At 44.4% G+C, this 144,179-nt stretch overlaps 3 protein-coding genes across 6 annotated transcripts in view; 1 reads left to right on the top strand and 2 right to left on the bottom strand.

The window, feature by feature from the left end:
* Window positions 1-8,474: 8,474 nt before the first annotated feature.
* ZBP1 (Z-DNA binding protein 1) lies at window positions 8,475-67,248 on the top strand. Of its 4 annotated transcripts, none has more exons than XM_040436672.1 (11): window positions 8,476-8,601; window positions 13,269-13,331; window positions 13,905-14,087; window positions 19,350-19,424; window positions 23,896-23,964; window positions 25,177-25,347; window positions 25,432-25,653; window positions 25,758-25,841; window positions 45,090-45,224; window positions 53,564-53,713; window positions 66,917-67,248. In XM_040436672.1, exons 1-11 carry the CDS (start codon window positions 8,565-8,567, stop codon window positions 67,081-67,083), a joined length of 1,356 nt encoding a protein of 451 aa, XP_040292606.1. In that variant the 5' UTR covers window positions 8,476-8,564; the 3' UTR covers window positions 67,084-67,248. The 4 variants fall into 4 exon arrangements, with proteins under 4 accessions (XP_040292608.1, XP_040292606.1, XP_040292607.1 ...); XM_040436673.1 differs by having other exon boundaries at window positions 45,090-45,218; window positions 53,600-53,713; XM_040436674.1 differs by lacking the exon at window positions 19,350-19,424 and having other exon boundaries at window positions 8,475-8,601.
* Window positions 67,249-74,755: 7,507 nt separating this feature from the next.
* On the bottom strand, window positions 74,756-112,570 carry LOC121005577 (protein spire homolog 1-like). The gene is made up of 16 exons (XM_040438352.1): window positions 112,345-112,570; window positions 111,276-111,307; window positions 110,200-110,394; window positions 106,160-106,285; window positions 105,975-106,040; window positions 97,958-98,122; window positions 97,445-97,522; window positions 97,147-97,273; window positions 96,779-96,903; window positions 96,573-96,654; window positions 90,147-90,289; window positions 89,537-89,659; window positions 85,999-86,066; window positions 85,557-85,584; window positions 80,704-80,846; window positions 74,756-74,966 (listed from the first exon to the last, which is right to left on the bottom strand). Exons 1-16 carry the CDS (start codon window positions 112,568-112,570, stop codon window positions 74,756-74,758), a joined length of 1,938 nt encoding a protein of 645 aa, XP_040294286.1.
* Window positions 112,571-143,055: 30,485 nt separating this feature from the next.
* The window catches only part of PCK1 (phosphoenolpyruvate carboxykinase 1), a 7,392-nt gene continuing 6,268 nt past the window's right edge, over window positions 143,056-144,179 (bottom strand). The window contains exons 9-10 of the mRNA XM_040437066.1: window positions 144,078-144,173; window positions 143,056-143,969 (exon numbers count right to left, since the gene is read on the bottom strand). Coding sequence (XP_040293000.1) covers window positions 143,515-143,969; window positions 144,078-144,173 — 551 coding nt within the window. The 3' untranslated portion in view covers window positions 143,056-143,514. The remainder of the gene's footprint in view (window positions 143,970-144,077; window positions 144,174-144,179) is intronic.

Raw genomic sequence — 144,179 nt, forward strand, 5'->3', positions numbered from 1 at the left:
TTCGCCCTATAAGATGCACCTAGGTTTTAGAGTAGAACAATAATAAAAAAATATTTTTCATTACACCTCAGGTCAGACCAGCAATCAGACCCCCAATGTTAATCAGACCTCAGATCAGACCCCCAATGCCTCAGATCAACCCCCCAACCTTTAGCCCATGTCAGCCATATGTCAGCCCCCAGCCCTTATGTCAGCCCCGAGCCCTTGTGTCAGGCATCAGCCCCTTATGTCAGCCATCAGCCATATGTTAGCCCCCAGCCATTATGTCAGCCATAAGCCCCCCCATGTCAGCCATAAGCCTTCATATCAGCCATTGGCCCCTTATGTCAGCCATCAGCCATATGTCAGCCATAAGCCCCCCGTCAGCCATAAGCCCCCATGTCAGCCCCCAGCCCCTTATATCAGCCATAGGCCCCCCATGTCAGCCATAGGCCCCCCCCATGTCAGCCCCCCCAGCCCCTTATGTCAGCCCCCCAGCCCCTTATGTCAGCCCCCCCAGCCCCTTATGTCAGCCATAAGCCCCCCAAGTCAGCCCCCCATGTCAGCCCCCAGCCCTTATGCTCCCCCATGTCAGCCCCTAGCCCTTATGTCAGCCATCAGCCCCCCATGTCAGCCATCAGCCATATGTCAGCCCCCCATGTCAGGCCCCAGGTCAGCCATCAGCCCTTATGTCAGCGCAAACCCCCCCCCCCCCCCCCCCCAAAAAAAAACACTTACCTCTCCTGCTCCTGGTCACCATCGCTATCCTCTTCTTCCTGCTGTCTGCTGTGTATCGCGGTGCACAGTGTGAGGTCACAGTGACCTCACGCTGTGCGCAGCCCTGCACAGCCGATAGCCGAGGCGAGGACCAGGAAGCGGTGAGTACAGATCCTTTACGGCTTCCTGGTCCTCCTGTACTAATGAAGAGCTTCCATAATGGAAGCGCTTCATTAGTACCGCGATAAAGACGGCCCTGATCGCCGCGGCCCGGCTAACAATCTTTCACGGCCTGGTCCTGGGCCGCGGCCCGGCGGTTGGGGACCGCTGCGTTAAAGGAGTTGTCGGGTTCAGAGCTGAATCTGGACATAACCCCATTTCATGCCCCGATGCTTTCCCTCGCCCTGCGCTAAATCACACTGAGCAAGGGCTTTTTCAGCAGATCCAGTGACGTACCAAGTCTCACCATGGGAATGCTAGACAGAAGCTTCCGCCTAGCAGTGAGCCCAGTCACGTCACCAGCACAAATGGGCAGGCTTTAGTGCGGCTCTAGCCTGTAAAACGGCCATTCAGAGCAGGTGACGTCACCGGGCTAACTGGTAGGCGGAAGAGGGACTGCCTGGGTGAAGAAGGGCTTATGTCCGGGTTCAGCATTAAAAACCAGACAATCCCTTTAATTAATAAAAATAAGCTATTAGCACTTCTAGTTTTGAAAGCATTCGACTTTGCAGCATTTTTACCACACCTGCCTAAAACGTCTGCACAGTAGTGTATAGTGGCGTCGCTAGGGGGGGGCGAGGGGGGGCAATCGCCCCCCCTATGTTGTCCTTTGCCCCCCCGCTGATTCCCCCAGGTGAATACTAATGAGCGCTTCCATTATGGAAGCGCTCATTAGAACCGAGAGACCAGGAAGTGGTGAACGCTCTGTACTCACCACTTCCTGGTCCTCGGCTGTCGGCTGTGCAGGGCTGCGCACAGCGTGAGGGCACTCTGTGACCTCACGCTGTGCGCGCCAGTTCAGAGCACAGAGTCGACTGAGGAGAGGCAGGCGGCGTCCGTCCAGGAGCAGGAGAGGTAAGTGTTTTTTTATTTTATAAAAAAATGTGGCTGCTGGGGTCATATGGGGGCTAATGGAGAGGCATATGGGGGCTAATGGAGAGGCATATGGGGGCTAATGGAGAGGCATATGGGGGCTAATGGAGAGGCATATGGGGGCTAATGGAGAGGCATATGGGGGCTAATGGAGAGGCATATGGGGGCTAATGATGAGGCATATGGGGGCTAATGGAGAGGCATATGGGGGCTAATGGAGAGGCATATGGGGGCTAATGGAGAGGCATATGGGGGCTAATGGAGAGGCATATGGGGGCTAATGATGAGGCATATGGGGGCTAATGATGAGAGGCATATGGGGGCTAATGATGAGAGGCATATGGGGGCTAATGATGAGAGGCATATGGGGGCTAATGATGAGAGGCATATGGGGGCTAATGATGAGAGGCATATGGGGGCTAATGATGAGAGGCATATGGGGGCTAATGATGAGAGGCATATGGGGGCTAATGATGAGAGGCATATGGGGGCTAATGATGAGAGGCATATGGGGGCTAATGATGAGAGGCATATGGGGGCTAATGATGAGAGGCATATGGGGGCTAATGATGAGAGGCATATGGGGGCTAATGATTAGAGGCATATGGGGGCTAATGATTAGAGGCAGCATATGGGGGCTAATGAGAGGCATAATAACAGTGTCATCCACAGATGCCCCCATAACAGTGTGTCTTCCACAGATCCACCATAACAGTGCGCCTGCGCACTGACGAGAGACAGAAAGAAGGGGAAAGAATCCGCGGAAGCAAGCAGAGGACGGCACAGCAGACGACTGAACAGCTTCTTTTGTAAGTAAATTGTTTTATTATAAATGTATCCCTGCATACCGCAATTCTCTCATATTTTGTAATCTTATTTATATATACTTATTTTGTTTTTGCCCCCCCATTTTTGACTGTGGTATCTTTGTGCCCCCCCTATATATTATTCCTAGAGTCGCCACTGGTAGTGTATGTCTGGTTTTCTCAGAAACCTAGCTCTAAGCCCTCTTTTTTTCCATTGTTCTGCTGCATTAGAGGAAAAAACGGAAGTACCTGATAGGGCACATAACTTATCCAAATGAAGCTAAATAGATTGCATTGACAACAATGAAGTCTGTTCAGTTTCCATTGTGGGGATTCGGAAGCAGTACAGAGGCAAACTACCAGTTCTTAAATCAAACTTCCGTGTTTATTCACAAATAAGGCAACAAAAAAAAAGTCCACATAGCAAAAATCACCTTGTTGGCAGTTCTACCTCCAGCAGTCCATAGCAGGCTTTTAGGGGGCCTGTTTCCCCCTAAACACGGGTCTCACCCAGGGCCGGTACAAGGCAGGGGCCGAAGGAGCGGGTGCCCTGGGCGCTACTATTTGCGGACAGGAGGGGGGCGCAGGTGAAGTGCCAGCAGCAGTGGCGTCGCCAGGGGGGGGGCCAGAGGGGGCCACGGCCCCCCCTACATCATGCTGTGCCCCCCCAACTAAAATGACCCCCCCCCAAGTGAGCAGCCGCCGCCGGGCACAGGGAGATGAGCGCTTCCATTGCGCTCATCTCCATTGTAAACTGTCTGTGCCAGCGGAGGTGCAGGGGAGGGAGAGGCGTGTCCCTTCCCTTTCCTCTGATAGGCTGCAGGCAGGCACCGAAGTGGAGGAGAGGCCCCGCCCCCTAATTACTCCTGTTTACCTTTCTAAAGCTAAAGGACCTTTGATGATGTCATCACAGGTCCTGTAAGGGAACTGCACAGTGTAAAGTGTAGTTCCCAGGTTAGAACAGTGCATCTGCCAGGACCTGTGATGACATCATCTTCAACATCACAGGTCCTGCAGAATCTAGCAAAGGAACTGCACCAAAAATGGTGTAGTTCCTAGGTTTCAAAGGTACATCTGCCAGGACCTGTGATGACATCATCACAGGTCCTTCAACCCCTAACAGCAAGTATTAAAAGTTCACAAGCAGCTCTGTATTGATCCATACAGACTGGAATGGAGAGGTAAGAGGAGGTCCTCCACTTTTCATCATTTACCCCCCCCCCCCCCCTCCATGCCCTGTTTTTACTCATTGCTCACTCATGTATACTACTTCAGACAGTTACCACTACCTCATGTACCTCACAGTGACTATAATGCATAACTGACCACATATTTCTATAAACACTGCATCTACAGTATTATACCTTCTATGTGTCACATCAATACACTGCTCTGTATATATATATATATATATATATATATATATATATACACACACATACATGCACACACACTGCATATATTACACAGTATTATACACGCAATATGTACAGATATATAGTATATACCGCAGTGCACTGATATGTGAGGTATGAGGTATAATAGATGCTGTGTGTACAGATATCAGTACACTTCTGTATATACTATATATGTGAGGTACGAGGTATAATAGATGCAGTGTGTACAGATATATAGTATATACAGCAGTGTACTGATATGTGAGGTACGAGGTGTCAATACACTGCTGTATTTACTATATACCTGTACACACTGCATCTATTATACCTCGTACCTCACATATTACACTACTGTATATACTGTATACACTGCATATATTATACCCCGTACCTCACATATCAGTACACTGCTGTATATACTATATACCTGTACACACTGCATCTATTATACCCTGTACCTCACATATCAGAACACTAGGGAATATACTATATACCTGTACACACTGCATCTATTATACCGCGTACCTCACATAACTGTACACTGCTGTATATAATATACATCTGCATCTATTATACCTCTTTTGTGTGCCAGGGCTGTTTTGTAATCCCATTCCGGCCCTGATGGCATAAATTATAAAACGCAGCAGCAAGAATAGTTCATGGAACAAAGGGAGGGGCTATAAAAGGGGAATGGGGGCCCAATTTAGATTCCTGCTATGGGGCCCAGTGATTTTTATGTACGCCCCTGGCTGCAGGCACTAGGCCGGCAGCCTATCAGAGGCCGGCGCAATGACGTCATCGTGCCGCCTGAGCCTTACATTACAGCGTGGGACACAGGAAGAGGCTGCATCGCATCGCTGACACTTAGGTAAGTATAAGTGTTTTTTTTTTGTGTTTTTTTACAATAGTGTTACTGGCACATTGGGGGGGCTTATTACAAAACTGGCACATGATGATGGGGGGGACTTTATACTGGCACATGATGATGGGGGGGAACTTTATAGTGTCTGTGACTTTCAAAGTCCCACAGTCCTTTGTTCTATTGCTTTAAGTATATTCTTGTTTTGAAACAACATTGATTCTTTCTTAAAAACGGGGGGGGGGGGGGGCCCGTTTTCCATCTTCGCCCTGGGCACCAAATGGCCTTGTCCCAGCCCTGGTCTCACCCCTCCAGCACGGCACAAGCCTCAGATCCCAGCACACACACCTTGCTGCTGAGCCCAGCTGTCTTTTAAGGACAGCTAGGTGCTCCCAAAACCCAGACCGGCACTTAAAATCCAGTGCGGTGTTTGACCCCACCTGGCTGCAAATCAGCCCCGGATAGGGAGGAGAATCCTATCCGGTCCTTATTAGCCCCTTATTGTCTGTCTGTCTGTCTGTACCTTAGTCCCCATGAAAGGGGCTCAATGAGAGATTTTTAGTATATTTATATTAAAAGTTATGTTTTAGGTAGTTGGCTTCAGTGATAGTATTTCTTATACAACTACCAGTTACGTATTTTCACGGTTGATAAAATTGCAAATCAGCCCAGCAGCACCTGCTGGGAGGAAAAAACCTGTTTTCCCAGATCATGCCCTTCACTGTGTCACACCGTTCAAAATCCTATTTTCTTATGTACCGGGCTGAGTTTGTATCTAAGTCTATCATGTGTGATACTGTCTTCTAAGCATTTGTGGCTACAGTATGTCTGCCATGCATGATGCCTATCATGAGTAATACTGTTTGCTGAGCAGTTGTACCTACAATTATCATGTGTGATACTGTCTGAAGAGTGGGTGTATAAAAGTCTGCAACCTGTGATACGGTCTGCTGAGCTGGGGTATCTAAGTCTATCATGTGTGATACTGTGTGTGCTGAGCTGCTGTATCTAAACCTATCATGAGTAATATTGTCTGCTGAGGAGTTGTACCTGCAATTATCATGTGTGATACTGTCTGAATAGTCGGTGTATCCAAGTCTGTAACGTGTGACACTGTCTGCTGAGCTGGGGTATCTAAGTCTATCATGTGTGATACTGTCTGCTGAGCTGGTGTACCTTAATTATCGTGTGTGATACTGTCTGAATAGTCTGTGTATCCAAGTCTGTAATGTGTGATACTGTCGACTGAGTTGGTGTATCTAAGTCTATCATGTGCGATACTGTGTGCTGTGGAGTTGTACCTACAATTATCATGTGTGATACTGTCTGAAGAGTCGGTGTATAAAAGTCTGCTACCTGTGATATGGTCTGCTGAGCTGGTGTATCTAAGTCTATCATGTGTGATACTGTGTGCTGAGCTGCTGTATCTAAACCTATCATGAGTAATATTGTTTGCTGAGGAGTTGTACCTGCAATTATCATGTGTGATACTGTCTGAATAGTTGGTGTATCCAAGTCTGTAGCGCGTGACACTGACTGCTGAGCTGATGTATCTAAGTCTATCATGTGTGATACTGTCTGCTGAGCTGGTGTATCCAAGTCAGGCAACCTCAAACTGCGGCCCTCCAGCTGTTGTAAAACTACAACTCCCACAATGCCCTGCTGTAGGCTGATACCTGTAGGCTGTTCGGGCATGCTGGGAGTTGTAGTTTTGCAACAGCTGGAGGGCCGCAGCCTGAGGATGCCTGATCCAAGTCTATCATGTGTGATACTGTCTGAAAAGTCGGTGTATCTAGTTCTTCAATGTGTTATACTGTCTGCTGAGCTGCTGTATCTAAGTCTATCATGTATGCAGAGATGACACCTTACACAGTGTCTCCTAGAACCTGAATATTAACCTGTTTACCACCCAAGACAACTAAAGTTGTATTAGCGGCTCTGAGACCACCAGATACAATACAAGAGGAGGGGGGTGACTTGCTCAGTCCCCCCTCCGTTAACAGTATGGCAGATATAGTTACTGTACTGGGGGCACCTATTTGTGTTTTGTCTTGATACCGAACCCTCTTCTTGCCCCAGTTTCCTCCTGGCTGGGTGGTCACCGAACCCTCTTCTTGCCCCAGTTTCCTCCTGGCTGGGTGGTCACTGCACTCTCTTCTTGCCCCACTTTCCTCCTGGCTGGGTGGTCACTGCACCCTCTTCTTGCCCCACATTCCTCCTGGCTGGGTGGTCACTGCACCCTCTTCTTGCCCCAGTTTCCTCCTGGCTGGGTGGTCACTGCACCCTCTTCTTGCCCCACTTTCCTCCTGGCTGGGTGGTCACTGCACCCTCTTCTTGCCCCACTTTCCTCCTGGCTGGGTGGTCACTGCACCCTCTTCTTGCCCCACATTCCTCCTGGCTGGGTGGTCACTGCACCCTCTTCTTGCCCCACTTTCCTCCTGGCTGGGTGGTCACTGCACCCTCTTCTTGCCCCACATTCCTCCGGGCTGGGTGGTCACTGCACCCTTTTCCTGCCCCACATTCCTCCTGGCTGGGTGGTCACTGCACCCTCTTCTTGCCCCACTTTCCTCCTGGCTGGGTGGTCACTGCACCCTCTTTTTGCCCCACATTCCTCCTGGCTGGGTGGTCACTGCACCCTCTTCTTGCCCCACTTTCCTCCTGGCTGGGTGGTCACTGCACCCTCTTCTTGCCCCACATTCCTCCGGGCTGGGTGGTCACTGCACCCTCTTCTTGCCCCACATTCCTCCTGGCTGGGTGGTCACTGCACCCTCTTCTTGCCCCACTTTCCTCCTGGCTGGGTGGTCACTGCACCCTCTTTTTGCCCCACATTCCTCCTGGCTGGGTGGTCACTGCACCCTCTTCTTGCCCCACATTCCTCCGGGCTGGGTGGTCACTGCACCCTCTTCTTGCCCCACATTCCTCCTGGCTGGGTGGTCACTGCACCCTCTTCTTGCCCCACTTTCCTCCTGGCTGGGTGGTCACTGCACCCTCTTCTTGCCCTACATTCCTCCTGGCTGGGTTGTCACTGCACCCTCTTCTTGCCCCACATTCCTCCGGGCTGGGTGGTCACTGCACCCTCTTCTTGCCCCACATTCCTCCTGGCTGGGTGGTCACTGCACCCTCTTCTTGCCCCACATTCCTCCTGGCTGGGTTGTCACTGCACCCTCTTCTTGCCCCACATTCCTCCTGGCTGGGTGGTCACTGCACCCTCTTCTTGCCCCACTTTCCTCCTGGCTGGGTGGTCACTGCACCCTCTTCTTGCCCCACATTCCTCCTGGCTGGGTGGTCACTGCACCCTCTTTTTGCCCCACATTCCTCCTGGCTGGGTGGTCACTGCACCCTCTTCTTGCCCCACTTTCCTCCTGGCTGGGTGGTCACTGCACCCTCTTCTTGCCCCACTTTCCTCCTGGCTGGGTGGTCACTGCACCCTCTTCTTGCCCCACATTCCTCCTGGCTGGGTGGTCACTGCACCCTCTTCTTGCCCCACTTTCCTCCTGGCTGGGTGGTCACTGCACCCTCTTCTTGCCCCACATTCCTCCTGGCTGGGTGGTCACTGCACCCTCTTCTTGCCCCACTTTCCTCCTGGCTGGGTGTATCTCGTGTTTACGTCTCCAGCTTCCTGGTCACATTATGTGGTGAGCCCAGCTGGAGAGGGAAGAATTCACTTTCAGTTTTGTTTCGGAATGAATGAGAAACGAAACTTAGACAAGAAAAATGCCTCAGACTCAGAGCGAGGACCTCGCGGCACCAGGTAAGGCTGTAATGCATCCCACCACTACAGGACTAGAGAATACGCTGGGAGTTTTAGTTCTACAGCAGCTGTAAGACTTTTCACACTCACTCCATTCATTCTATTGTCTCAGCCGTTCCTTAGTTAATGGAAAGCTGTGTGACAGGCAACATGGCGGTCATGGCAGGGATCACAGGAACGGTCACCCAGCTTTCTTATAGTCTGTATCTAATATTCGAGAGAGGGATGTACAGTTGTGTTCAAAATAATAGCAGTCAGACTGATCAATCACTGTTTTTGGTAGAAATAATATTTCTACATGGCAACTAATTTACTAGCAGGTGTAGTAGAGTAATAGAAATCCAACAGTCATGACATGCATGCTGCTGATTCTGTGTAATTGAATTACTAATTGAATGGGGCATGTTCAAAATAATAGCAGTGTGGAGTTCAATGAGTGGGGTCATTCATTCTTTGAAAAACAGGTGGCAATTATTGCTATTATTTAAGGAAGGAAGGCAGCAAATGTTGTACATGCTGGTTACAGTGCATTTCTCTCTGAAATTCGGAGGAAAGAGGGGCGTTCCAGACATTGTTCAGAAGAACAGCGTACCTTGATTAAAAAGTTGATTGGAGAGGGGAAAACATATAAAGAAGTGCAGAAAATGATAAGCTGCTCAGCAAAAATGATCGCAAATGCTTTAAAATGGCAACCAAAACCTGAAAGACGTGGAAGAAAGCGAAAAACTACCATTCGAATGGATAGAAGAAGAGCCAAAATGCCAAGGACTCAGCCAACAATCATCTCCAGGAGGATCAAAGAAGGTCTAAAGTGACCGGTGAGTACTGTTACAATTAGGGCTCATGCACACGACCGTATGGCTTTTTCAGTGTTTTGCGGTCCGTTTTTTATGGAACCGTTGTTCCGTTTTTTTGTTTCCTTTCCGTTTTTCCATTCCGTTTTTCCGTATGCCATATACAGTATACAGTAATTATATAGAAAAAATTGTGCTGGGCATAACATTTTCAAAAGATGGTTCCGCTAAAACGGAACGGATACGGAAGACATACGGAAGCATTTCCGTATGTGTTCCGTTTTTTTGCGGACCCATTGACTTGAATGGAGCCAAGCACCGTGATTTGCGGACAAGAATAGGACATGTTCTATCTTTTCACGGTACGGAAATACTGAAACGGAATGCACACTGAGACACTTCAGTTTTTTTTTGCTAAACCATTGAAATGAATGGAACAGTATATGTACCGCATACTGAACAAAAAAAACAGCCAGTATACTGAACGCAAAATACTGTCGTGTGCATGAGCCCTTAGAAGACGCCTATGTGAAGCCAAGCTATCTGCAAGAAGCCCCCACAAAGTCCCACTGTTGAAAAAAAAGACATGTGCTGAAGAGGTTCCAATTTGCCAAAGAGCACATTGACCGGCCTAAAGAGACATTTTGAGGACTGATGAAAGTAAGATTGTTCTTTTTGGGTCTAGTGGCCGGAGACAGTTTGTCAGACGACCCCAAACACTGAATTCAAGCCACAGTACACTGTGAAGACAGTGAAGCATCATGATATGGGGATGTTTCTCATACTAAGGTGTTGGGCCTATTTATCGCACACCAGGGATCATGGATCAGTTTGAATACATCAGAATACTTGAAGAGGTCATGCTGCCTTATGCTGAAGAGGAAATGCCCTTGAAATGGGTGTTCCAACAAGACGACGACCCCAAACACACCAGTAAAAGTGCAACATCTTGGTTCCAGACCAATAAGATCTACGTTATGGAGTGGTCAGCCCAATCCCCGGATCTTAATCCAATAGAAAACTTGTTGGGTGACATCAAAAATGCAGTTTCTGAGGCAAAACCAAGAAATAGAGAAGAACTGTGGAATGTAGTCCAATCATCTTGGTCTGGAATACCTGTTCACAGGAGCCAGAAGGTGGCTGACTCCATGCAACACAGATGTCCAGCAGTTCTCAGAAACAGCGGTTACACAACTAAATATTAGCTAAGTGATTCAAAGGAAAGCAAAATCTTCAAACATTTTTCAGTTTATATAATGAATGTTTGAGTTTGTAAAGAAGAATACAAACACTGCTATTTTTTTGAACAGTCTAATATTCACTTTTCTTAATTTTTTTAGAGGAACAACGCAAATTTGATATATTTTTCTTCATGTTTTGATTTGGAATAGAATGTGTGCAGCGTCCCACTACATGTGTGTGGTGGGCACTGCTTAAAATTTTGTACTAACTTATCTGCAAAATCCCTGTTACTGGGCAGATTAGGTGTAATTTATACATCCCACCACTAGATGGGAATAACACTTAGGTTCTATAAATAATTCGGTCAGGCCTAGATAGTGGGTGAAGCTTAGACAGATAGTGAGTTAGTGGTTCCAACAGAGTTGAGAATGCAGAGTGAAGACTTCACACCACAGATTAGTGAGTGGAGCCAACTTCGCTATGTGGTAGAACCAAGGTGTGAGGCGCAGAAGAGCGTTTTCCTTCTGTGGCCGGACTATATACTTGCATCCCTGACCAGTAGGAGAGAGTTTGCCTCCCTGGAACAGACCCAAGCACCAGAAAGATTCATCGGTGATAATAGCCGTTATTTAGGGCCACAGACACCTTTGCGCATGGTGGAGGACTTTAGGGCTTCTGGCCGCCACACCATAACTCTGGGGAACAGATTAGCTACCTGTCCCAATATTCAGCTTGGAGAGAAAGGACAAGGTATAGGACTGAGCATACCAACTGGAATAAGGTACTCCATATCCACAGCTTAAATCCAACCCAAGAAAGCCTATAAACAGTGGATTCACAGGATAACTCTACTGCTAACAAAAGACTGCATTTTGTTTTATGTACCTACTGCAACTGGAACCAACATCAGTAAAAGTTGTGAGTTGCATCTTACCACTGTCTACCTCATTATTACTACTATTGGTTGTACCACCATTAACGGTACTGGCGTCACGACAAAAACCATCAAGGGACTCAGCCGCAACAAGTACCCTAAGAATCCCTAAGATCAAGGGCACCTCAACCACCATCTTGGCTGATGCTTCCTACCACAGAGCGTGCCCCGGAGGATTTTGTGCTGTCCACCTCAACACTGTGCTGCCAGCCCAGGGAGGCTTTCTGCTAACTGTGAGTAAACTGATGAACTGTGTGTTATAATTTGGCCCCTCATCGGTCCACCGTGCACCTCACGTGTTGCCCCTGCGACTGGCTGGCTGCATGTGTAGTGTTCCCAATGCATTTGTGTGTATGGAAATAAAAGCTATTAGAAGGATTTTGAGCTTTATTCACTTTTTTTAAACACACTGCTATTATTTTGAACACAACTGTATCTGATATTCAGGAGTCTAGAAAAGATGGCTGACAGAAAATAAAGCTTCTTACAGGAGATGTCATGCAGCTTTTCATGAGTCCTGAGAGGCTACGCAACATCCCATACATCGGGATCAGCATCCTGCGGCACTCCAAGTGTAGTGAAACTACAACTATCAGCATGCACACTTGCTCGGCAGTTCCCAGAACTTAGAAGTGAATGGAGCATGCTGGGAGTTGTAGTCTAACAACAACTGGAATGCCAGAGGTTGCTGATGCCTGCCTTACATGGCAAGATAATGAAAATTTGCCTTTCAGGAGTGTAGGAAAGCTGTGTGCCAATTCTTGCTGGAAGCTATAATGTCCGCCATATTGGATATCACTCAGCTTTCCCAGGGATACATTCTTTCCTTCAATATTGTTGAACAATATTTTCCTTTCAGGACTATTAGAAAGCTAGGTGACAACTTAGGGCTCATGCACACGACCGTATGTATTTTGCATTCTGCAAAAACAGATCCGCAAAAAATATGGATGACGTTCGTGTGCATTCGGTATTTTACGGAACAGCTGGCCCCTAATAGAACAGTACTATCCTTCTCCGTAATGCAGACAATAATAGGACATGTTCTATTTTTTTGTGGAACGGAAATACGGACATAGAGAAACTGAATGCACATGGAGTGACTTCTGTTTTTTTGCGGACCCATTAATATCAGAGATGAGTGAATTTCATGTTATGAAATTTGTTCACGCTTCGTTTGGTGGCACGCTTGCGTTATGGATTCCGTTACCATGGACCATAACGCAATTCTATGACGGAATGCCTTTAAGAGGCATTCCGTTATTCATTCCGTTAAAATAGAAGTCCATGGCCTGCATAACGGATCCGTACCATTTCCGTTATGCAGGAGAGGACTCCCCTGCATAACGGAAACGGGACGGATCCGTTTTGCAGCCCATAGACTTCTATTATGACGGAATGAATAACGGAATGCCTCTAAGGGCATTCCGTTATGCATTCCGTCATAGAATTGAGTTATGGTGCTTTCACCACCCAATGAAGCGTGAACGAATTTTCAAAATATGAAATTCGCTCATCTCTAATTGAAATTAACAGTTCCGCATACGGTCCGGAAAAAAACCGGAACGGACTTGAAAAGAAAATACGTTTGTGTGCATGAGCCATTAGGTTGAGATGTAATGACAGCTATATGGGTTGCCGCTCAAATGGAATTTGCCTACATACGCAGGGATTATAGGAATGCTGAGTGACAAAATGAATGTATTTATAATCTAATTTCACTGTTTTACTGAGACGTTCTTTGATTTTCAAAACAGACACAATGGCGGAAATAGCGGATACTGAATTACCCAAAATATCTTGCATCCTGACCCCTCTACGTGAGTAGACCTCCCGCTCATGTTGTGCAGATTGCTGACTGTTTCCACAAAGCAAAAAGGAAATTGTTGATCTAGACTGCATCTATATGTGATTTGATGCAATTAGCTGGTCAGATTTGGGCTACATTCACACAACCGTAGTGTTTTGGGGATCCGCAAAACACGAATACTGGCCTGTGTGCATTCTGCAATTTGCGGACCGCACCCAGCTGCCGCTATCATAGAAAATGCCTATTCTATGATAGGACACGCTCTATATTTTTTGTGGGGCCGCGGAACGGAACTACGGATGGGGACAGCACATGGTTTTGCGGCCCCATTGAAATGAACGGGTCCGCACCCATTCCGCAAAATTGTGGAACGGGTGCGGACTTATTCCTACAGTCGTGTGAATGAGCCCTTAGCCACATGATATCTAATTGATTTACAATTCGCAAGATCTTTTACAGCGCTGTATGTAGTAGAGCTGGATTCGTTAGGACGCTGTCAGTGGTTCTCACTGATTGGCCATTTTGTGACCATTGATGGACGTAATATCTGCTACATTGACAACAAATCGTATTTTTGTTACAGAGAAAGAAATCTATCAGCATCTGCTGAATAAAGGGCGGCAGACGGCTATGAACATCGCAAAGGCTGTAAAGAAAGAAAGAGCCAAAGAGGTGAATCCAGACCTGTACAGTATGAAGAAGATGAACTTGTTGGAGTATAATTCCTCGGATAAGCTCTGGAATATTAGAGCAGCAGCTGCCAGAGGTTGGTTGTAGACTGTAACGTATGGCGGTGTAATTCTTGTCTAACAATTGCAGCTCTGCTCCGTTAAAGTCAATGTGGCTGGGCTGCAATACCAGACACATCCTGTGGACAGGTTTAGTGCTGTTTTGTAGGCAAATATCCAAGTTTTTCTAATTCTGGAACCCCCTTTGACCCCTTAGTGACCAGCCTGTTTTGAGCCTTCCTGACCAAGCGTTTTTCTTCCTTTTTTCAACGTCGCCTTCCAAGAGCTATGACTCTTTTATTTCTCCATATATGTAGCTGTATGAGGGCTTGTTTTCTGCGGGACAAGTTGTAATTTTTAATGGTGCCATTTTGGGGTACATATATGTGGTAATTTATCATACTGGTTTAAAGTAGAACTAGCTTAGTTGCCCATAGAAACCAATCAGAGTCCACCTTTCATTTTTGACTGCTCCATTGGAAAATGAAAGGTGGAATCTGATTAGTTGCTATGGGCAACTAAGCCAGTTCTGCTTTACACCAGTATGATAAATGACCCTAATAACTACTTGGTGGGAGATGCGGAAAAAAAACTGTGATACTGCCACTGAGTTTTTCCGTTACAAATTTTGCACCATAGGCGTGTGCAGCCTATTGCATTAGGGTGTGCACTCTAAAGCACAAACACACATGCTGTGCGCGCGTGTATGTATGTATATTTTATATACACATACATATATATATATATATATACAGTGGGGGAAATAATTATTTGACCCCTCACTGATTTTGTAAGTTTGTCCAATGACAAAGAAATGAAAAGTCTCAGAACAGTATCATTTCAATGGTAGGTTTATTGTAACAGTGGCAGATAGCACATCAAAAGGAAAATTGAAAAAATAACTTTAAATAAAAGATTGCAACTGATTTGCATTTCATTGAGTGAAATAAGTATTTGAACCCCTACCAACCATTAAGAGTTCTGGCTCCCACAGAGTGGTTAGACACTTCTACTCAATTAGTCACCCTCATTAAGGACACCTGTCTTAACTAGTCACCTGTATAAAAGACACCTGTCCACAGAATCAATCAATCAAGCAGACTCCAAACTCTCCAACATGGGAAAGACCAAAGAGCTGTCCAAGGATGTCAGAGACAAAATTGTAGACCTGCACAAGGCTGGAATGGGCTACAAAACCATTAGCAAGAAGCTGGGAGAGAAGGTGACAACTGTTGGTGCGATTGTTCGAAAATGGAAGGAGCACAAAATGACCATCAATCGACCTCGCTCTGGGGCTCCACGCAAGATCTCACCTCGTGGGGTGTCAATGGTTCTGAGAAAGGTGAAAAAGCATCCTAGAACTACACGGGAGGAGTTAGTTAATGACCTCAAATTAGCAGGGACCACAGTCACCAAGAAAACCATTGGAAACACATTACACCGCAATGGATTAAAATCCTGCAGGGCTCGCAAGGTCCCCCTGCTCAGGAAGGCACATGTGCAGGCCCGTCTGAAGTTTGCCAATGAACACCTGAATGATTCAGAGAGTGACTGGGAGAAGGTGCTGTGGTCTGATGAGACCAAAATAGAGCTCTTTGGCATTAACTCAACTCGCTGTGTTTGGAGGAAGAAAAATGCTGCCTATGACCCCCAAAACACCGTCCCCACCGTCAAGCATGGGGGTGGAAACATTTTGCTTTGGGGGTGTTTTTCTGCTAAGGGCACAGGACAACTTATTCGCATAAACGGGAAAATGGACGGAGCCATGTATCGTGAAATCCTGAGCGACAACCTCCTTCCCTCTGCCAGGAAACTGAAAATGGGTCGTGGATGGGTGTTCCAGCACGACAATGACCCAAAAAATACAGCAAAGGCAACAAAGGAGTGGCTCAAGAAGAAGCACATTAAGGTCATGGAGTGGCCTAGTCAGTCTCCGGACCTTAATCCAATCGAAAACCTATGGAGGGAGCTCAAGCTCAGAGTTGCACAGAGACAGCCTCGAAACCTTAGGGATTTAGAGATGATCTGCAAAGAGGAGTGGACCAACATTCCTCCTAAAATGTGCGCAAACTTGGTCATCAATTACAAGAAACGTTTGACCTCTGTGCTTGCAAACAAGGGTTTTTCCACCAAGTATTAAGTCTTTTTTTGTTAGAGGGTTCAAATACTTATTTCACTCAATGAAATGCAAATCAGTTGCTATCTTTTATTTAAAGTTATTTTTTCGATTTTCCTTTTGATGTGCTATCTGCCACTGTTACAATAAACCTACCATTGAAATGATACTGTTCTGAGACTTTTCATTTCTTTGTCATTGGACAAACTTACAAAATCAGTGAGGGGTCAAATAATTATTTCCCCCACTGTATATATATATATATACACATACACACACAAATACACTCTGTATACATACAGACCGGCACTATCAATATAATGAAGGGAGAAGAAATCATTTTTAAACGTACTCGTATTTTTTGCCCTATAAGATGCTCTGGCCCATAGGACGCAACTAGGTTTTAGAGGGGGACAATAAGAAAAATATATTTTTCATTACACCTCGGGTCAGACCACCAATCAGACCCCCAATGTTAATCAGATCTCAGCTGACAGCCCCAATAAGACCCCCAATGTTAAAAAGACCCCAATAAGACCTCAGATCAGACCCCAATGTGATTGACCCCCAATCAGACCTCAGATAAGAGCCCCCAGTGCCTCATATTAGCCCCCAGTGCCTCATATCAGCCCCCCAGCAGACTCTCTTCAGACCCCCAGTGCCTCATATCATCCCCCAATGCCCCTCTTCAGCACCCCAGCAGCCTCTCTTCAGCCCCCAGTCCCTCATATCAGCCCCCAGTGCCCCTCATATGAGCCCCCAGTGCCCCTCTTCAGCTCCCCAATGCCTCATATCCCCCAGCAGCCCCTCTTCAGCCCCCCAGTGCCTCATATCAGCCCCCCAGTGCCTCATATCAGCCCCCCAGTGCCTCATATCAGCCCCCCAGTGCCCCTCTTCAACCCCCCAGTGCCTCATATCAGCTCCAGTGCCCCTCTTCAACCCCCCAGCACCCTCTCTTCAGCCCCCAGTGCCTCATATCAGCCCCAGCAGCCCTTCTTCAGCCCCCAGTGCCTCCATCAGCACCCAAATAAAATAATAAAAACACTTACCGTTCCTGCTCCTCACCGTCCCCACTCGGTAATTCTCTAGTACAGTCTGCTGTGTGGGCGCGCACAGTGTGAGGTCACAGCGCGGCCTCACACTGTGCGCAGCCTTCACAGTGGAGCGCCAAGGACCAGGAAGGAAGAGGTGAGTATAGCGCTTTCAGTGCTTCCCGGCCCTGACAGAACCTTGAGTCGGCTTGATTTAGGGTGTGCCCAGGCACACCCGGCACACCCCGTGCGCACGCCTATGCAAGTTTGCATAGTTCATTTTTCGGCATAAATTCCATGATATCTTTATTCTGCAGTTTTCATTGTTATCATTTTGGGGTAAATAACACTTTTTGATCACTTGTTATTGCGTTTATTTGGCGATTAAGAATAAATTGGCAATTCTGGCATTATTTTTTTATGGCATTCACCGTAGGGGATTATTGACATGATAATTGTGTAGTGCGGGTCGTTATGGACGCGGCAATATCAAACATTTGGGAGAGATTTTGTTTTAGCAATTTTTTTCATTGCAAAGCATATTTTCAATGGAAAAAAAAACATTTTTTGTTGGATTTTGTTTTTTACTTTTTTAACCACAAAGTGACTATAACAGGCAATCTTTTGATTGCTTCTAAAATACAATGCACTATCCCTATAGTGCAATGCATTTTAATGTCAGTTCTATACTGACTTTGACCAGCAGGCTGAGCCAGAGAGGTGCAGCCTGCTGGGCAACACTCAAGGCAGGCTTGGGCCTACACCAGGTCCCAGTCTGCCTATACACACATCGGCACCCCACAATCGCATTTGCACGGTGCCTGTGAGAGACAAAGAGAGTCCGCTCCCTCTGTCACCGCTTACATGCAGCAGGCATCGTTGCCCACGGCATGTAAGGGGGTTAAACAGCCTGGATCGGCACTGCTGCTGGTCTGGGGGTTAGAGCAGGAGAGTGGCTCTCATGTGAGAGCCGAGCCCCCAATCTCCGCTGCATGGGTCCCAGCCTAAGGCCTCTTAGTGACTGCCGTAAAAAGACGTATTGGTGGTTAGTAAGGGGTTAAGATTACAGTACTAAACATGTTCTCAGTGGTTGTAGGTATCGGACCGCGCTGCTAAAGTATCGCCAGGATAAGTTCCTTTCTAGTTTGGAGCCATACACAGCTTCTGATATAGGAACACGTCGATATCCTCACAAAATGCCCTTTAATCCTTGAGCTTCTCTGCGGATTAACAAAGGGGTCGCACAAATAGTGATGTACCGTCAGCCACAGATACATTTAAAAGGTTTATTATACTCACAAATGTAAATGAGTTTAAAACATATCCTAAAAGGTGTATATGCTCTTGTTCAGGCCTGACCCGGGTTTCGCTTGACGCTTCGTCAGGGGCGAACATGCTCTCACGTTTTGGGCAGGAAGGTTGTAACCTATTATTATGAAGGAAAACACGTGACTGTGACATAATAGTGAAACAGTACATGATAGGTTTAGTTTATATGAATGGAGAGGAGTGGAAGAAAATAGCGAGATCTAATTATAAATTGCTGCGAGTTGTACCGAGTTAAAACCAGTATAATCAGTAAGGATTTTTTATATATGTTATGTTACATAATTATGATGTATTAAGTATTTTATTAACAATGTGTATTTGAAGCAAAGGATGGGCGGGACTTAAACTGCTTTAAAAGACTGCCCAAAGCATGGGAGCATGTTTGCCACTGACGAAGCGTCAAGCGAAACCTGGGTCGGGCATGAACAAGAGGATATACACCTTTTTATGATATGTTTTTAACTGATTTACATTTGTGAGTATAATAAACCTTTAAAATTTATCTGTAGCTGACGGTACATCACTATTTGTGCGACCCCTTTGTTAATCCGCAGAGAAGCTCAAGGATTAAAGGGCATTTTGTGAGTATATCGACGTGTTCCTATATCAGAAGCTGTGTATGGCTCCGAACTAGGAAGGAACTCTTCCTGGCGATACTTTAGCAGCGCGGTCCGATACCTAGAAAGACTTGTTGTGTGAACCTACCCACTTTACTCCTGGACCTGCAGCGCATAACGAACAGGCAACGTATTGGAGACTTTTTAATGTTCTCAGTGGTGTTTCGGCAAAGAAGAAATAGCATTCTCAATAACCTTTTTATATTGATTCAGATAACAATGGAAGAACTGGAGACAAAGTAACAGACAATTCCAGCGACTCAGTCGACGGCACAGACAATAGTAAGTGTCTTTTGATGCCACTACCAGATCTTAAAGTTTTAGAGCTTCTCACAAATTAACTTCTGGTTACCCTGGGAACAGTGTGAGGATCCGTTCCAGCCTCCCCAAGTGCTCTGGTCTGCTTATATTGACTTCTCGCTGCCCCAGTGTGCTGCTCCTGCATCCAGTTCTCCTCAAGCCTGGGGGTGTGTCCTAATACAGGCAGCCTCCCAGTACTATACTGGTCTAGACCATACCACCCAACTTTCTGGATGGTCAAAGAGGGACACTTACAACTCATTGTGCGAAAGATTCAATCACTGGCTGTGGTGAGTGCATTGGCTAAGCAGCATTCACAGCCATTTCTTGCTATGTCAAAACAGTAGCTAGCATGAAGTTGGGTGCAGCGGGGACACAACACCATTAGAGCATTAGAGGGGGATTGCGGCAGCAGGGAATTGGTTAGTATAAGTTCTTTTTTTTCTTTTTTTTTTTTTTCTTTCTTGAAAGTGGTTCTCCGGGAAAGATAAAAATAAAGATACTGAATTTTTTTTAATTAGAAATAAACTCTTAAATGGGTTTAATTATTTAGAATGGCTCCTTTAGTCTAGGGGACAATCGGTGAAGGAGCTAAAATGGCTGCTCTTAGATTTATGATCATAAAATCCGTCCTTCTCGTGACACTGCAGGACGGCCAGTGTGAGAAAGCAGAGCACAGAGCCCTATGTAAAGTCTGCCGGTATCAGCACTGTGAAGCTGTATATTATGTGCAGATGACAGCGGAGATAACTGCTCCGTTGTGTCCCTGTGCTTCAAAAAGGATTTTACCTCATCTCATATTCGGAGGCTGAAGGGTAGGAATAAGGAGCAGACGCGCTGCTGTGGGGGAGGAGCGTTATTAGAAAAAACCTCAGCCTGCGAATACGAGGTGAGGTATGCGTAAAATAGTTGCAAATCCTATTTTTTAACCGGCCGTCCAATAATATTTTGTCGCATTGCCGAAGCTGGGCGGGGGCATGTCGGAGGCATGGTGAGGGTGTACCGTGGCCAGGACTCCAGCACCGGAAAATTTATTAACATTTACACCTGGAAACAGGTGTAAAATGTTAGCGAAAAACTGTTTTTTTTCCATCTGAAAAAACGGATCTCAGATTGAAAAGGCTCAAACAGATGCCAAATGTGCATAATGATGCACAGGGTCCATTTTTTTTTTTACACAATCTTGTTTCTTATTTTTCCGTTCTTCGGATCCATCATAACGGTGATGTGAACTCTCCCTAAGGCTACTTTCACATGTGCACTACAGGCTTCCAGCAGGCTGTTCCGCCATAGGATGCCGGGAATCGGCCAGACAAAAACCGCTACGCGCAGCAGTTTTTGTCCAGCCGATTCTCTGCATATTTGCCCAGTTGCGGACAGATCTCTGTTGGACCCCGTTATAGTTAATTGGGCCGGCAGGCATTCCAGTAACATCCGGCAATGCAGACTCTGCCGGAACAGTCTGCCTGAATGATATGCCTCAGATGTGAAATTAGCCTAAGAAATGCACTTACTTTGTACTGGAGGGAAGATGACCCTCAAAAGCCAGACAATCTAGCCACACCCCGAGTCTGTTAAGCCATGTCCCCCGTTGCTGGAGAAGGAAAAGTATTGGAAGACCTTCAGATGAGCTGCGCAGGGCCTAGAGTGCTTCACCCCCCTCCCCCTCCCCAATCTGTCACAGATTGACTGGTACACGGGCTCTAGTGACTACATGAGGATGAGAGAAGCCTCAGTCAGTCAGTTTATGCCTGCAGCTCATGCTCAGATAGCACCATCCTGCTGTCTGAGCATGAGCTACTGAAAAGGAGAACATCCCTGTGTCCGCCCAGACCCTGCGCTAGATGGAGGACAGGGAGCCAGAAAACTGGACTGTCCAGCCTAAAACCGGACATCTCGTCACCCTGGGGAAGATGTTGCTGTCATATTCAGAAAACAATAGTTTCGGATGCTGCCGTGTTGAAGCTCTGAGCCCTGGATGGGGAAGAGGCCTCTGCACCGAGCTCCAGAGCCAGCCACTGAAAAAACACATCCACTTCCTTAAGTCCTTATGCTGCTAAGAACGGGATTCACCTAGTAATGGTGAGTGGACAGCAGAATGTCTAGAAGGGGACCTCTAGTGGCAGAGATTTCAGAAGGGTTTCTAGGGTGGATAAGATGACAAAAAAAATTACAGATTTGTTCAGTTCACCTGTCCTAAAGTGATCTTTGAGAAGTTGTTTGAAAAGTTAGTGCCCATTTAAGGGGTTAGAAATGATTTAAAGGGGTATTCTGGTTTCAATAGGTTATCCCCTATCTACTGGACAGGGAATAACTGTTAGTACAGTGGGGAACCAACTGCTGCAGTCCTGTAACCCCATATGAATGGAACAGCAGGTCGAGCATGCGAACCTCCGCTCCATTAATCTTTTTGGGCTGGATGATAGCTGGCGATAGCCAAGAATAGTGTTTGTCTATCTCTGGCAGTCTCATAGACTTTAAATGGAGAGGTGGTAGGCATGCCTGAGCTTTGCTTCATTCAAACAAGGAACACAGACCCCCATGCTCATGATTGGTGGGGGCCCAGCAGCCAGACCTCCTACTTATCTAACAGTCCAATAGGGATAACTTGTTAAAGGGTGTGTAGACTTTTGCAGCCTGGTTTATGCTCTAATGCATCTAAAAAAATCACTTATACCCCTGCATTTTTCTATACAGCTCCTATGCAGACCTATGAGTGGTTACAGGCCACAAACAAAATTGCAAAAGCATATAAATCCCTTAAAGGGGTTATCCCATGACAAATGTAAAAAATTTTAATCATATAGTACATGACTATCTCTTTCTAACAAAGCTAGAACCAGCCCTGTACCTCACATGGATCCAGAGATCTCCTCATTCATTGCTCTGCTAGATTTATATCAAGCTGGCAGCTCAAGGGGAGTGTCTGTTCTGCTGCATCTAAGGGGGCGTGTCCATGCTCTCCCTATCACAGCTCAGGAGGCAGTTGAAGGATGAAACTGAGCATGTGCGGCCATCTCGGTGAGAAGGACAGAGAATCCCCCCCAAAAAAAAACAGCAGGTGGCGCTTTACAGATACATTTTATTGAATAACTCAGTGGCTATGCTAAAAAATTTTATTACATGCAATTACAAAAGTATTCAGATCCAGGTGCTGGTTTGAAAACTGTAGAATATTTTTCTCTATTCGTTGCAACGCATCCAGGTGCGTCGTCCGTGCTCAGTTGGTGGAGGGGAAGGTGAGAGCTGCTCTGTGCTTTAATGTAGTACGATGACATAGGATCAAGGAAGCTGGGATATGGGTTGCTGTTTGCTGGGTTCTCAATCTGTTGAACTACTTTACCTGTCCCTGTTACAGGCAACACAGGCACCACTAAAGCAGCCCTAACAATGTGAGGACTTTGCAAACAGCTCCCCATATCTCATCTTACTTGAGTTCATCATTAAAGGGGTTAGCCCACTTTGCCTATTTATACTTAACTGCTGCCAGCGCGCCGTTCACTTCCTGGATTCTGGCTGGGGGTGGGCTTCATCTTGATTGAAGTCTTCTCCCGGCCGGGCCGCGCGCTGAACTGAACACGCACGCCGCCGCGCATGCGCCATGGTGACTTATTCCTGTCCAGTATAGTACAGAGCCGGCGTGCGCGTTCGCGGCTGTGTACTATTCTGTCCAGGAAGAAGTCACCATCTCACCATGCGCGGCAGCGTGCGCGTTCAGGACAGCGAGCGGCCCGGCCGGGAGAAAAGGAGGAGAAGAGCGGTGGCTGTAACCAGGGGATACCGAATGACAACAACGAGGTAAGTGGGGACGAATTTGATCCTAAATGGTGGGAATTTGGTAATCAAATATATTTACAAAAATGATCACTGTCAAATTATTAACAGATTTAACAGTGATCATTTTGATGGCATAACCCCTTTAAAGGAGCTGGGAATGTGGATCGACATCAATTCTCATCTGTGCTAAACGTAAAACCCGGTAGAAACTTTCTCCACAATAACCAAGATCAATGCACAAACTGGGAAACAAAGTTTGCCACCAGTAGATTGAAGGCTGCATTGCCACCTGCTGGTCACAGAGGGTACATCCACTATTTTGTTTCATAATATTCTAGGCAATAGTTTTACAGGGGAAACTTTCCTTTGTCTTGCGTTTGATAATCCAGAACATTTGACAATCCGGAATGTGTAATAATCTGCCATTTGTTTCAGTTTTCACAGCAGGGGATTGTGTTGTAACATCTTAGTTTTAGCTCCTGGTCTTTTTGCTGATTCTCAAGGAAGTTTTTACATACAGTATGTTGCTATGACTATGTGATAATCCAGAAAATGTCATAATCCATTGGTTTATGCAGATGTTGTCTTTGATTGGATTTGAACCTAGGATCCCAGTGCTGCAAACTAAGCCACTCACTCTCCAATCTATCTACTGTATATATTTTTTACATTTCAGATACTGGAGCAATTACAGCAGGGAATCAATTGGCTTTGAAGAAGAGTATGAGCCAGTTAACAGAGCTGCGTAAGTATATGTCTTATTATTCATCACATGGATTTTAATAATATACTATTTTGCAATAGGGGATAAGAATTGCCCCACTGAGAAATAAGTCTCTTCCATGATGCGGACACCACTAGGGGGAGCTTATGGAGGATATCTTCATCACTGAGATCAATAGGAGCTGTATAACTCTGTATTCAATGAGATCCCTAGTGGTGACTGTGGGAAACCATATTTGTACCATGTAACTGATCTGTAATTACGGTAGAATAAACCAGCTCATCTCACCGCGATGAAGTCCTTCAGATGCACAGACACGCCAGAGGAAGGCAATAAATCCAAAATAGTAAAAGTAACCCAGTGCTCTCGGATCTTCAATCTAAATAACAGCTATATTTAATACAGTTAAAGGGGTTACCCCCTGATTAATGTACATGACATCCTCTTTCTAACAAGCTTAGAACCAGCCCTGTACCTCACATGGGTCCAGAGATCTCCCAATTCATTGCTTCAATTGCACTGTTAGATTTAGATCAAGCTGGTAGCTCAGGGGGCGTGTCCTTTCTGCTGTAGCTGTTGGCAATTGAAGGCTGGAACTGAGCATGTGCGTCCAACTCAGTGAGCTGGACAAAGAATTTCGAAAAAGAGCAAGCGGCAGGTGGTGCTATACAGGCGCCATGAACTCAGATTTCAGTTTATAACTCAGCAGCTATACTGCATAATTACATGGAAATACAAAAATATTCAGATCCAGGATCTGGTTTGAAAAATGTAAAATATTTTTTGTGGGACAACCCCTTTAAAATGAGTCTGAACACTGGCCCACTGTAATATTCGCTTACTTCTGTTTTGGATAGAAGTATCCTTAGTCGTAGCGTATTATTATAAATTTTTATCTGATTGTGATAGGGTTATCTCTGCCAGATGAAAGTGTTCATTTGTTCATTTGATTGAGAGGGGGTGTGTCTATAACCCCATTTTGTATATTAAGGGAACGCATGCATTCGTCAATATGCTATGACTAAGGATACTTCTATCCGAAATGCGTAAGCGAACATTACAGTGAGACAGTGTACAGCTGAACATTATATTGAAGATCCGAGAGCGCTGATGATCTGTAATTAATGGGTAAGAACCATGAACAAGCCGCCCAGTCCCAACTACAGCGCACCTGCCGCTTGTAGGACTATGACTGTGTGGAAAATCCACTCCTCACTCTTGATTCTATCACAGAGAAAAGTATCTTCACCTTCTTGAAGTCAAATAAGCCATCGAAAGCTGTAACCATAGCCAAAGGGGTGGGGAAAACGACGGCAAAGGATGTGAACCCTGCTCTGTACAGGATGAAGGCCTTAAATCTCCTTAGCCATGATGAGATGGAGAAACTGTGGACCATTGACACAGGTATACGGAGATGTTTGTACAATTATTACATATAGACTAGTTGGTAGAGCAATTGTATTCATATTTTGCAACTGATATTTTTAGGCATCACTCGTACAGTAAGTGGATCTCCGAACCCCAGTTCAGAAGACTCCAGCGCCAACAGGGACCTAACTACCGCTGTAGCAGCCATGGCGGCTGCTATAGGACCTATGGTCTCAAGTGGGCCCGAGCTGAATGGCAATTTACTGTCCCCTAACCAGTCCCACATTGAAATCGACGACTGCAAACTCCCCCACAAAGACGTGAGAAGGGATAGTGGCATCAGTAAGAGGGCTCCATCCCTTTTCAATAATCGGTGCACTGGTGATGGTTCCGGAAGTATTGCTGGGATTTATAATTCAATGATCGGGATTTCTTTGTGCATACAGAAGTGACGAGTCCATATACCGATAATACAACGAGTGATGAGCCGAATCTGACAGAAGACCACACAAGTCATTACCTGCAACACGGTGCGTTGTGTTCTTGTATATGGTCACATTTATAGCAATGAAAGTTTAAAGGAATTTTCCATCCTCAATATCACGATGGCACCAATAACCCCAAATATACAAATTTCCTGTTTCACCATGTCCATTTATCCTTGGTCCACTAGGAAAGCCATTGTTTTTTCTGTCTGGTGAGGAACAAAAGTATTTGAACACCCTGCGATTTTGCAAGTTCTCCCACATAGAAATTATGGAGGAGTCTGAAATTAACACTGTAGGTGCATTTCCATTCTTAAAGACAGAATAAAAAAATTAAAATCTGGAAATCACATTGTATGATTATTAACCACCTCCGGACCGCTGTACGCACAGACGCGTCCTGGAGGTGGTTGATTCATTCCTCCTGGACGCGCCGGCGCGTCCTCTCGCGAGACGCGAGATTTCCTGTGAACGCGCGCACACAGGCGCGCGCGCTCACAGGAACGGAAGGTAAGAGAGTTGATCTCCAGCCTGCCAGCGGCGATCGTTCGCTGGCAGGCTGGAGATGTGTTTTTTTTAACCCCTAACAGGTATATTAGACGCTGTTTTGATAACAGCGTCTAATATACCTGCTACCTGGTGCTCTGGTGGTCCCATTTGTTTGGATCGACCACCAGAGGACACAGGTAGCTCAGTAAAGTCCCACCAAGCACCACTACACTACACTACACCCCCCCCCCCCGTCACTTATTAACCCCTTATTAGCCCCTGATCACCCCTAATCACCCCTGATCACCCCATATAGACTCCCTGATCACCCCCCTGTCATTGATTACCCCCCTGTCATTGATCAACCCCCTGTAAAGCTCCATTCAGATGTCCGCATGATTTTTACGGATCCACTGATAGATGGATCGGATCCGCAAAACGCATCCGGACGTCTGAATGAAGCCTTACAGGGGCGTGATCAATGACTGTGGTTATCACCCCATATAGACTCCCTGATCACCCCCCTGTCATTGATCACCCCCCTGTCATTGATTACCCCCCTGTAAAGCTCCATTCAGACGTCCGCATGATTTTTACGGATCCACTGATAGATGGATCGGATCCGCAAAACGCATCCGGACGTCTGAATGAAGCCTTACAGGGGCATGATCAATGACTGTGGTGATCACCCCATATAGACTCCCTGATCACCCCCCTGTCATTGATTACCCCCATGTAAAGCTCCATTCAGACGTCCGCATGATTTTTACGGATCCACTGATAGATGGATCGGATCCGCAAAACGCATCCGGACGTCTGAATGAAGCCTTACAGGGGCATGATCAATGACTGTGGTTATCACCCCATATAGACTCCCTGATCACCCCCCTGTCATTGATTACCCCCCTGTAAAGCTCCATTCAGACGTCCGCATGATTTTTACGGATCCACTGATAGATGGATCGGATCCGCAAAACGCATCCGGACGTCTGAATGAAGCCTTACAGGGGCATGATCAATGACTGTGGTGATCACCCCATATAGACTCCCTGATCACCCCCCTGTCATTGATTACCCCCCTGTCATTGATCACCCCCCTGTAAAGCTCCATTCAGACGTCCGCATGATTTTTACGGATCCACTGATGGATGGATCGGATCCGCAAAACGCATCCGGACGTCTGAATGAAGCCTTACAGGGGCGTGATCAATGACTGTGGTTATTACCCCATATAGACTCCCTGATCACCCCCCTGTCATTGATCACCCCCCCTGTCATTGATCACCACCCCTGTCATTGATCACCCCCCTGTCATTGATCACCCCCCCTGTCATTGATCACCCCCCCTGTCATTGATCACCACCCCTGTCATTGATCACCCCCCTGTCATTGATCACCCCCCCTGTCATTGATCACCCCCCCTGTCATTGATCACCCCCCCTGTCATTGATCACCCCCCTGTCATTGATCACCCCCCTGTCATTGATCACCCCCCTGTCATTGATCACCCCCCTGTCATTGATCACCCCCCTGTCATTGATCAACCCCCTGTCATTGATCAACCCCCCTGTCATTGATCACCCCCCTGTCATTGATCACCCCCCTGTAAGGCTCCATTCAGACATTTTTTTGGCCCAAGTTAGCGGAATTATTTTTTTTTTTTCTTACAAAGTCTCATATTCCACTAACTTGTGACAAAAAATAAAATCTCACATGAACTCACCATACCCCTCACGGAATCCAAATGCGTAAAATTTTTTAGACATTTATATTCCAGACTTCTTCTCACGCTTTAGGGCCCCTAGAATGCCAGGGCAGTATAAATACCCCACATGTGACCCCATTTCGGAAAGAAGACACCCCCAGGTATTCCGTGAGGGGCATATTGAGTCCATGAAAGATTGAAATTTTTGTCCCAAGTTAGCGGAACGGGAGACTTTGTGAGAAAAAAATAAAAAATATCAATTTCCGCTAACTTGTGCCAAAAAAAAAAAATTTCTATGAACTCGCCATGCCCCTCATTGAATACCTTGGGGTGTCTTCTTTCCAAAATGGGGTCACATGTGGGGTATTTATACTGCCCTGGCATTCTAGGGGCCCCAAAGCGTGAGAAGAAGTCTGGTATCCAAATGTCTAAAAATGCCCTCCTAAAAGGAATTTGGGCCCCTTTGCGCATCTAGGCTGCAAAAAAGTGTCACACATCTGGTATCGCCGTACTCAGGAGAAGTTGGGGAATGTGTTTTGGGGTGTCTTTTTACATATACCCATGCTGGGTGAGATAAATATCTTGGTCAAATGCCAACTTTGTATAAAAAAATGGGAAAAGTTGTCTTTTGCCAAGATATTTCTCTCACCCAGCATGGGTATATGTAAAAAGACACCCCAAAACACATTCCCCAACTTCTCCCGAGTACGGAGATACCAGATGTGTGACACTTTTTTGCAGCCTAGGTGGGCAAAGGGGCCCATATTCCAAAGAGCACCTTTCGGATTTCACTGGTCATTTACCTACTTACCACACATTAGGGCCCCTGGAAAATGCCAGGGCAGTATAACTACCCCACAAGTGACCCCATTTTGGAAAGAAGACACCCCAAGGTATTCCGTGAGGGGCATGGCGAGTTCCTAGAATTTTTTATTTTTTGTCACAAGTTAGTGGAAAATGATGATTTTTTTTTTTTTTTTTCATACAAAGTCTCATATTCCACTAACTTGTGACAAAAAATAAAAACTTCCATGAACTTACTATGCCCATCAGCGAATACCTTGGGGTCTATTCTTTCCAAAATGGGGTCACTTGTGGGGTAGGTATAATGCCCTGGTATTTTAGGGGCCCAAATGTGTGGTAAGGAGTTTGAAATCAAATTCTGTAAAAAATGACCAGTGAAATCCGAAAGGTGCTCTTTGGAATATGGGCCCCTTTGCCCACCTAGGCTGCAAAAAAGTGTCACACATCTGGTATCTCCGTACTCAGGAGAAGGTGGGGAATGTGTTTTGGGGTGTCATTTTACATATACCCATGCTGGGTGAGATAAATATCTTGGTCAAATGCCAACTTTGTATAAAAAAATGGGAAAAGTTGTCTTTTGCCAAGATATTTCTCTCACCCAGCATGGGTATATGTAAAAAGACACCCCAAAACACATTCCCCAACTTCTCCTGAGTACGGAGATACCACATGTGTGGCACTTTTTTGCAGCCTAGGTGGGCAAAGGGGCCCATATTCCAAAGAGCACCTTTTGGATTTCACTGGTCATTTACCTACTTACCACACATTAGGGCCCCTGGAAAATGCCAGGGCAGTATAACTACCCCACAAGTGACCCCATTTTGGAAAGAAGACACCCCAAGGTATTCCGTGAGGGGCATGGCGAGTTCCTAGAATTTTTTATTTTTTGTCACAAGTTAGTGGAAAATGATGATTTTTTTTATATATTTTTTTTTTCATACAAAGTCTCATATTCCACTAACTTGTGACAAAAAATAAAAACTTCCATGAACTCACTATGCCCATCAGCGAATACCTTGGGGTCTCTTCTTTCCAAAATGGGGTCACTTGTGGGGTAGTTATACTGCCCTGGCATTCTAGGGGCCCAAATGTGTGGTAAGGAGTTTGAAATCAAATTCTGTAAAAAATGACGAGTGAAATCCGAAAGGTGCTCTTTGGAATATGGGCCCCTTTGCCCACCTAGGCTGCAAAAAAGTGTCACACATCTGGTATCTCCGTATTCAGGAGAAGTTGGGGAATGTGTTTTGGGGTGTCTTTTTACATATACCCATGCTGGGTGAGAGAAATATCTTGGCAAAAGACAACTTTTCCCATTTTTTTATACAAAGTTGGCATTTGACCAAGATATTTATCTCACCCAGCATGGGTATATGTAAAATGACACCCCAAAACACATTCCCCAACTTCTACTGAATACGGAGATACCAGATGTGTGACACTTTTTTGCAGCCTAGGTGGGCAAAGGGGCCCACATTCCAAAGAGCACCTTTCGGATTTCACTGGTCAGTTTTTACAGAATTTGATTTCAAACTCCTTACCACACATTTGGGCCCCTAGAATGCCAGGGCAGTATAACTACCCCACAAGTGACCCCATTTTGGAAAGAAGAGACCCCAAGGTATTTCGTGATGGGCATAGTGAGTTCATGGAAGTTTTTATTTTTTGTCACAAGTTAGTGGAATATGAGACTTTGTAAGAAAAAAAAAAAAAAAAAAAAAATCATCATTTTCCGCTAACTTGTGACAAAAAATAAAAAGTTCTATGAACTCACTATCCCCATCAGCGAATACCTTAGGGTGTGTACTTTCCGAAATGGGGTCATTTGTGGGGTGTTTGTACTGTCTGGGCATTGTAGAACCTCAGGAAACATGACAGGTGCTCAGAAAGTCAGAGCTGCTTCAAAAAGCGGAAATTCACATTTTTGTACCATAGTTTGTAAACGCTATAACTTTTACCCAAACCATTTTTTTTTTACCCAAACATTTTTTTTTTATCAAAGACATGTAGAACAATAAATTTAGAGCAAAATTTATATATGGATGTCATTTTTTTTGCAAAATTTTACAACTGAAAGTGAAAAATGTCATTTTTTTGCAAAAAAAATCGTTAAATTTCGATTAATAACAAAAAAAGTAAAAATGTCAGCAGCAATGAAATACCACCAAATGAAAGCTCTATTAGTGAGAAGAAAAGGAGGTAAAATTCATTTGGGTGGTAAGTTGCATGACCGAGCAATAAATGGTGAAAGTAGTGTAGGTCAGAAGTGTAAAAAGTGGCCTGGTCTTTCAGGGTGTTTAAGCACTGGGGGCTGAGGTGGTTAAAGAATGTATTTGTCTTGCACTGCTGAACATAAGTATTTGAACACCTGAGAAAATCAGTGTTAATATTTGGTACAGAAGCCTTTGTTTGCAATTACAGAGGTCAAACATTTCCAGTAGTTCTTGATCAGGTTTGCACACACTGCAACAGGGATGTTGGCCCACTCCTCCACACAGATCTCCTCTAAATCTGTCAGGTTTCAGGGCTGTCGCTGAGCAACACGGAGTTTCAGCTCCCTCCAAAGATGTCCTATTGGATTTAGGTCTGGAGACTGGCTAGGCCAATCCAGAACCTTGCTATGCTTCTTACGGAGCCATTCCTTGGTTATCCTGGCTGTGTGCTTCGGGTCGTTGTCATGTTGGAAGACCCAGCCATGACCCATCTTCAATGCTCTGACTGAGGGAAGGAGGTTGTTGCTCAAAATCTCACAACAAATGGCCCCATTCATCCTCTCCTTAATACAGTGCAGTCGTCCTGTCCCCTTTGCAGAAAAGCACCCCCAAAGCATGATGTTACCACCCCCATGCTTCACAGTAGGGATGGTGTTCTTGGGATGCAACTCATCCTTCTTTTTCCTACAAACACGACGAGTGAAGTTTAGACCAAAAAGTTCTACTTTGGTCTCATCTGTCCACATGACTCCTCTGGACCATCCAAATGGTCATTGGCAAACTTCAGACGGGCCTGGACATGTGATGACTTGAGCAGGGGAACCTTCTGTGCAATGCATGATTTGAAACCATGACGGCGTAGTGTTCTACCGACAGTGACCTTTAAAACTGTGGTCCCAGCTCTCTAAGTTTGGCCGGACTGGAGGGCGTAGCCTTAGGGTAGGCCAGCATGACGAGGTGGGGCGGCGGTAAGTTAGGATAGGTGGGATAGGAGTTTTTAGAAGTAGGGGCAGAGAGAAAAGAGGGGAGGTCTGAAATAGGTAGGAGAAAAGGGAGAGGGAGCTATTTTAGAATCGCAAGCAGTAGGTAGAGATAGTGTAGTATTTTATCCCCCAGCCTACCGTCATGTCTGAGGTCGAGGAGTTGATCAGGCAGCTCAGGTCGAGGGCGGAAGCGCAGGGCCCACAATGGTTGCAGGCACAGCTTCAAGGCCTGCTAGGAAATGGAGCAGGTTCGGCAGTTCCCATGGTGCCCCTGTGGGAAGCTGCCCAGCATGTCAGAGGCAATGAGGAGACGGCTGTTTCCCCCTGCAGTTGTGGGGGAGGCAGGCTAGAGAGCCTTAGTGGGCAGCAGGACACTGGCCCCATCCTCTTCTGTTCCGGTGCTGGCGGGGTATCGGATTCTGGAAACAGGCAGCAGGACGCTGGCCTTGCGGCATCCGGAAGCAGCAGCAACGCATCTACCCCTCCCCCGCTAAGATTGGCATCGATGGTCAGCACCGGCTCTCAACTGATGGATACCGGATCTGTGGTTGGACGAGCTGCGGGATCTGAGACTGGAAGGGATTTTGGCGTTCCGGCTGGTGGAATCACAGCGCCCAGGCAGCCTGGTGAGTTCAACTGGGGACCCTTATTATCTATATTTAGTGCCATGGGGGGTGGTGGGGCCGGGGGACCCACGGGGGAGTTAGGGCGGGGCTTCTTACGTTGTTGGGGGGCTTGGCGTCAATGGCAGCGTGTATGGGGGGGGGGGCGCGCAGGGGGGTTCACCGCTCCCCGCCTGGGGGGCGATGGGACCAGGGACTAACCAGTTACAAAATGGGGAGTTGGTGGCGGTTCAAACCCAGGTAACAGCTGCGGTTGGGAATGCGGAGTCGTCCGCGGGAACGAGCTCGGTGTCAGTGCAGACGGGCGGGGAGGGGACGGTTAGTGTGTATGTCTGTTTTGAAGGCCCATTAGGGGCTCACTTGAAGCAGGACATGAGGGAGCGGATTTGGAAGGGGGAGTATGTGGAAATTTTTTGGGGAAGACGATGGATTGTTTTGATTTTGAATTGTTCTCGGATGCGGCAGGTGGGACGGGGTCTATTGTGGGGGGCAATAGTGCGTGGACAAATGGCCGGCGGAGTGGTTCTCCAGGGGTTGGGTTCGCAATCTGGCTTTGCTTGAGCTCTTTCCAATCCTAGTGTCGGTTTTCTTGTGGGGGGAGAGATTTCGCAATAGAAAAGTGCGTTTCCATTGTGACAATCTGAGTGTAGTGCAGTCAATCAATTCATTGTCGGCATCGTCGCCACAGGTAGTTCAAGTGGTTGCCACGGTTGGTACTTGAGTGTCTGGCGTTGAACGCTTGGGTGGTGGCAGTTCATGTTCCAGGGGTTCAGAACTGTATAGCTGATGCATTTTGTCATTTCCAGTGGGAGCGTTTTCGGATGCTGGCGCTGGAAGCGCAGGAGTACCCCTTGTCCTGTCCAACCTTTCTATGGGAGCTTCTGGAGTAACGGAGCAGGGTTGATCAGATCGTCGTTGGCCCCAAGGACGTGGGATTTCTATGCTAGGGCTTGGGAGGATTGGAAGGGTTGGTGTCAAACGATAGGAGTGGATGTTGAAGTTGTGGGGGTTGAGCTTGAAGCCCCTATGTTATTGTATATTGGGCACGGTAGGGATGAGGGTTGGTCGCTAGCCAAGATAAATAAAATAATAGCTGGTTTAGTCTTTGGTTTTCGTTTACGGGGATTAAGGGAGGTTACAAAATGTTTTCTGATGAGTCAGGCGTTGAAGGGTTGGAGGCGGAAAAGGGAAGCGGAAGATTGCAGGCGTCCGGTGTCCTTTGCATTACTGTTGGACATGGGTAGACAGGTAGGGGCAGTATGTCGGTCAGTGTTTGAGGGTTATTTGTTTAAGCTTGCGTTTTCATTAGCCTTCTTTGGGGCATTGTGGTTAGGTGAATTAGTTAGTGACAATGTACTTAGAGTGGGTGGGTTGCTGCAGGAGGACGTTGATTTGTACCCTGATAGGGTAGAGTTTAGATTACGCCGTTCAAAGACGGATGTTAACGGGAGGGGGGTACATGATAGTTCTGTATGAGGTTCCAAATTGTGAGATGTGTCCAGTGCGTTGTTTAAGGGATTTTAGGTTAGTGAGGAAGGGGAAGGCTTTGCCGCTTTTGATTCACGAGGATGGTTCTTTGCTGTCCCGCTACCAGTTTCTGGCGGTGTTTCGCCAGTGTCTCGCCAGCTTGGGCCTGGATCGGGTGGGTTATACAGGGCATTCTTTTCGCATAGGTGCTGCCACTGAGGCTGCCAGGCACGGGGTGGGTGATGAAGTGGTCAAGAGGATTGGTCGGTGGGAGTCTCTTCGTTTCAGGTCTTATGTATGCATGGCTCTTCTGTAAGGATTATGTAGTTTGGGTTTGCCTGTTGTAGTTTAATGTTCGTCCCTTAAGGAACTGGCCGGCTAACGGGAATGGTTCTCTGTTTTTCTTTTTTCTCGTTACAGATCAGTGCCCGGCGTTAGTGTGGATACTGGGCCATACCTTTTGTTTTTTGGGGAGCGTTAAGAGCGGCAGTGAGGCAGGAGGGGCGACAGCTTGGCTTCGCAAGAGAGGTAGCAGTGATATGTTGGTTAGGAAAGAGAGGCATGGTGTGGAATAGCGTGTTACCGGAAATACACAGGTTTGTGCGGTTAGATAGGGCCCCTGATGTGTTGGTCCTTCATGTGGGGGGGAAATGATTTGGGGGCACAACCTTTTCGTGAGCTAATTAGAGACTTAAAATTTGATTTGTTGAGGATCTGGGCCTTATTCCCAGGAATTGTCACGGTTTGGTCTGATATGGTTCACAGTCATGTGTGGAGGGGTGCTCGGTCACCGGCCCAGGTGAACAAAGCCAGGATAAAGGTGAACCGGGCGATAGGGAGGTTTATGGCTAGGAATGGGGCCGTGGCTGTGAGACTTGCTAAGTTGGAACAGGGGATTGGTGCTTTCTGGAGGAGGGATGGTATTCACCTGAACGCGATTGGAATTGATCTCTGGTGCCTAGGCCTGCAAGGGGGCATAGAGACGGCTTTGGGGGGTGTGGAGAGACGCACAGGCATGAGGTGTTAAGCCTGTGCGTTCGTGGCGGCGGGAGGTCCTTGGAGTTGGTGGGTGGAATATCAGGTTCTGGAGGATGGGAGGGCTCCATAGTTGGGGCTGGACTCCCATGGTAGTATTTTCGTGGCAGGTTTTGCTCCATCAGTGGTGCCTCCAAGCTGGCGCTCATCGGCTGGGGGCAAGATGGAGTACCATGTGGAGGAGTTAAACAAAAACTGTTGGGGCTTCGAGGACCTCCCTCGTCGTTATTTTATGCAATAAGCAGGACCGTGGTATGGTTAGGCAGACGCCAAAATATGCAGTGGGTCCGGATATGGGTATATAAGTCTATAGTTTTTTGTTTGTGACGCCAATTGCAGCGTGCGCAGGGTACAGTCTCAGGGCCCTTTAACCCCTTAGGGACACAGCCTTATTTCACCTTAAGGACCAGGCCATTTTTTGCAAATCTGACCAGTGTCACTTTAAGTGCTAATAACTTTAAAACGCTTTGACTTATCCAGGCCATTCTGAGATAGTTTTCTTCGTCACATATTGTACTTCATGACACTGGTAAAATGAAGTCAAAAAAATTATTATTTTTTGCATAAAAAAATACCTAATTTACCAAAAATTTGGAAAAATTAGCAAATTTCAAAGTTTCAGTTTCTCTACTTCTGTAATACATAGTAATACCCCCAAGAATTGTGATGACTTTACATTCCCCATATGTCTACTTCATGTTTGAATTATTTTGGGAATGATATTTTATTTTTAGAAGTTTAGAAGTAAATCTTGAAATTCTTCAGAAATTTACAAAAACACAATTTATAGGGACCACTACAGGTCTGAAGTCACTTTGCGAGGCTTACATAATAGAAACTACCCAAAAATGACCCCATTCTAGAAACTACACCCCTCAAGGTATTCAAAACTGATTTTACAAACTTCGTTAACCTTTTAGGTGTTGCACAAGAGTTATTGGCAAATGGGGATGAAATTTGAGAATTTCATTTTTTTGCCTAATTTTCCATTTTAACCCATTTTTTCCACTAACAAAGCAAGGCTTAACAGCCAAACAAGACTGTGGGCCAGATTTATCATTACTCTGACAGCTCACTCCGCTTTAACATATGGCTAAAGTCAGTTTTAGCCAAGTCAGATTTATGATCGGCCCTTTAAGACTGTAATAAATGTGGTTTGACGGTAGCAGTTTATCCGTCAGTAAGCAGCTTTACAAAAGTCGCACATCTTTACGAAAAAGTCGCACGTTTTTATGAAAAAGTTGCATGTTCTATTAAAAAGTCTCATAAGATAAGCATGGTCCTCACTGGAGTGAAATTGCGACTTTTTTGCGACTTTTTAAATAATCCCAATAGTAAATCTGTCTAGAGATTCATTTACATAAGAAAACACGCCCACTTTCAGAAAACTGGCGAGCATAGTGCAGAGCAGAAAAAAGTCGCAAATTTGTGCGCAGTTTTAGCGTTTGGGACTTTTTCACTCCATTATTCTGACCTGAGCTAATGATAAATCTGGCCCAAAATCTTTATTGCCCTGACTCTGCAGTTTACAGAAACACCCCATATGTGGTCGTACACTACTGTACGGCCACACAGCGGAGCGTAGAGGGAAAGGTGCGCCGTTTGGTTTTTGGAGGGCTGATTTTTATGGACCGGTTTATTTACACCGTGTCCTGTTTCAACCCCCCTGATGCACCCCTGGAGTAGAAACTCCCTAAAAGTGACCCCATTTTGGAAACTACGGGATAAGGTGGCATTTTTTTTGGGACTATTTTTAGGGTACATATGATTTTTGGTTGCTCTATATTACATTTTTGTGAGGCAAGATTACCAAAAATTGAAATTCTGAAATTTCATCTCCATTTGCCATTAACTGTTGATGAACACCTAAAGGGTTAATAAAGTTTGTATAATCAGTTTTGAATACCTTGAGGGGTGTAGTTTCTTAGGTGGGGTCACTTTTAGGGAGTTTTTACTCTAGGGGGGCATCAGGGGAGCTTCAAAAGGGACATGGTGTCAATAAAAAAGGCCATCAAAATCGGCCTTCAAGAAACCATGTCGGTCCTTTCCTTTTGCGGCCTCCCTTTTACTGATACAGCAGTTTATGACCACAAATGTGGCATTTCTGTAAACTGCAGCATCAGGGTAATAAATATTAACTTTTGTTTGGTTGTTAACTCTTGTTTTGCTACCGGAAAAAACGGATTGAAATGGAAAAGTGCCAAAAATAGCGGTTTTGGCACAGTTTTTTTTTTTTTTTTTTTTTTTTTTACCGTGTTAATCTGGGGGGTTAGGTAATGGGATATTTTTATAGAGGAGATTCTTACGAACGTGGCGATACCTAATAAGTCTACTTTTTTTTACAATTATTTTGGTTTTTGACCATATTATCCTCTTTGATACAAAAAAATTTGTTTTGTATCTATCTCTAAAGTCTAAGTGTCATTTTTTTTTATTTTTTTATCCGATTATCTTATGTGGGGCTCATTTTTTGCGGGATGAGCAGACTGTTTTATTGGCACTATTTTGGGGGCTATATGACTTTTTGATCGCTTGCTATTAAACTTTTTATTATGTAAGGTGACAAAAAAAAAAACATTTTTTGTACCTTTTTTTTTTTTTTCTGCACCGTGTTAATCTGACGGGCTAGGTCATGGTATTTTTATAGAGGAGATTATTACCGGCGCAGCGATACCTAATATGTCTACATTTAATAAATTATTTTAGTTTTTTTGGGTGTCTCAAGTCTGAGAACCAGTTTTTTTTATCCGATGTCAGTGCTAAATTGGGATATAAATTTAGTACTCCATGGAAGTGTGATACTCCCTGAAGCAACCGTCAATGCAGAGGCCCGGATGATCGGGGCACGTGTCACATTGAGTAGTGGTGTCCTTCCGTATCCCCCTCTTGTGACATACTCTGCACCTTTTTTGGGTTCGTCCCTTCTTTCCAGTATGGGGGACCACACCTGGAAAGTGTTGACCAGGGACGATCCGGGCGCCTACAGTTCCCGAGGTACTCCGGCCTGCTCTTTCCCGGTCCGAAAAGATCAGGTCCTTGAGGACTGCCTCATAGAACTGAAGGAATGTCCCTGGGTTGCCAGCGCTCCGGGACAGCACAAAAGAGTTGTACATGGCAACCTGTACCAAGTAGACCGCAACTTTTTTGTACCATGCCTGGGAGATCAACTCCTCCCATATACCGATTGTAGTCGACGATACAATCGGGCTTGAGGACCGTTGCCGCGGTACCTCACACAGGGACAGGGGTGATGCCGTTACCATGAATTGTGGACAGCATAAGGACATCCCTCTTGTCCTTATACCTGACCAGCAACAGGTTTCCAGTGGTAATGGCACGGGTCTCACCCCTGGGTATAGGTACCTGGAGGGGGAGGGCAGGGAGGCCGCGTTGATTTTTCTGCACGGTCCCACAAGCGGACGTGGATCTGGCGGCAAGGGACTGGAACAAGGGGATACTGGTATAAAAGTTATTCACGTAAAGGTGGTAACCCTTATCTAGCAGTGGGTACATAAGGTCCCACACAAGTTTCCCGGTAACACCCAGAGTGGGGGGACATTCTGGGGGTTGAATCCGGGAATCTCGCCCCTCGTATACACAAAATTTGTAAGTGTACCCTGAGGTACTCTCTCAAATTTTGTATAGCTTCATGCCATACCTCGCCTGCTTGGAGGGCACATACTGGCGGAAAATGAGTCTCCCCTTGAACGCAATGAGAGACTCATCAACCGCGACCTCCCTTCCAGGTACATAGGCCTCCATGAATTTGGCCCCAAAGTGATCGATGACCGGCCGTATCTTATACAGACGGTCATGGGCAGGATCACCTCGGGGGGGACATGCTGCATTATCTGAATAATGCAGACATTTCCGGATGGCCTCAAACCGGGAGCGTGTCATGGCCGTACTGTAAAGTGGGGTCTGGTATAGTGCATCCCCACTCCAGTACAGCCTGGCACTGGGTTTCTTGACCAGGCCCATATGCAGCACGAGGCCCCAAAATGTCCTCATTTCGCCTGCACTGACCGGCGTCCAGCCACCGGGCCTGGCCAAAAAAGAGCCTGGGTGGTGAGCAACGAACTTTTGGGCGTACAGGTTCGTCTGCTCCACCATCAGATTTACCAGTGGGTCACTGAAAAAATGACAAAAAAAGTAATATTCAGTGTAGCCCACTGTGTAAATCTGGATTCCTGATTGGCCTACAAAATCAGGAATCACGGGCTCGTATCGCTCTGGGCTACACCAGACTAGTTCACCGGCAGGGTGCTCCGGTGGATTTAACTGGTGGACCGGAAAACCAGTACGAGCCCCAGAGCTGCTCGTACTAGGCTGGGCCACAGGGTCTCTAACATGGCAGTCCCCTTGCTCCGCCTGGCGGCGTCTCCGCCGCCTTGGGGGCTCATCATCGCTAGATGATGAGGAGGACGCGGATGACAACAGGAATGTGGGGTCATCCTCATCCTCACTGGGACTCTCGGAGTCGGAGGCAAGCTAGGCGTATGCCTCCTCGGCCGAAAACGTCCGGCGGGCCATAGGGGAGTGTGTGTCTGCGTGTGTATGTGCGTGTGTGTAAATCTTTATTTCGTGTGCGTGTGTGTGGGGGCACGGGTGTTCGCGAACTCACCCTAAAACTAACAAAAAAAAAAGAAGAAAAAACTAACTAAAAGGGCAAAAAAATTTGAAAAAAATAATTCGAAACCGCTGATCAACCGTCCGAAGTTGATCAGCGGTGGGGTGTGCGATTCGCTAACAGTGGCCAGACGCTAAGAGTGCCGGCCAAAGTCAGCGTACAACAAAAAAAACTGCACCCCAAAAAAGTTGGGGGGGGGGGGCAAGCGGCAGCACCCCTGGGGGGTCTAGGGTCACACAGCTGTGCTGTGGACCCCAGACACCCTAACTTAGGGTGATGCAATCAAAGTTTTCAAACTAACTTTCCCTTTATTTTCCCTGCCTAACCCAAACTTTCCCTATGCTTTCCCTATGTACCTGCGGTATAGATGGGGGGTGCTGGGGCACAGATCGGATCCTGGGGGGCACAGATGGGGTGATGCTGGCACCGATGAACACGACAAGCAGGCAGCTCCTCTCTCCTCCGGCTCCGGAACACAAAAGGAGGAGGAGAGGAGCGCTTGCATCTTTTGAATCGCCCACCAACCAATCAGAGGCGATCCTGAGAGGTGATGTCACCATCACCTCTCAGGATCGCAGGATCGTGATTGGTGGGGTAAAATCACACCACCATCACCATCCTGTTCCGGGTTATCGGGTCTTCAGAGACCCAAATAACCCGGAAACGCAGAAAACCGCAGGTCTAAATTGACCTGCGGTTTTCTGCGATCGCCGACATGGGGGGGGTCACAGGACCCCACGGCGCATTTAGCCTAGGTGCCTGCTCAATGATTTGAGCAAACACCGGGTTCCGATCACCGCCCGCCGGGCGGCGGTGATCGGAACCATACATGACGTACCTGTACGTCATGTGTCCTTAAGTACCAGGACATCATGACGTACAGGTACGTCATGTGTCCTTAAGAGGTTAAGGTGTTGCAACTCACGTACCAGGTTAGGAATGCCAGAGTGGTATAATGTCTCTGTGTGGTAGTAGTAATAGTGTCAACGGTGTCTCCTACCTGGGTACGGCTGGACTCCTGGGTCCTGGCTCACTTGCAATAAATGAGTGTTGCTAGTAGGAGTAATTGAGGAACTTTGTAGTAAAGAATAGATCCAACTTGTCTTTACTGGAGGCAGCATTAATCCATATGAGATACAGCAATAGTCTTGGGTCCCAGCAGGTATTGGCAATATGTGGCAGGGATTACTATCTCTTCTGCTCCTATCATGTGCCTGGAGAATATGGCAGGAATCTATATCTTCTGCTCTGTCTATCTTCTGCTTGGTATGGGACTGACTAGCTGAGGAGGAATTTGGCTTCTCCTGGTCTCTGGATAGTACTCAGTTAGCTCACAGGGAATGGCTCTTCCTGGAGATCTGGAGGTGGCTGCTTGCTTGTCAACCAGCTGAGGCTGAAGGTTCGGACTGGGGATGAAGATCTTTGGTCTATAAGGGAAAATAATAGCATTCTTAATACAGAATGCATAGTACAATAGGGCTGGAGGGGTTAAAAAAATAAAAATAAAATTTAACTCACCCTAATCCACTTGATCACGCAGCCCGGCTTTTCTTCTGTCTTCTTTCTTCAGGACCTGGGTAAAGGACCTGTGGTGACGTCACTGAGCTCATCACATGGTCCATCACATGATCTTTTATCGTGGTGATGGATCATGTGACGGACCATGTGATGAGCGCAGTGACGTCATCACAGGTCCTTTACCCAGGTCCTGAAGAAAGAAGCCTGAGGAGGTGGTGATGGTGAGTACAATAAAGGAATTCAAGAGGGGCCTGGATGTATTTCTGGAGCGTAATAATATTACAGGCTATAGCTACTAGAGAGGGGTCGTTGATCCATGGAGTTATTCTGATTGCCTGAATGGAGTCGGGAAGGAATTTTTTATTCCCATAAAGTGGGGAAAATTGTCTTCTACCTCACAGTTTATTTTTTTGCCTTCCTCTGGATCAACTTGCAGGATGACAGGCCGAACTGGATGGACAAATGTCTTTTTTCGGCCATATGTACTATGTTACTATGTTAGAAGAGAAGCCGGGCTGGGCGATCAAGTGGATTAAGGTGAGTTAAATAATTTTTTTTATTTTTTTTTAACCCCTCCAGCTCTATTGTACTATGCATTCTGTATTAAGAATGCTATTATTTTCCCTGATAACCATGTTATAAGGGAAAATAATAATGATCGGGTCTCCATCCCGATCGTCTCCTAGCAACCGTGCGTGAAAATCGCACCGCATCAGCACTTGTTTGCGGATGCTTGCAATTTTTACGCAGTCCCATTCACTTGTATGGGGCCTGCGTTGCGTGAAAAACGCACAAAATAGAGCTTGCTGCGATTTTCACGCAACGCACAAGTGATGCGTGAAAATCACTGCTCATGTGCACAGCCCCATAGAAATGAATGGGTCCGGATTCAGTGCAGGTGCAATGCGTTCGTGTGAAAGGGGCCTTACTGTTTCTCAGGTGTTTAAATACTTATGTTCAGCAGTGCAAGACAAATTCATTCTTTAAAAATCATACAATGTGATTTACTGAATTTTTTTTTTTTTTTATTCTGTCTCTCAGAGTGGGAGTGCACCTACAATGTGAATTTCAGACCCCTCCATGATTTCTAAGTGGGAGAACTTGCAAAATCGCAGGGTGTTCAAATACTTCTGTTCCTCACTGTATTATCTTCACAAGACTTTGGGCCAGATTTATCATTAGCTCAGGTCAGAATAATGGAGTGAAAAAGTCCCCAAAAAAGTCCCAAACGCTAAAACTGCGCACAAATTTGCAACTTTTTTCTGCTCTGCACTATGCTCGCCAGTTTTCTGAAAGTGGGCGTGTTTTCTTATGTAAATGAATCTCTAGACAGATTTACTATTGGGATTATTAAAAAAGTCGCAAAAAAGTCGCAATTTCACTCCAGTGAGGACCATGCTTATCTTATGAGACTTTTTAATAGAACATGCAACTTTTTCATAAAAACGTGCGACTTTTTCGTAAAGATGTGCGACTTTTGTAAAGCTGCTTACTGACGGATAAACTGCTACCGTCAAACCACATTTATTATAGTCTTAAAGGGCCGATAAATCTGACTTGGCTAAAACTGACTTTAGCCATAAGTTAAAGTGGAGTGAGCTGTCAGAGTAATGATAAATCTGGCCCTTTGTCTATTTAGAGCACCAACAGGATTTTTAGGTTGTCATCACCCCACCTAAGGCTACATGCACACGACCGTATGTGTCTTGCGGTCCGCAAATTGCGGATCTGCAAAAAAAACGGATGGCATCCGTATTTTTTTTTTTTTGCGGATCCATTGTAACAATGCCTAAAACGGACAAGAATAGGACATGTGCTATTTTTTTTGCGGGGCTACGGAACGGACATACTGATGCGGACAGCACACGGTGTGTTGCCCGCATTTTTTGTGGACCCATTGAAATGAATGGGTTCGCATCCTATCCCAAAAAAACAGAACAGACACGGAAACAAACAATGTTCGTGTGCCTGTAGCCTAATCTTGCTTTTAGTAATAAGCAGATAACTGCTGAAAAGTTGTCTGTACAGATCAAGAAGTGTCATGTATTATTAGGCTAGTAGCCAGTGTGAAAATTAAAAATAGATAAATCACTGAAGAAAATGCACCAAAAGGATATGCCACTGACTATACTAGCTGGTCATACAAGCAGATATTAAAAGCTGAGACTTTTGCCAATATATTCCTGTCAGGAAAATATCGGAGCCCATCATGCACCACGTCACTGTCACTCAGCATGGCACGGGGTCCTACCACTACGCTAACTGTGGTGTGAACACGGTCTGAAGGTGATGTAATCCAGCTCACAGCCAGGCTTCCACACAACCGCCTAGCAAGACAACTAGTGCAATGTGAACAAAGCCAGACTGTAAGCCACACCCATATCAGACCATGTGATGGAGGTTTCCAGGTGCAAAGGAATGTTCAATTGCCAGATGAAGGCACATTCAATACATATAAAACAAAATCACAGAATTGCAGTGGCAAATATCGTGTTTTTTCATTGGGCGATATTTCTGTGGTCCACATGCGGTGGGGCTGCTCGCCCAATGAGATGCACGCTACAGTGTTTGGGGTTTGAGCAGTTCCCCCCATATTTGCCACTGCAATTCTGTGATTTAGTTGAAAATTAAAAATAGCATCTAACAAATAATTTTGGGAAAGAAAGGGAATCTGTCACCAGCGACCTCCCTATCAAACTGCAAATATAGACACATAGCTGTGCTTCACCTGATTAAAATGCTGTTTTTCTTTTGTTGATCAGAGGCTGTGTTCCTGAGTTATACTTTTTCTTAATATGCAAATTAGGTTTTTGGTGCAATGACTATTGCTCTTGTTGTACCCAAGTTCCTCTTTTCGGCGGCTAGCTCCTACCTCGCTGCTTTGCCACTGGCTGGCCTTGTCAATCAAATGTTTCCTGAAGCCATATAGGGTATTTTAACAACAAACTTTATTCAGACACAAACAATATAACAAAGGTTATAAACTGTCATATCTATATATAGCCTACAGGTGGCAGTAAACATGTTAACATGTATAACTCCTAACAGCAGTGAAGGAGGGTCTGACCACAGAAATGAGTGGAGCTTGGGTGCAACAAGAGCAATAGTGACACCCTCATTCCACTAAAGGTGTCATTTGCATATTTATAAAAAGTATCATAACTCAGGAACATGGCCTCCAATCAACTAAAGTAAAACAGCGCTTTAATCAGGTGAGCCATAGCTATTTTGTGACAGCTCTGCAACATCACGTTTTGGTTATTGGTTTTAATAGGTTAACCACTGGGGGGGGGGGAGATTAAGTGAGCAACAAGATGGTTCAGATTATAGCGGTATACTGTGTTTGAAATAGTTGTCACTTCCTCAAAGCACCATGGTCTCAAATTTCACATGCATTAACAATAAATACAATATGCTTAATTTGGTTATGATTAGATTGGTGGATTACATAGACAACAAAGTCATGAGGGAGTTATGCATTGAAAGGGGAGTTGCCCTTTAAGGCTGTGTTCACATCACTTTTTTGTTCCATGGTTAATGCACATGACAGGTGTTAAATGGATGCCCTGACGGTTGCCATACTGAGTCTACCATCATCATAGGCTTCCACTGTAAAAAAAAAAAAAAAAAAAAAAACCTTTTTTTTTTTTTTTTTTTTTTTTTTTTTGCTGGGCTCTGCAGGATGGAAACGTGTAGTGTACTACTATGCTTTTAAGTCCTTTTTTCCCACGTCTATGTTAAACGTACAGCAAAAACGTGATGTGAACAGCCCCTAAGTCTTACCTATGAAAAAAACAGTCTTTTATAAGACAACTTTTTTTTATTGCAGGATCCCAAATATTGTCTGCACCACTGACTGTAATTAAAAACTACCAGTTTAACATTCAAGGATGCAGCTGTTTCACAGTGGGCGATACTACGTGGCTTAATAAATGGGATGCAGAGCCAATCAGAGAAGGTAATGGCACATGTCCTGCATTTTAAGACAACATCATACATGATACGGTTAGGACTCGTTGACACAGCGGATTTTGTGCATATATTTCCGTGCTGAAATCTATGTGGAATCCTATAATTATTATTTTCAATTCATATGGCCACAGATTATTTTCACGTGGCTTTCCAAACTGTGTCAGGAAGGGACACGTCTCCTTTTTTTCAGCGGTTTCCTCACTGAAATTTTGGCAGGTGGGATTGTGGCAGAGGTGTGTACACACGCATTAGTTCCACTGAATTCAAAATTAGGCTCCATTCAGACGTCCGTAGAATGGGTCCGCATCCGTTCCACAATTATCCGGAACAGGTCCGGACCCATTCATTCTCTATGGGGCTGGAAGAGATGCTGAGAGCACACTTATGTGCTCTCCGCATTTCTGGAGCGCGCCCCCGATCTTCCGGTCCGCAGCTCCGCAAGAAAATAGAGCATGTCTTATTCTTGTCCGCAATTGCGGACAAGAATAGGCATTTTTATGGGGGTGACGGCCGGGTGCATTGAAGAGCCGCAATTTGCGGATCCGCAATGCACTACGGACGTGTGAATGAACCCCTAATCCAAGAGTCAGCCTTGGATATCTGCTGTGGATTTTTTCCAGGAGAGAAACATTTGGGGCTGATGTGTATGGGGGAAAAACATTGGGGGGGGGAGAAGGATCAGGCTGATTATAACATGCCCAATTCTTTTGTTCTCAGTGGAGATAAGCCACTGTCACCAGAGATGTTCAGCAGCTTTAGATACACCAGTTCATCAGCCAGCTCACATGTGATAAGTTTAGATACACTGCTGCACACACTATTATTTCAGTTTCACCTCTGATTTAGGGCTCATGCAGACACGGATCCGCAAAAAACAAAAAAACAGGTAGCGTCCGTGTTGCATCCGTTTTTTGGGCGGATCCATTGTAACAATGCCTGTCCTTGTCCTCAAAACGAACAAGAATAGGACAATCTCCTATTTTTTTTTGCGTAATGAACATGCGGACACGGAATGCACACAGAGTAATTTCTTTTTTTTTTTTCAAGCCCCATTAAAATTTTTGGTTCCGTATATGGACCTGTAAAAAAATGGAATGGAAATGGAAGAAAAATACGTTTGTGTGCATAAGCCCATGAAAACATTCTAGAAATTTCCCATATGGACCCCGTGACACCTCAGATTCTCTGCCCAGTCAGATGCCCATGCATGATTCCACTCCTCCATGCCAGCCTCAAATGGGATTATCAATTATGACAGTGGAAAAGGTAACAAAAAGCATTAATCTACATATGGAGCATTAATCCCAACTCCATGCATCTTTTCCATGGCAGACAGAATCTGACTGGTTGATATGTGGGCATTCAGGCTTACTAAGCTGATATATGTAAACCATTGCAGACAAATTGGAGGAGCAATGCCTATCGCAACCAATTTACCAAAATGGCACTTGTGTCAAAATATATTTGGCACAATGGGGGAGATAAACTGGAGGAGGAAAACTGGCTTAGTTGGGCTTAGCAACCAATCAGATTTCACCTTTCATTTTCCAAAAGATCTCTGAAAAATGAAAGGTGGAATCTGATTGGCTACCACGGGTAGCTAGGCCAGTTTTCCTTGACGGGGGTATTGGCTACTGAACGGCCGACCCCTATATCATACTCACCTGCCGCCCCACAACAAACAGCCCTTCCCCTGCACCTTTTACCAATCCATCCCCTCCCAGCATCTCATATCCCTTACCTTTAATAAAGACTCAGACACCAGGCTGGAATAAATTGGCCACAGCAGCCGTTTTTATTAACAAAACATAAAATATACATAACAATATAAATAACCATAACTCTAATAATTAATTCTTTGTGAGGGGAGGTCCTTGAAGCCCCAAATAACTGAAATACCCCACCGGGGTGCCATCTTGCCTCCAGCCGTTGCCCGCCAGCTCAGAAGCACCACTGAATGGCCCCCTCTTCAATTCCGCCACCACTGGGAGTCCAGCCCCAACTGCGGAGCCCTCCCATCATCCTCACCAGTGAATAAACCAACTTCAAGGACCTCCCCCGCCACCAATGCACAGACTTGACCCCTTAAGTCTGCGCGGCCCTCCAAACTCCCAAAGCCGTCTCAATACCATCTTGTAAGGCCAAGCTTCACATGTTTAACCCGACCGCATTTAAATGTACTCCGCCAGACCTCCAAAAAAACAACAACTCCCTTCTCCAACTCTGTATGCCTCACTGCCACTGCCCCATTCCTTGCCAGAAAACGACTCATCGCCCTGTTTAATTTTACTCTAGCCCTATTCACCCCTTCCACCGATCTAGCCCCTCTCCAAACCATCCTCGGAACTATGTCCAACAAAACTGTCACTAATTTTGGAAGCAAAGCCCACAACCGTAACAAATCAAATTTCATGTCCCACAGCAGCTCCCGCAATGGCCGCGCCACCAAATCATTGCTGCCAATATGCAGCACAAGAACATCATCCGGTGCCCTATCCAGCCTAGCAAAGCGATGAATCTCAGGCAGGACCCCACTCCAAACCATGCCTCTATGCCCCAACCATCTTACCACCACCTCGGACCATGAGAATCCCAACTGCTGACCGTTCGGCTGAACCGCTGCCCGGACAGCCCCCCAAAAGACATAAGAATGTCCCAGGATCCACACCAGAGCTGGTACCGCACCTGCAACGAGAAAAAACAGAACACCAAACTACGACTGCCATTAACAACTATCCCCATTATAATACCCCTGCCCCCCAGGCCCCTTAAATTACAGGCGATTCAATCGGATATAGGACCTGAACCGAACAGACTCCCAACGCCCAATCCGTTTAATATTCTCATCGTCCAAACCCCATCGAGGCCGCCTCTGTCGCCGCTCCGATCCTAAGCGAATGGCTAGAGTACCCCGTTTGCCCTTACCCTAACCGCTCCAAACATCTTGAAAAAACAGACGCAAACTGAAAACGGGACAAAAAGGACCCATCATCATGCACTAACAGCGGTCTAATCCCCTTCCTCATGTCCGCCCCGAATTCGCGCAAACATTGCACCAAACACATTTCACAACTTGGAATACCGAACAACACCACTCTCCGCCCCCTTCCTTCCACATCTGTCATAGACCGACGGATAACAAACTCCACCCTATCGTGAAATAAATCATCATCCCTAAGCAACCCCCCACCTGACTAATCGTCGGACAAACCAACTCTCCCAAACGCAACGCCTAAAAAACGCAAAAGAAAAAGCTAGTCTTAACAACCGCTCTTCTGCAAACACTCCTTACCTGTTCGCCTAACCCCAAAAGCAATTCAAACGACACCGGCCTCCTGCTATCCACCCTGGCCCCCAACCGACGCCAACCTTTTTAGGCCCTTGTGACCAAAAAGGATTTAGTAAAGTCCGTAATCTTTCTTAATTTAAAATGCCAACCCAGCTATGCAGCCATTCATTTTCGCCATTACTACCCTTCCTCCCTACAATGCCGTACGAACAGCAACAGCGGAACTTCCAAATCCCCATTCCCAACACCCAGCCTTCTTCACCATTCCTCCCAGCACCCCTACGCCTTGACATACAGTGGATATAAAAAGTCTACACACCCCTGTTAAAATGTCAGGTTTCTGTGATGTAAAAAAAATTAAACAAAGATAAATCATTTCAGAAGTTTTTCCACTTTTAATGTGACCTATAAACTGTACCACTCAATTGAAAAACAAACTGAAGAGGTTTAGGTAGAGGGAAGAAAAAAAATAAAAATAATATGGTTGCATAAGTGTGCACACCCTTAAACTAATACTTTGTTGAAGCACCTTTTGATTTTATTACAGTCTTTTTAGGTATGAGTCTATCAGCATGGCACATTTTGACTTGGCAAGATTTGCCCACTCTTCTTTGCAAAAACACTCCAAATCTGTCAGATTGCGAGGGCATCTCCTGTGCACAGTCCTCTTCAGATCACCCCACAGATTTTCAATCGGATTCAGGTCTGGGCTCTGGCTGGGCCATTCCAAAACTTTAATCTTCTTCTGGTGAAGCCATTCCTTTGTTGATTTAGATGTATGCTTTGGGTCGTTGTCATGCTGAAAGATGAAGTTCCTCTTCATGTTCAGCTTTCTAGCAGAAGCCTGAAGGTTTTGTGCCAATATTGACTGGTATTTGGAACTGTTCATAATTCCCTCTAGCTTAACTAAGGCCCCAGTTCCAGCTGAAGAAAAACAGCCCCAAAGCTCACAAACGAGTTCAACACCTCACCCATGAATAACGAGCGACCGTTATACTGTTCTAAAAAGGAACTCCAAACTTGCAAGTCCGCTCTCAATTCTCTACCCAAGCAAATGTAGTGATGTGGTGAAACAACACCCACCGTTGCCCCCGCTAACCTCCTACAAAAAACCCTCTCCATGGACATAATACGGCACGCAAAATTAAGTTTCTCCAGGAGTGACTGAAGCTCGTGCAATTTCAACTTTTTTAAACAAGCCGCCCTCCCCACCTCTCCTTTCAGATCCTCCAACTTGTCCTTCGGCAATATACACTCCATTCCAATGGTATCAATGACAATCCCCAGAAAACTTAATTCCGTAACCGGCCCTTCTATTTTTTCCATTGCCAATGGGATCCTAAACGCCGCAAACACCGTAGTCAGCGTATGCAGCAATAATGCACACACTCTTGAATCCAGAAGACCGATTCAAAGGAAATCGTCTAAATAGTGAATGATACATTCCAAACAGACGAATCCACCACCGCACACTCTAAAAACAAACTAAATGCTTCAAAGTATGCACATGACAAGGAACATCCCATTGGCAAACACCTATCTACAAAAAATCCCCCGTCCCAAAAACACCCCAATAAATGCAAACAATCCGGATGTACTGGCAGTAACCTAAAAGCCGCCTCGATGTCAGTCTTTGCTAGCAATGCAGCCTTGCCACACTTCTTAACCCACCTAACTGCCGCGTCAAAGGAGGTGTAGACCACAGAACACAAGGCCGGATCAATACCATCATTGACCGACATTCCCTTTGGAAAAGAAAGGCGGTGAATAAGTCGAAACTTATTTGCCTCCTTCTTCAGAACCACCCCCAGCGGAGACACTCGCAAATTCAAAAATGGCGGATCCGAAAAACGGGCCTGCCATTCTGCCTAACGCAAACTCCTTACTAAGTTTCTCCGCCACTACTTCCGGATGTTCTCCGGCCTACCTCAAATTCCTTTTTAACACCGCCTTCCCGGGAACAAACGGTATTCAAAAACTCAACGAAACACCCCCCCCCCCCCTTCCCCGCAACAACGCTGCCCCCTCCTTATCCGGATATCTATCTAGCAACGGCTCCATCCTTTCCAGATGGACCGGCGTCTCCCCTTTGCTATTGCTATCCCTCCCTTTTTGTCTATTAACCCTAAAGCATCGCACCGCTCCATGAGATCCCCCACATGTAGAGCATTTATGCTTAAATTTGCACTTGGCTCCAAATTTACAGTTCTCATCATTGAATGAGAAGCACAGGCCTTTTGCGGACAAAACGGCGACACTGGATTGGCCCCCACTTCCCGACTCCCCCTGAAAGGACTGCCCTGACCTAATGGGCGCAGTCACCTTCAGCCACAAAGCTATATCTTTGTAGTCCAACCTCATCTCTGGACGTACCGCTTTTCTCTGCCTGAACTGCTCATCGTATCGCAGCCATGCTATCCCCCCATATACCCGATACGCCTCCAGATAACTAAACAACGCCAAACAGCACTCCAGCGCCTTCTCCTATATCACACTCGCTAATATCGCAAACGCCTGCAGCCACTTCTGAAAAGTATGCGGTATCAGACGATATCTATGCTTCTCCTCCTCCTCTTTTTTACCCTCTTCCTTCTGTAACCTATCCAGGTTAAACTTATCCAATGGGAGCAAAGAAAATATTTCTACATATTCACCCTTCCAAATACGGTCCCTTACCTCCTGCTTTAAATGAGCCCTACTTCCCCATTCTGCCGGCTGGCGCCGCCCGGGTAACGTGCAGGCTGTCACTGCACTACTGAGCGCTGGTGACGTCACATGCCGGTGCTCAGACTCAGCGGGGTATATATATCAGTGGACAGTGGGGGAGGGAGCTGCATGCGGAGTCGACGGGTGCGCGGTCGAACAGAGAATAATGTACATACTACATTGGCGTACTGTAGAGCTGAGCTAGAGCTTCTAGCCTGAATGGTTACCCTGCCTGTACCAGCCCACCAGCGACCAGGTGAGCTTGGGCAAATTACTACCTAAGGGCTCTTTCACACTTGCGTTGTTTTGTTCCGGCATAGAGTTCCGTTGTCGGGGCTCTATGCTGGAAGAATCCTGATCAGGATTATCCCCATGAATTCTGAATGGAGAGAAATCCGTTCAGGATGCATCAGGATGCCTTCAGTTCAGGAGCGGAACGTTTCTTGGCCGGAGAAAATACCGCAGCATGCTGCGCTTTTTGCTCCGGCCAAAAATCCTGAAAACTTGTCGCAAGGCCGGATCCGGAATTGATGCCCATTGAAAGGCATTAATCCGGATCCGGCCTTAAGCTAAACGTTGTTTCCGCGCATTACCGGATCCGACGTTTAGCTTTTTCTGAATGGTTACCATGGCTGCAAGGACGCTAAAGTCCTGTTTGCCATGGTAAAGTGTAGTGGGGAGCGGGGGAGCAGTATACTTACCGTCCGTGCGGCTCCCGGGGCGCTTCAGAGTGACGTCAGGGCGCCCCACGCGCATGGATGACGTGATCGCATGGATCACGTCATCCATGCGCATGGGGCGCTCTGACGTCATTCTGGAGCCGCACGGACTGTAAGTATACTGCTCCCCACTACTACTACGGCAACCAGGACTTTAATAGCGTCCTGGCTGCCATAGTAACACTGAACGCATTTTGAAGACGGATCCGTCTTCAAATGCTTTCAGTTCACTTGCGTTGTTACGGATCCGGCTGGCACCTCCGGCAAATGGAGTACACGACGGATCCGGACAACGCAAGTGTGAAAGAGGCCTAATACTAAATACTTTACTGCCTGTCCCCAGCCCAGGTGTTAGAGCCACTGACTCGCCATAGTCTATAGCTTCAATTTGACATGGTCACGCCAGCCATAATATTCTGTTCTATAATCAGTATACAAACTCCTGATGAAAATGTCTCCAAAACTGTTAAATAATAAAGTTATATGTGGTAAATGTCACCCATTTGTTTGTAATTAATAAAAATCCGTAATTTGGAAAGACAAATGTGACTGTTTTTAAAAAAGGTTAGAGCTGTACGATAGGTTAAATAAAATAATGTGGTGCTTATAGAACAGACTATTTTCTGTCCGCCGCCACAAAATCTGGAAGTGCCCCTCCCGAGACCAGGCCCTGGATCCGCCACTGGTGGTAGTGGCCCTGATGAAATGTTGCTGAGTCATGGTGTCCTACCTTAGGCCGTCTCTCTCTGGGGTTCGATGCAGGGTGGATTGTTGAACAAAGAGCTTCTTTCTTTACTGAGTGCAAAAACAGATCGCAGCACACTTGACAGCAGTTCATACAAAATGCAATGTCTCTCCACCCAGATGGTGGGGTATGGTGGCTGGAAATGCAGCCAAGATGACACTCAGAAACTTTCTAGCTGACGCTGTCTCTCTCTGGATTCCTTTCCCTATGGCGTTACTGGCACCTTTGGCTGTAGGTGTCCACCGTATGATGCAGGCTTCTAGCTACACCTGTCCTGAACTTTCATGATGGTGTCTGAACATGTTACCCACCACTTTGCAATGGAATCGTGATAGCTTGGTCACTTGATTACTCTGCTGACTCTTATACACCATAGCTTGCAATTCCTGTGTGGCCTAAGACCCTGCAGTCTCCCTGGGGCAATTACATCTTCTGAGGTGAGCCCCCACTGGCCTGGAGGAGATGGACATGGATCGCATGCTCCCTCACTCTACATTCTTAGACTGACTCTCCCTAGTTCAGCCCCACCCTTGGCAGGAAGTCAGACCAGTCCATTCTTAACAAGAGGGGAGGAATGCAATGGTAAGTTGCATTCCTGTTACCAAACATTACCAACAGTACTCCATCTTCTGATGAACAAGGTGCATTACATGAAAGGTGATATAGCATGAAAATTACAAAGCATTACACTACATGACAAACTAATTGACTACAATTAGTTTGTTATGTAATGTAACCTGCAGCCAATGTAACCCCCAGGTCTGACAAAGACACAAATAATTTGTAGGAAATGTTTTCTTTCTTTGTGCTAATATTGTAACTATATAATATTTACCACAGCCGCTAGTAAATTATTAAGGTCTATTGGGCAGGAGATATTAATTTCCAATATGAATATCGTTATCCAGACATCACAGCGCAGGAGGCGGAGCAAGAACAGGACTCAGCGCTTGGCCAAAGTCAACAATCCAGAGACGATTTAATCAGTGAATTGAGTCTCTTAAGCACTGATGAAGACGAGGGTAAGTGACAGTTGTGTTGCTTTGTGTCAAAAACCTGAATTCATAGTATAAAATAATTTATTAGTATTCCTATTCCTGGGAAAGCTGGGTAACAACCAATAAAGATCTCACTGAGGCAGTGACCAACTTTCAAATAAATCATAAAAGCTAAATCTGTACTTTCTTTAGAACAATGGGGCAGATTTACTAATCCTATAGATGGCGTATGCTGGCTATGTGGTGCAGGGACAGACAGTTCTGTCTAACTTTTTACCAACTATTCGTTGACTGACTTTAAGACAGAATTTTATGTCAGAACTGAGGCACAATTTTGGCACAAAATTTCCACTCTTAGGCCATGTCTTTTCATGTGAAGCTCCACCGTTTCCTGCTAAGTCTCACCCCTTTTACAGCAAGTTGGAAAAAGTTGTAGAATCCTTAGTTGGGCCAATTTGCACAATTTTTTAGACAGATTCTAGGCGCAGACACATTAATACATCTGGGCCAATAAGTGTACAAAATTTGTTTACATTCCCTCCTTTATTTTTGGGACAGTAGAGCCTCAAATGGTTGCCCTTACTTATTTGCTAATGTTAGTGACAGACATATCAACATAAGAGTACCTACCTAATTAGCAGCAAAACATGTCAATTTAACAATACCTCCTTATGTTCTGTATAATAGTAGCAGCCATTTTAGCATTCATATAACAGTACCTCCCTATGTCCTATAGAATAGCAGACATATTAGCATCTATGTTAGAGAACTACAACCTTGTTTTTTTTACAGTACCAGCCACAATAGTGCCCATTTAATAGTACATCTTTATCATGTATTTAACAGTATTAACTGTGATAGCATTCATATAATTGTACCTCCATATCTTATTCTTTATAACCGTGTCAGCCATAGTAGCATCCATATAATAGTATTATATAGAACATAAGAAGGTATTATCAGTCATATGGGGTACCTCAGGGATCTGTTCTGGGACCCATATTGTTTAATATCTTTATCAGCGAAATTGCAGAAGGCCTCGATGGTAAGGTGTGTCTTTTTGCTGATGACACAAAGATTTGTAACAGGGTTGATGTTCCTGGAGGGATACACCAAATGGAAAAGCATTTAGGAAAACTAGAGGAATGGTCAAAAATCTGGCAACTAAAATTTAATGTTGATAAGTGCAAGATAATGCACCTGGGGCGTAAAAACCCAAGAGCAGAATATAAAATCAGTGATACAGTCCTAACCTCAGTATCTGAGGAAAGGGATTTAGGGGTCATTATTTCAGAAGACTTAAAGGTAGGCAGACAATGTCATAGAGCAGCAGGAAATGCTAGCAGAATGCTTGGGTGTATAGGGAGAGGCATTACCATGAGAAAGAGGGAGGTGCTCATGCCGCTCTACAGAGCACTAGTGAGACCTCATTTGGAGTATTGTGCTCAGTACTGGAGACCATATCTCCAGAAGGATATTGATACTTTGGAGAGAGTTCAGAGAAGAGCTACTAAACTGGTACATGGATTGCAGGATAAAACTTACCAGGAAAGGTTAAAGGACCTTAACATGTATAGCTTGGAAGAAAGACGAGACAGAGGGGATATGATAGAAACTTTTAAATACATAAAGGGAATCAACAAGGTAAAAGAGGAGAGAATATTTAAAAGAAGAAAAACTGCTACAAGAGGGCATAGTTTTAAATTAGAGGGGCAAAGGTTCAAACGTAATATCAGGAAGTATGACTTTACTGAGAGAGTAGTGGATGCATGGAATAGCCTTCCTGCAGGAGTGGTAGCTGCAAATACAGTGAAGGAGTTTAAGCATGCATGGGATAGGCATAAGGCCATCCTTCATATAAGATAGGGCCAGGGGCTATCCATAGTATTCAGTATATTGGGCAGACTAGATGGGCCAAATGGTTCTTATCTGCCGACACATTCTATGTTTCTATATTTGTGTCCATATAACCATACCAACTTATCAGACAACATATGTAATGTCCATTTTAGCATCCATATAATAATACATTACTATGTCCTATACAATAGTATTGTCCAAATTAGTATCCATATAATAGTAGTACCTCCTTATGTTTTTATAACAGTATCCATTTATTTTTTTAATCAAATCGTTTTTATTAAGCCAATAAAGACAAATTTTACAGAAAACAATACATTGTCTTTTCTTACTTTATCCACTATGTGGAATCAGTGTACAGCAGTATCATATCAATACCAACACATTTATAAATCATGTAACAGCATGTGACATATACACACCCAGAAACAAATATAGAGACCAAAAGTAATAAATGTCTAAACCCTCCCAGAACCCCTCCCGCCCCCCCCCCCCCACCCATCCCTACACCCACCCCGCCCTGTAAACTAGTCTTGAACCAATTAGAGCCTAAATAACCACATGAGTATGAGATAACCATTCACTCCACAATTTGTCGAACTTCTGAGGACACCCTCTCTTCACATACACCCCTTTCTCCAATACCAGCATATCATGCACCTTCCTCTCAAACTCTCCCAATGTAGGCGGACTCCCCTGGATCCATCTCATAGCCACCAGCTTTCTGGCAACATACAACAACCTTCCCACTGCCACCTTAACAGATTCAGTCCCTCCAATCTCAGACACATAACCCAATACGCACACCTTAGGGTCATTTTGAATTTTCAACATCATTTTACTATTAATCATATTCCTTACGTCATTCCAATAGTTCCCAATTACTGGACAAGACCACAGCATATGTAGCAAATCCGCACCTTCTTCCATACATTTCGGACACTTGTCATCAGATCTTACTCCAACCTTTTTAAGGAACACCGGTGTTTTGTATACTCTATGTATGATAAATAGTTGGGACAGTTTACCCTGTTCACTCAAGGACACCCTGGGGACACTTTCCAGTATATCCTCCCATTTATCCTTAGCCATTTCCCCCAAGTCAGCCTCCCATTTCTTCATTCTTGAGAGCGGAAACCCCTCTAAGAATTTATCAAGTAGAAGAGCGTATACCTGTGAAATCAGCCCTCCCCCCCCCCCTGTCAAAAGAACAAGCTTATGAACCACCTCCATTTGGGCTATCACACATCCTTTCCGTAACGTGACCTCAAGAGCATGCCTCACCTGAAGATATTTGTAAAACCATTCCTTAGGGATATTAAATTCCTGCTGCAGGTTCTGAAATGATTTACAAATCTTGCCCTCAATTAGTTGTCCAATTCTCATCACTCCATGAGTTTCCCAACTTCCAAGTCCAGACATGGTAAAAAATTCAGGCAACAGGTGATTATTTCTAATAGGGGAAAGTTCGCTAATTCCACCTACACCTCTCAATTGCTTCACCCTTGCCCAAATCTTTTTCATGAGTTCGATAAGAGGTAGTTTTCCCCTTCCAGCATGCATACCTGACCCTTCTAGAATACCCATGAGGTCCCGACTGCCCAACCAATGCTGTAAAATCTGCCCAGTCATGTCCGGCACTTGGAAGCTAATCCATCCCTTGAAATGCTGACACTGGGAAGCCAAAAAGTAAATCCATGCATTAGGAACAGCCAGGCCACCTTCAGACTTGGCGTATTGCAATGTTTCCAATTTAATCCTAGCCTGACCATATTTCCAAATGAGATCCCTGAATATAGAATGAATTTTCTTAAATCTATCTAGGGGGATCCATACGGGAGCATTGTTCAATACGTAGAGCAGCTGAGGCATCATAACCATTTTTAAAAGGTTCACTCTACCTACCACAGAGAGAAAGAGCCTACACCATGACCTCACCTTTAGCCTGAAATTAGCCAGCAACGGGGACAAATTAAGGTCCTCAAAATCTGACAGTCTAGGTGTTATATACAGTCCCAAGTATTTAAATTTATCCACCCAGGGAACCAGACTATCTGCTTGTCTACCTGACAGGGCCTGCCCATCAATTGGCATCAAAGAGGATTTTTGCCAATTTATCCGAAGCCCAGAAAAGCCACCAAATCTGTCAATCAATGCCATGGCCGCATCCAGGGACGCACCAGTATCACCCATAAAAAGCAGAGTGTCATCTGCGTACATAGCCACCTTATTGTGCAGCCCACCGTATTTAAACCCCTTTATATTTGTTTATAAACGAATGTGTGCCGCGAGCGGCTCAATTGCAAGAGCAAACAATAAGGGCGACAATGGGCATCCCTGTCTGGTGCCCCTGGCCAGGGCGAAACGGTCTGACAACCCACCATTAGCTCTGATTCTCGCCTTGGGACTAGAATATAGGACCTTTAACCACTGAATGAACCGCGCTCCAAAGCCCATGGTTCTCAAGACCCCCCACAAGTAACTCCACTCCACACTATCAAACGCCTTGGCGGCGTCAAGAGCAAGCAAGGCCCTATCTCCACAATTATCTGCCGGAATACTCAGACTAGTATATAACCTACGAAGATTAATAGCTGTCGATTTCCCAGGCATAAACCCCGTCTGGTCCGGGTGCACAATAGTCAGGATCACCTTGGACAGCCTGTTCGCCAACACCTTCGCCAGGAGCTTAACATCAGCCGTGAGAAGCGAAATTGGTCTATAGGAATCCGGAATTTTAGGATCCTTCCCAGGTTTAGGTATAACCACAATTATAGCTTCCTGCATCGAATGTGGTAGCGAACCTGCCTCCAATGAGTGCTCAAGCATCTTAACCACCTCCGGACCGCCTAACGCAGATTCGCGTTCCGGAGGTGGCAGCCCTGCGCTCAGCGACGCATATACGCGTCATCTCGCGTGAGCCGGGATTTCCTGTGAACGCGCGCACACAGGCGCGCGCGCTCACAGGAACGGAAGGTAAGAGAGTGGATCTCCAGCCTGCCAGCGGCGATCGTTCGCTGGCAGGCTGGAGATGTGTTTTTTTTTAACCCCTAACAGGTATATTAGACGCTGTTTTGATAACAGCGTCTAATATACCTGCTACCTGGTCCTCTGGTGGTCCCCTTTGTTTGGATCGACCACCAGAGGACACAGGCAGCTCAGTAATATGTTGCACCAAGCACCACTACACTACACCCCCCCCCTGTCACTTATTAACCCCTTATTCACCCTTGATCACCCTTGATCACCCCTGATCACCCCATATAGACTCCCTGATCACCCCCCTGTCATTGATTACCCCCCTGTCATTGATCACACCCCTGTAAAGCTCCATTCAGATGTCCGCATGATTTTTACGGATCCACTGATAGATGGATCGGATCCGCAAAACGCATACGGACATCTGAATGGAGCCTTACAGGGGCGTGATCAATGACTGTGGTGATCACCCCATATAGACTCCCTGATCACCCACCTGTCATTGATTACCCCCCTGTAAGATCCATTCAGATGTCCGCATGATTTTTACGGATCCACTGATAGATGGATCGGATCCGCAAAACGCATACGGACGTCTGAATGGAGCCTTACAGGGGTGTGATCAATGACTGTGGTGATCACCCCATATAGACTCCCTGATCACCCCCCTGTCATTGATTACCCCCCTGTCATTGATCACACCCCTGTAAAGCTCCATTCAGATGTCCGCATGATTTTTACGGATCCACTGATAGATGGATCGGATCCGCAAAACGCATACGGACATCTGAATGGAGCCTTACAGGGGCGTGATCAATGACTGTGGTGATCACCCCATATAGACTCCCTGATCACCCCCCTGTCATTGATTACCCCCCTGTAAGATCCATTCAGATGTCCGCATGATTTTTACGGATCCACTGATAGATGGATCGGATCCGCAAAACGCATACGGACATCTGAATGGAGCCTTACAGGGGCGTGATCAATGACTGTGGTGATCACCCCATATAGACTCCCTGATCACCCCCCTGTCATTGATTACCCCCCTGTCATTGATCACCCCCCTGTAAAGCTCCATTCAGATGTCTGCATGATTTTTACGGATCCACTGATAGATGGATCGGATCCGCAAAACGCATACGGACGTCTGAATGGAGCCTTACAGGGGGTGATCAATGACTGTGGTGATCACCCCATATAGACTCCCTGATCACCCCCCTGTCATTGATTACCCCCCCTGTCATTGATCACCCCCCCTGTCATTGATCACCCCCCCTGTCAGGCTGCATTCAGATGTCCGTATGATTTTTACGGATCCACGGATACATGGATCGGATCCGCAAAACACATACGGACATCTGAATGGAGCCTTATAGGGGGGTGATCAATGACAGGGGGGTGATCACCCCATATAGACTCCCTGATCACCCCCCTGTCATTGATCACCCCTCTGTAAGGCTCCATTCAGACATTTTTTTGGCCCAAGTTAGCAGAAATTATTATTTTTTTCTTACAAAGTCTCATATTCCACTAACTTGTGTCAAAAAATTAAATCTCACATGAACTCACCATACCCCTCACGGAATCCAAATGCGTAAAAATTTTTAGACATTTATATTCCAGACTTCTTCTCACGCTTTAGGGCCCCTAGAATGCCAGGGCAGTATAAATACCCCACATGTGACCCCATTTCGGAAAGAAGACACCAGGTATTCCGTGAGGGGCATATTGAGTCCATGAAAGATTGAAATTTTTGTCCCAAGTTAGCGGAAAGGGAGACTTTGTGAGAAAAAAAATAAATAAAATCAATTTCCGCTAACTTGTGCCAAAAAAAAAAATTTCTATAAACTCGCCATGCCCCTCATTGAATACCTTGGGGTGTCTTCTTTCCAAAATGGGGTCACATGTGGGGTATTTATACTGCCCTGGCATTCTAGGGGCCCTAAAGCGTGAGAAGAAGTCTGGGATCCAAATGTCTAAAAATGCCCTCATAAAAGGAATGTGGGCCCCTTTGCCCACTTGGCTGCAAAAAAGTGTCACACATGTGGTATCTCCGTATTCAGGAGAAGTTGGGGAATGTGTTTTGGGGTGTCATTTTACATATACCCATGCTGGGTGAGAGAAATATCTTGGCAAAAGACAACTTTTCCCATTTTTTTTATACAAAGTTGGCATTTGACCAAGATATTTATCTCACCCAGCATGGGTATATGTAAAATGACACCCCAAAACACATTCCCCAACTTCTCCTGAATACGGAGATACCACATGTGTGACACTTTTTTGCAGCCTAGGTGGGCAAAGGGGCCCACATTCCAAAGAGCACCTTTCGGATTTCACTGGTCATTTTTTACAGAATTTGATTTCAAACTCCTTACCACACATTTGGGCCCCTAGAATGCCAGGGCAGTATAACTACCCCACAAGTGACCCCATTTTGGAAAGAAGACACCCCAAGGTATTCGCTGATGGGCATAGTGAGTTCATGGAAGTTTTTATTTTTTGTCACAAGTTAGTGGAATATGAGACTTTGTAAGAAAAAAAAAAAAAAAAATCATCATTTTCTGCTAACTTGTGACAAAAAATAAAAAGTTATATGAACTCACTATGCCCATCAGCGAATACCTTAGGGTGTCTACTTTCAGAAATGGGGTCATTTGTGGGGTGTTTGTACTGTCTGGGCATTGTAGAACCTCAGGAAACATGACAGGTGCTCAGAAAGTCAGAGCTGCTTCAAAAAGCGGAAATTCACATTTTTGTACCATAGTTTGTAAACGCTATAACTTTTACCCAAACCATTTTTTTTTACCCAAACATTTTTTTTTTATCAAAGACATGTAGAACAATAAATTTAGAGCAAAATTGATATATGGATCTCGTTTTTTTTGCAAAATTTTACAACTGAAAGTGAAAAATGTCATTTTTTTTGCAAAAAAATCGTTAAATTTCGATTAATAACAAAAAAAGTAAAAATGTCAGCAGCAATGAAATACCACCAAATGAAAGCTCTATTAGTGAGAAGAAAAGGAGGTAAAATTCATTTGGGTGGTAAGTTGCATGACCGAGCAATAAACGGTGAAAGTAGTGTAGGTCAGAAGTGTAAAAAGTGGCCTGGTCTTTCAGGGTGTTTAAGCACTGGGGGCTGAGGTGGTTAAGTAGTTCAGGAAGTAGTATCCCCTGCAACTTTTTATATACCTCTACTGGGAGTTCGTCGGCTCCAGGCGCCTTACCGTTCGCCATATCCCCAAGTGCGGCTTCCAGTTCCTCAAGTGTAATCGGCTCCTCTAGCCTTTCTCTATCCTCCTCTGACAGCACCGTTAACTGTGCCTCCCCCAGAAAATCATTCAGCGCCTCTTCAGAGCTAGAACCAGTGGAAGCATATAGAGATACATAAAAACTTTTTAGAATATCTAATATTCCTTTTGTGTCCTGACTACTGTCCCCCAAGTTATTTTTCAGTTCCTGAATACATGAGGAGCCTCTCTGGGCCTGAGAAACCACCGACAACAGATGACCCACCTTCTCACCCTCTTCAAAGGATCTCTGACGATAAAAACTCCTCTTTCTCTCTGCGGCCTGCAGTAAATGACACCTCAGCTGCTCCTGAGCTACCGCCAGTGCCTCACTATTAATCAGGGTGGGGAATCTACCAAACACTCTCTCAGCCTCCGCCACTAGGACATGCGCCTTAACATCCGCCTCCCTAGATCTAGATTTGTGCTTGCTAATTTCTTTCATCAAGACTCCCCTCAGGAATGCTTTCATGGCGTCCCAGACCCCCGGTATCGATGCCGTCCCTGTATTGATAGCAAAAAATTCCTTAATCTCCAGAGAGATCCCAGACAAATCGCCCAACACATTCAGCCAGTGTGAATTACATTTCCACAGCCTAGGTCCCTGTCTGAGCACCCCCAGGCACAAGTCAATCTGCACCAGAGAGTGGTCAGACAACGACCGAGGATGATAGACAACATCTTTAACCAGTGGTAGCATAGCATCATTGACAAGGGCCATATCAATACGTGATAACGAGTGATGTGTGGCTGATCTACACGAGTATTCCCGCTTATCTGGGTTACGCAATCTCCATACATCATGTACACCTATTTCACACATAATATTCCTGAGAGCCCTGCTCCCCGGTAAACCACCTGCTCCATCCACCCGACATCTATCTAGGGAGTCATTCAGTGCGCAATTGAAGTCCCCCACCAGTAGCCACGGCAACCCAGGGAAATCCGCCACAAAGTCCATAAGCTCTCTTATCAATGGGGAAGCAAATGGTGGGGGCACGTACACGGACACAAGCACCACCTGTATTCCATCCACCTTACACACCACACACACATATCTACCCTCAGCATCCACACATTCATGCATATGTTCATACCTAATGCTACTATGCACAATCATGCTTACACCTCTAGAGTGAGAGGAATGAGTTGAATGTAGCGCATGAATCACCCAGTTTTTACTCATCCAGTGTAAATTATCTCCAGTCAGATGCGTTTCCTGAAGGCAACATATAGCCGGCTGAAACCGCCCTAAGTATTGAAAAACACACTGTCTCTTCCGTGCATCTGCCATCCCTCTCACATTCCAGCTTATAACTCTAATCACCTGTGACATGATAAAACTTCAGACCATACTTGAATCTCACAACCCACTCAGACTTCCTCTGCTCATATTTCAAGACCTTAGCCCTACCCCCCACCTGCCCACCCATCCCCCCCCTCCCTCTCAATCAAATTGCTGTAACTAGGGATCGCTATCCCTTTGGTATTATCCCCACACATTAAAACGGGACCATCCGAGAGCACATTGCCCCCAACGTATAACAATCATAACAGGTTATAACATTTCTTCAGGTAGAGAATCCTCCCCACATCTGAGAAAAACATTTTCCTCCCTGATCTACCAACTCCCTCCACAGGCTCTATCTTGTGGTAGCATTACATAATACACTTCTTAACTGGTGCAACATTTAAAGCAACCCTAGAGTGCAAATGCATATATAAAGTGAACATAAGAAACATATATCTGCCTCCTTCAAGTGTCCAGGGCCCCACTTCTCAATTGTCGCTCGTGGACGTCCAGCCACTGCGCGGCCTCCTTCGGATCTTCAAAAAATCTGGTGGATCCCAATGCCACCACACGCAGTTTAGCAGGAAACAGCATAGCATACTGGACTTGTAGACCTCTCAGCCTTTTCTTTACTTCCATAAATCTGCTTCTCCTCCGCTGCACCTCATTGGAATAATCCGGAAATATGGATACTTTAGCCCCATTCATGACCATCTCCTCATTGTCCCTTGATTGCCGCAGGATAGTGTCCCGGTCTTTGAAATGCAGGATCTTCGCCAGTATAGGACGGGGAGGTCTGCCTGGCGGAAGCGGCCGCATGGGGACTCTGTGCGCCCGCTCCACCGCATACAGGGAAGATAGACCTTTCTCATGAAATAACTGGTGTAGCCATTTTTCCACAAACTCTGTGGCATTATCCCCCTCCGTCTTTTCTGGCATTCCCACAATCCGCAGGTTATTCCTTCTGGACCTGTTCTCCAAATCATCTGTTTTGGCATATAAAGCAGCAATATCCTTAGCAGTTGTTTTTGCCGCCATTTGCAAAGGCTGAATAACGTCTTCTATGGTGGACACCCTCTTCTCCAATTCAGAGGTACGTTCAGATATTTTGTGTAGGTCATGCCTAATTATAGACACATCCGACCTCAGGCTGCCAACTTGCACTGTAAGCACTTTCAGCGTGCTATTACAGCTGGCCACAGCGGCCATGATATCTTTTAAAGTAGGCTCTTCACTGGTCCCAGCTTTAGGGCCTACCGCGCTTTTAGCCGGCCGTGCAGGAGTTAATGGCGGCCAATTCACCGCATCCAGGGCCTCCCCATCCATAGATCCATCCTCCTGTTCAGAGGAGATATGTATGTCCGTCTCCTTGTCCTCAGCCCAGTCTCCCACATCGCTGTCTGTGCGAGCAAACTTGCTCAGCTTTGCGGCCGCACTCTGGCTCAGCTTTGGCTGTAAGGCCAGCCCCTCATCTTCCTCGGCGCCATGTCGGCTCACCTCTGGCCTATCGGATCGCGGCCCTTTACCAGACTTCCTCGGCATATCGGAGCTCATAAAGATATCGCCGCACTCTCCTGTCACCTCTCACCCACCAGGCAAGGAAAAAACTGCAAATCAGGAGTTGCTACCACACAAACAGTCAGGATATCGGCAGGAGCTGTGAGCGGTGCGACCTACTCCATGCGCTCTCAGGCCACGCCCCCATAACAGTATCCATTTTAGTAATGGATATATATAGTATATCAGTCATATACAGTCAGGTCCATAAATATTGGGACATCAACACAATTCTAACATTTTTGTCTCTATACACCACCACAATGGATTTGAAATGAAACTAACAAGATATGCTTTAACTGCAGACTGTCGGCTTTAATTTGAGGGTATTTACATCCAAATCAGGTGAACGGTGTAGGAATTACAACAGTTTGCATATGTGCCTCCCACTTGTTAAGGGACCAAAAGTAATGGGACAGAATAATAATCATAAATCAAATTTTCACTGTTTAATACTTGGTTGCAAATCCTTTGCAGTCAATTACAGCCTGAAGTCTGGAACGCATAGACATCACCAGACGCTGGCTTTTATCCCTGGTGATATCTCTGCCAGGCCTCTACTGCAACTGTCTTCAGTTCCTGCTTGTTCTTGGGGCATTTTCCCTTCAGTTTTGTCTTCAGCAAGTAAAATGCATGCTCAATCGGATTCAGGTGAGGTGATTGACTTGGGCATTGCATAACATTCCACTTCTTTCCCTTAAACTCTTTGGTTGCTTTTGCTATATGCTTTGGGTCATTGTCCATCTGCACTGTGAAGCGCCGTCCAATAAGTTCTGAAGCATTTGGTTGAATACGAGCAGATAATATTGCCCGAAACACTTCATAATTCATCCTGCTGCTTTTGTCAGCAGTCACATCATCAATAAATTCAAGAGAACCAGTTTCATTGGAAGCCATACATGCCCACGCCATGACACTACCACCACCATGCTTCACTGATGAGGTGGTATGCTTAGGATCATGAGCAGTTCCTTTCCTTCTCCATACTCTTCTCTTCCCATCACTCTGGTACAAGTTGATCTTGGTCTCATCTGTCCATAGGATGTTGTTCCAGAACTGTGAAGGCTTTTTTAGATGTCGTTTGGCAAACTCTAATCTGGCCTTCCTGTTTTTCAGGCTTACCAATGGTTTACATCTTGTGGTGAACCTTCTGTATTCACTCTGGTGAAGTCTTTTCTTTATTGTTGACTTTGACACACATACACCTACGTCCTGAGAGTGTTCTTGATCTGGCCAACTGTTGTAAAGGGTGTTTTCTTCACCAGGGAAAGAATTCTTCTGTCATCCACCACAGTTATTTTCCGTGGTCTTCCGGGTCTTTTGGTGTTGCTGAGCTCACCGGTGCGTTCCTTCTTTTTAAGAATGTTCCAAATGTTGTTTTGGCCACGCCTAATTGCCATCTCTCTGATGGGTTTGTTTTGTTTTTTCAGCCTAATGATGGCTTGCTTCACTGATAGTGACAGCTCTTTGGATCTCACCTTGAGAGTTGACAGCAACAGATTCCAAATGCAAATACCACACTTGAAATTAACTCTGGACCTTTTTATCTGCTCATTGTAATTGGGATAATGAGGGAATAACACACACCTGGCCATGGAACAGCCGAGAAGCCAAATGTCCCATTACTTTTGGTTCCTTAACAAGTGGGAGGCACATATGCAAACTGTTGTAATTCCTACACCGTTCACCTGATTTGGATGTAAATACCCTGAAATTAAAGCTGACAGTCTGCAGTTAAAGCACATCTTGTTCGTTTAATTTCAAATCCATTGTGGTGGTGTATAGAGCCAAAAATGTTAGAATTGTGTTAATGTCCCAATATTTATGTACCTGACTGTATGTCTCCGTATAACCATACCTCCTTATCAGCCAAATTGGTGTCCATATGTAATGGACATTTTAGCATCTATATAATAGTACATCCCTTTTTTCTATAAGTATCATCTAAATTAGCATCCGTATAATAGTAGTACCTCCTTATGTTATTTTATAACAGTATCAGTCTTAGTAGTGTAAATATACTGTAACAGTGCCTCCTTATCAACCATATTGGTGCCTTGATAACAGTAATAGCTGTACTGTCATCCATATAATACTGTGCATAGCAGTGTACTGTTCTGTATGATTGTCAAAAGTGCTGAGTGCTCTCATGACTACATTATTGGGCATTGTGATGTGGCCCTTTTTCAAGCTGCTCCTGTTCTTATACACCATAGCTGTATAAACACAAATATTTTTTTCCAGGACCGCTCAGTGCACCTTGTACCTCCTCCCCTATGCCCTCCAGACACTACAATCAAGCCTTACCTTTCTCAGGGATTTGTGATGCACTTGAAAATGTGACCCTAGACGACCAGGACAATGGCGAACAGTGTGCAGATATCACCTCGGCAGAACAGCTCCTCACATGAACCCTCCACCTGTTTCTGCTGCACACTAAGAGTTCTGTCAAGGACTATATGACCAGCTGCTATGTCAGTGCCTACTGATGCCTTATTACATCCTAATGGCAATTCATTTTTACATATTTTCATTAGAAACATTTGTTAATTGTTTACAGTAAATTGGTGGTTTACCGTACAAAATCTTTATTGTTCTCTCTTGGGAAAACTGAGTAAAAAATAATATGGTTGATTACAATTCCTGCATCGATAGTCACTTTTCCACATTCCTGTCTGACAAGGTATTCTGGCATACCGTCTTCATAAATATCGTCATTGTGTTTCAACAACCTTAATGTAGTGCAGAAAAAGTCTTCTCACCCCTGGCCGGACATTTGATTAACTGTACTTTTGGGGAGCAAAGTCTTAATTGGGGAGATGTAACTTGAAGCTACAGGTCCCTGGTGCAGAATCTGTAAAAAGGTACCCGACCTACAAAGTGCCATTTATAATGCAGATGTCTTTAATGGAAGATAGGCTCTCCCAGGCACAACTGCCACCTCTGTATCCCCTATAGCTACACCCTTGGACCTCAGCCTCTATAAGCCCAACATGCCTCAATAGAACATTTGAGTATACTACCGCAAAGAAGTAGAAGATATACAGTGGACAAAAGAAGCTATGTATACCTATGTATAGATGAATTGCTCAGATGATCACGCCTGGCTTCTCAATCAATGCATGCAGTAGGCACCTCAAGCTTCTGCCTAAGGTGGCAAAAGAAACAAGCAATGACAATTATGGGTATATGGGTACACAGCAATTTTGGAAGCAACATATGTTGTGTGCCCAAGTATCGCAGTGTAGCAGGGCAGCAATAGAAATGCATGAGGTCCCAGCACAACACATTTGCATCAACCCCAGAAATGTAAAAAAAAAAATCCAGCGGGATTTTTTGTGACTCTGGGGTCGTGCGAGTCACGCTGCCACCCCATTCATTTCCAATATTCCATGGACACAAAGCTGAGGTAATTAGGACTCTTTCCTGTCCAGGTTAACTCTGTAGCTGCTGGGCTGCAAACAATGGACATCAGAGAGTTAAGTCACATTATGGTCTTGTGTGATGGTGCTGGACAATCTGTCTTGTAGGCCATTAGGCCCAAACATGCAAGCCGTGCTGCGACCCATTAATTTCTATAGGATCACCTCTACACTGCAACGCCCCTGTGATCCATGACTGTAACCAGTGTCGCCATGTAGCTGTCTCCCATAGGTATGCAACAAGGCTTGTGGCTTTGAGCACTTGCTGACTGATTGGGCAGATAGTTTCACTGATTTTGGTGGAAGCACCATCAATGATATGGAAACTTAGAGTAAAGCAAAGTGGTCTCTATTCAATGACATGCTTTGCAGCTGCTAGTGGTCTCATTCTCCAGGCCTGTATCCGATTTGACATATTTTGGCAAAACCAGGAGCATATTATGGAACTGAAAGGTTTACTGTGGTCTTGTGCCTAACATGTGGTCTAAAGGGCCTCCAGCTTATTGGTGGTGCTTGCATATTTAAGCCCTGTACATAGTATTTTTGGGCACAACTTGGTGATATTATTTCCCTTACATACTAACCAGCAGTGCAAGAATGGGATATTCTGCCATTGTGTACTGGTAGGATAGCTTTAATAAACTAATTGTTTCATTAACTCCCTACTCTGTTAAATGTTGAATCACAAAGATCCCAAAATGAAAGTGGCTTCCTAGTAGCACCAGGTAAATTAAAATCATGGGTATTTCCTTCAACTTAGACCCCTCTGTAGTATCCATATATACAGAGTAAGAGCAGACACTGAGAATTACACCCAGTATACAGAATAGAAGTGGTACTATTCAGTGTAAATACAGAATAAGAGCTCATACTGAGAATTACACCCAGTATACAGGACAAGAGAAGTGGTACTGTGCAGTGTCCATATAAACAGAATAAGAGCAGATACTGAGGATTACACCCGGTTAAGAATTATTTCAGGAGCTGTATGTCTGCGGTGGGAGGAATGAGGTGGGTATAACTGCAATATAATGTATAGAAGAGATGGATCCAACCTGTGGTGGGGGAAATAAGAATATATGTTGGTACCTGAAGCGCTGTAGCAGGAGGATAAGCTGGAGCGCTGCCGCCTGGTCCCTGTATGTGTGTGCGTACGATCGGTGGTGTGGTTGTAAAGCAGGCTGAAGAGGGAAGTGATACGAGTGTCCAGTGTCCACCTGAACGGCGGCTTGACCCCCGCCTAAGGTGTTGTCTCGGACACAGTCGGCGGCACCAACCAGTTACTTGCCGTTTTCCCAGTGTGCCTTCATTGTGGTTGCACCCTATCCGGTGCAACCCAAACAGGTAAGCAGAATTTACTCACCTTAATTTAGAGGACACTGTTTTGCCTCTACATACTCACCCTATGAGCGCCTTCTCTTCCTCTGTCCATTTCTTACAGGACTAAGGGAAAACATTAGAAATAAACAATACCCTTCTGTCCTAATAAGCAGAAAATTTTTGATTTAGTAAGACGTAATCTCGTAGTGAGGGCCTCCTTGACTTACAGAATTTAGAATAGACTACCCAAGAGCTGTATCTTTTGAAAACCTGGGACACAAATAATGTGACTATTTCCTCCCACTATAGATATTAAAAACGATTACTAGCTAAAGAAACTGAAATGGCAAAGCTTGTTCTTGCCCAACTTGCATGGGCAGTGACTTTTTTTTAAAGGGATTATTCAGAATTATTAAAACATGGCTGTTTTTTCCAGAAACCGCACCACACTTATTTACAGCCTGTGAGAGGCATTACAGCTCTGCTGTATGGTCTTCAATAGAGTTAATACCAGAGCAGTGGCCAGGTTTTGGGTGGCCCCAATGCTACTCTGGGTCCCCTGGACACCACTAAGGTAATAAAGGGGGTTGTCCGGGATTGGGGACATTGGTGTAATAGTACTAGAGTGACATACATATTACATACATGTCCTACCTTTGCCACATATTTCTGAACCCCCGTTTTCATATAGGATATTCTTAGCCAGAAGCGACTGTTTTCTTATACTCTGATGTACCGGGTCTCTTGCAGGCGAGCTGAAGCCTCTTCTTCCGGCCGCTCAGGGAGCCCGGTGACATCACCGGCACTGATGGGCGGTCTTTAGCGCTGCTCTAGCCAGTAAAACAGCTAGGGCAGCGCTAAAGCCAGCCCATCAGAGCCAGTGACGTCACCGAACACACTGCTGGGCGGAAGCCTTCACCCGGCAGTGTGTTATTGTAAACAAAAGAGCCCTGTGCGATTTAGCATCGGCATGAACTGCTCCGATGCTCAAGTCAGGGGGGCTGCCTGGGTGAAAAAGGAGGTTTGTCCAGGTTCAGCTCTGAACCCGGACAACCCCTTTAAGTGTTCCGATAGTAAGGCCTGGTGCACCCCAATGGGAAGTCAGTCCAAAGAGTTAGGGTTTTCAGTAAACCAGTTTGCTTCTTTACAGGAGGAACTCAAGTGCAAAAAAATACAGGCAATGGGGTCTCCAGTCTCTTCTGGTAGAAGGTTCATGCTGAGGAAAGGACTGAGCTAGCTGTCCACCTGGCCAACAGGTCTGGAGGCCCAGAGTATGTAGCTCAGTGGTTCAGCTGGCTCCCTGGTCAAAGGGCTAGTGACCCAGAGTCTGTGGCAGAGTACCCTCCAACTCAGTGGGCCAGATTTATCATTAGCTCAGGTCAGAATAATGGAGTGAAAAAGTCCCAAAAAAGTCCCAAACGCTAAAACTGCGCACAAATTTGCGACTTTTTTCTGCTCTGCACTATGCTCGCCAGTTTTCTGAAAGTGGGCGTGTTTTCTTATGTAAATGAATCTCTAGACAGATTTACTATTGGGACTATTTAAAAAAGTCGCAAAAAAGTCGCAAAAAAGTCCCAATTTCACTCCAGTGAGGACCATGCTTATCTTATGAGACTTTTTAATAGAACATGCGACTTTTTCATAAAAACGTGCGACTTTTTCATAAAAACGTGCGACTTTTGTAAAGCTGCTTACTGACGGATAAACTGCTACCGTCAAACCACATTTATTACAGTCTTAAAGGGCCGATCATAAATCTGACTTGGCTAAAACTGACTTTAGCCATATGTGAAAGTGGAGTGAGCTGTCAGAGTCATGATAAATCTGGCCCAGTGTCTTTGGGTCACTTGTGCAGTGTGGCAGAATACTGGTCCCTATCTGCAGACAACTAGGGGCTCTGACTGCTCTCCTTTTATACATTTTATAACCGAACAAGAATCGTGCGCTCCTGCAATGCCAGTCCGGTATTTCATGGACAGTGTTCCACGGACGTCTGCATGAGGCTTAACAGAAACAATGTTGCAATTTCTGCCTGCCATAGACTTGTATTGAGCCTCAGTACAAGTCAGTGGTAATAACTAAGCAGTTTTCAGATGTAAACAGGTAGACAGAGCTAACCAGACAGTCAAAAAGTCATTGGGCCAGATTTATCATTAGCTCAGGTCAGAATAATGGAGTGAAAAAGTCCCAAAAAAGTCCCAAACGCTAAAACTGCGCACAAATTTGCGACTTTTTTCTGCTCTGCACTATGCTCGCCAGTTTTCTGAAAGTGGGCGTGTCTTCTTATGTAAATGAATCTCTAGACAGATTTACTATTGGGACTATTTAAAAAAGTCGCAAAAAAGTCGCAAAAAAGTCCCAATTTCACTCCAGTGAGGACCATGCTTATCTTATGAGACTTTTTAATAGAACATGCGACTTTTTCATAAAAACGTGCGACTTTTTCGTAAAGATGTGCGACTTTTGTAAAGCTGCTTACTGACGGATAAACTGCTACCGTCAAACCACATTTATTACAGTCTTAAAGGGCCGATCATAAATCTGACTTGGCTAAAACTGACTTTAGCCATATGTTAAAGTGGAGTGAGCTGTCAGAGGAATGATAAATCTGGCCCATTGTTTTTTCCCTTCAAACTTAGCTCTGCATATTCTTTTATTTTAACTGTGGAAAATTACCAACTTATCATAGGTTAAAAAGTCTCAAAGCCTCAGTATTAGCTGTCTGTGTATTAACACTTTCCACAGCACAGTGCAAATCGTAAAAAGGAACAGAATATATTGCAACCATAAAATATAATTCAACAATATTGAAGTGTATCAGTGCAAAAAAATGGCATAAAAATCACTGTGCAAGTTAATCCAAAGTGCAACAAGTAGGGAGTTAACAGCCTTTCATAGCTCCATGGCCCTACACCAGACAAACCTATGGACACTTGTGATGCTTTTTCTGGAAAGACTTAACCGCTATTTTATGGATGCTATCTTGTCTTCACCTATAGTATTAAATGGACTACTCAAATTCCAATGTGTGTTATTGTTTCTATTCTAAAATATACTTTTTGTACCACATTCTCTTCAATCTCTACTTGTAATTGAATGGGAATCTTCATTGCTTTCTTCCAGGGGATAAAAATTTGTCCCAGAGGTGCTCAATTCAGTACTCAACAGCTCTGCTTTACACACTGTAACCTGCCCTGTACCCCTTTAAACACTAGTAAGTGGGTATACAATAACCACCACTGGACTAGGATAACTGATTGTCAATATAACAGTGGCCTGTCCACTCAGGTAAAGGAGGCCCGTGGAGGTGTTGGATGGATAGTACAATGAACAAAGTAAAACTAGCAGCACAGTTTCGGAAAACTAAACTGACATTGGGTAATACTGGCAAAAGAATTCCGAGATTATACCATAGAATTTTGCCTATTCTACCATGTAAATTTATCTGACCTCCTTAAACCGTACCCATTTCAAATGACTTCAAGAATAAGCTGCTGTGTTTACATGAGGAATGACTTTCTGGCCATTGTGAGACTCGTGTTTTTTTACAGGTTCTCTATAATTCCAGTTTTCCCTGAGCTAATAGGTGAGGACTAGCTGCTATGATATCCCCTATACACTGCACAGAGGAGAAAGTGAGGGCCAAAGGTGCGAAGCTAGTGCAAGCCTGACATAACAGGGTTTGCAGGGGAGAGCAGGAAAGGTAATAGTTTGAAAGAAGTGGTGTTAGGGCTGTGGTGGGTAGGGATTGGAAAAGGGTCACATGGGCCGGGGAGGAGTTAGGAGAGGGGTATGTGACACCTGGCTAAAAAGGGTCCGTTAGAGTCATCTGGAGCAGGACCTCAGAACGGCCTGCCCTCCCTCTTGTTACGTGGCTTGTGGGTCCTTTGTTTATATTTGTGGAGCACCTGTCACGGCAGCTTACGAGGAGATCATGCATTGAACAGATGGAGGTGGTAGTTGGAGAACCATTGGAGAGATGCGTGCCCCCCCCCCCCCCCCTCCTCCAACAATGTGGTGTAAGGGATCAGTTTCCAGAGGTTATCATCCCTGAGTCAGTGTGTTGCGACTGGGGATGTCAGGGCAACCATGACCTCCTCTCCTGACAACCTGTCCAAGTTTTAATATGTTTATAGCATGTTCTTTAATAAAGAGGCTGCTGTGGCCAACCTTTTACTTTGTCACAGTGTCAAGACTAGTTATTTTACAGTTAGATAGATGCTACTGCTCTGCAATATGTAAAAAGCTGTATTTTTCTGATAGGATATTACAAAAGTTTCTTATATTTGATTGTACTATTGATTTATACAAAATTTGTACATGAATAGTGCCTACTAATTGGCCAGGATCTAAAAGAAATGCTGAATTATTCTAGAAACAATACCATAACTGTCCTATTGGTTATGTCTGGTTTCAAAGCTGAGCTTTATTGAAGTGAAAGGGTAAGATATGGAATACCACACTCAAGCTGTGGACAGGTGTGGTACTGCTTTGTGGAAGATAGCTTTTTTTTTTTACTCTTTTACAAGTCTGTTCCACTTCCACCAGTTTTATTTTAACATGCGTTACTATCTCCCATTTGCTTTTCCAGCACAGTCACCACAAAACTCAGTTGACCATCATATTTTTGCTCTTTATTTTCCAAATTGCATAAACAGAATATACATTCTTTTTCAAGTATTTACCATAAGGCCAAAATAAAAGCAGTAGAAATATTTCTAGAATATAGCCAGACATACCACAAACCGTGAAAGAGGAAAAACAAGTTAAATCAAAAAAAGGCCAAGACTCCTTTTCCCATACTGGGTGTGCCAAGTGATTCACACAACATTAAAGCCTGAATTCAAAATGTGCAGCAGATAAGGTGCAAAATTCTTGTAGAAATCAATGCAAGAAAAAAGGATTTTAATATTAAATTTTAAATATTTAATAAATATGGTGAAATTATATTCTATAACCACAGCCACCAAGTCCCTCCCTCTGTGTTATCAGCCTATTAGTCAATAATCAGGAATCATTAGGCTATAAAATAGATAATTTAGATTTTTGACCCTTCATCCTTCCAGGATGCAGGGAATGTCGATTGAGCAAAAAACTTAAAAAGGTAATTTTATTCAGATGAACCTAGTCATCAGAAGTAGACACCACAAAAGATAAAGTTACAACATTCAGATAGACATTTAAAATTAAAAAAAAGGACCCTTGAGGCTATGTCACCTCTGAGTCCCAGTGCGCACATATTCATTATTTTATGAATGTCAGTGGGGTTTTCATAAAGAAGGTTCTTCGAGAACAGATAATCAGTTCTGGAGTAAAAGCCCAGATTTCAGACTGGTTTTTCTTAATGTCTTGGCAGTATGGCAGAAGATTCTGAAATGCTACGAGACTTCAAGGAGCTGTCTCTGAACGCACTTTGTTGGCTTGAATCTAGAACATCCAAGATATATTCCTCACATTTTATACAAATGTCCACGGAAGTCCAGTTGTACATAATCCTCTTGTAAAAGGAAAGTTCTTCCACTAATTGTTTGGGTTCAAAGACCAGGGGAACACTAATGAGGAAACAAGATGTGATTAGGTCAATTTTGGACTTATCAAGCAATCATACTTCAAATTTTGGTATGCAAATGCAACATGGGAGAATGAATATATAAAACTTTTCTGCTGACTAATACTTCTGGTCAATACCTAAATCAGAGCTTTTAGGGCAGCAGAGACATTTACCACAGTTAATTTCCAATATGCTTAAATTCTTGTTTGCACCTAACACATTTATAAAAAGGACACGGGGAGAAGTGTTATGGTCGCGAGCGCTTTTTAGGGTACGGACACATTACAGTCATCAAAAATTCCCTTGGGTGATCACATCCTTAAAACGTGGAGAGAAAACAAAGCTCTAATAACATTATGGCTGTATTCACTTATTACATTCTGGTCATGTAGTTTGTAACAAGGCAGAGATAAAATTTACATAAAGACCACATCTGGTAGAGGCCTCAGTGCAAGTGCCCATTGGTTCATGATGCGCCGCAGCCCTAAAAGGCAGCTATTACAGGTAGAGATGAGCGAACCAGTCAAGTTTAGTTTCAGGTCCAGTTCACTGAATTTTTTTTTTAAAGTTCAGTTTGGACCCGAATCGATTCAGGCCAAACCGAAGTTGCGCCAATTGTCCTGAAAGTCGGTATACAATCCTCTACCCTCCTAGGACTCTTTAGGAAAAAGTATTTTTGTTTATTTTTTATGAAATTTCCCCCCCTCCAATATCCACCCTCCCCAAGATATGAAATGCAATCACAGGAATAGTAAATGTCTAAGTGACACTGATATACATAGCTAAGGTTAAACGCACATTTTACAGTGTTATCATATAGCGTGTTTTAAAAGAATGCACCACATGCTTTTCATATTCCAGTTACCAAAAATTGTCCCGTATCGGAGCAGATGATGTTTAACCCCTTCAGGACTAGGCTGTTTTTTGGAAATTTGACCTGCGTCACTTTGTGGTAATAGCTTTGGAACGTTTTTACTTATCCAAGCCATTCTGAGACTGTTTTCTCGTGACACATTGTGCTTTATGATAGTGGTAAATTTAAGTCAATATTTTTCATTTTTATTTTTAAAAGATACCAAATTTACAAAAAGATTGGAAAAATTCCCAACTTTCTAAATTTCAATTTCTCAGTTTTTAAAACAGATAGCGATACCTCATATAATAGTCATTACTTTACATTTCCTATAGGTCTACTTCATGTTTGGATCATTTTGTGAATGCCATTTTATTTTTTGGGGACGTTAGAAGGTTAGAAGCAAATCTTGAAATTTTTCAGAAAATTTCCAAAACCCTCTGTAAGGCCCAGTTCAGATCTGAAGCCACTTTGCGAAGCTTACGTAATAGAAACCACCCATAAATGGCCCCATTTTAGAAACTACACCCTTCAAGGTATTCAAAACTGATTTTATAAACTTTGTTAACCCTTTCGGTGTTCCACAAGAATTAAAGCGGTTGTCTCATCATAGACAATAGGGGCATATCGCTAGGATATGCCCCCATTGTCTGATAGGTGCGGGTCCCACACCTATATCAAGAACGGAGCCCCCCAAGGTGGTGGCTGGAGGACTCTGGTCCAGCCGCCACCAAGCCTGCTCCCCATAGAAGTGAATGGGAGCGTACCGCGCATTCGCAACCCTCGCTCCCATTCATTTCTATGTGGTCGATGGAAATAGCCGAGCCAGCTCTTTGTTATTTACGCCGTCCCCATAGAAAATGAATAGAGGGCGGCTGCGCATGTGCAGTGCACCCTCTTTACTTGCATGGCTCCGTTCTCAATATAGGTGCGGGTCCCAGCGGTGGGACCCGCACCTATAAGACAATGGGGGCATATCCTAGTGATATGCCCCCATTGTCCATGAAGAGACAACCCCTTTAAAGGAAAATGTAGATGAAATTTCAGTATTTAATTTTTTGGCAGATTTTCGATTTTAATCTATTTTCAGTAATAAAGCAAGGGTTAAAAGCCAAACAAAACTCAATATTTATTACCCTGATTCTGTAGTTTACAGAAACACCCCGTAAACAGCAGGGCGAAGGAAAGGAACGCCATTTGGCACAGTTTTTATTTACAATGTTCATCTGACAGGTTAGATCATGTGCTATTTTTATAGAGCAGGTTGTTACGGATGCGACAATACCAAATATGACAACTTTTTTGGTTGTTTGTGTCAGTTTTACATAAAGCAGTTTTGAAAAAAAATATGATTTTTTTTGTGTCTCCATATTCTGAAAGTTTTTTTTTTTGGGGGGGTGGGGTGGCGACTGTCTTATGTAGGGGCTCATTTTTGTCGGGATTAGATGACTGTTTAATTGGTACTATTTTAGGGTGCATATGACTGATCGCTTGGTATTACACTTTTTGTGATGTAAGGTGACAACAAAAATAAATAAAATGGCTTTGACAATTCTTATTTATTAGATCATGTGATATTTTTATACAGCAGGTAGTTACAGACGTGGTGAAACCTAATATGTCTACTTTTTAATTTATTTAAGTTTTACACAGTAAAAGCATTTTTGAAACAAAAAAAAATATATATAACATGTTTTAGTGTCTCCATATTCTGAGAGCCATAGTTTATTTATTTATTTTTTTGGGTGATAGTCTTAGGTAGAGTCTCATAGGGTAGGGTGATGGTGACGGTTTGATTGGTACTATTTTGGGGGGCATACGCTTTTTGATCACTTGGTGTTGCACTTATTGTGATGTAAGGTGACAAAAAAAATAAAAAATTATTATCGTTTTAGCACAGTTTTTATTTTATTTTTTCTACGGCGGTCAGGTGAGGGGGTGGATCATGTGATATTTTTATAGAGCCGGTCGTTATGGATGTGACAATACCCAATATGTCTGGTTCTTTTTTTTTCAATTTTTTTTTTTTTTTTTTACAATTATGTGTTTTATTTTGGGAAATCGTTTTAACATTTTTTTTACTTGAAACTTTTTTTTATTATGAAAAACTTTACTTTTTATTTTTGTCCCATTCTGGGACTTCAACTTCTGAGGTCTGATCCCCTCTGCAATGCATTACAATGGATTCTGTATTGTAATGCATTGCCTGTCTGCTTTTATGCCGACAGCCTGCCTGTGAGAGCCAGCCTAAGGGGTTGGATCTCACAGGCTTTCGTAGAAGGCAAGCCCCAATGCATATGGAAGGCATCGGGCTGCCTTCTCTGCCATCAGGTCCCAGTCACTGCAGCGCGGAGCCCCGATGTATATGCGGAGGGCACCCGTACCCTCCGCAGGCCGTGGTCAGCTTTGACCGCGGCATAAAAGGAGTTAATACGCCAGCATCAGTGTTTTTACTGATGCCGGCGTACGCAACATGGGCCTGGCCGTCAGTGACTGCCGGGTCCGTGCCGCTGATTGGGCAGGTGCAGCTCCTGCACCCGCCTGATCAGCCCGCCGTACATGTATGGCGCTGGTCCTTCAGTCACATTCACCAGCGCCGTACCTGTACGGCAAGGGTCCTCTAGGTTAAACACACTGGTCTCAGTCGGCGGGTGTTATTCAGGTGGTTATGGGGTGTTCTATCCTGCTGTCGCTCAAGGTTCTCTGGAGCACTCGCCTCATGCAGCCATCTTACACGGCTGGCAAACCACCCCCCCCGAACCATTAGTTTTTTTACAAGAAATAGGGTTGAGTAAAAGCCTCTCGTCACCTCCTGTCTTGGAACTTCCACCAACACTGTTTTCGTACAGGGAAAAAAAACTCTGAAATGATGGCTGCCTGTCTTGGGGGGTCTGACCGATAACCTGTTATCACAAATTTTTCTACCGGCAACTTTAATCTTAAGCCTTACCCTCTCTTAGAACAGAAATGATTCAGTGGCTGTTGGAGATTTTTTTGCCACTGACCTGAAAAACTAGACAGACGACCCCCCCCCCCCCCACACTAGTGGCCTGGCGTCATTGGGGCTGTTTGAGGCATCTGACCCAAAAAAAAAAAAACACCTTAGACTTCTTTAGCTGCTCCCGCAAACTGTCTAGTTCTATCCCTCCCACTGAAACCCTGTCTATTAAACCTGGGACGGAGGGATCTCCTAGAGGGCTGCTGACTGGTGGAACGAAAGCCCTTTTTTATCAGAGGCCTTTTCAAGTAAATCAAGGATCGGCCCAAATAAGCATTCATCCTGACACTGAATGGCGCAAAGCATCTCCATTACAGCTCTTTAACCAGATAGCTCTACAAGCAGAGTTGGATAAGGCGGAAGCTCTGGCAGATAACCTTAATGAGTCTGTGGAAGCATCAGCCATGAAATCCAGAGCATTATATATAGTAGGGAAAGAGGATAATAACTGCTCCCTAGGGTTACCCCCTTTTATGTGAGCCTCCAGCTCCCCCACCCATGCTTTTAGGGATCTCACAACAGAAGTGGCAGCGATTGAGAGTTTAAAGGCCCCCGCCAAGGCTTCCCAATTCTTTAAATAAATGTCTGCCTTCTGTCCATCCGATCTTTAATAGAACCCAAATCCTCAAAGGGAAGCGCAGCTTTTTTTAGACATCTTAGCTACTAGGGCATCAAGTTTTGTGGCCCTGTCCCAAGAGGCAGACACTTCTTAATAAAAAGGATATTTACATTTAACAGAGGAAGGAATAAAAAAAAACTTTCTATCAGGTTTTTTCCATTCATAAGCAATGACTGCCTGAATATTTCTATGCATGTCAAAGACCTTCCTTCTCTTGGGGCCCAGACCCTCAATCCTGAACAGACTGCAGTGGCTTTTGGTCATCTAAGCCCATGGTAGCTCCGACTGCTTTGACTAGGGAGTGAATGTTCTTGGCATGAAAGAGTGGCTTCATCAGAGGATTTATTAGATGAAAGCTATTCTCCCTCTTCCTCCAGTCCTGAAAATACATCACTGTCACTGGAGGGGGGGGTTAGATGCAACTGCAGAGGTACTAGGGCGATTCCTTAGCAGACCACTAACCAACTCTTTTACCTCCTCACGGATCATCTGCTTGATGCTGCCCATCAGGGACGGAGCTTCCTCCTCCATTAACTTGCTTACACACGCTTGACAAAGGGATTTTGCCCAAGCAGAGGATAGCTTTCTTTTACATACAGCACAACCCTTGTCCTTTACTCTGGAGACTTTTCTAGAAGACTCCTTAAATACCTAAACACAGATGACACCCATGAGTAACCTGCATCAGAAATATCAGTGGTACCGGCGTATCATTGGTGGAGTCTGCTGTTCCCACAGCAATATCAGCCAGAATGGAGGAACTGCCAGCTTCTTCCACCCAGAATGGCAGTGAGCTGGCTGGGCTTCTCTCATCCGGCACGCGTACCGGCTCCCCCCTCTTCCGGTCATACAGTGCTGGCTTCCTCTTACTGCTGCAACCCAGAAGTACTTCCCCCCACATGTGCCGACAGCCAGACATGCGATCACGGCCGCAGACGTCCTGGAAAGCCAAAACCCTCCCGGACCGAGAAGGAGAGAGAGAAAGAGGCCCAGTCTCTGCAGCAGCTCCTAAAGGAGGCTTATGCCGCCGAGGAAAGACCTTTTAATACTATAAACAGTTAGGACGCCAGCAGCTCCTTTTAAATTTTTCTTAGCGGTTCCAAATTCCACCTGTCCCTTAGGACAGGAAACACAACTGGAGGTAGAGTGGGTGGACCCTCTTTTAAAGCGGTTCTGGTTCCTGTTTCCTGTCCCAAGGAGGCGGAGGCTGTCTCTCCAGAGGTGGTGTCATAGGTGAAGGGGAAAAAAAAAGTTGCATCAGGACTCACCTGGAATAATCCCAGTACATGACCTCCCTGAGGAACATCCGATTTTTCTGTTCTTGGCAGTAAGGATCATTGTCCAGAGTCAAGACCAAAGCTTTGAAGAAGCTTACCGGAAGATGCAGGCATTGCTTGAAAGGCATCAACATCTGTACAGAAGAATACACATTTAATAATATACAAATGTAGCAGCGCTAAACTTTACTGCGATATCACGTCTCACCACGACACACAAGTCATTAAAAAGTCAATTAAAAGACTTAACGAGTTAAAAAGGGGATTCCGGTAAAGTAACTTAATTTTTGAAAAACTGCATAAGGCTACATGCAGACGTTTTGCTGTCTGCAAATTGTGGATCCGCAAACAAAATGGATGACATCTGTATGCCATCTGTTTTTTTTGCGGATCCAGTTAACCTGTTTGAGACACATGACGTACCAGTATGGCATGCTGTCCCGGTACTTAAGGACACATGACGTACAGGTACATCATGTGTATTTCCGATCACCGCCGCCCGGGGGGCAGTGATCGGAACAAGATGGCTGCTCAAATCATTGAGCAGGCACCTTGGCTAAATGCGCGGGGGGGGGGGTCCCGTGACCCCCCTGTGTCGGTGATCGCCGCAAACTGCAGGTCAATTCAGACCTGCGGTTTGCGGCTTTTTATGGTGCGGCGGTGCCATCGGGTCCCAATGGGGCTGTAGGGGGACCCGATGGCATGGAAGGCAGCGCGATGCCTTCCGGTGGCGAGCCTGTGAGATCCTGTGACAGCCAATGCATTCCAATACTTCTGTATTGGAATGCATTGTAAAGGATTAGACCCCCAAAAGTTGAAGTCCCAAAATGGGACGAAAAATAAAGTAAAAAAAAAAAAAAAAAATTTAGTTTCAAGTAAAAATAAACAAAAACTTCATTTTCCCCAAATAAAGTAAAAAATAAAAAATTGGTAAAAAATATCGACAGGCTCTATAAACATATCACATGACCTAACCCCTCAAATGAACACCGTAAAAAATAAAAACTGTGCTAAACAAACAATTTTGTGTCACCTTACAATCACAAAAAGTGTAATAGCAAGCGATCAAAAAGCCATATGCACCCCAAAATAGTACCAATCAAACAGTCATCTCATCCCGCAAAAAATGAGACCCTACCTAAGATAATCGCCCAAAGACAGAAAAAACTATGGCTCACAGACTATGGAGACCCTAAAACATTGTTTTTTATTTCAAAAATGAAATCATTGTGTAAAACTTACATAAATAAAATAAAAAAGTATACATATTAGATATTGACGAGTCCGTGACAACCTGGTCTATAAAAATACCACATGATCTAACCTGTCAGATGATTGTAAATAACAAAAAATATAAAAAAACGGTGCCAAAACAGCTATTTCTTGTTACCTTACAAAAAGTGTAATATAGAGCAACCAAAAATCATATATACTCTAAAATAGTACCAACAAAACTGCCACCCTATCCTGTAGTTTCTAAAATGGGTTCACTTTTTTGGAGTTTCTACTCTAGGGGTGCATCAGTAGGGCTTCAAATGGGACATGGTGTCAAAAACCAGTCCAGCAAAATCTGCCTTCCAAAAACCGTGTGGCATTCCTTTGCTTCTGCGCCCTGCCATGTGCCCGTACAGCAGTTTACGACCACATATGGGGTGTTTATGTAAACTACAGAATCAGAGCCATAAATATTGAGTTTTGTTTGGCTGTTAACCCTTGCTTTGTAACTGGAAAAAAATTAACCCCTTAAGGACTCAGCCCTATTTCACCTTAAAGGGACACTGACAGGCCAAATCAGCATATATAGTTAGATATATGACATTACAGGTCTTATACAGTCTTTTAAAAGCATATAAGTATCCCCCCTGTCCACCTTATAAAGAGCGAAATATAAAGTTTTATAACCTGCTTGTCCGGTCACCAATCTGCCCAAGGGGCGGCGTTTCATGTGAAAATGCACCCAGCCAGCCTTCCCAACTGCCGTTCACTTCGCTGGGCGGCGGCTAGAACTCTCCCCAGTCCCGATCCTGCGCATGGGCAATTCAATTGTCTATAATTAACCCCTTTGACGATGTGAGTGAGCAGCGCTCTGAAGCGCTGCTCTGAACAGTGCATGGCTGAAGCTGCAGCTTCCTCGAAGACGCAGGCAGGCTGTGTGTGTACGCAGGCACGAACTAACCACGGCGGGGCGCAGGCGCAGAAGATTGGGCATGAACGATGCCCGGACAATTGAATTGCCCATGCGCAGGATCGGGACTGGGGAGAGTTCTAGCCGCCGCCCAGCGAAGTGAATATTGATGAGCTGGGCGGGGCTTCAGAACGGCAGTTGGGAAGGCTGGCTGGGCGCATTTTCACATGAAACTGAAAAAAAATTGCTGGATGCATGCACAAACCTACACTAACAGTACCTTACAAATATATATTTGAAAAAAAACACAAGCTGCACAGTAAACTGAGCAGACAGATCAGAAAAATTGATGTTTCTGATCAGCGCTCAGCAGGTGCAGGACGCACGCACAGATATGTCCGTGCAAAAATCGACACTAACACTACCTAACTAAAATTGATTTCTAACACTAAAAGTACTTTTTACACCAAAAAATTAATTATGTTATTTATAATATTACAATTCTAAGTTATTACTCCAGGAAGGTAGGGAGTAGAATGAAGACAAATCAGAAAGGTAAGGAAGGGGTTAAAAAGCAGCCATGTTTACCCAATCTTGTAGTTCTAGACCTGCACAAAATAGGAATAGGTTGCTGAAGAGTTCCCTAAGGCCGAATGCACACGGCCGTGTTCCGCGGCCGAGAGCGGTCCGTGATATGCCAGGCTTGATTCCTGTTCAGAGCAGGAGCGCACGGCATCATTGGTTGCTATGACGCCGTGCGCTTCATGTCGCCTGCACTACAGTAATACACTCGTATAGCGTATTACTGTAGTGCAGCTGCGACATGAAGCGCACGGCGTCCTAGCAACCAATAACGCCGTGCGCTCCTGCTCTGAACAGGAATCCAGCGCAGCATACCACGGACCGCTCTCGGCCGCGGAACACGGCATAAGGGTTTGGATTTCTCCCATCATGAGACTGAGGCATTTGGTATTTTTTATATATTTGGAATTCAAGAATTTGGTGGATTAACCCTTAGAGTACCAGGCGATTCTGTTTTTTGGGGTTTTCGTTTTTCACTCCGTGCCTTCCCAGAGTCATGACTTTATTTTTCCATACACATAGCCTTGTAAGGGCTTATTGTTTTAAGGCACAAGTTGTAATTTCTAATGGCACCATTTACAGTTGCATACAATGTAGTGGGAAGCAGAAAAAACAAAAAAAAAACTTCAAATGGGGTGGAAAAGGAAATTACAACTTTAGTTTTTTTTTGTTAGTTTTTTACAGCATTCACCATGCGGTAAAATTGGCATGCTAACTTTATTCTCCAGGTCAGTACGATTACAATGATACCACACTTGTATAGCTTTTATTGTGTTTTAATTAAAAACCTTAAAAAAAAAAAAAAAAAAAGTGTTTTTAATCACCATATTCTGACCCCTGTAACTTTTTTGTAGTTATGCATATGGAGCTGTGCGAGGGCTCATTTTTTGCAGGGCGATCTGTACCATTTTGAAGACTTGACTTTAATCACTTTTTTTATAAAAAAAAATTTGGGGAGTTGAATACAAAAAAAAAAAAAAGGCAAATTGGCTGTTTTATTTTTCTGTTGCAACATTCACTGTATGGGAGTAATATATAATATTAAGGGGTTGTCCGGGTTCAGAGCTGAACCCGGACATACCCCAACATTTTCACCCAGGCAGCCCCCCAACTTTAGCTCTCCTCTGCCCTGCGCTAAATCGCTCAGGGCAAAGGCATTTTTTGGAGATCCGGTTTTCGCACGCGGTGATGCCCATGTGTATTATTTTTATTGGTTAAGTATTTTGATTGAGGAAAGGGGGGTGATTTTAACTTTTATTTCCTTTTTTTTTTTTATATACTTTAATTTTTTTAAGTCACCCTGGGTGTCTATAGCTGCAAATGATTAGATTGCCCATGGTGTTCATTGATGGCTATATAGCCTTCATTGAACACTTCATTTTCAACATAATACAGTGCTGCCACCCTGTGGCCTGTGTTGGTAAATTCGACTAGTAGCTGCTGTCATGTTACACATGCATGGTTTGCCTTTTTATTCCGTGTGTCCCTTCTCTCTTCCCCTCCTGCTGTGCTCTCTGTAAAGTCTCCTCTCCTCTCTCCCTTGCATTCTGGCTTCACCCCTCAGCTCAGCCACATGTATCCTGTTAGCTGCTCACACCATGATTTTTTGACCTATCCATTTGTTCATCAGTGTATGATCTGCACAGTTTGGAATAAACTTCTTCACGATCTACAAGGTGGTGTTTGGATCGAGTCACTGTCAGCCAATTGAACTAAGATTGATGGTTACCGCTATCTCAGCACAACTGTAAGTTAGAGATTAGACTTTCAATGCTTAGATTGGAGAGGCAGAACAGCTGCCGAAGCCTGCTTGAGACTTCGGGCTATTTGCCCAGTGTTACAGGTTCCCCGATCTCAGCCAGGGAATGCTGTTACGGGGCACACGGCTCCCGCTTATGGCCTGCTCAGATGCTGTGGTCACATTTGAAATGTATGTGATGCGCCTTATGGCTGATCACATACATGTACCACAGGTCTCTGCTGTTTGAAACTGCAGAAACCTGGCAGCTATGGCGCCTGCTGCAAGAGCGAGCGCCATGCTTAGAGTCCTGGCCAGTGTCGTACATGTGCGGCGCTGGTAGGGAAGGGTTTAATCCTTTGCCTGCTTATAGAATTATATTCAAACTTGTTATCTTACCTCTATATGACATTCAGGGCAGATTGTTCTGCAAAAAAAAAAAAAGTAAAAGAAATCTGTCAGCTCCAGAAGAGTCCTCTCAATGCATTTTACTGCTGGTTTGTCGTGGCACAGAATCAGAATTCAAGTATTAAAATAAATAGATAATGACCTAACCGGACTCAGCAAAAACGTACAACTCTCTAGGTGCTAAATAATCAAGCTTTCCCCATAAATAGTATGAAGCAACCATGTTCTTGACCACCCTCTAGTCAACTAATTCCCAACACAGACCATCTAGTGGGGAGGATATGGGTGCCCTCTTTGAGGGTCCTAGAGGTCAGACCACCACCGATCTAACATTTCCACCCTATCCTGTGCAAGACTGATCCAAGTTAAAAAAAAAAAACACCTCTCAAGTATCCATTTTAATCTAGTTTCTAGTACATTAAAATTCTTGTACCTGTCACAGAATTTGCAGGAGAAGAGCCAGGAGAAGAAAAGCCTCTTTCGGTGACAGCTGGAGCAAGCCTGGAAGACATGTTAGGAAAAAACAAAACATTAATCCCATGATTAGAGTAACTAAACTTTTGTATAACATTTTGCTAACCTGTCCCTAATAAAACTTTTTGTAATATAGTTTATTAATGTTTTTTAGTATTTTTATTACACTTTTCCCTACCTAAAGAGCACGTTTCACTGCGCATTTAAAATCTACTTCTCTGTACAACACCGACTGCCCAGCAGTGTACGGAAAAAACATTCTTATGAAAAGTGCCCCAGCGCAGGGAATGTGTGCTCCTGCCCATGCCCCCCAGACGTTTACTAAATCCTGGCATAGCACATGGTTACCCTGTAATCATGTACTATACCAGGATTAGCAGAGCGGGCTCCTGCCTGTGCCTGCTTCGCTAAACTAAGAGCGAACATGCAGGACTTAGCTCCGCTAATCCCGGCATAGGACATGGTTATAGTGTACCTATGTGCTATGCCAGGATTTAGTAAACCTCTGGGGGGGGGGGCACGGGCGGAGCAGCAGTATGCGCTTCTACCTGTACTCCCTGCGCTGCAGCTCCATTCATAAAAATGTCAACTCCATACACTGGAGTGGTGTACAGAAAAGTACATTTTAGGTGCACAGCGAAACGTGCTCTTATGGTAGGGAAGAGTTATAAATATACAGAAAAATTAAACTATATTACAAGAAGTTTTATTATGGCATTAGGGACAGGTTAACAAATTTATACAAAAGTTTTGTTACTCTAATGAAAAAATGAAAAATCAGATATAGTTAGAGATGAGCGAATTTCATATTTTGAAATTCGTTCACACTTTGTTGGTAATAGGTGAATTGCAATAACTCAATTCTATGACGGAATTCATAACGGAATGCCTTTAGAGGCATTCTGTTATTTATTCCGTCATAATAGAAGTCTATGGGCTGCAAAACGAATCCGTGATTTTACCACCAAACAAAGTGTGAACGAATTTTATAAGTGGAAATTCGCTCTTCTCTAATCATAGTACATGATATCTCATGCCCCCCAGCCCATTTATGGCTCTGCTAGATTTATTTCAAGGTGGCAGGTCAGGGGGCCTTGTCCTTTCTGCTGCAAATCACTCCCTGTAACAGTCACAGCTTCTAACAGATAGAACTGGTGGCAGTTAAAGGATGGAACTTCGCATCAGTGAGGTGGACAGAGAAATAGGGAAAAGACCAAACAGCGGGTGGCGCTATACAGATATGTTTCATTGAATTAGGCCTCATGCACACGACCGTTGTGTGCACCCGTGGCCGTTGTGCCGTTTTCCGTTTTTTTTCGCGGACCCATTGACTTTCAATGGGTCCGTGGAAAAATCGGAAAATGCACCGTTTTGCAGCCGCATCCGTGATCCGTGTTTCCTGGCCGTGAAAAAAATATGACCTGTCCTATTTTTTTCACGGCCAACGGTTCACGGGCCCATTCAAGTCAATGGGTCCGTGAAAGAACACGGATGCACACAAGATTGGCATCCGTGTCCGTGATCCGTGGCCGTAGTTTAGTTTTTATACAGACGGATCCGAAGATCCGTCTGCATTAAAGCTTTTTCAAAGCTGAGTTTTCACTTCGTGAAAACTCAGAACCGACAGTATATTCTAACACAGAAGCGTTCCCATGGTGATGGGGACGCTTCTAGTTAGAATACACTACAAACTGTGTACAAGACTGCCCCCTGCTGCCTGGCAGCACCCGATCTCTTACAGGGGGCCTTCATCAGCACAATTAACCCCTTCAGGTGCGGCACCTGAAAGGGTTAATTGTACTATCATATCCCCCTGTAAGAGATCAGGGCTGCCAGGCAGCAGGGGGCAGACCCTCCCCCCCCCTCCCCAGTTTGAATATCATTGGTGGCCAGTGCGGCCCCCCCCCCCTCCCTCTATTGTAATAATTCGTTGGTGGCACAGTGTGCGCCCCCCCCCCTTCCTCCCTCTATTGTAATAAATCGTTGGTGGCACAGTGTGCGCCCCCCATTGCCCCCCCCCTCTATAGCATTAACAACGTTGGTGGCCAGTGTGCAGCCTCCCATCTCCCCCCCCCCTCCCCCCCATCATCATTGGTGGCAGCGGAGTTCCGATCGGAGTCCCAGTTTATTTGCTGGGGCTCCGATCGGTAACCATGGCAACCAGGACGCTACTACAGTCCTCGTTGCCATGGTTACTTAGCAATAGTACAATAGTAGAAGATTAATACTTACCTGCTGCTGCGATGTTCGTGTCCGGCCGGGAGCTCCACCTACTGGTAAGTGACAGTGACAGGTCTGTGCGGCGCATTGCTAAATGAACCGTCACTTACCAGTAGGAGGAGCTCCCGGCCGGACACGAACATCACAGCTCCCAGGTAAGTATGAATCTTGTACTATTGCTAGTAACCCGCTGCCACCAATGATCGGGGGGGGGGGGGGGGGGAATGGCGCAAGATGGGTGGCCGCACACTGGCCACCAATGTTGAAAATGCTATAGAGGGAGGGGGGCCAATGATTGCCACCAACGATTTATTACAATAGAGGGAGGAAGGGGGGGGGAGGCGGGGGGGGGGGGCACACTGTGCCACCAACGAATTATTACAATAGAGGGAGGAAGGGGGGGGCGCACACTGTGCCACCAACGATTTATTACAATGGAGGAAGGGGGGGGGGGCCGCACTGGCCACCAATGATATTCAAACTGGGGAGGGGGGGGGGTCTGCCCCCTGCTGCCTGGCAGCCCTGATCTCTTACAGGGGGATATGATAGTACAATTAACCCCTTCAGGTGCGGCACCTGAGGGGTTAATTGTGCTGATCACGGCCCCCTGTAAGAGATCGGATGCTGCTAGGCAGCAGGGGGCAGTCATGTACACAGTTTGTAGTATATTCTAACTAGAAGCGTCCCCATCACCATGGGAACGCCTCTGTGTTAGAATATACTGTCGGAAATGAGGTTTCACGATCTAACTCATATCCGACAGTATATTCTAACATAGAGGCGTTCCCATGGTGATGGGGACGCTTCAAGTTAAAATATACCATCGGATTGGAGAAAACTCCGATCTGATGGTATAAAAGGGACTCCGGACTTTACATTGAAAGTCAATGGGGACGGATCCGTTTGAAATGGCACCATATTGTGTCAACGTCAAACGGATCCGTCCCCATTGACTTGCATTGTAATTCAGGACGGATCCGTTTGGCTCCGCACGGCCAGGCGGACACCAAAATGACTTTTTTTTCATGTCCGTGGATCCGCCAAAAATCAAGGAAGACCCACGGACGAAAAAACGGTCACGGATCACGGACCTACGGACCCTGTTTTTGCGGACCGTGAAAAAAAACGTTCGTGTGCATGAGGCCTAACTCAGTGGATTTTTATCTAGTATGATTTGCAAATTTTTAATTACATACATTACAAAAGTATTCAGGTTCAGGTGCCGGTATGAGAAATTTAAAATATTTTTGGTGGGACAACCCTTTTAAATAAGTTACCTTGTACCCAGGGAAGTCTTTACTTGATGCAAACACCAGCATTTCGTTTTTAACAATTAGTCTTCGTACTGGGATCAACTCTGAGATGGTCGGGGGTAGATGAATCCTTGGATTTCGCCAACTCTGGAATACACATAAACCTGAGCCTATCTATAGGGTTGACAGTTATTCAACTTTTAGAAGATTCGGCTGAGGAGATGATAAAAATCACTCAAATACCAGTATATGAAAACATTTTTCATCAAAAATGACAAGCTAATTGGACTGGGGGGAGAGGGGGGCGATGGCAGTTAAAGCTTCCTGGTAAAGCCAGCGTGGGGTTTACAAATTTAACTAAAAAGAAATTTTGAATTCTGCCAGCCATTTCCTGTTACTCGGAAGCTACATCTCTCTGGAGGAGCTGGCATACTGTACACATGCATGAAACAGGTAGCATATTTATTTTAATGGAAACCTTGTGAGGTCTCAATTCATCTGTAGGGCGTTGCAGGAGAATTAAACTAGTGTTGCCAGGATCTGCCAGATTACAGTTGATCCCTAGAGTTGCCAGCTGTAGGACACCTTGTGACCATCTTATAATCAGGGGATCCTTCTAATGAAGAACACCCACCTTCATAAAGCTGCTGGCTTGGAAGGATCCCTCATAGGAGTTAGACCTCTTGTGGGCATATGATGTCCGCTTCTCGGAGTTTGAAATACTGGTCATTCTTAGGTCCACTTGGGAGGAAGTCAGCACAGGAAAAAAGGAAAGATCTACAGAATAGGACATCAGGGGATTGAGAATCACCAGGTCAGTTGGCTCAAAATAAAGCTTAAAGGGGTTATCCGACTTAAATAAATCTATTCTAATTGCTTTTATTGTAGACCAGTGAAAGTTTATTAAAATCACTTTCATCACCTATCTATCACTGTTTGGCCAGTTCAGTTCAGGGTCATGTGACCCCCGACGTCAGCAAGCCTGCTCTGCTGATGACGTTTCGTTTACGAGCTTCTCCCTGCTTGAGGGAGTGTCCAGGCTCTGTAAACGAAACATCAGAGCCTCTGGTGCCCTCCGCCCTCCCCCTCTCCTCACACTGCCCGGCTCTGCTCTGCTGATGATGTTTCGTTTACAGCCGTCTCCCTGCTTGAGGGAGTGGCCAGGCTCTGTAAACAAAACGTCAGAGCCTGTGGTCCCCTCCCCCCTCCAGCTCTTCTAACACTGCCTCGGCTCTGGTATGCGATCGCTCATGCGCAGTACATACCAGAGCCGAGGCGATCTCTTCTCCAGCAGCAGGGTATGTTTGTCCCTCCTGCATTCACTGGGGCTAGAGGTGGCAGTTTGTAAACGTTCCCCTCTGCATCTGGGGATCGTTATCACAGCCCTGCCCCCCCTCCCCCACACTAGTACACATTGAACACCCCCTGGGAAATATAAATAAATAATTGGCCATCATTATTATCATAATCATTATTCGGCTATATAAAATCCTTATCTGCCACCAATATATGTATTTATCTAAGCAATATCCATATTGAATATAAATTTGAATAATATAGATATTGCTTAGATACAGATAATGCTAATGATATTTTCACACTAGCGGCAGGACATATCCGACAGGCTGTTCACCCTGTCGGATCTGCCCTGCCGCTATTTGGCCGTGCTGCTGGACGGATCCATTATTGCAATGCATTTCTAGACGGATCCGCACCTGGATCCGTGTACAAATGCTGTCAGTTGTCACACTGATCGGCGGATCCAGCAGGCACGCAGCTCCGACGACGGAGCTGCCTTGCGGATCCGGCGTTGCAAAACAACTGAAGGACGGATCCGTCCTTCCGGTCTACGCATGCACAAAGCGGGAATACTGTGAAAAAGACTGCCAGAGGGATCCGTCCATCCGCATGACAAGCGGATAGACCGATCCGTTATTGCAATACATTTCTAGACGGATCCGCACCTGGATTCGTCTACAAATGCTGTCAGTTGTCACACTGATCGGCGGATCCAGCAGGCAGCTCCGACGATGGAACTGCCTGCCGGATCACACTAATGCTAGTGTGAAAGTACCCTAAAAAGTCGGAAATCCAGTACTTTTAGTCAAGCGGCAGCTCGCTGTGCACTGCCGTGCTGCGCCATAGCTCCACCACCGTCCCCTTTATAGTCAATGGGGACAGAGCGGCAGTCCAGCGGCACGGCCAAATAGCGGCAGGGCGGATCTGACAGGGTGAACAGCCTGTTGGATCGATCCTGCCTCTAGTGTGAAAGTACCCTTAGGCTCCATTCACACATCCGCAAATGGGTCCGCATTCGTTCCGCAATTTTGCGGAACGGGTGCGGACCCATTCATTTTCTATGGTGACGGAATGGATGCGGACAGCACACAGTGTGCTGTCTGCAGCCGCATTTGCGGAGCGCGGCCCCGATCTTCAGGTGCGCAGCTCCGCAAAAGATAGAACATGTCCTATTCTTGTCCGCAGCTTGCGGACAAGAATAGGCATTTCTATAGGGGTGGCGGGCGGGTGTGTTGCGGATCCGCAACACACAACGTACGTGTGAATGGAGCCTTAGTGTGATCCGGCAGGCAGTTCCGTAGTCGGAGCTGCCTGCCAGATCTGCCGATCGGTTTGTCAACTGACAACATTTGTAGACTAATCCGTGTGCGGATCCGTCTAGAAATGCATTGCAAGAACGGATCCGTCTACGAATGCACCGAAAGGATAGATCAGTCGATCCACTTGCCATGTGGATGGACGGATCCCTCTGGCAGTCTTTTTCTCAGTTTTCCCGGTCTGCGCATCCGCAGACCGGAAGGACGAATCCGTCCTTTAGGTATTTTACACTGCCGGTGTTCTGGCAAGGTATAGAAATTTTCCAGAGCTCTATACCGCAAGTGATTCGGCCACACAGAAATCAGCTGGATGAGGGTTTGTGCGGCATTTTGCAAGCGCTGGGGTCATTAGTATAGCATGTAGCAGAGCTGTGTGTGTACAGGGTGTGTAGTATAGCATGTAGCAGAGCTGTGTGTGTACAGGGTGTGTAGTATAGCATGTAGCAGAGCTGTGTGTGTACAGGGTGTGTAGTATAGCATGTAGCAGAGCTGTGTGTGTACAGGGTGTGTAGTATAGCATGTAGCAGAGCTGTGTGTGTACAGGGTGTGTAGTATAGCATGTAGCAGAGCTGTGTGTGTACAGGGTGTGTAGTATAGCATGTAGCAGAGCTGTGTGTGTACAGGGTGTGTAGTATAGCATGTAGCAGAGCTGTGTGTGTACAGGGTGTGTAGTATAGCATGTAGCAGAGCTGTGTGTGTACAGGGTGTGTAGTATAGCATGTAGCAGAGCTGTGTGTGTACAGGGTATGTAGTATAGCATGTAGCAGAGCTGTGTGTGTACAGGGTGTGTAGTATAGCATGTAGCAGAGCTGTGTGTGTACAGGGTGTGTAGTATAGCATGTAGCAGAGCTGTGTGTGTACAGGGTGTGTAGTATAGCATGTAGCAGAGCTGTGTGTGTACAGGGTGTGTAGTATAGCATGTAGCAGAGCTGTGTGTACAGGGTGTGTAGTATAGCCTGTAGCAGAGCTATGTGTACAGGGTGTGTAGTATAGCATGTAGCAGAGCTGTGTGTGTACAGGGTGCATGCAGCAGTGTAGCATAGCAGGAAGTCTGGTAGGGACTCGGTGACACGATTCTTTTGACTAATAAACTCAGACAATTCTCTGAGTCCCTGCAATAACTATAGCCACTACATCACAGTCTACTCCACTGCATTCACTGCAGCAGAGCTGTGTTTGCCAGGAGCAAGTCCCTCCTGACCTTCGGTTCACTTGAGAGCCGACTCAGCAAGTGAACCAAAGATTCAATGAGCTGAGCATGCGCATTGATCTTCAGTTCACTTGCTTCTGCCGGCTCAGGAAGTGAACCGAAGATCCGATTCATGAAAAAGATCCGAACTTCCCATCTCTACTGTACAGCTGCAATGTGACAGGAAGATCTTCTGCCCTGTGTGTGTATTTATTTATTTTTATGCAAAGTGCAGAGCAGGGTGAGGGAAAGGTCAGGTTGTTCACGCCCAGAAATATTCATGAGGCAGAGCTCAGGCTTTGTTGTTATACGCCCCCTCAGCATGTACTTCAGCATGTAAACAAAGCAATGACAGAACCATGAAAAGGTGTAAATATGGGTTTTAACTTGATGAAATCTAGCTTAACCAAATTATATGTATATCCTGATGGATTTTAAGTGTTTTTTTTATTTTTTATTAACTCTGATAACCCCTTTAAAGGCTATTCTGGCTGTTAGAAGTTATCCCCTACCAGATTGGTGGGGGTCCTACTGCTGGGACCCCCACGATCACGAGAACAGGGGCCTCATACCCTCAGCAGCCCCCCTGAAATGAAAAGGCCAGCACTCCATTCATTTCTATGGGAGTTCCGGAGATAGCCAAGCACTATTCTCGGCTATCTCCAGAATTCCCATAGAGATGAATGGAGCTGCCGCATGCATGTCTGACTTCTCCATTTATGCCAGGGATGGTGCAGGGAGTAAGGGGCCAGAAAACGTAGGAAGAGGTTTTTTTTTTTTGCAAAAAAGCCAAAGATAAGGAGTGTTCCAATAACAATCTGATAAGGGCTCATGCACACGACCGTATGTATTTTGCGGTCCGCAAAAAACATGGACGATGTCTGTGTGCATTCTGTATTTTGCAGAACAGAACAGCACTATCCTTGTCTGTAATGCGAATAATAGGACTTTTTTGTGGAATGGAAGTACAGAAACGGAAAGCATACAGAGTAACTTCTGTTTTTTTTTTTGGGGTGGGGGGGTTGTGGACCCATTGAAATTATTGGTTCAAAATACGGTCCGGAAAACAAAAAAAACGTACACTGGAAAAAAATACTGTATGTTCGTGTGCATGAGCCCTAACAGATCAGTGGGGGTCCCAGATTGTCATTGGAACACTACTTAACCTTGGCTTTATTTTCCTGCAGCCCTACACATCGTGTCTTTGGGGATTATTGTACATCATGGTTTTAGCTACGATTTGCAATATACAGACACTGCACAGTACCACTTCTCCTGTCCTGTATACTGGGTGTAATTCTCAGTATATACTCTTATTCTGTATACATGGACACTGCACAGTACCACTTCTCCTGTCCTGTATACTGGGTGTAATTCTCAGTATCTGTTCTTATTCTGTATATATGGACACTGCACAGTACCACTTCTCCTGTCGTGTATACTGGGTGTAATTCTCAGTATCTGCTCTTATTCTGTATATATGGACACTGCACAGTACCACTTCTCCTGTCCTGTATACTGGGTGTAATTCTCAGTATCTGTTCTTATTCTGTATATATGGACACTGCACAGTACCACTTCTCCTGTCCTGTATACTGGGTGTAATTCTCAGTATCTGTTCTTATTCTGTATATATGGACACTGCACAGTACCACTTCTCCAGTCCTGTATACTGGATGTAATTCTCAGCATCTGCTCTTATTCTGTATATATGGACACTGCACAGTACCACTTCTCTTGTCCTGTATACTGGGTGTAATTCTCATTATCTGCTCTTATTCTGTATATATGGACACTGCACAGTACCACTTCTCTTGTCCTATATACTGGGTGTAATTCTCAGTATCTGCTCTTACTCTGTATATATGGACACTGCACATTACCACTTCTCCTGTCCTGTATACTGGGTGGAATCTCTCAGTATCTGCCCTTATTCTGTATATATGGACACTGCACAGTACCACTTCTCCTGTCCTGTATACTGGGTGTAATTCTCAGTATCTGCTCTTACTCTGTATATATGGACACTGCACAGTACCACTTCTCCTGTCCTGTATACTGGGTGTAATTCTCAGTATCTGCTCTTATTCTGTATATATGGACACTGCACAGTACCACTTCTCCTGTCCTGTATACTGGGTGTAATTCTCAGTATCTGCTCTTACTCTGTATATATGGACACTGCACAGTACCACTTCTCTTGTCCTGTATACTGGGTGTAATTCTCAGTATCTGCTCTTACTCTGTATATACAGACACTGCACATTACCACTTCTCCTGTCCTGTATACTGGGTGGAATCTCTCAGTATCTCAGTCTATTTATGGACACTGCACAGCATGTTTGCTAACACTTTGTAAATTTATTGACAGTCCACAAAAGGCAGTTTTTTTTTCTATCTTCCTTAGTGTCTGAGGGGGAGGGAAACAACAACTTCCCTTGAATTGTCTGCCATTTATTTATTTAATTTAATATTGGACAACCTTTTAAATTTTGGGATCTTTGCGATTCAATGGCATGATGTTGAGGGTGTGATGTGGGGCCCTGGTCAGTTTATTTTTGTAAACATTTTGGGTCATCCACGATTTTTGGCTGTGTTGTCCAGAAAACAAACAAAAACGCTTTATTTTATTTTGGAGATATGCTAATTTAGAAGTCTGTGGTTTGTATTTATTCTGGGGTTTGTGTTTGAACACTTTGGGGTCTTCTATTCATATGGAGGTGCTATGAAGCAGTTATATGCCCTTCTTGTGCAGAATGATAATGTAGTGGTCATATAAATGGTTGGCATATATTAAAAGTTGCTGCACAGCACCAAGCACAGTCTGTGCGTTAGAATTTCACCGATCTAACTAGTGAAAAATAATAAATGGTGGTGTTTGTGTGAATAAAATATATATATATTTGCAGCAAAATCCATGGGTTTTGCCATGAGGTTTTCCCCTACTTTGGCCACCGATTTTACACTTTGCAATGCAAAGGCCAGATCAGCAACACTGGAATGGCTTGATGCACCCCTTCCTAAACAAATGGGCAGAAATGTTTCGATGGGTGCGGGTACCAGGCTATGGAGAATCTCTGCAAGCTTAGGAATCACCTTATGCTATTACTAGAGGGAAGTGCATGGTTGCATCATGAAGGAATCTACACATTCCAAAATCTTATTAGCTTTTGCAGCAGCCTGACACTGAGTACTATTCCAATTTGTAATATACCAGCATTCAAGTAATTCTCAATCCTAGATTCCACTCAGTTACCAGTGCTGCTCGATGTCAGGTCAGAAAACCTGTGTTCAGATGAAGATTCATAGCTGAATTCAGGGTGCCAGCTGACTCTGCCCTGGAAAGAAAGCCAGAAACTGGTGATTATATAAGAAAAAGCAGACTATTTTGTAACTGAGGTTCATGTCCTTAACCCAATTGCCACGTGCACCTTCCACAAAGAAAGAAAACAAAACATTTACATCAACTCCATTGTCCAGTGGATCACCAAAAGGCAGCCGACTCCACCTGTTCCCCATTCTGCAACTGTATAAAGAATATTCACGCTTCACCACGCTTGTGTTGCCAGAAAGTTTAAATTCTTCATCTAAAGAAAAGGCGGGGGGGAAATAAAAAATAAAAAAAAATGGGTCTGCTTCCCCCCCTTATGAATATGCTATGTCTAGTATTGCATTTACTTGCACAGGAATGAACTGCAATACTTTACATGACCACAGCCAATAATGGCACTGTTTGAGAACCTCCTACCCCCGCCCGAAAAAATAAATAAAATAAATAAATAAAGAATTCTAATTTCATAAAAGCACATCATAGCAGACCACCACATCACCTTGTATTACACTTCTTTTTACATCCAATGTTGATCTTAGAGTCTTTGCAGATTTAATTTCGGACATCAGCTGATCATGGAGGCTTGGCGGCTCCTGGGATCGCTCTTTCAGCTTCCTTTCTGATGCCTTGAGGGAGATAAAAAAAATATCTAGTATTACTTTCTATGTGTAGAGTTTTCACCAGAAACATCATTGTATGAACTTCCATCACTCTCTGGCGTCTAACGACCCCCTGACAAACATGTCCACTAGATCCTTTCACCCACCGCATCAGGGATAAGGAAGGCTGCAGCGTACCGGTTTCAGCGTATGTGCACGAATCAGGTCCAAAATGAAGTTATCTTCACTCCTGCTTGACTTGTTCTGATCACACTCCTGGAATAAAGTGGTAGATATTTAGGACACAGTCCATAGAAAATTTCATTGCAACACCACATTCTGTGAATTACCAGGCATAATGTGTTCTACTTCCCTCCGGAGCTGCATTCAAAATTCTGCATTTTTGTTGGAGATTCTTTTATACCAGACACTATTTGGGTACATGCACATGCCAGTATAGTTTATGTGGTCTTTGCTGCGTTTCCGAAAATCCACACAGATCAATTTCCGCAGTTTCATGATGAAAACCCCACCGAATTAACCAGCATTGTATTACACTGCAGATTCTCCGCACGTAATATGCAGTGTGCAGGTAGCAAGCTCACTTTGTAGTGCCCCAGTACCAACACATTCCAAGTGAATTCTAAATGCAGCTTAGGATGTGACTAGAGCAAGACATAATTGACTCAAGATTAGTATGTAAAGTACCACCTTCACTGGACGCAGGACGTATCTCTTGGACCGGATGTCATCCATTAGTAGCTCATATGGAGTAAGAGCATACTCTACAGGGAGTGCAGTGTAGGAACGCTGGTCAATGCTGCGAAGACTGATCCCAACTCGAAGCTCATTCATCACGTTACTCCAGGCCATACCCTGCGATTGACCAAAATTCGTAAATTCCTAAGGTGTGGTTTAGGTGAGGGATTTTTGACATGGGTCTCAGTGCAGAAAACTGCATTAATATGGCTTCCCACCACAGTTCATGTGGTCAAATATTTTTCTCATGGTTTAACAGATCACACAAGGAACATACATGTCCATTCTTGGAGCAGTCATCGCACCAACATCTAGGAAAGCAACAGATGGGGCCTGCTAATGGTTTAGCTGCATTCAATGGAGCCAAACTGTGGGAGGAAACCCACCACTCAAAGTGAAAACCTACTTTAGAAACCACAGCAATTTAGTCTGATATGCAGCAGATTATGACGTGGTCAAAATCCATCATATGAACATGCCCTTAATCAGATGTACCAATCTTTTTGGTAGGTGTCTTGTTAGAGATATCCCATCATCTACCCTACTGCTAGATAGGTGGGAGTAAGCCCATAATTTCATGGCTAGGAGTTCAAAGGGGTTGTGCAGGCAGTACATATGGATGAACTATGCCTAGGATAAGTCATCAATATCTGATCGGCAGGGGTACAACCCTTGGCAACCCCCATGAATCATCTGTTTGAAGAGGAGACTGCCCTCCACGCAAGCACTACTTCCTCTTCATTACACTTACATTTATCCATTTTCCTGTTACATATCAAGGGTTAACAGCAAAACAAAACTTAATATCTATTACCCTGTTTCTGCAGTTTACAAAAACACCCCACGTGGTCATAAACTGCTGTATGCGCACACAGCAGGGCGCAGAAGGAAAGGAGCGCCATATGGATTTTGGATGGCAGATTTTGCTGGACTGGTTTTTAGGCATGTCACATTTGAAGACTCCCTGATTCACCCCTACAGTAGATACTCCCAAAAAGTAGCCTCATTGGAAACTATGAGATAAGGTGAGAGTCATTTTGGTATTTTTTTGGGGGTAAATATGATTTGATTGCTCTATATTATGCTTTTTGTGAGGCAAGGTAAAAAAAAAAAAAAAAACACCGCTATTCTGGCATAGTTTTTATTTTTTACAATGTTCACCTGCTCATGTGCTATTTTTATAGAGCAAGTTTTTACAGATGTGACTATCAAATATGTCTACTTATTTTTTGTTTGTTTTATACAAGGCATTTAAAAAAAAAAAAAATTATATATATATATATATATATATATATATATCACGCTTGTCTCCATTTTCTGAAAACCATAATTTTTTTTATTTTTCTGACAATCTTGTGTAGGGTCTCGTTTTTGTGGGAAGAGTTGAAGTTTTTATTGGTACCATTTTTGGGTACATATGATTTTTTTGATCATTCAATATTACACTTTATGGGGCAAAGTGTCCCAAAGAATTGGCTGTTTTGGCACAGTTCTTTTATTTATTTTTTACGGCATTCATCTTAGGGGGTAGATCATGTGAATTTTTATTTTTATCATCTTTACAGATGGTGATACCCAAGAGATATCTACATTTTAAACATTTTTTATTTTTTGTAAAACTGAAAACACACCACACACAACTTGATTGGTAATATTTTGGGATACATAACACTTTTTGATTGGTATTACACGTTTTGTAAATGGCTTTTTTGGCACAGTTTTTATTTATATGGCGTTCACCTCAAGGGGAAGGTGGTGTGATATTTTCATAGAGCAGTTTTTTACTGACATGGCGATATATCTTTGTTAAATTTATTTCAGTTTTACACAAAAGCATTTTTGAAAGAAATCATTTTTGAGTCTGTTTTCTGAAAGCCTTTATTTTTTGGGGAAATGTTTTACGTAGGGGCTAATTTTTTGCGGGATGAGGTGACTATTTGGTACTATTTTGGGGTACATATGGCTTTTTGATTGCTCGGTATTACTTTTTTTTGTGATGTAAGGTGACAGTTTTCATTTAAATTTTTTATTTAAGGCGTTCACCTGATGGTTAGAGCTGGACACTGATACCCAATATGTCTTTATATGTTTTTAACTTGAAATTTTTACTATGATTATCACTTTTTTGCTTTTTGTTTTACTTTTTATTTTTGGCCCACTGTGGGACTTTGACTTTTCAGTGCATGACAATTCATGTGTATTGTAATGCATTGACAGTCAGTGTATTACCAATGTAACTGACAGTTGCCTCAGAGACCCAGCCTAAGGGGTTGGATCTCCTGGGCGCCCTTAGAAGGAAAGTCTCGATGCCGTCACCGCAGCACAGGGACCTGATGGGGATGGAAATGAAGACGCAAACCCCCTGCATGCTGTGGTCAGCTTTGACTGTGGCATACAAGGGGTTAATCCACCCACACTGCTGTTTACAGCGATGCTGGCAGATACAGCAGGGGCCCAGCTGTCAGTGTCTGCCAGACTCCTGCATTGATAGTGCGTGCACTGCTCCAGTACCCGCCCGATCATCTTGACATACTAGTTCATCAATGGTCGCCAAGGCACTGGTGGCCATGGTATACTAGCATGCCATGGGTCTCCAAGCGGTTAAACAGCGCTCCAAATCCTCTGCATAAACAGAGTTAAGTAATAATTCTGTCTGCCACTACCACTAGAGGGAGCTTAAGAGCTTACTGCCTATTGACATATTTCAGTCAATGTTCAGTAGATTAAGCCCCTTATCCAACAATCCTAGTTATAACAGATCTGTGCTGGATTCACACATTGAATTTGAGCACATCACATTAGATCATACACCTCTATGGAGAAATAAGACATTTCTCAGTTTACCAGATCATCTGAAATGACAGAATCCTCTTGCAAGTCATTCTTAAGACTTTGTCTTGTCAAAATCTGTAAGGAAAATAAAATTGTCAAGTGCTGCCGGGGTGGGGGGGAATAGTGACAAAAAATAAACAGGTGATCCAATTCAATCACAAATTGGGGGACAATTATAAGCCACACCCAGTTATGCTTGGAAACACCCCCAAGGAGCCAAAACGCCCTTTCAATACTAACCTTTCACAAATCATGCCCCTGTAGCCTGGTTCCTGGAAATGTCAGCAAATACGGTACTTAGAACACAGCATTGTGATTTTCTAACCAGAGAGCTTGTCCATTCCTAGGGTGGAATCTCTCTCCGTCTCCCTCTGTCTGTTGTAGCTTTTCTCCACAGTAGTACAAAAATGCCAGAGGGAAACTGATGCCAGGACTGATCGCATAGTTTTACATTTCTGTCCTCTGGAGCATCAGTTTGCACACAACTAAAGAAGCATGCAGTATTTCTCCGTCTATGGACTCTGGACAGTGCACCAAAATGCGCAAAGGTTGGATGCATAAAAGAAATGGCCTGATGCAACTGAAGTGCATGCATTCATCCTTATCTACACTCCTCAACAATGAAAATGCCCAAACACCAAGAAGGAAAAGTTGTGGAATTATGGAAGTCAGAGGATCGATAAACCAGATCGATGGGTGCCTATAGCTCAATAGTGACATCATGGGCGTAGCTATAGGGGAAGCGGTTGCTTTGCGGCCTGAACTCAGAAGGGGCCCATACAGGAGGAGGACTAAGATTTTATTGTCTAGGCCTCAACTGTATTATATACAGACAGACTGTAGAAAACGAAGGGAGTGTCTGTCAGGCCTCGTCTGCGAGAGCTATCTTGACTAGCCACAGGAATTGGGATTGAAAGGGAGGAAGTGGTTGCACAGACGTTTCAGGGTTGGGAGCCATTCAAAAATTTTCTAGTTACGCCACTGAGTGACATCACTTAGTGCTCCTAGTGAGCGCGAGCATCAAGTACAGGAATGGAGCTGAGCTGCTGACTGGGACACGCACCGAATACAAGTACGCACCTATAACACCCTGGAGTCTATTACTACTACCTATAAGAGGAAAAGCACTGTGGTCAGATTACAGCAGAGAGAAGCAAGGTATCTGACAGCATCCCTGCATAGAGTGGTGCGATTTCATGGTTACCGCAGTGTTAGTGGTGACACCAATGTTGGGATAAGTGTAAGTGTTACACGGGACCCATCACTGAGATAAGTATTATCCATTACATGCAGTGGCGGTACCGCAGAGCAAGTGTTTATTAGGTATAAGACTGTTTTGAGATACACTGCATACATGTCTCCAATTTAACACATCTGGGACAAGTCCAGAAAGGCTGCAGGGCACCGTGGCATGTTTAGGCCACGCAGGCTGCTCACAGCTGCACGAGCAACATTCCTGTCCTGTTTAAAAATGGCTCCTGGGACAGTTCAGAGAAACAGCTGTACTAAAGATTCCACGACCAAATCACTATAATGCTGAGCCGTTAGTGTACCCAAAATGATGACTAGGGGAGTTCAGCTACAGATCCGTCCATGCAGAGGTTCACCTATGTGGGGATGTTGCTGTCATTCTCCCATGTGGCTAAAAACGTGGCTTTTCTTCCCCTCCCATATATCACAGATTGGAGCTAGGTGCCTCAAAATTTTATCTGCAGATCTTAGGGACATCTGCTACTTCCTTTATTTGCATAATCTTCTGGTTGCCCTTCTTGTTGCAATTTCAGTGTTGCAAAGTATAGATTAAACATTTTACATTTATCCAGATCTAGTTCAACAGCAGCATTATTCTACAATGTATAAGTGTAGGCAAAAGCCTGGAGTTCATGACAGGAGAGATTTGTGCAGCTTTTACATTGCTGATACACTAACAAGCTAATCAGTTGTAAAAGAAAAACTAGTTCACCATTCAAAGAAAGCAATGATGTTAAAAATGTCGAGGAACTCAAAGTATATCAGAAAAAACATCATACAAGGATTTACATGGACATCTTGTACAACTGGATAATATGGCCTCTAAACGTCCATAATTAGTCTTTATCTGAAGGCTATACAAGCACTAAACTAAATAAGGGGCATTTAGACCAAGCAGTGCCCAAACCAACTTCCCTCCCCATTTCATATTGCTATAGTATTCAGATTCTTGGAACCATAAAGTTAGGGTACCTTTACACTAGCGGTTTTGTTTCCTGGTATTGAGTCCCATCACAGGAGGAGCTCAATACCGGGAAAAAAACTTATCAGTTTTATCCTAATGCATTCTGAATGGAGAACATTCCGTTCAGGATTAGTGATGAGCGGCAGGTGTCATTAGAATTTGCAATATTTCGCGAATATTTTGTAGAATATTTGCGAATTCGAATATTGGTTATATTCTACGATTTTTTTACTCGAAAAATAGACAAGGTAATGATCACGTAATATGCAAATTTTTGTAATGCGAATTTTTATCGCGAATTTTTTAATTGCCAAGCAAAAACATGAATCCTCCCTGCTTCTTGCTTGTGGGCCAATGAGTCATAGCACTATATCGAATATATTAGTTTTTTCAAATATTCGTAATATTCTAAAACAAGAATTTATAGCAATACAGCAAATATTCGAAAAAAACGAATGTAGAGCAATTTAGCTAATATAGTGCTATAATTATTATTATTATATATTTTTTTTAATAGTTGTAATTTTTTTCCAATCTGAACTTCAGATGAGAAAAAATGACAACTATTAGACAAAGAAGATTATAGCACTATATTAGCTAAATTGCTCTATATTCGTTTTTTTTATATTAGCTATATATTCTTGTTTTAGAATATTACGAATATTCGAAAAAAACGAATATATTCGATATAGTGCTATATATTAGTTTAGAATATTCATAATTTTTCCCATTTAAAGTCATGATTCCTCCCTGCTTCTTGCTTGTGGGCCAATGAGTCATTGGCCCACAAGCAAGAAGCAGGGAGGAATCATGTTTTTACTCGGCAATTAAAAAAAAAAAAATAAAAAAAAAAAAAAAAAAAAAAAAAAATCGCATTACGAAAATTCGCAATAAAAAAAAATATTGAATATTCGAAATTACGAATATACATCACTATATTCTAAATATTCGTGAATTTTCGAAGTACCTATATTAGTGATAAAAATTTGCAATTCTAATATTCGTGATCAACACTATTCAGGATGCATCAGTTCAGTCCCTCTTACGTTTTTTTGGATGGAGAAAATACTCCGGCCAAAAATACTGATCACTTGCCGGAATGCCGGGTATGGCGTTAATTTACATTGAAGTGTATTAGTGCCGGATCCGGCATTAAGTGTTCCGGCAAAACGGATTCAGCTTTCCTGTCTGCTCATGCGAAGACCTTTAAAAATGCAAAAACAATTAATACCAGATCCGTTTTTCTAAATAACAGCGGAGAGACGGATCCAGTATTTCAATGCATTTGTCTGACAGATACGCCTGACAAATGCCATCAGTTTGCATCCGGATTGCTGGAACTGCCTGCCGGAATCCTCTGCTGCAAGTGTGACAGTACCCTTAGCTGGAAAATCCCTTCAAAGAGAAAATTGGACAACTCAATGGATCAACCTGTAAAAGAATAGATGATTACTTGCCTGACAGAGCCCTTGCTGTCACGCTGGTTCTCCCAATAGGGTTCTGTTTTCCCAGCTGCAGGGGTGACATCACGTTAACATGTGACGGTTGCAGCCACTCACCTCTTCAGTGCACTCCTGAGGCCAATGATTGGCTGCAGAGGTCACCTCTGCAACCTTTTACAGGCCAATGCCCTGAGTTGTCCAGTTTCATTTTGAAATTGGATAACTCTTTTAAAACAACGTTGAGCCGTTTGATCTCAAAGTAATGCTATGGCTTCTGCTCACCTCCACTGGCCTTAGCATGCCTCGCTTAGACCTAATGTCGTCCATCAAACGTTCATATGGAGCAAGTGTGTACTGTATGGGCATCTCAATGGAGGAGCGCTGATCAACGCTACGGAGACTGACCCCAAGACTAAGCTCATTCATCACACTGCTCCACCGGGCGCCCTATGAAGGAATAAGCCAAATTATTCATATATTATATTGCAGTACCCCACAATAGCGTACTTGCAAAATTGTGTGTTATTTAATGTTATTTGGGTCCCTAATGTTCTGATGTATAGTACCTGCATAGTTTGATATGGATAAATCAGGGTTAACAACCCTGACCTTGTATGAGGCTAGGAGTTAGATCTTGGTCTGCCCATAGTTTAGTGCTGAGTCTAGTGTTTGCTGAGAAAGAGAGAAGAGACACATGTGCTCACTCCTTGGAAAAACAAAGCTTGAGTCCACCCTCTCAGATATTTGTATCAAGAAAGCCATCTCTTCTCTATAGTACTCCAGAGAGAAAAGAACTAGAAGGTCCAGAATCTACAAGGCCAAACACTGGAGTCAGTCATGAAGGTATTTGCTGTTTAAGGCTGATAAAGACTTTACTGCAGTCAGAGGGACATTGCTAAAACACCCTTCACACTTTTACATGGTCCTGACCAGTGGCATCTTAATCCTTTACCCCTCAGCCTGGGAATTACAGATATGTTTTGCAAGAACATTGACAGCCATAGATTCTGCAGAGGGAAGGAAGGAGTACTACAACCTCCATCATGGCTCATTCATACATTGCGATCTGGAAACATCTGCATTGTGAACTATTTGGAACTGTGTTTTAATACTGTTGGATTACTACGACTACCATTCTGTACTTTGATAAAGAGATGTTTATTTTCTACGTCTGGCCTGACTCCAGCACCATTTGCTGGCCACATCACCTTCATCTGCCTTGTACCCGCACCCAAACCCATAACACCAAGGGCACCCCAATTACTATCATTAAGGAGACTCAACATCAAGGTGTTCCCCAAGGGAAGAAAAAGTGTGCCACCCTGTCACTGTCCAGCCCTAGGAAGTATCAGTGTGAGGAAAGCCACCGATTTATGTGAATGGCTGTTTCAGCCAAAGCCACCACCGCACCCATTCTCTGCCTCTCCTGGAATACAATATATGAAAAAAACGAAATATTCTGACCCAATTCATTTCATACCCAGTTATCATACATTACAAGCATGCCATCGTCTATCTCCTCAGTGGATTTCAATCGCTTCAAACTCTGCAAGAAGAAAAGCGGGAAATAAAGCTGTGGCAGCTGGCATGCACCGACTGCGCCAGTCAGGAGATGGGTATAGCAGGAGTAGATGTTGGCAATTAGGTCTTCATAATGGATTCTACCTGCTTGGAAAACTCTATGGTTTGCAGGAGGTTGTTAATGTCCTGATACTCCGCATACTGGCTGCGGCAGACGGCTTTGTAGTGATTGGATGCCTCCGAAGGAACACATAGTCTCTCAGCACATTCCTATGGAAAGACAAGGGTTGACCAGGTTAATTTTGCCACTGCCTGCAATATTTTAGAGGGGAAATCCTGTAAAAAGGACAGGCGTTTTCAAAAATGCAGATTATTATCTAATTGATGGAGGTCCAACACACAGCATCCACACTGATCGTTTGAAGAGGCTGCAACGCTACTGTGAACGCTGCGGCCTATTCACTTGAATGGGCCTGGGCTGCAATACAAAGCACAGCCTTATTACAACGTACAGCACTGTGCTTAGTATGCTGTAAAGAAGCTGCAGCGCTCAGTGCAGTTGATCAGCAGGGGTTGAACTATCCTGAGAATAGATCAATATTGAACACCTGGAAACCCCCTTTAACTCCCCGATGACATCCGCCATACAAGTACAGAGGATGATGTCTCTTTAAAGATGGAGCCCGCCCTGAAGCCGAGCAAGCACCACAGCTGCCGGGTGCCTGCCTTTTCACACAGGAGATGCCCTGAGCTAAAGTTTACGACTGGCAATAACACCAGTCACAGACATTTAAAGGGTTGTCCGGATTCCGAGCAGAACCCGAACATACCCACATTTTCACCCAGGCAGCCCCCTCGATATTAGCATCGAAGCATTTCATACCGGTGTTTGTTTTTACACTGCTAGACGGAGTCTGAGCTCTGACAATCTGGGAGCAGGACTTAAACGGCTCCCTTTAGCAATGATCGGGGGAGCTGTTCATTCCTACAGCAGCACTGGTCCCCATAAAGGATCCAAGACTTCCGCATCTACGTTCCTAATTATACACTGCTCAAAAAAATAAAGGGAACACTTAAACAACACAATGTAACTCCAAGTCAATCACACTTCTGTGAAATCAAACTGTCCACTTAGGAAGCAACACTGAGTGACAATCAATTTTACATGCTGTTGTGCAAATGGGATAGACAACAGGTGGAAATGATAGGCAATTAGCAAGACACCCCCAATAAAGAAGTGGTTCTGAAGGTGGTGATCACAGACCACTTCTCAGTTCCTATGCTTCCTGGCTGATGTTTTGGTCACTTTTGAATGCTGGCGGTGCTTTCACTCTAGTGGTAGCATGAGACGGAGTCTACAACCCACACAAGTGGCTCAGGTAGTGCAGCTTATCCAGGATGGCACATCAATGCGAGCTGTGGCAAGAAGGTTTGCTGTGTCTGTCAGCGTAGTGTCCAGAGCATGGAGGCGCTACCAGGAGACAGGCCAGTACATCGGGAGACGTGGAGGAGGCCGTAGGAGGGCAACAACCCAGCAGCAGGACCGCTACCTCCACCTTTGTGCAAGGAGGAACAGGAGGAGCACTGCCAGAGCCCTGCAAAATGACCTCCAGCAGGCCACAAATGTGCATGTGTCTGCTCAAACGGTCAGAAACAGACTCCATGAGGGTGATATGAGGGCCCGACGTCCACAGGTAGGGGTTGTGCTTACAGCCCAACACCGTGCAGGACGTTTGGCATTTGCCAGAGAACACCAAGATTGGCAAATTCGCCACTGGCGCCCTGTGCTCTTCACAGATGAAAGCAGGTTCACACTGAGCACATGTGACAGACGTGACAGAGTCTGGAGACGCCGTGGAGAACGTTCTGCTGCCTGCAACATCCTCCAGCATGACCGTTTGGCATTGGGTCAGTAATGGTGTGGGGTTGCATTTCTTTGGAGGGCCGCACAGCCCTCCATGTGCTCGCCAGAGGTAGCCTGACTGCCATTAGGTACCGAGATGAGATCCTCAGACCCCTTGTGAGACCATATGCTGGTGCTGTTGGCCCTGGGTTCTTTCTAATGCAAGACAATGCTAGACCTCATGTGGCTGGAGTGTGTCAGCAGTTCCTGCAAGACGAAGGCATTGATGCTATGGACTGGCCCGCCCATTCCCCAGACCTGAATCCAATTGAGCACATCTGGGACATCATGTCTCGCTCTATCCACCAACGTCACGTTGCACCACAGACTGTCCAGGAGTTGGCAGATGCTTTAGTCCAGGTCTGGGAGGAGATCCCTCAGGAGACCGTCCGCGACCTCATCAGGAGCATGCACAGGCGTTGTAGGGAGGTCATACAGGCACGTGGAGGCCACACACACACTACTGAGCCTCATTTTGACTTGTTTTAAGGATATTACATCAAAGTTGGATCAGCCTGTAGTGTGTTTTTCCACTTTGTTTTGAGGGTGACTCCAAATCCAGACCTCCATAGGTTGAAAAATTTGATTTCCATTTTTTTATTTTTGTGTGATTTTGTTGTCAGCACATTCAACTATGTAAAGAACAAAGTATTTCAGAAGAATATTTAATTAATTCAGATCTAGGATGTGTTATTTTTGTGTTCCCTTTATTTTTTTGAGCAGTGTATATTTTTAAAAACTTAAAAGGGTTGTCACTTCAGCAAATAACTTTCTCTACATAATAAATGCTAATACAAACCACTTACTAATGTATTGTTATTATCCATTTGGCTTCCTTTGCTGGCTGGATTCATTTTTCCATCACATTATAGACTGGTTGTTTCCATGGTTACGACCACCCCATAAACCATCAGTGGTGGCCGTGCTTGCATACTATAGAAAAAAAAAAGCACTAGCCTGTGAGTTCCCCTGGTCCCAGCCACCAGAGAGGCCGGCACTTTTTCCTATAGTGTGCAATAGCCACCGCTGATTGTTTACGGGGTGGTTATAACCATGGAAACGAGCAGTCTATAAGGTGATTGAAAAATGAATCCAGCCAGTGAAGGAGGCAATATGGATAATCCCAATTCATTAGTAAGTGCCTTGTTATAACTAACTACATGATAAATGCCATTTGCTGAAGTGAGACAACCCCTTAAATATAAAAAAAAAACTCTAATCACCCCCTTTCCCCCCCCAAATCAAAATAATTAAAAATCATATGCCTCATCTCAAAACACTTGTACTATTAAAATATAAAAATATTTACCCATTACGGCGAACAGCTTAACATTGAATTGGTTGATTCAACATTTTTACGTTGCTTCATGTCCCCAAAAATTGGGTAAAGAGTGATCAAGAAGTCATGCCCACCCCAAAAATGGCATCAATGAGAAATACAGACCGCCACACCAAACATTAGCCCTCAGAAAAATAGTCATGGAGGTCAGAGTGTGGGGATGAAGAAATAAAAACTTTGGAAAAAATGTAAGTATTAAATCTATACAAGTGTATAGTTGATCTAGATATAGCTGTAATTGTATTGATCCAAAGAACGAGGATAACAGGTCAGCTTTACTGCACAGAGAAGGTCAGCAAAACAAGCCCAGACAATTGCAGCAGGTTTAAATGGGTTTCCAACGCCACCCCAATTGGATTTTTTTGTCCAGCTCCTCACTCCATTGTATACAGTAAATGGTGCCATTAGAAAGTACAACTTGTTCCACAAAAAACAAGCCCTCCTACGGCTATGTGAACGGAAAACTAAAAGTTACGGTTCTGGGGAGGCAGAGAGTAAAAAAAACTATTGTAAAAACCGAACATCTCCATATACTCAAAGGGTTAATGGTCTCACTGATGAATGGTCCTCTGCTAAGACCAGGCATCCTCAACCTGCGGCCCTCCAGCTGTTGCAAAACTATAACTCCCAGCATGCCCGAACAGCCTACAGGTATCAGCCTACAGCAGGGCATTGTGGGAGTTGTAGTTGTACAACAGCTGGAGGATGCCTGGCTTAGACAGTTGCGTCAGACTCCCAGTAGCAGAAATCTCTGCATAATGCCAGAGGGCCAACATTTCAGGGAGCCCGTCTATGACCGTACAGATAATTTTCATTACATTTCATCTTTATGCTGACAAAAGGAAGAGGGTCACGCTTATGGGTTCCTGATTAGTGCCATACATTCTGGCATCCCAAACCATCACCCCCATCATCCTCTCTGGTGGTGCGATTATGTGGTACCTTTATGATGTCATTCAGAGTGAAGGCATGCCTCTTTGCTTCAGGGGATTTGCTGCTGGTGGTGGTGGTGGTGGTGTGCAGGCCCAGCATATAGAAGAGCAGGTCGTCCAGAGAGTCACCCAGAACGCGTTCAACGTCACTGCTGAGACCCCAGTCCAGGGCAGTGTACACCGCCTTCCCAAGACGCTCTATAACCTGCAAGATACAGGAGATGGATTTAAGGAGATTGTGTGATGCTGCCTAATGAGCCGCTTACATCTGAAGCCTCATGCACGCAAAGGGGTCCGTACTGAGGTCTGCCACCACAGATCTGCAAAATACGGACACCTTCCATGGGCACTCCATATTTTTCTCACTTCCTCCATGAAGACAAGAATTAGGACATGTTCTACGATTTCTATAACGTTCTGTAAATTTCGGAACGGATGAGTACAGCACACTATGTGCTATCCGTTTTTTCTTTTTGACCGACCCCAATGAAATTAATTGGTTTGTCTACTATGCGCATCAGACGTGCATGCAAAATATGGTCATGTGCATGAGCTCTAAGCCCATCATGACTGCTGACCTGTCTGTATCTAACCCCTTCATGCTCGATATCTGTATCTAAGCCGATCATGTCTGCTGACCTGTCTGTATCTAACCCCTTCATGCTCGATACCTGTATCTAAGCCTATCATGTCTGCTGACCTGTCTGTATCTAACCCCTTCATGCTCGATACCTGTATCTAAGCCTATCATGTCTGCTGACCTGTCTGTATCTAACCCCTTCATGCTCGATACCTGTATCTAAGCCCATCATGTCTGCTGACCTGTCTGTATCTAACCCCTTCATGCTCGATACCTGTATCTAAGCCCATCATGTGTGATTACATCTGCTGAGATGCCTGTATGTAAATCCATCCTGTGTGATACTTAGCCGCCTGTCTCCAAGTCTATCGTGTGTGATATTGCCTGATAAGTTGCTGTATCTAATCCGATTATTCTGTGTGATACTGATTTGTATATTAATTCATAAACCTGTATAAGGAAAAAAATAAAAAATAAAAAGAAGAAGAATGACAAAGATGACGTACCCTTGTCTCAGACAGGCTTGAGTCCTTGAGATCTAGAAACCAGAACATATAGAATTTAGTGAACACAAGGTTTACATATTTCTGGTAACTGCATAACAAACACTGAATATTTTGAACACTAGGTGGTACTGTTACTTGAAAATATGGTCTCAGTCTAAGGGAGCATTCACACGACCGTGTTGGTGTTGCGGTCCGCAAATCACAGATCCGTGTGTTCCGTATGTCTTCAGTTATCTTTCCGTTTCCGTTCCGTAAGTCCGTATAATACAGACGTGGTGCTTCCGTGTGTCATCCGTTTTTCACGGTCCGCAAAAAAATGAAATGGGGTTTCCTAGAATGTTTTCAGTCCAGGGGTCCGCAAAAAACGGATGACATACGGATGCATTTCCGTGTGCTATCCGTTTTTTTTACGGACCTATTGACTTTCCATGGGGCCACGGACCGCAATTTGCGGCCAAGTATAGGACAGGTTCTAAAATAAAAAGGAACGGACACACGGAACAGACAGCACACGGGTGACAATGAAAGGCATTCCGCAATTTTTGCAGACCCATAGAAATGAATGGGTCCGAGCATTGTCCGCAAAAATTGCGGAACGGACACGGAAGAAAAACACGGCCGTGTGAATGCTCCCTAAAGCTAGTCACCCATCAACCTTTCCTTTTCTGCATGTAGCTATAGGATTAGGATGCCTTCGCACTGCAGATTTAGTTGCAGAATTTTCTGCAACTGAATATCAGTTCCATTCATTTGAAGCACATGGATTTCTGCAAGCCCCATGCAGGTGAATGGAACTGAAAACTCTGCAACAAAATCTGCAGCGTGTGACTTGTGCTCTGTACCCCGAGGGGGCCCAAAAAGCTGTGGTTGCTATGTACAGCAAAGACACAGTCCCTGACCCGTTTGATATTTTCTTCTATTGTGCCCCCTCTAGTGGACAAAGAATACATAACCAGTACAAATACTGTATGTGGAACTGCACGTGGCTGGCACGCGAGCTGTGCAGGGCTTGCTGGGAGTTGCAGGGTCAGTCCATATTTAGGGGAATGCAACACTCACTTTCACTTACCATTTGAGTCCACAAAAGACACCGCACCATCCTGGTGAATGTAGATATGTTCTGTCCCCCTTAATGCTGGGAACCATCCACCTCCCAGTATCATCTGCTTGAGTTCACAGCTGCACTGGTAGCACAGGGCCCAGGCCAGCTCCTCGCTAACCGGCTGTCCAGACCCCTTTAATACATCATTTAGCCTCACCTTACGGTGAAGCTCTGTGGGACTCCACTCATTCATGATTTCCCTTCCTATGATAAGCCAATGTATTATTCACAACCAGTACAAACCCATCTCATAACCAGCAGGCTTCCACCATCCTCATCCTTCCTTCCTTATAGAGCACAGGCCACTCCAATCTCCACAATTAACAGCATTAACCCATTGCCTGCCAGTGCAAAATCGCAGCTTAACTGCAATCCACTCCATTGCTATGATTTGCATTTTACCTGCACTGATACATTGTAACAAACTATCAGGACAGAAGATTTATTTGTGCTGATGTTAGGGCTCTTTCACACTTGCGTTGTTGTGTTCCGGCATAGAGTTCCGTCGTCGGGGCTCTATGCCGGAAGAATCCTGATCAGGATTATCCCCATGCATTCTGAATAGAGAGAAATCCGTTCAGGATGCATCAGGATGTCTTCAGTTCCGGACCGGAGCATGCTGCGCTTTTTGCTCCGGCCAAAAATCCTGAACACTTGCCGCAAGGCCGGATCCGGAATTAATGCCCATTGAAAGGCATTAATCCGGATCCGGCCTTAAGCTAAACGTCATTTCGGCGCATTGCCGGATCCGACGTTTAGCTTTTTCTGAATGGTTACCATGGCTGCCAGGACGCTAAAGTCCTGTTTGCCATGGTAAAGTGTAGTGGGGAGCGGGGGAGCGGGGGAGCAGTATACTTACCATCCGTGCGGCTCCCGGGGCGCTCCAGAATGACGTCAGGGCGCCCCACGTGCATGGATGACGTGTCGCATGGATCACGTCATCCATGCGCATGGGGCGCCCTGACGTCATTCTGGAGCGCCCCGGGAGCCGCACGGACGGTAAGTATACTGCTCCCCCGCTCCCCACTACTACTATGGCAACCAGGACTTTAATAGCGTCCTGGGTGCCATAGTAACACTGAACGCATTTTGAAGACGGATCCGTCTTCAAATGCTTTCAGTTCACTTGCGGTGTTACGGATCCGGCGGGCACTTCCGGCAAATGGAGTACACGACGGATCCGGACAACGTAAGTGTGAAAGAGGCCTTAGTCTAGACTGGATACAACTATAACAACTGCTGAGAGACGTATTGGGTCCACATGAACTAAAATATGTTGCAATGCCAGTAGCATTGCAAATGCTGCTTTGGTTGTGACTGGAGTATAAAACAGACAAATATGTCTAGATAGCAATTTTGATTGTGACAGTTGCTGCATGGGCACAGATTGCAGTGTAGTGGTGGCTGCCATAGGAATGAATGGGGTTGCTGCGACTGCGATGCGCAAGTTGGAAAAAATCCAGCAGTGTTGGATTTTTTGCCATTCACGTGGCGCAGTCGTGGCAAACATCTGAATCCCGATGTGATCCCGTTCATTTCACTGCTACACTGCTGTGTAGAGGTACCTTTTTTTTGCGATGTTTTTTACTTGACACTTAGCATGTTTTTGTAGAGATTTTTTTTCCTTTTTTTACGCTTAATTTAGGGAAAACCTCTAGTTAGTAAAAAGTTTTTTTTTTAATTATAGCTCTTTATTTCTTAAATTTTAAAACTGACACAAAAATGAATTAGTGCAATTCCCTATTTCCTATTTTGGGATGATTGTTTTGATTTATAACATGTATTGGTTTGAGTGAACGGGGCGACTGTGGTGACAGTTTCCGTTAGCAACTGCATTTTTAAATTTACATGTTTGTTTTTGTTTTTTTTTACTTTTACTAATATTTTAATTTATTTTTGGCACATAATAAGTCCCCCAAGAGGTCATTAAAATACCTCTGGAGGACACTGACTTTTTTTTACTTTTTTTTCACCGTTTCCATTGCATCTCCTTAGACCAGGGATCAGCAACCTTCTGCACTCCAGCTGCTGTGAAACTACAACTCCCAGCATGCAAACCTATTTGGCTGTTTTAGTAACTCCCGCAGAAGTGAAAGGAGGATTCTGGGAGTTGTATTTTCAGAACATCTGGAGTGCTGGAGGTTGCTGATCCCTGCAGCTCTACTCCTGCCCCAAGTTGCCCGACGGTCACGCGATCGCCGGACTAACAGAGGCAGCGGCTCAGCTGCTTCCTGCTCTCCCCCCTGCGCTCGTGAAGCGATCTCCTACCAGCACTGGAGAAGACAAGAGCAGTAATAAACCGCTCCTGTCTTCTCCTCAGGGTCCCTGCTGCGTCTGTTAGCCAGGACCCGACCTCAGGGATCTCAAGTCTCCCGGAGGTTCAGGGAGTCTCCCGCTATTAGATAGCGGCTCCCTGACACCCGCATGTGAGACAATATATCCTGGAAAGGTTCACTGATAGCAGAGCAGAGAGATAAGAGAAGTGACAGGACAGAGAGTTTAGATTACAGGTTGAATTAACCCTTTAGGGTCAAATTGGCTTCTCAAGGAGATATATATGTTAAAGGCATCCCTCCTTCTGTCTCATTCAGTAGCTATAGAACTATTGAGAGAGATGTATTTTTTTTAAATACATTTAAACATTTAACCCTCCATTTTAATTATATTATTTACCCCAGTGTTAAATTCACACCCCCTGGATGCTTTAATCATATACATAAATATGATAATTTGGGGCAGGGTAATGAGCCCAGTCCTCCACACCATAGAGCAAAGTGTGCAGATACTGCATATGTTTGGAAAATGTAATAAAAGGTTCGTGAAAGAAAAAAAAATGAAAACCTCCCTGAAATGAGACGTGCACCTCCCTGAAATGAGTTTTTGCAGGTTGGGATGTCTGCGACCTGTTCCTGCTAGATTGAAGGAGCTTTAATCCCAGAGATGCCTGACCGTTTATATAAAGGCTGTCTGCACGGGGTATGTGCAGATAGGACGTATATAGCCATTGGGCAGTCGGGAAGGGGTTAAGCTATATATGTCACTAATCTTAAAGAGGTTGTCCAGTCCCAAAATCAAACTTCTTTTTCTATGCTCCTAACACCCCTCACCTTCCATACATATGCCCCAATACCTGTTTTTCATGTCTGACCTTTCTTTTCTCACTGGAAAACATTAGATTATCCTGGCAGATCTGTTTACTTTCTCCCCTTCTTGTTTTGTTGAATATATAACTTTATTGATACACAAGCCTGGCTGCAGTGCACAGAGATGAGTCACAGGCTGGCCACGCCCCCTGCTCTGCCTGCAGCATATACCCAGACAGGAATCTACCGTACTTCTCACTGTCTGTGCCTGATACACAGCCTGTTGTGTGCCATACTGCCTGCTGAAGTGTGTATCTAATCCCATCTTCTATGATCCTGCCTGCTGAGCTGTGTATCTAAACCCTTATGCACACAACCGTATCCACAGCTCCCCCTTAACAGTGATATCCACAGTGCCCCCATAACAGTGACATCCACAGCGCCCCCATTACAATGACATCTAGAGTGCCCCATAAAAGTGAAATCCACCGCGTCCCATGTGCCATCCAGAATGCCCCGAGTGACATCCAGTGCCCCCTGTGCCATCCACAGTGCCCCATGTGCTATCCACAGTTCCCAAACGTGCCATCCAGGGTGCCCCATGTGTTATCCACTGTGCCCCAGTGACATCCAGTGCCCCTATGTGCCATCCACATGGCCCCAGTGACATTCAGTGCCCCTATGTGCCATCAATAGTGCTCCTATTGTCCCAATTGCCATCCACAGTGCCCAATGTTCCATTCACATTGCCCCAGTGAAATACAGTGCCCCCCTTTGCCATCCTTATTGCCCCAATGTGCCATCCACAGTGCCAGTCAGTGCCCCCAGTGAGATCCACAGCAAAGCAATCAGCCACTGTGGCTGATCGCTATGCTGTCATTCCTGCACAGGTCTTACATCGCGTTGTGCAAGAGTCAGCACAGGCTTCACATAGAAGCCTGTACACTGCAGAGAGCGGCCGGCAATCCTGCGCATGCGCACTAGCTGAATGCTAGTGCGCATGCGTGGTGAGTGAAGACAGCCGGCTGGAGCTTTCTTTTGCAGGAAGCAGTGACATAATACATGACAATCCGTCTCCTGCTCAAGAAAGGAAGAGAAGAAGATGGAGACTTACCGGAAGACCAGAAAGCCCGACAGGAGCACGTGACCGGGAGGCGAATCTTGGAAAGGGATGCTCTGTGGAAGGTAAGTACCTGACCAACATTCTTCCCTCCACAGGTTAGAGTTATGCCCCAAATTTAGGGTTAGCCCGGAGAACCCCTTTAAGGCTATTGGGGAGATTTATCAAAACTGGTGTAATTGGAAACTGGCTCATAGCAACCAATCAGATTCCACCTTTCATTTTTCAGAGCTTCTTTGGAAAATGAAAGGATCCATCTCATTGGTTGCTATGGGTTATTGGACCAGTTATGCAGCCAGCCAGTACCGCAGGGGCAACATGTGAGGTGCACGGTGGACCGATGAGGGGCCAAATAATAACACACAGTTCATCAGTTTACTCACGGTTAGCAGAAAGCCTCCCTGGGCTGGCAGCACAGTGTTGAGGTGGACAGCATGAAATCCTCCGGGGCATGCTCTGTGGTAGGAAGCATCAGCCAAGATGGTGGTTGAGGTGCCCTTGATGTTAGGGTGCTTAGGGTGCTTGTTGAGGCTGAGTCCCGTGATGGTTTTTGTCATGACGCCAGTACCGTTAATGGTGGTACAACCAATAGTAGTAATAATGAGGTAGACAGTGGTAAGATGCAACTCACAACTTTTACTGATGTTGGTTCCAGTTGCAGTAGGTACATCAATCAAAATGCAGTCTTTGGTTAGCAGTAGAGTTATCCTGTGAATCCACTGTTTATAGGCTTTCTTGGCTGGATTGTAGTTCCCACGTGTCCTGAGTGGGACGCTGCAGTTTTCTGTTACACTAGTTTGGTAAATCTTCCCCTATGTGTCTCCTTGTGTGGCACATATGTTGACCATAGCCATATGTCCCCATTAACCCAATGAGGCAAAAAGTGTCTCAGAGTTCTATGCACTGGCCTTTTTTTTCATTGCATAAGAAAATGGACTGTGCTTTTTTATGTAGATGGTCACAAAAAAGTCAGTGGATAAACTGTACATTTTTAACTCACTTTTTTTCACTGATGTCTTTCTGAGAAACGGACGTTAAAAACGGACCTATTCAATTGTATGGGGGCAGTCGGTCAGTGAAAAATGGACAAGATAGAACATGTTCTATTTTTGATGCTCGTTATTCACTGGCCATCAACAAACTTGCCGTGTGAATAGACCACCATTGGTTTTAAAACGTATGTGCGATGGCCGTTAAAAAAACGTTTTCATGTAACCTTAGTGTAGCCACACAGAGCGCCCATGATTCAGTTCGGTTGCGGCCGTGCTGCAGTCAAGAACTGTAGCCCGCACCTTCATTTCATTTAACTAATGAAGACCACACTGTATAGTCGGACTTCATTGTTAATGGCGGCGTGGCACCTTCAATACTGCGCAGTTTTTAACTAATGAAGACCGACTAAACAGTGCGGTCTTCATTAGTTAAATGAAAGTAAGCTAAAGGGTAATTAGCCGCGCTGCTCATGGCCACAACACGACTGCTCCGTGGGGCCATACCCTTCACACACAGCAGATTTGGTGGCAGAAAATTCCGTGACTGAAAATCAGTTCCCTTCACCTTAATGAGGCTTGCAGAAATTCATGTGCTTGCTGCCCCATTCAAATGAATGGAACTGATTTTCAGTCACAGAATTTTTTGACAGCATGTGATGGCACCCTTACATGGATGGCCCCTTTACCAATTATGCACCAAAGTCCATAACTCATGGTGACACAGGTCACATATTACTTCAATTAAGAGAATAAATAAATAAGAAACCACACACTTAACTTTGGATAAAAAGGCTGTGCTGCTTTATTCGGGGTTACCCAAATGAAATAAATAAATATTTAATGAATAAATAATTAATAAATAACCATCAATAAATAAATTAATCAATAACCAATAAAATATCGACCAATAAGTCCACCCAGCATTAGCTGGGCGACCATCACCCACAAGCCATGACTCTAAAGAGGCATGCCCCCCCCCCCCCCCCAAAAAAAAAGAAGCCACACAGGCACTTTTCAAGGGCATTTTGCAAGCCCAAATTAAAGATATCTAAACCAACGTCTGACAAATGGACATTGTCAGACCTGTACAATCCAGGAACGAAACCCTCAAGAGCTATGTGTCTATAACTAAAACCACCTAGTATTAGCATTAATTCAGCCATGGCCCTGCTTAATCTTTTTCTAATTTTAACAAAAACCGGGCACTCTTCAGAAGACCAAACCAACCTCTGAACAATTTCAGAATAAACCAGAATAGTATCTGGAAATGAACACTTCAACACGGCCATGTCTTTTTTCATTCTCCATAACATGTCTAAAGTCTTCAAACGACCTATATAGTTTCCACCAACATGAACAATTAATACATGTGGTGAAAGCCATTTAAGTGACAACTTCTTAACTTCATTTAAAAGATCCTTCCATTTTAAACCCTTGACCCCGAACCAAAATATATGCATTTTATTGGACTCAAAGGATACGTTTTCAGAGTAATGTCTCTTCCCAGCTCTCTTCTGAGCCCAAAAAACAAAGGAATGTCCAATAACCCATACTATTAATTGGACACCTGAAAAACATAAATTATTAATCTAACAACAAATCTGGTCTGACATATAATTTAAATCTATTAGAAGACCAGCGACCTATCCTCCTAATGATTGTATCCTCCAATCCCAACCTAGCTGCTTTAGTAGCCGCACCTATACAGAAAGAATGGGAGGATATCCGGAGATGACTCATTTACAAAACATTAAAAAAAAATGTAAGCAAATAATTAAATTTACATTTTGTTAAAGGGGTTGTCCAAGTTATATTTATTGATGACCTATCCTCTGGATAGCTCATCAATATCAGATCGGCTGGGGTCCGACACCCAGCACCCCTACCGATCAGCTGTTTGAAGAGAAGGCGCGTGCCGTGCCAGCACTGCCTCCTCTTCATTGTTTACCTGCTCGCTGTTGCATCTGCAGCGGTGAGCAGGTGTAATTACACCCAAGCCGTCCCATTCATTTCAGTGGTACAGATCGCTCCTATACAAGTGTGGGCTTGGGTGTAATTACACCTGCTCACCGCTGCAGAGGTGACGGCGAGCAGGTAAACAATGAAGAGGAGGCAGCGCTGGCACGGCGCGTGCCTCCTCTTCAAACAGCTGATTGGCGGGGCTGCCGGGTGTCGGACCCCAGCCGATCTGATATTGATGAGCTATCCTGAGGATAGGTCATCAATAAATATAACTTGGACAACCCCTTTAACAAAATGTAAATTTACTTATTTGCTTAAATGAGGAGGACAAGGTGTCCCTACTTGATCTGCCGATGGAACCAATTTCCGAAACCTCAACCACTGGAAACGAGACAAAGAGTCGGCTATGTCATTATTCCTACCAGCAATATGTTTTGCTTTTAACCAGATGTTAAAAGTCATACAACACAACACTAAATGGCTCAAAAGGCGCACTGTCCTATCACATTTTGATGATAAAGTATTAGGGTCTATTCACACATCCGCAAAATGGGTCCGCATCCGTTCCGCAATTTTGCGGAAGAGGTGCGGACCCATTCATTTTCAATGGGGCCGGAATGTGCTGTCCGCATCCGCATTTGCGGATCTGCACTCCCGTTCCGCAGAAAAATAGAACATGTCCTATTCTTGTCCGCAATTGCGGACAAGAAAAGGCATTTTCTATGAGAGTGCTGAACGCACATTGCCCGTGTCCGTGTTTTGCAGATCCGCAATTTTCAAAACACATACGGACGTGTGAATGGACCCTTATTGTCTGTAAAAAGACAAATTATTTTATTTTTAAAGTACGAACCCCAAATTACTAAAACTGGGAATAACTCTAAAAGCACAATATTAGAAGTAAATTTATTCTCTACCCAAAAGGCCGACACCATTTATTATTCCAGAAAGCGCCAAATCCAAAACTAGCTGCTGCTTCTGTATACAACTGCAATGAATCTGAATCTTGAAACTCTTCCTGCCAACAACTCCTGCCATTGAATTTACTCAAAAATTCTAGCCACATAGCCATATCTTCTTTCAGAGGTCTCGTTAATCTAATATGAGCCTTAGGCGACCGCAGACCTCTTGTAGCAAAATACAACCTTTTTGAAAAAACACGGCCCATTGGAATAATTCTCCACGCAAAATTTAATGAGCCTAACAAAGACTGTAACTCCCTCAGTGTGCATTTGCTTTTGGCTAACAAAGACACTAATAATACCCTTATTGAATGCAACTTAACCTCAGATAAACAAAACTCCATTTTAACACTATCAATAACTATTCCTAAAAATTCTAAACTACAACAAGGTTAAACTGTCTTTTCTTCTGCAATCGGAATACCAAACTGACTAGCCATACTAAGAAAACACTGCAATAACTGAGAACATAATTTAGAACCAATAAACAAAAAATCATCTAAATAATGTAGTACTCCACCTTCAGGAATATTAACTTGAACAACCCAATGTAAAAAAGAGGAAAAAGATTCAAAGTACGAACAAGACATAGAAAATCCTGTAGGGAGGCATCTGTCAAAATAAAATGTATTATCAAAACTAAAACCCAAAGAATTAAAACCCTGAGGCATAACCAGCAAAAGCCTGAATGCTGATTTAATATCAGCTTTTGCCAGCAAGGCCCGACGGCCAAACGTTTCAGTAAATCCACTGCTTGATCAAAAGATGCGTAAGAAACTGTAGCCTCCTTAAAGGGTTTGTCCGGGTTCAAAGCTGAACCCGGACATACCCTTATTTTCACCCAGGCAGCCCCCCTGAAGCTAGCATTGGAGCATCTCATGCTCCGATGCGCTCCCTTGCCCTGTGCTAGATCGCGCAGGGCACAGGCTCTTTTGTTTATCGTAACACACTGCCGGGCGGAAACTTCCGCCCGGCAGTGTGTTCGGTGACGTCACCCTAGCCGTTTTACTGGCTAGGGCAGCGCTAAAGCCCGCCCATCAGTGTCGGTGACATCACCAGGCTTCCTGGCAGCCCCATGGAGAGCCCCGCTACGTCACCGGAACTCCTAAAAATGCCTTTGCCCTGCGTGATTTAGCGCAGGGCAAAGGAGAGCATCGGAGCATGAACTGCTCCGATGATCAAGTCAGGGAGGTTGCCTGGGTGAAAATGGAGGTATGTCCGGGTCCAGCTCTGAACCTGGACAACTTCTTTAAAGACAAAGGGTGAATTAACCTATTCTTGCCAGGCTCCTTTTTCGGAACAATACCCATAGGGGAATTCAGGTACTGCAACACCTTCAAAAAAACCATCAATAATTAACTTAGGGTACTTTTACACTTGCGGCAGAGTGTTTCAGCAAGCGGATCCGTCTTACAAATGCATTGCAAGAATGGATCCGTCTCTCCGGATCTGTTATATATTTTTTTTACATTTTTACCGGTCTGCGCATCCGGCATTGCAGTATTTTTAATGCCGGATCCAGCACTAATACATTTCAATGTAAATTAATGCCGGCATTCCGACAACTGATCCAGAATTTTGGACGGAGATAATACCACAGCATGCTGCGGAATTTCCTTCGTCCAAAACGCCGTTCAGTGACTGAACTGAAGACATCCTGATGCATCCTGAACGGATTTCTCTCCATTCAGAATGCATGGGGATGAAACTGATCAGTTCTTTTCCGGTATTGAGCCCCTAGGACGGAACTCAGTGCTGGAAAAGAAAAACGTTAGTGTGAAAGAACCCTTAGCTTTCACTTGATCTGGATAATGCCTTAGCCAAGGCAGCATTTCTGACAATTTCACTGGACTCCACGCTTTTGGAAAGCTGCTCCTTAACTGATGGTAATTGCAAATTCCGTTGACCACTCCGCTTAAAGCATATTGATAAGGGATGGGTGCCCCCAAAAAAGGAGCACTCATGCTTATAACGACAATTGGAAGATCATTTACATGTACTTTATTAAAGGCAAAGCAAACCCCTTTCTCAAACCTTCAGGAGAAGAGGTCTGCTTTGGCGGAGCGGTTCTTTGTGGAAGCATCAGATTAATCCACAAACCAATATCCTTAACCCCCCCATTTCAAAGATGGGTGAACAGCCAATTTCTGTCTAAATAGCTCATCATAATGGAACCAAGCCATACCACCAAAGTTATGGCATGCCTCCAGTACGATGTCCAAGTGCTGGAAAAGACCACAGCACTTATCCGGAAACTTTTCACCTAATACTGATGCATATATCCAGAAAGCCTGCAGCCAGTTAATAAAAGAACGCGACTGATTACGCTTTCTAGCTTCATCCAGCTTCTCATCCTTTTTATCATTACGTACTAAATGCTCTTTGTTGGAATGTAATAATGGCATCAAATTAACAAACTCTAAACGCCGAATGCATTCTTTAAAGTTTGGTTGTAAATGAAAGCCCAGATACCTCACAAGATAACGCCTCTTTAACACAGGCTTCCGATACACCAAAACCTTTATCAATGACCGGAACATTAGAAACCAATTGCCAATTGACTTTCATATAATGCCACTGGCTGGCTAACCCAGACCCCAGATGGCGAGGAAATATTCCCCTTCTGAATAAAATCAGAAAAAAGGGAATACAGACCTGAAACAAATGGACTAAACATTGAATTTCTCACCACTAGATGGAGCCTCCTGACCAGGATCAGAGGAATAAGGAACCTTCCTCTCCAGCTTTATGGGATCCTCACAGCTGGCTTTAGGTAAGCTTGCAGAAGTTGCTGTCCCGCTGGAGGCTCCCTTCTTGCTGGACGGTAGGCTGAAGATCCATTGTGGGTCAGCGTCTGCGATATCCTCCGCTTCCTGCTGCCATTCTGAAGCTGCGCTCCAGCCGCTCACCACCGCTGCTTGTCGCCGCTGCCCCCTCTCAGATGCCGCCCTCTCAGCTGGTTGCTGGTGACCCCTCCTTCTGCCGGCCTCTGTGGGCGGAGTGTAAGCGCACCTTGCCCTACGTGCGCTTTTGCTGGGCAGCGCTTCCAACTCCGCCCCCATCAGCCGTTCATTCTCCGGCGCCGCTTCCTGTCTTTCCGCCGCCTGCAAAAGCCGCTCCTCTTCCTCCGCTGCTGCTGTAGAACCTTCAGGCTAGGCAAGGCATCGCCGCAGCCACTCTTCTCTTCCCGCCGACTCTGCTCTCAGGATCAGCTGTCGCAGCATCTCTTCCATCTTCAGCACTGGTCCCGGTCTTCTTCAAACTGCAGTATCTAATGGCCATGTTCTCTCTTTTAAACCCACAGGTTTTGCGCCGCAGAAGGCTTCCACCAATCAGCTGAAGATCATCTTCCCGCTGCTGGACATCTGAACCAATGGGCAGCTGACCCAAGAGAACTTGTCACCGGGCAGAAACAGAAACTGGACCAGCTGAAACCAGATTTTCGCTCCAGGTAAGCCCTGTAGAAAATAACAAGGGGGGGAACACCACATACCACAACACAGACCAAAACAATAAAACCACCAACCATAACCACCAAAAAACCAAAGTGATGGTGTCACCATGCGTACCCCAAGCTAAACGCTCTAGGGTGCCCCTTCCATTATTTAATTCTGCAGGGCATTTTTAATCCGCTCAGGTCACCCACGCAAAACCTCCAAGAAGTACCCACTTTGCAACATTTGTATAATGTACCAGTCCAGTGCAGTACCACTGATTATACTGATCAGATGGTGTCAGAGACATATTGGGGGAGACATATCAAAACTGGTGTAAAGGAAAACTGGCTTAGTTGCCCATAGCAACCAATCAGATTTCGCCTTTCATTTTCCAAAGGATCTCTGAAAAATGAAAGGTGGACTCTGATTGGTTGCTAGGGGAGTGAAGCCAGTTTTCCTTTACACCAGTATTGATAAAATCTCCCCCATTAACTTGGTGATTTGTGACTCATTTGGCATAAAACGACTTCCAGTCATGATGGAGAGACCCCTGCTGCTGCTTTACACGCGTCATTATTCATTGGGTAAAGCTGCAGCAATGGACACGACACATCAGATGTGTAGACGGCTCAGCTGCATGCAGATAATTTGGGGGTGGTAATCTTCAGTCTATCACATCTGCTTGTTGCAGGGTCCCCTCTGTATTCCCAGCACCTACTAATCTCTGGCGTGTTCATAGAAGGCAGACATGTCAGCCCGTGATTCAGACAGATGCCCAGACCCTCCTGGGAGCCCATACAGAAGAATAATGAGCAGAAAAACGTTAGTGAAAGGCATCCGCCAGGACGGCGGGCAGAGATGCAGCAATGCTTTTCATCACATAGTATATCTGCATCATGGTTTTATCTGTTTAGTCTCTATTATTGTACAGTTCAAGGCAATGCTATAGCTTGGTTCATCCAGGGCTTCTTGGTTCATGAATACAATACCAGACCTGCAGTGAAGACTGACACACAGACAAAGCATGGGTAAAAGGCAGCAGGGTGACTGTAACCTAGCAAAAATTTATGTAATGTAGATTTTAAGCCATTTATGGTCTGCAGAAAGCTGGATGACACACTGTTTAGACTTTGATAAAGGGGGGGGGGGGGGGTGTCATTTACTAAAGACTGGCATTTCACATACGAGTCTTAGTAAAAAGTGTACAGTGTAAAATTTGACCAATTTATGGAGAGGTAAATGCGTTTTAATTAATTTTTCTCATTGTTAATGTCTGTGTGCCAGAAACCGAAACCTAGACCTTCCAAATTTTACACACCGTACGCTTTATACTAAGACTGGTATGTGAAATGCCAGTCTTTAGTAAATGACCCCCATTGTAGATAGATTTCAGTTATAATTTACACAATTTCTCTGCGCTCCCCTTGCCCCCTTCAGGTAAACTTTACCCCCTTTTTTAAGACAGCAGCGAGATTGGCATAAAAACTTAAAAAGTCACATTTACAGTTTACACAAAAAAGTGAGGCTTTTGGATGCTTGAAAACTGGCATATGGGTTTAGTGAATGACCCCCATTAACAAAAAGGCATGACACCAGATCACAGAGCCATGAGCAGGAGGACTCCCTTGTTGAGAGGAATCTGCCTTGCTGGGTTTTCACTCTTTAAGACAAACATGCTATATATAGTCCCGGAAGTTTTCAGGTCTGAAAAATAACCAGCAATTATATGACGATCAGTTTACATGTTAAATATGTTTTGCTGGAGAACTGCCCAAAGGTTACTTTGCTGTTTATCCCCGAGGCAAAACACTAGAGTCAAGTATCATGGCGCTCCACTAAATGGCAGCACTGGACACAACGTCTAATCTTTAAATGGGTCCCACACCCTATGTTCTGTCTCCATACACGTTCACACAGTGTGCAGTCTGACATTCAGTAACATAAACCATTCCTGTCTTCCAAATAAGAGGACTGTTCTTTGTAATATAACTTGTTTATTGGTCATCAGGTTGTACTCTCTGCGCATGAGTGAGAGATTGTACGGTGTGCGGTAAAACTACAAGAATACAAATAACATGTACAGGGGCGGACACAGGCAGCAAAGGGCCCCTGTGTAAAGGATGTACCTGCCCCCCCCCCCCCACCCCAAAACCACACATAGAAATATAAACGTATATATGTGCAAATAAAAAACATCTTGTGAATATGTTTACAATATGTATATATATTCTTTTCATATTAGGTTACGCCTCTAACTCTGCCCAAGGCTTAACTATACACACCCAGTACCCTTAATGCCCTCAGATAGTAAGTATTACCCCTTTATGCCAGTACATAGTAGTTATGTCCAGATATGTGCCTCCTCACAGTAGTAATGGTCAGATATGTGCCCCCTCACAGTAGTTATGTCATGATATGTGCCCCCTCACAGTAGTAATGGTCAGATATGTGCCCCTCACAGTAGTAATGGTCAGATATGTGCCCCCCTCACAGTAGTAATGGTCAGATATGTGCCCCCTTCACAGGAAGTTAAAAAATATACTCACCTAGTTCCTCATGATCACAGTTCAGCCGCTGGCGCTCCACAGCAGTAGCAGGATGTATGTGTCACACGTTGCTCTGCTGGTCTGTGTAGGAGGAGGAGCACAGCAGATTCCCGGCCGCACCGCACAGACCAGCAGTGTGATGTGTGACACTACATCCTGCTACTGCTGTGGAGCCAGGTCCAAATTTAGATTTGATGCTGCCCTAGGCACTTTAGCCACAATGAAGTCCACAGCTGATGGTAAAATGCTCCCTAGACCTTCAGCTATCCCTCAGGACTCCCTCATACACTTGGACAATTAAAGGACTGACCTGTTACGTGTGCGCTTGGCAGCTGAAGGCATCTGTGTTGGTACCATGTTCTTATGTGCCTGTAATGCTGAGAAAAATGATGTTTTATTATATACAAACGGGGGCGTTACCATTACACCTAGAGGCTCCGCTCTCTGTAACACTGCGCCCTCTGCACTTTAACATGGCCCGGTGGGATGACATTTTCACTGCCAGGCCCTGTCAAAGTAGACAGGGATCGGCAGTTGCAGAGACAGCAGAGCCTCAAGGTGTAATGGTAACGCCCCCGTTGCTCCTAGATGAACATTTGCATATATTCGAATATTCTTATTTTTTCTTAATAATGCAGGCACATATGAACATGGGCCCAACACAGACCGGCCCTAATGAGTGGCTTTAGCGCTGCCCTAGCCATTTTACAGGCTAAGGCAGCGCTAAAGCATGTCCATTAGTGCCAGTGACATCACCTGGCTCACTGCCAGGCAGAAGCCACCCCCAAATAGTATCCCCAGTGGTAATAAGGCTCCCTACAGTGCCCTTAGTACTAATAAGGCCTCCCTATAGGGCACTTCTTATAATCTATAAGGCACTTCTATTGAGCCCTCAGTAGTAGTAATGCCCTCCACCACTGCCCCCAGTATTTATAATGTTCCCTGCAGTGCCCCCTGTAATTATAATACCTCCTGCCGTACCCGCCAGAGTTATAATCATCTCTGTAGTGCCCCCATAAATTATAATGCCCGTCCTCTCTCTCCAGTCTTCTATACGATGCAGTCCCATGTAAATAACAGCAGTCGTCTCCCACCAGTCTTCTATATGATACAGTCCCATGTAAATAACCTATCTTTCTTACAGTCTTCTATACCATGCAGTCCCATGTAAATAATTTCACTCTTCTCCCTTCAGTCTTCTATACCATGCAGTCCCATGTAAATAACACCAGTCCTCTCCTTCCAGTCCCATGTAAATAACTTCTCTTCCTTACAGTTCTCTATAACATACAGTCCCATGTAAATAACTTAAATGCCCTCCTTCACCCCCCTCCAACACATAGTCCCATATAAATAACATCACTTCTTACCCTCCAGTGTTCTAAAATATCCAGTCCCATGTAAATAACACCAGTCATCTCCCTCCAATCTTCTATAACATACAGTCCCATGTAAAAAACATACTGTATCTTTCTTATAGTCTTCTATAACATGCAGTCCTATGTAACTGACACCCTTCCCCTACCTTCAGACCCTCTAACATACAGTCCCAGTTAAATAACATATTTCCCCCCCACTAAGCAGGGAGGAGGTATAATGGGGAGAACCACATCTCCCAGCATTTCTCTGGCACTTACATTCATTCCATGGCATCACAGGTCTCCACTGCTGAGCTGTCTCTTTCTGCACTGGTCACATGACGTGACCTCATCACAGGTCCTACCTCCACTTCTACTGCTGAAAAGATCACATGACTATGATGTCATCGAAGGTCCTTCAGCTATGGAGTGTAGACATACACCGATAGCAGATTCGCAGTAAGTGCTAATTAGGCCCCCCCCCCAAAAAAAATCTCTGCCCCCTCCCGACCTCCACACCAAGGTGCCCAGGTTACCCTGTTGGCAGAGGTAGGAAATGAAAAATATGATAAGATAAAAAAATAAACGCCTCTGCTGGCACTGGGATCGGTCCCCTCCCTTGCTGGGCTCCTGTGCAGCTGAACCAGCTGCACAGGCGGTATGTCCACCCCTGAACATGTATAAGTATAACGTATTGAATAGCATGTACTGTAACATTTGCATAAAACTGAAGCACATGGTAAAATGGCTGCCTATACATAAGACTACATGTCTAACTAACAGTAGTAACAACTCCCTGAGTAATAATTGCAACTAGCTGAAAAGCTCTGCATAACACAATATCCCTGAAGCAAAGGTAGATCTCTCACCGGATAGGCTTTTACAAGGATGGTAACGTTTAAGAAGGAGATATGCAAAAGAACAGTTCTGCTGGTGTGTCCTGGAGATTGGAGGCTTCTCTTTCCCAGAATGCTTTTCAATCCCACAATGCAGTTCACCACCCACAATGCAGTAGTCTTTGTAACAGAAAAACAAAGTGTAATACACCTAAACACCGCTAGATGGTGCTATAACCACACTAACCACTTCAGGAATACCATGACTGGCAGAATGAACTAGGATCATTTTATAACCCAGCTGGGCAGAACAGGAGTCTTGTCACCTCCAAAATAGGTTACCTAGTAAGTATACCATCTTGAAGAGTAGGTGCCCCTAAACTTTCTTGTAAAAATCTGCTTCTCTAATCTTGAGAAATGCTTTTTTTTTAAAGTTTTTATTTAAAATCAGGTTTTGTAAGGGGAGAAGTGGTCCACATTTGTCTTATCATAAAGATTGGAATTAGTTGGACAACAGAGGATCCTAACGGTACCTCTGATGCAGTATTGAATGAACCCTTCCCCTAGGGTGAAGTACAGATATACAGAAAGAGGAGGTCCTATCCCTTCCTGTCCCTGCATCCTGTCAACATGTATCCCACTAACCCATCCACTTCTGTGCTGGCTCGCTGAGGGGGATGTGTTTCAACCAGGAATATATCAGGCTGTATAGCACCTAGAGATACAACCCAGGCCATGTTTTAAAGCTAAGAGTCTAACTGGTCCTAGGTGCCAAACAGCCCAAGATATAAATAGAAATCAGCTAGGTAATACCTGCAGATCTCACTTCACCCAATTTGTAAGAGTTACCGTATATCTTGGGCTGTATGGTGGCAAGCACTGTGATCCTGGTCTAGATTTAAAGCTTAGATTCTTAGTTTTAAAACATAACTATCTCTAGGTGCAATACAGCCTGAGCTACAGCCATTAGTAGCAAAAATTACACTTTTATGTGCGGGTACAAATAAAATAGTGGCACTGGATTGCTTCTATTAATACCGATAACGGCATCATAGTCACATGACATAATCATGTGACTGTTTCATCCATTGCCTCTGACATTCTATACTCTGAATAAATCACATGACTACATATAAAGTTATCATATGATACAGCAAATGTGATTTGTGCCATGTTATAAAATTTGAGGAAAGCTATTGCCTGACAAATTGATTTATACATCAGCCCACAGTTTATAGTCCATATGGCGGTACTCTTTCCTATGTGACCCACACCGCCTTATTAACATATATTAGGAACATGTCGAACTAGTATCACTGTCCTTTGTTCTCCATTTTAATGGCCTGATATATTGCTTTGTGTTCAGCAGTTTTGTGTGTTTCACCTGGGGTCAGCCTAACAAAAGTCTCGATGATGCAACATTACATTACACATCGGACTTCAGCTGAGTGCGGCATAGTCCTCCCACAAGCCACCAGTTCACAGCTTTCATGTACACAGCTCCATTAACTCTTTCATGGCGCAACTCATCTACCGTGGCTAATGTAGGAACCTTAGCCTGGTTTGAACAAGATGGAAGTTTCAAATTGTGCAAAAGTAGTCACTGCCAGCCCTCTGGGATTTTAGGAGTACACCAATGTGGATGCAACCACATGTCACTCACCTTTCCTGGAGTTGTTAACGCACCAGATCAAAAACTGCTGCCATCAATGGTTTTTAATCTGGGTCAACCATGCCAGAGGGAAAGGAAGCCGGATTATTAGACATATGGTATTGTGAATGTATGCTTACGTCTGTAATACTGCCCCTATGTATAAAAATATTACACTATAATACTTTCCCTATGTACAAGCATACTATAAATAAGCACACGTTAGGTTAGAAACATGTAAGCTAAGGATTTTTCCTGTTAATATTGCTATTCGTATATTTAATGAAGTAATAAATAATATATATATATATTTATTGAGTGTCAGTCTATGTTGGGCGTTTTGTGGAGATAACTACAATAAGGCTGCTGTCAGTGATTTTCATCAATGATTGTGAACCAAAATCAGGTACGGGAGGGCATGTTATGTTTTTCATTATTGTATCACATATGTTGAGCTACATGCTTGTACATCTTTCCTTTGTTGAAAACAATGAAAATTATTTTAAAACAAACAAAAACAAAGAACAGGTACAAATCTTCCATGTATACCTTTTCACTGCATAGGCTTCACTCCAGGTTTCGGCTCACAATCACTGATGGAAATCACTGACCAAACACTGACCTTGATTGCAGTATTATTAGGTGTACAAATATAATAAATCACAACATTTCACTTAACAATATAACATTGCAACAATTCACTCTTTGCAGTTAGCCTATTCTGGGGCACTCTATATGTACAAGAATATACTATAATACAGCCCCTATATACAAAATATATTTACTATAATACTGTCTGCTATGCACAAGAATATAACTACTATAATACTGCCTCCTATGTACAAGACTATAACTACTATAATACTGACCCTATGTACAAGACTATAACTACTACAATACTGACCCTATGTACAAGAATATAACTACTATGATACAGCAAGGGAAAAAAATACAATGCAACAGCACTCTGCAAACCAAATAAAGTACAAATAAGTATTCTGATGCTAATGCTATGCTTATTAAGTAAATTTGAGATTCTTAGCAAATACATTTTGTACAAAATAATTTGGGCCCGTCTGCCACACGTCAAGGCGATCTCTGTAAAACGGGAACCTAACACTAAATTCTACCTGTTATGTGTCATAGCGTTTCTAGCCATGGCAACGTGCACCTGCGCATTGGCATGTGCTGACTGACCCCTTTTTTCTTTGTATTATGATACAGCCCTATGTACATAAATATAACTACTATTATACCGCCTTCTATGTACAAGGATATGGCTACTATAATACTGCTCTCTATGTACAAGAATATACCTACTATAATACTGCCTCCTATGTACAAGAATATACCTACTATAATACTGCCTCCTGTGTACAAGAATATAACTACTATTGTGCTGTCCCATATGTACAAGAATATGGCTAAAATAATACTGCTTCCTATGTACAAGAATATAATTACTTTAAGTCTGCCTCCTACGTACAAGGTTATAACTACTATAATACTGCCCCTATCTACAAGAATATAACTACTATTATACTGCTTCCTATGTACAAGAATATACAGTCAGGTCCATAAATATTGGGACATCGACACAATTCTAACATTTTTGGCTCTATACACCACCACAATGGATTTGAAATGAAACAAACAAGATGTGCTTTAACTGCAGACTGTCAGCTTTAATTTGAGGGTATTTACTTCCAAATCAGGTGAACGGTGTAGGAATTACAACAGTTTGCATATGTGCCTCCCACTTGTTAAGGGACCAAAAGTAATGGGACATAATAATAATAATCATAAATCAAACTTTCACTTTTTAATACTTTGTTGCAAATCCTTTGCAGTCAATTACAGCCTGAAGTCTGGAACGCATAGACATCACCAGACGCTGGGTTTCGTCCCTGGTGATGCTCTGCCAGGCCTCTACTGCAACTGTCTTCAGTTCCTGCTTGTTCTTGGGGGATTTTCCCTTCAGTTTTGTCTTCAGCAAGTGAAATGCATGCTCAATCGGATTCAGGGCAGGTGACTGACTTGGTCATTGCATAACATTCCACTTCTTTCCCTTAAAAAGCTCTTTGGTTGCTTTTGCAGTATGCTTTAGGTCATTGTCCATCTGCACTGTGAAGCGCCGTCCAATGAGTTCTGAAGCATTTGGCTGAATATGAGCAGATAATATTGCCCGAAACACTTCATAATTCATCCTGCTGCTTTTGTCAGCAGTCACATCATCAATAAATACAAGAGAACCAGTTCCATTGGCAGCCATACATGCCCACGCCATGACACTCCCACCACCATGCTTCACTGATGAGGTGGTATGCTTAGAATCATGAGTAGTTCCTTTCCTTCTCCATACTCTTCTCTTCCCATCACTCTGGTACAAGTTGATCTTGGTCTCATGTGTCCATAGGATGTTGTTCCAGAACTGTGAAGGCTTTTTTAGATGTTGTTTGGCAAACTCTTATCTGGCCTTCCTGTTTTTGAGGCTCACCAATGGTTTACATCTTGTGGTGAACCCTCTGCATTCACTCTGGTGAAGTCTTCTCTTGATTGTTGACTTTGACACACATACACCTACCTCCTGGAGAGTGTTCTTGATCTGGCCAACTGTTGTGAAGGGTGTTTTCTTCACCAGGGAAAGAATTCTTCGGTCATCCACCACAGTTGTTTTCCGTGGTCTTCCGGGTCTTTTGTATTGCTGAGCTCACTGGTGCGTTCCTTCTTTTTAAGAATGTCCCAGTTGTTTTGGCCACGCCTAATGCTTTTGCTATCTCTCTGATGGGTTTGTTGTGTTTTTTCAGCCTAATGATGGCTTGCTTCACTGATGGTGACAGCTCTTTGGATCTCATCTTGAGAGTTGACAGCAACAGATTCCAAATGCAAATAGCACACTTGAAATGAACTCTGGACCTTTTATCTGCTCATTGTAATTGGGATAATGAGGGAATAACACACACACCTGGCCATGGGACAGCTTGAGAAGCCAATTGTCCCATTACTTTTGGTCCCTTAAGAAGTGGGAGGCACATATGCAAACTGTTGTAATTCCTACACCATTCACCTGATTTGGATGTAAATACCCTCAAATTAAAGCTGACAGTCTGCAGTTAAAGCACATCTAGTTTGTTTCAAATCCATTGTGGTGGTGTATAGAGCCAAAAATGTTAGAATTGTGTCGATGTCCCAATATTTATGGACCTGACTGTATATTTAAAAAATATAACTACTATAATGTTCCCCTTGTGTGCAAGAATATAACTACTCTAATGCTACCCATATGTGAAAGACTATAACTATATGACAGTATTTCATCAATATGCCTTCTTGGTTTTAGTAGTCATAATGCAAGGTGAGGTGTGCACATGACACTAGCATTTGTAGCAAGCCCAGGACAAGTGATTGGAGGGTGAGAGTGGTAGTAACTCTGGCAATGATAGCTGTATACACGGCTCACAGTGGCAACCCTCACATTGATGCTTCCTAAGGGCCGTGCAGTGACAGGAGGGAGCACCCTTTCTCCCCTCGGCACAATCTGATGTTGGGAATCCTGCCTAGTAGTGATTGGGATGCCCATGTTCTTAGCTGTTTTGCAAGGTGCAAGGCAGGAGTATGGATGAAGTGGCCGGCAGCTGATTGAGGACTCAGTAACCAGGAAAGTGGTAGAAAATAAATAAAAGTGCAGGATAGGGATAGTAGTACATCTAAAAATATCAAAGCACAGTTCTGAGCAGTTCATAGTGCAAATCTTCCCCAATAGCAATGTATGTTTAGAAGCAATAATGGGGGTTGTGGTACTTCTCGATGTGTAGAAGGGTGTGGTAGCAATATCTCTTCTCACTGCTGTAAGGTTCCTCTTTCTGCCATAGACTAATATGATATCTTGCTGACTGACTCCAGTGCACGACCTTGCAGGTTCTGGACTTTCTAACTTCTTGTCTTTTTGGAGCACTTTAATGTAGCAGTTGTTCTTTAGCTGTAGAAACGCACACGTAGGTCCTCTCTCTTCCTCAGCTAGCATAAAGCAACTCACTTCCTAATGCGGATGCGGACCCAGGTACATCTCCTGGCAATCTTAGGGAGTTGAGTCAAAATGTTATCTTATAGTATTTTATAATATTGATATTGGATAACTCAGGGTTCAACACAGGAAATCAGAACATTTAATTTAACACCACAATTCTGGGTTACTGCACATTCTGACATGGGGTCTATGTAAAGGTTGATCTGTTCTCATCTATTATATGGAAAGCAATGCAGATAAGAGCAGGAAACGTGAGATAAGCCGAGTTGTTATGTGCAGGACCTTAGTGATCTCTTTCTATATCATGAGAAAGTTACTTCACTCCAACCTGATATGCATCAGTCACCTTATACCCAATGCCCAGCAAGCTTTCATCAGCCTTTTCAGGTGCATGGACCATAAAGTGCAAATAAATAGGAGGTTATTGTGCCGCTCTATGGTGGCACATTGTACTTTATATGTTAATATTTACTGCCCCTGTTGCAGCATGAACTCATTTTATTCCTTATTATTTGGAGTTTGGTCCACACGTTTCACGGAAATCCGCCAGAGACCAGTTTGAAAAAAAATGTTGTTTTTTTTTTCTCTGAACTAGACCTTTGAACAAGTTTTACAGTGACAAGGCCCTTTTATTTAACTCTTTCAGCACTAAAACTAGGCAGCAGTGTATTGTATGTATTAGAAGAGGGGTTACTCACTTCCATGCCGAAATCTCTGATGCAGTGCAGGAAACAGGCCTCTTCTCACCGCCGGCTTAGTGCCTGTGGCCTATCAGAGTGAATGGTGGAGCCAGAGTGGAGGATGGGAGTGGTAGTGGCTCTAGCTGCAATAATTATTCACAGTGGGAATCCCCATACTGATGCTCCCTATGGCCAGGGCAGTGATAGGAGAGCACATCCTTTCTTCCCTTGGGGCACACCCTAATGCTGGGGCTGATGGTAGTTGGGGTGCCCTTTCTGTTATGAGCGTTGTAAAAGTGCAAGGCAGGAGGTGTAGGTTCTGTGGCCGGCAAATGGTGCTGGAGTCAGTAACCAGGCTGATGGTAGAAAATAAACCAGTCTCTCTTTACTAAAGTGCAGAATGGGAGTTGTAGTATAACGATATCAAGACACGGTTCCAAGGCAAGTCACAGTGCAGTCTCTTTCCAATTACTTTATATAGACAAATGGCAACGATGATTATAGTAGTAGTACCTGAGCTCCTTCAAAACACTTTGTAACCTTTCCAAGATGATCACAGACATGCAAATCTCTTAAAAATGTGGTAGGCGTCCAGGACTACACACCATCCACACATATAGCAAGAAAATGTGGCAGGCACTAGAGGGTACGAACTATCCACATGCAAAAAGTCTTACAATCAGTTCTGCAATTCCTGGACTAGGGATGCAGATCATCAAATGGTCAGCCAAACCATTAAGTAAGTGTGAAAGGTGCCATTAACTGCTAATCCTTTCACAAGCAGAAAAGTCTTTATTGGTCATAAACAGTGAATACCTTGCAAGTATGGAAGGCCTTGTGATACTAGACAGTCTATGAATGTCTTCTCCAGCTTTCCCCTCAGGGATTGTTCTCTCAAATTAGAATTTGTTCTGAATGGCAGGTAGAGCTAAACTGAAGTGACTGTGGCAATCCTGACTAGAAAGCTCCTCCCTCAGAGGGGAAAGCTAATTCCCTCTGAAGGTGAGAACATGATTAACTTAACAGTGCCATCTACAGGCAGCTTTTGGGAATACATATAAAGCATAATACAAAGCAAGAACAGATTAAATAACATCAAATCAAGAACAATTTGTAAGTACCCTGTTCTGGGGTAGTGCACAGGGATACATCGTTCCTGTGCCCCTCTGCAGCATTCAACTGTATTGCTGCTTGAGGCTGGTGATACAGTTGAATGTCAGGAGGCCCTCCTGCGTGCTTCCTCAACCTGCAGCGAGTACCACATGGGGTACGCGTACCACAGGTTGAGAATCACTGTATTAGAGGATCTACATATTTCAGGATTTAATATGAAGTTGCAAGGATATGGCAGTGGCAGATATTTTATGTGGCTGTTGTCTGTGTTTGTGTAGATGGCTGGATGGATTGTAAGATACCTGTTGTTTTAAATAGTTAAAGGAGTTCTCTGGGAATAAGTCAAAATGGCCGCAACCTATCCTAGAATGTGAGCAGGACTGGTTGCCTCCACTTACACAACTGCCTAGGGGGTGAGGGGGCAGGCGCTCACTAAACACTAAGCTCTGTCACCTGCATATACTGCACATTGGTGTGTGTTCCTGTCAGGCTGCTCAGCCATGATGGCATATCATATTCAGGATCATGATTACCATCTGTTGTAGAGCATTGTAGTGAGGCCCCATCCCCTCATTCCCAGAGAACCTCTTTAAAAGGGAAGCTGCTGGGAGAAGAGAGTCACAATGAAAAAGACCTAGCTGAGGTCAGCTACTGGGGCCCAAAAATATCAGGATCAGGGTGACATTTCTGGATTTTTGGGGACATTCTCCATAAATCTATACATCTAAATTTATTTCAGAGCTTCGGTTCCACATTACCTGTTACGTAATCTTTTTTGACTATACCTGTAATAAGTGCAGTACCCCAGAACTGGGTCACTGCAAATGGCTGAATTATGTAATGTTAAGTTTCTAAGTTCACTGTTATGATTTGCTATATTTGTGTACCAAACAGCATTGTATGGACAACTAAGGGTTAACACCTTGGCTCATCCTGTTTGGTTGCCAAGAGATGGACCTGGGTCTGCTCCCTGGTTAGTCAGAGCAAAGTCTAGTTGTGCTACAGTGAGGACCTGCATGTGCAAGCTCCTCAGACCTAGGCCTCGGCTCAGAGAACCTTCATCTTTGAGACTTCTACAGTCAAGGAAGCTACTTTGTCATCAAAAGGAAATCAGGAGGTCGAGAATCGATGTGGCTGTTTATTGGAGTCAGGCAGCATGCTTATGGCAAAAAGACCTCACTGCTTTGAGAAGGAACATTGCTAGTAGCACACCCTTCCACAGTTGGAGACAGTTTGACCAGTCGTGTCTCAAATCTGCATCCTTCAGCCTGGTAACTGTAGAAACAGTTAACAAGTACCTTAGTGCATGTCTAAGGTTCTGCAGAGAGACTTTAGAGAGACAGGAAGAAGTAGTTCTACAACCTCTATCACTGCTGCTGTCCAGACACTGCTATTGGGGACAGATTGCACTGTGTTATTTGCCTTGGAACTGTGCCTTGCTATTGCCGGATATACTACCACTCCTATTCTGCACTTTAGTAAAGACAGACATTTAATATCAACTGGCTTGGTTACTGACTCCACCATTCCTCAGCCCCTGTACCATCCCTCCTGCCTTGCACCCAAACCAACACCCAACATCAAAGGTAACCCAACTACCACCAGGCAAGATCCCCAACACCAGGGTGTGCCCTGAAGGAAGAAAGGATGCACCCTCCAGTCAATGCACGGCCCCAGGGAGTGCCAGAGGGAAAGACTGCCACTGTGAACACCTCCTGCCCTGCCCATGACTTTCAGACTGTAGGTTATGTGACCTATATGCCTTGTTATAAAAGTAATACATCTTTTTAATGTTTCATTCAGATGTTTTTTGGTCTGTGACTCTTGGCCCAGTCCTAATGATATTCAGTTTGATTTATCTCAATGCCAGTGCCCCATAGTAATGTAGGTATTTTCAGACTTTACCTACCTGCAGCCATTTGCCCTCAAGTTAATTAGGTGTTAAGTAAAAGGCACAATTGCCACTAAATTAGGGTTGATAAGGGACAAGGAGGCTTAACACTGATGTGTGAAAGGGAATCTGTCACCAGGAAATTCACAGTTAAACCAGGCACAGCTGCCTCCTCTAAATGTAATGATACCTTTTCCTTAGCAATCCTTCGCTTCATTCTGGACAAGAAGAACTTTCAATCCTTATGTAAATGAGCAGCTAAGTGCACTGAGGGAGGGCCCAAGTCGCTCAGTGCACCCTTTCTCCTCTTGCTTCCTCTGCCAGCCCCAACCTTCTTTTCTTGGTTGACATGACCAGGTTCCTGTCTAATCACTTGGCCCATCCCTCCAGTCAAGACGGAGAGGGAGGGGCGCACAGAGGTACCAGGATATGCAAGGGTGCACAAAGTGGCTTCAGACCACCTTTAGTGCACTTAACGGCTCATTTGCATATGGATTAAATGCACTTTTTCTATAGAAAGAAGCATAGGATTGTGTGAAGCAAGGTATTTAGTGGTTCTTTCCCCTTTAATTCCTTTTAATGTAGTTGGTTAGTGGTACCTGGCCACGTTAGTCTGAAATAACTGTACATGCATTCTGAAGACATTTATTAGGGTCTACAAGCTTGAAAACATCATTAAAGGTATAAATTAAATTTAACTGAGCTAGCCCTACAAGGAATTGTGCATTTTTGGGAAACAGATTCCTTTTAACTAGGTTTTAGTAAAAAAAAAAAATGTATCAATGTGGACAGACTGTGTAGATTCTTGGGTGCTCATGCCATATCCAAGAATGTTGTCCCATTCTCACTCCTTAAGACGGCCATACACATTCAATAGCTGTGGGCTGAATGAGCTTGGCTAAAGGCTGGCATAGCACATGGGTACCATGCAACAATGTGCTATAACAGGATTAGCTGAGCGGAAGTTGCAGGGCCTGGCAGTGGAGGCACTGGGAAAGGGGAAATTTACACCACCCCCTTTAAGCCCTTCACTGTCCTAGACCCACAGGGATTCTGATATTTAACCTTTCATTGACCTAGGATACCACGGTCCTGACATTAACTCTTTCACTAGCATAGAACACAAAATATAAGAGCCATGTGCAGTAATATTTATTTGATGCAGTCGTGCATCGCTGGCATATGTACAGGTGAAACTCGAAAAAAATAGAATATCGTGCAAAATTTATTTATTTCATTAATGCAACTTAAAAGGTGAAACTAACATATGAGATAGACTCATTACATGCAAAGCGAGATATTCCAAGCCTTTATTTGTTATAATTTGGATGATTGTGGTTTACAGCTTATGAAACCCCAAAGTCACAATCTCCGGTACCCTTTGCTCAGGGGGTATGGATTAATCAGCTGACTACAGTGTGACACTTTGAGCCTAGAATATTGAACCTTTTCACAAAATTCTAATTTTAAGTTGCATTACTGAAATTAATGAACTTTTGCACGATATTCTAATTTTTTGATTTTCACCTGTACATCAAATCAGAGCCTTCCATCAGAGGTCTATGCTGGATCTGGTATATACTGCCACCAAAAGGACAATTTTGGTATAGGTTAGGTCAATAAAGCTCTATGGATACGTGCAATATATGTTGCTGGAGGTTTCTCCAGTGAACACAAACTTAGAGGAAAAAGGTGCCCATGTCCGTACCTATATAACTCAGTGGCTACAAAGGCTTAGAGGGAACATTGCCCATGTTTAAGCTTTCCGTTTGTGAGATCCGTTCAGGGCTCTCACAAGCGGTCCAAAACGGATCAGTTTGCGTTCTAGTGCATTCTGAATGGAAAAGGATCCGCTCAGAATGCATCAGTTCGCCTCCGTTCAGTCTCCATTCCGCTTTGGAGACGGACACCAAAACGCTGCCTGCAGTATTTTGGTGTCCGTCTGATGAAACTGATCCGTCCTGACACGCAATGTAAGTCAATGGGGATGGATCCGTTTTCACTGACACAATCTGGCACAATAGAAAACGGATCCGTCCCGCCATTGACTTTCAATAGAGTTCATGACGGATCCGTCTTGGCTATGTTAAAGATAATACAAACGGATCTGTTCTGAACGGATGCAGACGTTTTCATTATCTGAACGGATCCATCCATGACGGATCCCCCCAAACGCCAGTGTGAAAGTAGCCTAAGATGTTTAAATACTTGAGATGTTTCATCCATGGTCATGATTTTATGGTTAATTTGCTCTTTGTTCGGTGATTTCTTTACTTGCTGCTATTGTGTGACATCACAGTTGGCCTCTGAACCTAATGAGTTATATCAGTGCAGTTAATCAGGTTTACACTTCACAAATCCTTTCAAAACACAGCATTTCTCATGAACGTCAATGGCAGGAGTGCCAAGATTCATTAATCCCTAGCACAGTCGTAATAAAATGCATTAAAAGAAAATTCTGTTTGGTACATTGAATGGACATATCAGTGCTACAGGGATGGGACACTGAATGCAAATTTAGAGGACCACTAAACTTAAAGGGGTTGTCCAAGTTATATTTATTGAGTACCTATCCCCAGGATAGGTCATCAATATCAGATCGGCGGGGGTTCGACACCCCCGCCGATCAGCTGTTTGAAGAGAAGGCGCGCGCCGCGCCAATGTTGCCTCTTCTTCAGTGTTTACCTTCTAGCCGTTGCATCTGCAGCGGTGAGCAAGTGTAATTGCACCCAAGCCGTCCTATTCATTTCAATGGTACCGATCGCTGTATAGAAGCAATCAGTCCCATTGAAATAAATGGGACGGCTTGGGTGTAATTACACCTGCTCACCGCTGCAGATGCAACGGCTAGAAGGTAAACGCTGAAGAAGAGGAGGCAGCACTGGCACGGCGCGCGCCTTCTCTTCAAACAGCTGATGAAGTAACTTGTCCTTCTGTGTGACTAGAACAGGTTTTGTGTGTACTAATAGGACGGCGGCCATTTTATTTCTCCTTATGATTGCTCCCTAGACAAAATGAACCTAAATAGCAAATGAAAGGTATTTGGGAATATATTTATAATAACGTAATATTTAGGTATTTTCCTTTTCTTAATTCCTGGAGAACCCCTTTAAGGTCTTCAGGCTAAATTAGTACAGCATCTGATATCAGTCACACCACAAGCCTCCAAGTGACAGCAGAACATTCCTTGTCAGTTGTGGTCAGGAGGAAGTAAAGATAGAGATTTGACTGTTTTCTCAAATCTGTAGAGGCTGCTTCTGTACATAACCAATATACACTCATCTTAGCTAGTACCTAAATGAATTGTGCAGTGTCAGGACATTGAGGACCTATCCTCGGGGCTCTTGCTCTGAAAAACGCCTCTCACCTGGTGTAACTGTCACTTAAAAAAAAAAACACTTTTGAAAAATTGGGGATGTAGCTGTGTTCAGAATTAAGCAATCACATTCAAAATCATGTTAAATAGGAGTCAGCATACACCTGCCATCATTTAAAATGCCTCTGAATAACCCCAAATAAAGTTCAGCTGCTCTAGTTGGTCTTTCCTGAAATTTTCTTAGTCGCATCCCACAGCAAAAGCCATGGTCCACAGAGAGCTTCCAAAGCATCAGAGAGATCTCATTGTTAAAATGTATCAATTAGGAGAAGGGTACAAAAGAATTTCCAAGGCATTAGATATACCATGGAACACATTTTCTTCCCTCTACCTAAAATATTTCAGTTTGTTTTCTTCCCTCTACCTAAAATATTTCAGTTTGTTTTTCAATTGAGTTGTACAGTTTATAGGTCATATTAATGGTGGAAAAAGTTCTGAAATTATTTATCTTTGTCTCACTTTTTTACATCACAGAAACCTGACATTTTAACAGGGGTGTGTAGACTTTTTATAGCCACTGTATCAGCCTCCAGCCTCAGCTCAGTCCCCATGCCATATCTCAGCTCCCAGCCTCAGAGCAGTCTCCATGCCATATATCAGCCCTCAGCCTCAAAGCAGCCCCCATGCCATGTATCAGCCCCCCAGCCTCAGATCAGACCCCATGCCATATATCAGCCCACAGCCTCAGATCAGCCCCATGCCATTTATCAGCCCCCAGTTTTAGAGCAGACCCCATGCCATATATCAGCCCCCAGCCTCAGATCAGACCCCATGCCATATATCAGTCTCAGAGCAGCCCCTAGCCTCAAAGCAAATAAAATAAAACAATCCATTTACCTCTCCTGCTCCGGACGCCGCCTCTCACCTCCAGCGCTCTTCTTCTTCCTGCCATCCTCACACTGTGTGCAGCCACAGCACAGCCAATGGCCGAGGACCAGGAAGCGGTGAGTACAGAGCTCGGGGAGCACTGCATTCACCGCTTCCCGGTCCTCCAGTACTAATGAGTGCTTCCATAATGAGGGGAAAAATACGGTAGGTAGGAGCTGTGGAAACCAGTACAAACATACCTTTGGGGGGCATTTGTCATCGGGAGTGGAGTGAATATGTAGTTTTATTCTGACAGGTACTGCCCTTGCAAGTGCACAGAAGTTCAATGTGAAGTTCTTTCTGCATTGCTTTATTGCCCATCTCTTCTGCTCTGAGTGACACCTGTAGCATTCAACCAAGAAACCACTACAGCTGTCACTCACAGCACAGGTGAGGGGTCGTAAAGCAGATCAATACAGAGAGCACTTCACAGTGATGCTCTGCCTTTTGGGCACTTGAGAGAGCAGGGTCTAGCAGAATAAAACTTCATATTCTCACTACTACCGAAGAGAAAAGACCCACAAACGGTATGTTTGTACTGCTGTCTCCACCCCCTACTTAGTGCTGTCAGTAATCCCTTTAAAGTCCCTTCACAACAATGAAATTTGTAATTAGCTCATCACCCCCACAACCTTACAAAAATATGTATTAAATTAGAGAGGGTTATTTTGTCCCTTTCTGTTGCCAACATAGAAATTGATTGGCCAGCTGCCATTCCCAGAAGTTTTTATTTTTATTTTTATTTAAGACACATAAAACACGAGACTTGATTTGTTTTGATATAAAAATCTTATTATTTCTCATGAAACCAAAGTAAGAAAATAAAGACATAAAATATTTAGAATATAAATCAATATAAAACATATAAAGTATTATATAAAAACTTTTCCGACTCTTCTTTCCTTTCTCCCTTAATAGTTAAACTCACATAATACACATTGCTCGCTCCATACCCACGTTACAGTCTATCAAGAAACACATCGTCGTCCTACTTTTCATCTTCCCCTCTATTATTTACTATATATTAGCTAGAGAAGATATATAGAAAGAATGGAAGACAGTATACAGTACGTCCTACTAGGTAGGTTACCCCATTACATCTAAAAGCCCAGGAGGCAGTGATACTACCTGTAGACCACATATTAATAGATTCAGCTGATGGGGACCCAGATTCAAGGGTCAGAGAATTTTACTTCTCTAAATCTTAAGTGCGCTATCATTGACTCCCTAAATATCTCACAGCTGCTTCAACCTCTCATTTAAAGAGTTCAGTTCCCAGTCTATCTCATATGGTAAATCAGCATTGACTTGGTCATCAAAGTATTTCCTAATGTCCTTCACTTCTTCTTCCCAGAACTCCTTGGATATTTCAAAAAGCTGTTCTATGTTAACATCCCCTAGACCTTTTAGGTTTAAAGACCCCTCTGCTGGAACATAGCCAATGGCGGTCTCAGTGGCACAGTCTTCACCATCAATCCGGTTGAACATCCATTCAAGGACACGGATGTTTTCCCCATAGCCTGGCCACAGGAATTTGCCTTGCTTGTCTTTACGGAACCAGTTGACATGGAAGATCTTGGGCAGCTTGGCAGATGGGAGGTGTTCCATGCTAAGCCAGTGGGTGAGATATCGACCAAAATTATAGCCAAAGAAGGGTCTCATAGCAAAGGGGTCATGCATTATGACCTTGCCTGTAAAGAAGCAAAGTAGGTAATGAACCATTTATATAGTATGTGATGAAGGCTTGAAGATAGAAATTTACAAAGATAATTGAGGTCCTTTGTTTTATAATGGCTTACCTTTATGCTCAGCAGCAGCTGTTGCTTCAGATCGCATTGCTGACCCAATAAAGATGCCATGTTGCCAACTCAGTGCTTCATAAACCAGTGGCACACCTTCAA

This window comes from Bufo bufo, chromosome 6 (genome assembly GCF_905171765.1).
Source record: "Bufo bufo chromosome 6, aBufBuf1.1, whole genome shotgun sequence".
In the NCBI taxonomy this organism is placed as follows: Eukaryota; Metazoa; Chordata; class Amphibia; order Anura; family Bufonidae; genus Bufo; species Bufo bufo.

What these genes read in the sequence shown, in the direction of transcription:
- ZBP1 (XM_040436672.1), top strand. Translation starts at nt 8,565, where the DNA reads ATGCCTCAGACTCAGAGCGAGGACCTCGCGGCACCAG. An exon ending in TTGCATCCTGACCCCTCTAC is followed by an intron (nt 13,332 to 13,904) that starts GTGAGTAGACCT and finishes TTTTTGTTACAG; the next exon opens with AGAAAGAAATCTATCAGCAT. An exon ending in ACTGTGGACCATTGACACAG is followed by an intron (nt 25,348 to 25,431) that starts GTATACGGAGAT and finishes TGATATTTTTAG; the next exon opens with GCATCACTCGTACAGTAAGT.
- LOC121005577 (XM_040438352.1), bottom strand. Translation starts at nt 112,570, where the DNA reads ATGAATGAGTGGAGTCCCACAGAGCTTCACCGTAAGGTGAGGCTAAAT. An exon ending in ACGTCCTGCGTCCAGTGAAG is followed by an intron (nt 97,523 to 97,957) that starts GTGGTACTTTAC and finishes ACTTTATTCCAG; the next exon opens with GAGTGTGATCAGAACAAGTC. An exon ending in AAAAAGAAGTGTAATACAAG is followed by an intron (nt 96,904 to 97,146) that starts GTGATGTGGTGG and finishes CCTTTTCTTTAG; the next exon opens with ATGAAGAATTTAAACTTTCT.